This window comes from Vombatus ursinus, unplaced genomic scaffold, assembly GCF_900497805.2.
Source record: "Vombatus ursinus unplaced genomic scaffold, bare-nosed wombat genome assembly UNPS02009132.1, whole genome shotgun sequence".
Classification (NCBI taxonomy): domain Eukaryota; kingdom Metazoa; phylum Chordata; class Mammalia; order Diprotodontia; family Vombatidae; genus Vombatus; species Vombatus ursinus.
This window is the reverse complement of record NW_020948910.1, coordinates 6,821,943-6,966,121: the sequence shown is the minus strand read 5'-3', so window position 1 is coordinate 6,966,121 and position 144,179 is coordinate 6,821,943. Positions and strand designations below refer to the sequence as shown.

General features: G+C 35.6%; 2 pseudogenes; one reads left to right on the top strand and one right to left on the bottom strand.

Annotated features, from left to right (window-relative positions):
* Positions 1 to 79,734: 79,734 nt before the first annotated feature.
* Positions 79,735 to 80,729, bottom strand: LOC114034838 (annotated as a pseudogene).
* Positions 80,730 to 80,915: 186 nt separating this feature from the next.
* LOC114034837 lies at positions 80,916 to 135,978 on the top strand (annotated as a pseudogene).
* The last annotated feature ends 8,201 nt before the right edge of the window (positions 135,979 to 144,179 follow it).

The following is a 144,179-nucleotide window of genomic DNA, read 5'->3' as shown; positions in this document are numbered from 1 at the left end:
GAAGGAAGGAAGGAAGGAAGGAAGGAAGGAAGGAAGGAAGGAAGGAGACACATTAAGCATTTGCAATGTACCAGACTGTTTTAAGTACATTACAAATATTTTCTCCACCAATAGTTTCATTTTTATTATTTTTCAAATCACTGTTTTCCATACAAAAGTTGGACAGTACCTCCCCATAAGAGTAATTTCTCAGACCTCCGCTATGTGTTCAGATTTTTGGAAATTGAATAAGTATCATTGACTCATTCACTAGGTCTGTCCCTTAGAAGGAAAACAGGAAACTTTTACCCATTCTCTGCCAGCTTCCCTTCCAAAATCAGACTCAAAATTTTCAAAATCCTTCATCAAAAGACCAAATCATAACAACCCAAACTATCAAAGAAACACCCTATAAGAAGTTAGATAAACTAATTTTGAGTTGACAAATTATCAGTAAGGAGTTTGAACACTAGTCTCAGGGGTACCATAAGCTATGCCCTTTCTCTGAAGAACTAAACTCTTTGGGAATTACCCTTTTCCCTTGAACTCAGCCACTACTGAACCAGAAGATGGCTTCTCTGGGCCTATCCTGTCCACACTCCACTTCTAGGCACAGAGAAGGCATTAGGCCTAAGAGATAAACACATGAACCATGGGACATAGATGCTAATATTATCCCCATTTTAAAATTGAGGAAAATAAGGCAGACAGAGGTTAAGTGACTTGTCCAGGGTTACACAACTAGTAAGTGTCTGAGACCAGATTTGAATTCAGGTCTTCCTGACTCTGGGCTCAGTTCTCTATCCACTATACCAAATAGCTACCTTAATAACTCTGTTGTTCTATGAAAGGAATAAAATATTTATTAAGGATTATCAAATGAGCTATAACTAATCAATAATAGACATGCACCATTGGTACTCATGCAATGACAAGAGATGCTCCCAGAAAGTTAGATTCATTCCCTGCAGAGGATTTATTGAAGGACATAGACCAGAATCATACAGAATGAAAAACAGTATGTGTGTGTTTTATATTCAGCAGTTTTGAAAAGAGTTGAAAGAGAAAGATGATGAAGATGATAAATTAGACAGACAGGTAATTTATTAAGCCCTTATTTTATGACAAATACTGTGCTAGGTGTTGGAGATACAAATAAAAGAAGGCAAGACCATTCCTCCTCTAATGAAGCTCACATCCTAATGGGGGAAAGCAACACACAAAGGAAAACTGGAAAGTAGAAAGGAGGAAGGCCAGCAATAACCCATCCTCCTACCAAACCAGACAGCCCCATTATGTGCATCTGACTTGCTCATGCATTAAAAGCTGAGTGCAGGTAAAATAAAATGAAAGCTTGCCAGTCACACCCTAGAAGGGTTTCCATGTATGGAGTCCCAGATTCGTTTGGGATGAATGTGGAGAATCATCTCCATATCCTGAGTCAAAAAGGTATAGTACAGAGATGGCTAGAAGTGTGGTAGAGACCTGGATCCAGGCAAAATAAGACAAAAGCTCTCCAATCAGAGCCCAGTATGGTTTTATCGTATGAAAATATATTTTTTCTTATTACTTTCTAATAATCTTACTATTTAATAAGTAAATTATCTATCCAATGCTCTTTCATATGCTTCATATGTAATTGTAATATGTTATGCATAAAAGTAATTATTCTATAACTAGAAAAATCAGTTGACCAGTCAACCTAGTCAACAATCATTTATTAATATTTTATTAATAAATATTATATTTATTAAGATTAATTAAGAGACTGTTACCTTTTTTTATCACCACTGGGTGGATCCTGTTTTGTCTCCAATAAATGTAATTCACTTAAATCACATTCTTCATATGGTAGGGATATTAAGCAAATATGCCTAGTTGACCAGCAATGGTTGATGCTGAAGCTTTATCTGGCAAAATTGCTGCTCTTATTCTGTCTTTTTTCTTATCTAACGTTTTATTTTTCCCAATTATATATAAAAACAATTTTAACATTGTTTTTCAAATTTTGAGTTACAAATTGTCTACCTCTCCCCCCTCATTGAGAAGGCAAGCAATTTGACATAGGTTATACATGTAGTTATGCAAAACATATTTTCATATAAGTCATTCTGTGAAAAAAAAGACCAAAAACAAACCAAAAAAAAAAACAAACAAAAAAAATAAATAAAGTAAAGAAAAAGTACCTTTGATGTGCATTCAGGCTCTACCAGTTCTTTCTCTGAAAATGGACAGCACCTTTCATCATAAGTCCTACAGAATTGTTTTAGATCATTGTATTGCTGAGACTGTCTAAGCTATTCATAGTAGATCATCATACAATGTTGCTGTTACTGTGTACAATGTTCTCCTGATTCTGTTCACTTCACTTGGTATCAATTCATGTAAGTCTTTCTATGTTTTCTTTTTCTGAGAACAGCCTGCTCATCATTTCTTAAAGCACAAAAGTATTCCATTAAAATTGTGTACAACTTTTTCAATTGATGGACATCACCTCGATTTCCAATTTTTTTGCCATGCTTAAAAGAGCTGCTATAAATATTTTTTGTACACATAGGTCCTTTTCCTTTTTTTGTTTTTTTATTTCTTTAGAATATAGTCCTGGTAGTGGTATTCCTTGGTCAAAGTGTATACATAGTTTTATAACCTTTTGGGCACAGCCTCAAATTTCTCTCCAGAATGGCTGAATCAATATACAACTTCACCAAGAGTACATTAGTGTTTTGATTTTCCCACATCCCCTCCAACATTTGTCATTTTTCTTTTCTGTTATATTAGCCAATCTCCAATCAGAGTCTTATATGGTTTTTTTTTGGTCAAAGTAGTAGTTGAGAGTTATTTTAATTTTTATTTCTCTCATCAATAGTAATTTAGAGCATTTTTCCCATATGACTATAGATAACTGATTAGTTTGTCTGAAACTGCCTATTCATAACCTTGGACTCTTTATCAATTGAGTAATGGCTATTATTCCTATAAATTTGACTCAGTTTTCTATGTTTGAGAAATGAAGTCTTTATCAGAGAAACTCACCATAATTTTTTTCACTGCAATGATTACCAACTATGTTATTTCCCTCCATCCTATTTCCCTGTTTATCCTATTTTCTCTCTCCTTTTACCCTGTCCATTCTCAAAAGTGTTTTGCTACTGATTTTACCTCCTCAAAACTGCCCTCCCTTCTATCAGCCTTCCCCACTTCTCTTATTCCCTTCTCTTCTACTTTTGTGTATGGTAAGATCGATTTCTATACCCAATTGATTCTTATTACCTCTTTAAACCAATTCAAATGTGGGTAAAATTCATGTGTTCCCCTCCTACTTCCCCCATTTTCCCCTCCATTGTATCTCTTTTAGGCCTCTTGTATGTTTGTTGATTTATCCCATTCTACTTATCTCTTTACCTTTCTCCCAGTGCATTCTTTATCATCCCTTAATTTTATTTTTTTTTAGATAACCATACCATCACATTCAACTCACACCTGTTTTCTTTCTGTGTATATCTTCTAACTGTCCTAATAATAAGAAGCTTTTTAGGAGTCATCATTTTCCCATGTAGGGAATATAAACCATTTAACTTTATTGAATTTTATGATTTCTCTTTCTTGTTTACCTTTTTTTGCTTCTTTAGCATCTTGTATTTGAAAGTCAACTTTTCTATTCACCTTTGGTCTTTTAATCAGGAATGCTTCAAAGTCCTCTATTTCATTGAATATAATTTTTCCACTGAAGAATTGTACTGTTTTGCTGGGTAGATGATTCTTGGTTGTAATCCTAACTCTATTGCCCTTGGGAATATCATATTCTAAGCCCTCTAATCCTTGAATGTAGAAGCTGCTAAATCTTGTGTTATCCTGACTGTGGATCCATAATATTTGAATTGCTTCTTTTTGGCTGCTTGCAACATTTTCTCCTTGATCTGGGAGGTCTCAAGCTTAGCTAAAATGTTCCTGGGAGTTTTCATTTTGGGATCTCTTTCAGGAGGTGATTGGTGTATTCTTTCCATTTCACCCTCTGGTTCTAGGATATCAGGACAGTTTTCCTTGATAATTTCTTGAAAGTTCCTGTCTAGACTATTTTTTATCATGACTTTCCGGTAGTCCAATAATTCTTAAATTTTCTCTCCTGGCTCTATTTTCTTGATCACTTGTTTTTACAATGAGATGTTTCACATTTTCTTCTATTTTTTCACTCTTTTGATTTTGTTTGATTGTTTCTTAATGTCTCATAGTCATTAGCTTCCATTTGCCAAATTCTAACTTTTAAAGAATTATTTTCTTCAATGAACTTTTGTACCTCCTTTTCCATTTGGCCAATTCTACTTTTTAGAAAGTTCTTCTCTTCAATGAGTTTTTGTATACTTTTTTTTTCCATTTGACCAATTTTGCTGTTCAAGGAATTATTTTCTTTATTGCATTTGTGTGCTTGTGTTTACCAGCTGGTCTATTCTGTTTTTAAGGAGTTATTTTTTTCAGTATTTTTTGTGCCTTCTTTATAAGCTGTTGACTTTTTTTCATGATTTTCTTGTATCACTCTCATTTTTCTTCCCAATTTTTCCTCTACCTCTCTTACTTGATTTTTAAAATTTTTTTTGAGCTCTTCCATGAGCTGAGACCAATTCCTATTTTTCTTTGAGGTTTTGGATGCAGGAATTTTGACTTTGTTGTCTTCTGAGTGTACATTTTTATCTTCCTAATCACCATAGTATCTTTTTATGGTCAGATTTTTTTCTGTTGTTTTCTTATTTTCCAGCCTGTTTCTTGACTTTTAATTCTGTGCTAAAGTGGGGCTGTGCCTCACTTTTTTTTTTGTATAGCTATTTTCAGAGGTAGTTCTGGGGATCTACAAGCTTTTGGTTCTTCCAAGGGTGTGATCTAGGGAGAGGTGTGTTTATTACTCTCCTGTACTGTGCACTGGTTTGTAAGTAATCACAAGTACTTTTTTTAACCCAGGAACTGTGACCAGGGTCCCTCCTCCCCTGTGGCTGCAAGCTTGACTTTGCTAGTGCTCCTTCTCACCCTGGGACTAAGACCCAAGGCTGAAATCCATATCCAAGTATAGGCAATGCAACAGAGTCCTGCTTCTGGTACCAGCAAAAAGACCCCTATAAATCTCCTTCTTACTTTTTTTCTGATCCCCTTACTGTCCGTGGGAAACCACAACTGCTGCCACTGATTCAGTCATTCTCTGGCCTGATCCTGGTTTGCTGAGGCTTTGTCTGCCCTGGTACAGCCTGTTTTGTACTACACTGAACAGCACTCTTCTCTCACCCTGGTGCAACAGACTTTTCCTGCTGACCTTCTAAGATGTCTTGGGCTGAAAAATTATTTCACTGTCTTTATGTGGGTTGTGCCTCTCTAGAATTTGATTAGTCATTATTTAAGGATAATTTGAGGGATTTGGGGGAGAACTCAGACAATTCCTTGCCTTTACTCTATCATCTAGGCTCTGCCTGTCACTGCTCTTATTCTCAATGAATTGGAGGCTTTTAAGGCCTAAGCTGATGGGGTTTATATGGTGATATAAACCTCCAACCTCCATCTGGATAATTTCAATAAGGGGAGATCATGGAAACTAACAACTTGTACATAAAAGGAAGGGAAAGGAGCAAAAGCAGCAACCTTAATGCATCCTATTTCAAGGTATCCCCTTGATTCCTCCAATAATCCATGTTCCTTCTTCCAAACCATGTCTAAAGTAGAATTCAATGAGCAATTGCTGTGAATGACATCCCACTTATCCATTTGGTGTGTTTCTGAGCCCAGCTTCATCTTTACTCAAAACCCTTCAGCTAGTGAGCCAAGCAGGGTGTCAGCAAAGGCTATATAGAGGCATGTCTATATTGATCTTCAAGCTATTTTACATGACAGAAATGTCAATATAATTAAAACAACCATGAGACTAAGCACATGCACAAATCACTAAATCTGTCTCCCTGGTTATTCTTTTCTGGGCACTAAATTAACTGTTAATACAAGCCTGGTCACAGAATTTTCACTATGGGAAAGAAAAGCATAAAAATTATGTGTCATTCATTTTTATGAGCATTATATGTGCACAGCCATAGGATTCATATAGACTACTCTGTAATAATTCAGCCAAATGGATAAAAAAGGAGGAGGAATAGGGAGAGGAAAAAGGTAGGATCAGATGAAGGATGAAGGGAAAAAAGCATAAAAAAGAGGAGGAGGAGGAAGCAGAATTGGGGAAGAAGGAAGGAATAAAAAAGATGAGGAAGATGAGAAGGGGAATAGAGAAGGAAGAAATGAATCCAAAATTAATAAAAAAGAAAACTATTTGTATTCATAGATTCTTTTATTACTGTAAAATGTTTTTTCTCAGTAGAGGTATTCTGGATGCATTTACTAGAAGTAAATGTTTGTGTTCTCATGAGTTACTGATATAGAAAATGGTAGAAATAGGGTAAGTTAACTAGGAGTTGAGAGTATGACATAATGCTACAATAAGAGCTTAGCAATCATTTAATCAATCAACAACAATATACTAAACACTTAGAATTAGCCAGACACTATACTAGACTCTAGGGATACAAAGACAGATGAAAAAAAATTCTCTGCCCTCAAGGAGCTAGTTTACAATCTAGCAAGAGAAGAAAACTTGTACATCCAGGAGAAGAGTTATAAGGTCATACTCTTTTCTAACTTGGACAATTTTATTAATTGGAAACGTTAGAAAAAAGAGAGAATTCTAAAACAAACACTGAGAAAGCAGCCAACAGAGAAAATACATTTAGAGAAAAGGTGATTGAAGTGTAGTTTTTCTTAGTACTTAATTTGCATGTGACTGATATGACAAATTTGAAGGTGATAGCTGGGAAACTCTAATACTTGGAACTGTTTGGTGACTATGGGGCAAATGTATATTTCCAGATTGTTACTTGACTGGCAGATGTATAGTTTTGGTTTGTTTCTTTCTTAGATACTGGTGAGTCATTTTTACACACAAGTCCCTTCTATGGAACATTAGGATTAGTCAAGACCAGACCTCTGAGTAAGTCAACATAGTCAACAGAGCTGGTTCTAAGAAGAAGGCAACAGAACTGAGATTCTTGGAACAGGCTTCAAAGTTTACACAGATATCTGCTACTTAGTAGGAACTGGAGAAAAAGGCATTTTGCATTTCTATCTGTGGTTTTTGTGGTTTAGTCATTTTTTTTCAGATGTGTTTGACTCGTCATGACCCCTTTTGGGTTTTCTTGGTAAAGATACTGGAGTGGTTTGCCATTTCCTTCTCTGGATCATTTTACAGGGGAAAACTGAGGCAAACTGGGTTAAGTAACTTGCCCAGGGTTACACAGCTCGTATGTTTCTGAGGCCAGATTTGAACTCAGAAAGATGAGTCTTCCTGACTCCAGGCCCAGTAATCTATCCACTGCCAGCTGTTTAAATATAAACCTTGTCTTCACTTTTCCCTGTACTTCCAAGTATACACTTACAGATAGAATCTTCTCAGAGACCAGTCAGTGGAGCAAACATGGAAAAACACTATACATTCTAGACTTAGGCTTACTGTTGAACATCTCAGAAGAATAGTTAGCAAAGAAACAACTTTACCCAGGAGGAAAGTAGAGAGAGCCAGAAGAAAAGTGACAAGATTAGTATCATCCTGAGGAGTAGTGTTTCCATGCAAGAAAGAGGAGAAGCCAACCTCTGCCTACAATGTTCTTGAAGAGGACCAAGGACATCAGCATTGTAGTTGAGAGTTGTGATATTTCCTGGACATGTTTTCTATTAAAGTACCTCCTTGCTATGATTTTTTTTTTATAAATTGCTTACTTGTCTTTTGTTTTGTTTTGTTTTGGTCTGTGTTTTCTTTTGCAGCATGGCTAATATGAAAATGTCTCACATGGCACACGTGTATTGTCTATTTCTCATTGCTTGCCTTCTCAAGAAGAAGGCAATTATGGGATGTAGGGAAGAAGAGAATTTGGAACTCAAAATTTAAAACAAAATAAACATTAATTTTTTTGTTTACATGTAATTGAGGAAAAAAATTCATCTCCAACTTTTTTCTGTATAAATCTTATTTGTGTATAATTGTTGGCATAATCTCCTCCATTAGATTTCAAGTGTCTTGGGGGCAGGGAACAATTTTGCCTTTTTAAACTTTTTTTTCATCTCTATCACTGATCATAGTGCCTGGTGTATAGTAAGCTTTTGATAAATTCTTCTTGATTTCTTAACTCAATCCACTGTGCAACATTGATTTTCTTTGAGATTATATAAGAAGAAGAATATTTTTAAAACTCTTTTAGAGATTATAGAATATCAATCATGCTATGATGTGGTGGAGTTGAGACTATAACAAAAATCTTTTGATGCTTGGAATGGTGTCACTTCCAGATGATGTTCATCATTCTTCTTTGTACAAGGCAGGCTTGAGAAACAGAAAGCTCTCTAACAATCCTGGGTAAAGATGTATGTATTGTAAGCCTGTTTCTTATACTTTGCTTCATCTCTATTGTATCTCTGTTGGTTCCTGGATTGTTGCCTGGAAACACATTTAACGTTTAGGATCTTACTCCTTTGTTCCCCTTCCTTTGCTTTACATTGAATTACTGCCAAATCCTAGCTTGGGCTCTTTAAATCATGACTCTGCTTTTTCCTTGGTACTTCACATGTTTCCTGTCTTGTGAGCTTTGAAGGCAGACTTCCTGATCTTGAGACTAGAACTCTGGGAGCTGAGCTCCATTTCCAGGTTGAAATGTGATTATGAAAAAAAAGGAAGTTGCAACTGCCATTTTTCAGACTAATCTAATGTGGCAATCAAAGAACAAGATAGTGAGATTTTCAAGAGGAACCACTGCTTTGTCATCATTTACTCAAGCTATGTATGAATTTGGCTCAAATTGACAAAATGCAGCAACAAGAAATTTTAAACCAATTCTAGCACACAAGAAAGAGATGAATATTGGGGAAGTGAGGATAATTAATTAAAAATAAATGGCCTGAAGAAGTAGATTCTAGCTTCCAAATTCATTATGATCCATTTTAGAATTCCAAAAGTATAAATTAGTATTGAGGAGGTGTTAATTGTTTTAAACATGTTTTTCCCTTTTATTTTGATTTCAGTATTATGTTGTCTATTTATGTATTCAGCCATAGACTTTTCCTTGATATCTCTTTTCTCAAAATGTTTTGCCTGATGGAGGGAAAAAATTATTTATAAGCATCATCTGTAAACATTGGTGTAATGTGATCTCTATAATGAAGATTCCATCCTTCCATCTCCTTTTATCCTTGGTGTACATAAGAATTTTAGGGAGGTGGAGCCAAGATGGCAGAGTAAAAGCAGTGACTTGCTTGAGTACTCCCCCAAACCCCTCCAAATACCTGTAAAAATGACTCCAAGAAATTCTAGAGCAGCAGAACCCACAAAAGACTGAGTGAAACAAATTTCCAGCCCAAGACAACCTCAATGGTTGATTGAAAAGGCCTGTTGTGCCAGGCTGGGGCTGGGAGAAGACCACAGTTCAGTGTTGGCCCTGCAGGCAAAGACCAGGCATCAATGAACCTGAAGCAGTCCTTAGGGGATTGAATCAAGGGGATCTATAGAGTTATCCAGACTTTTTGATCCACAAATGCCAAAAACAACTTAGAAGGTCAGTATGAAAAGTCTGTGACTGCAGTGAGAGAAAAGCTTGGTCCCAGCCCCAGTTCTGGCATAGCGCTGGGGCAGCAGCTGCTTCCAGAGCTTCTGGCCCACAGACAGAGGGGGAATTGAGTGGCTGATCAGAGGGAGATTGCAGGGATCTCTTTGCTGGTGCTGAGGCAGGATTCTCTTGCTTTACCTATACTTGGATCTGGGTCACAGTTCTGGGTGGTGATCCTGGGTCGAGGAGGAGTGCTGGCACAATGGAGCTAATAATAGTGATGGAGAGAGAATCCTCCTCACAGTTCCAAGACAGAAAAGAGTGCTTGTGGTCACTCATAGACCAGAGCACAGGTCAGGAAAGGAGTAAACACCTCACTCTCAATCATACCAACTTGGAAGAACTGACAATTTACAGGACCCTAGAAGTATCTCTGAAAACAGCTGCACAAAAGCCCTGAAGCTTGGGACAATACATTCTCCACACTGGAAGCAGACTCCTACCTTAACAAAGAGTTTAAAATTAAAGTAATTGTCTGGGATTGTGAGCAAACTGTGCAAAAAAAAAAAAAAGTCAGACCATAGAATCCTTTGGTGACAAAGAAGATCAAAACATAAAACCAGAAGAAGACAACAAAATCAAAGTTCCTATATCCAAAGTCTCCAAGAAAAATATGAATTGGTCCCAGGCCATGGAAGAGCTCAAAAAGGATTTTGAGAAGCAAATAAGAGAAGTAGAGGAAAAACTGAGAGGAGGAATGAGAGTAATTCAAGAAAATCATGAAAAACAATTTAACAGCTCGTTAAAGAAGATCCCAAAAAATATTAAAGAAAATAACACCTTAAAATTAGCCTAACCCAAATGGCAAAAGAGGTCCAAAAAGCCAATGAGGAGAAGAATACCTTCAAAAACAGAATTGACCAAATGGAAAAGGAAATCCAAACGCTCACTGAAGAAAATACTTCCTTAAAAATTATAATGGAGCAATTGGAAGCTAGTGACTTCATGAGAAATCAAGACATTGTAAAACAAAAAGAAAAGAATGAAAATAGAAAGAAAATAAAATAGAAAATAGAAGGAAAAAAATATAGAAGACTGTGTGAAATATCTCATTGGAAAAACAACTGACCTGGAAAATAGATCCAGGAGAGATCATTTAAAAATTATTGGACTATCTGAATGCAATGATCAAAAAAAGAGTGCAGACATTATCTTTCAAGAAATTATCAAGGAAAACTGCCCTGTATTTTAGAACCAGAGGGTAGAATAGAAATTTAAAGAACCCATTGATCACCTCCTGAAAGAGATCCCCAAAGGAAAACTCTTAGGAATATTATAGCCAAATTTCAGAGTTCCCAGGTCAAGGAGAAAATATTTCAAGCAGCCAGAAAGAAGCAATTCAAGTATTGTGGAAACACAATCAGTTTAACATAAGATTTAGCAGCTTCTAAATTAAGGGACAAGAGGGCTTGCAATATAATATTCTGGAGGTCAAAGGAGATAGGATTACAGCCAAGAATCACCTACCCAGCAAAACTGAGTACAATCCTTCGGGGGAAAAATGGACATTCAGTGAAATTGGGGACTTTCAAGTATTCTTGATGAAAAGACCAGAGCTGAATAGAAAATTTGACTTTTAAATACAAGACTGAAGAGAAGCATGAAAAGGAAAAAAGGAAAGAGAAATCATAAGGGACTTATTAAAGTTGAACTGTTTATATTCTTACATGGAAAGTGATATTTGTAACTCATGAGACCTTTTTCAGTATTAGGGTAGTTGGAGGGGAAAATATATGTAGATAGATAGATGATAGATAGATACACAAATAGATAGATAGTACAGGGTGAGTTGAAGATGAAAGGGTGATATCTAAAAGAATAAAATTAAGTGGTGAGAGAGGATTATACTGGGAGAAGGAGAAAGGGAGAGGTAGAATGGGATAAATTATCTCACATAAAACAGACAAGAAAAAGCTTTTTCAGTGGAGGGGAAATGGGGGAAGGGGAAAGGGAGAGAATGAATCTTATTCTCATTGGATTTGGCTTAAGGATGGAATAACATGCACACTCAATTAGGCTTGGAAATCTATCTTACCCTACAGGAAAATAGGGAGGACAAAAGGGGGTGGGTGATAGAAAGGAGGGCAGATTGGGGAAGGGGGCAATCAGAAGCAAACACTTCTGAGGAGGGACATGGTCAAAAAAATAATAGAATAAATGGAGGTGGGACAGGATGAAGGGAAATAGTTAGTTTTTCACAACCTGACTACTATGGAAGTGTTTTGAATGACTGCACATGTGTAACCTGTATCAAGTTGCTTGCCTTCTCAATGAGGGTCAGTAGGGAGGAAGGAAGGGAGAAAATCTGGAGCCTAATGTTTTAAAAACTAATGTTAAAAATTGTTTTACATGCAACTGGGGAATAAGATATACAGGTAATGGGGTATAGAAATATATCCTGCCCTATAGGAAAATAGAAAGGGAAGAGGATAAGAGAAGAGAGGTGTGATAGAAGTTAGTGCAGATTAGGGGAAGGGATATTCAGAAAGCTTGCCATCTTGGGGTGGGGGGATGGGTGAGATGGGGAGAAAATTTGGAACTCAAAATTTTTTAAGTGAATGTTGAAAACTAAAAATAAATAAATTAATAAAAAATTAAAAAAAAGAATTTTACAGAACCTTACCCCTCCCTATTTCCTCCAGGACCAAATATAAAATCTTATGTTTGAATTTTAAAGCCCCTTCATACCCAGCCCTTTCCTATTTCCCAGTCTTCTTGCACTTTACTCCCTTCTAAGTGATCTGTGATGTATTGACCCTGGGCTCTTTGATGTTCCCCTGACATGGTGCTCCATCTCACATTCCTGGTATTTTTCCTAGCTGTCCCCCAGGCCTAAAATGTTCTCCCTCCTCATCTCCACCTCCTGGCTTACCTTACTTCTTTCAAGTTTCCATTAAATTTTATCTTCTGCAAGAACTCTTTCCAAGTCTTCCTGCACGTTAGTGCCTTCCTTTAGAAACTACCCCCAATTTCTCCTGCATATAGTTTATCAATCAGTGAATAAAAAATTATTTAGTGCCTACTATATGTCAGGCCAACTAAGGATTGGAATATGAAAGGAGTGTAAAAGATAGTCCTTGCTCTCAAGGAGCTTGAAATATAATTGGGGAGAGAATATGCAAATAACTATGTACAATAAATATAATTAGGATAAATTAGAGATAATCAATGAAAGGAAGGCATTAGAATTAAGAAGAATTAAGAAAAGTTTCCTGTAGAAGATGAGATTTCAGCTGGGACATGAAAGAAGCCAGGAAATCCAGGAGGCAAAGATGAGGTGGGAGAGCATCCCAGTCATGAAAGACAGGCAGTAAATATGCTCAAGCATGAGTTCATTGAGTGGGGTTAGGAGGAGAATTGGTCCCACATTGTGTTTTAGGAAGATCACTTTGACAACTGGGCAGAGGATGCATTTGTGTGGGGAAAGACTTGTAGTAATCAACAGGCTATCACAATAGTCCAGGGATGAAGTGATGAAGGCTTTCACCTGGGTGATGGCAGTATCAGAAGAGAATGTTGTCTTCCCCCATTAAACTGTGAGTGCCCTGAGAGCAAGGATCTGATTTTTGGGGGGAAGGATCCTTATGAGGCTCTTCTTTGTATCCCCAGACTTTGGCACAGTGCCTGACACATAGTAGGAACTTGTTATTTCATTGAGTGAGAATTTATAAAGCACCTACTATCTGCCAAACACTTTTAATCCATGAAATATTTTTATTATTCACAAATGAAATTGTCTTCTATCCACTCTAAATGTATCCTACGTGTACATAATTATTGATATGTTATCTCATTGGAATATTAACTATTTTATGTCTAGGACTCCATGTGTGTGTGTGTGTGTGTCCCTATACTTATTGCATAGTAAGCACTTAATAAATCATTACTGACTGGCTGACTGATATCATTAGGATTTTTCCTCAAAGGATGCTGATAACAACTCATTCATGTCTTTCCATTCTGTGAGATTCTTCTATAGGCCCTTCTATAAGCTTGCCAAAGAGGGTCTACCAACATATTAGGGGCCTTCCTAAGTTTCTTCTGACATTTCAATAGCACCAGCAGAATACTGTGGCTGCCGTTCATAGCCTTCTATACATGATCAACCAATTTGTACTTCTTATTATCCATGTCTTTAATTCTTTTACTCTCATTCTTCTTTGAAGTTTCTCATTGATTACACATTAAATACTGCTCTTGCCCTCCATTGTCCTCTTTATGGTATTGATTTTTAATGCTTTAGACACCATTAGAAACCATGTCTCATGGCCATATAGCAACACCTATTAAATGTCAGTATTAAATAGCTGAATTTTTGTTTCTAGGGAAGCCTTTGTTTTAGGGGGAAATTCAAGGAGATTTGCAATTTCACATAGATGTAACAAAGACTACAAAACTAATCATTTAAATTATCATTAGTAGTAGCATTAGTAGTTAACTGAGTGATGCCTTTTGTTCTTACATTATAGTCAATTACAGTTATATTCAGTCAACCACCCTCCAGTGAACCTTCTCTTGTAACAAAGAAAAATATTTAGGCAAAACTAGCTGCCACAATGAACCATCTGAGAACATAAGTACCATTTGGTATCTGTGTTATTCCACCTCTCCAAGGAAAGGAGGCAGATGTGTTATATCATCCTTTCTCTGGAACCAGGACTGGGCAATACAATTACATGACTTTCATTCCAGCATTAATTTGATGAACTATTCTTCCCTTTGAATTACACTAGACCATGTGTGAGTGTGTTCAACTGTACATTCTGCTTAGTGAGGTTGCCCTAGCACATAAAAAGAAATGCTGATGCTATCACATAGTGGTGATAAATTAGGATGAAGCCTTATATTTTCTGGCAGTGTCACATAGTGACATAGGGATGAATGAAACAAAATCCTTTTATCACTCAGCTAGAGCTTTAAGTAATGTGTTTTTAAAATCTCTTGCTTTTTAAAATAAACAAAGTAACTTATTAGTATTCCTCAAATGTACTTACCTATGTTAAATTGGCCATCAAAAGCTTAAGACACCCCTCAAATAATATTAAATTTTGATAAGGAAAAGCCCACATACAAAGGAGCCTACTAAACTATTAAATTTTGGCAGATGACAAAGGCTTATCATAAATCAGTGGCAATTCTGTTACATTGAATACCTGTCAGACCTAGAACCTCAATTTCCTGAAGTGACTAGCACTGAAGCTCTGTGATTACTGGATAGGAGATTATTACAGAGAAATTCATTGTGTGGTTTGGTGATTAAAAAAATTATCTAAATGGCAGGAACTAAATAAAAATGTGATTTTTTTTCCCCCTTCACTCTCACTTTATTTGCTAGGAATAGTAGGTTCATTATTTGTGAGTAAATGGAGTAATCGGCTAATTAACAGCACTTGTTATGTGATGAATATTCAATTACTAGGGTAGGAAGATGGAAAAGCTGTATCATACCTAAGCAAATTAATTCCTTTTTTTGTAGAGTCGATTTGCATCCACCTGGCAGTAAACACACAGCCTCAGAAAAAATAGCTTTGCCAAGTTTGCCAACTTGGAGAAATTAAGGACTGTTTAACCCCTTCCCTGTTTGTCTGAATATGATTTGCTCTCACAGATGTTTCCTTGAAAGTGCCATGGAGATTAATCACATCTGTCAAAGACTCATCTCCTTTATAACACTAAGAAGTTAATTAAATGGATTTTCTATTACTTTAAAATATCTTACAACTTGTGTCAAGTACAAATATAGGGAAACTGCAAAAGCTGTCTAATTGAACATATATAAGAATCAGTGACATTTAACATAAGATCAAAATGTATTTTGAAGATGTTGAAGCCTATTCTTTTCAGTCCTTTTCTAAGAAGCAGATGGTTGTGTTTGTCCCTTGACATGTTTTGTTTTGTGGTGAAAAGTTGAGAAGAATGCAACACAGGTTTTTGAAGATGCAGAAAGTTTTTGGTTGAGAAGGATGGATGCTGATTGCAGGATGCTGATAAAGAAATAAAAAAAAAAAGAATCCAGAAGAAGAAATAAAGTAGGAAGAGGCCCTAGACATTCCCTGAAGAACTTAAGAGACCAGGGCTGGACCTCAAGTCACATTTCTTTTTTCTCTTCAGACATATAATCTCCTTAGTTCCTGATGTGGGAATACCTTCTCCCAGTGCAGATTGGCAACTGCTCTGCAGTTTTAATTTTTTTTGGGGGGGGGTGGAAAGCTTTATAAAATTAAGCTATTTTCCCAGAGTTACCTAGATAGTATGAATCCAAGTCATTCTGACTTGAAGGCCAGATCATTATTCTTCATGATGCACTATCAGAAAAAAAAATTCCATTATGTCCTTTGCTTCCATGTGTCCAACAGGAAGAAGTTTGGTGTAGGCATTTTAGGAAGTGGGCTTTCCAGGGGATCACTACTAAACAATAAAATTCAGTAACTAAAAGGAAGCATACTAAATGACTTCTATAAAGTACTCGGAAGCAAGATATAATGTACAATGTAATAACAGTTGTCTGAGAGAGTCAAGAGTAAGATTATGGGATTATGAGATTTAGAGCTGAAAGAAAGGCTATTTAGTCCAGTGCTTTCCAGACTGCTTGAGTGCCTAGATTCTTCTTAAATAATATTTTTGTTGTTTTTTTTTCAATTTTACACTGCCCCAAATCCCAACCACTGTGTGATAGTGTCTGTACTGTGAAAATTTATTGATTTTGCCCACAGGTAATGAACCACTAATCTCATCCAAACCCTGCATTTTACAAATTAGGATACTGAGGCCCAGGACTATTAAATAATTTTCTCCCAAACAGATAATGTAGCAAGAATCAGAAGTAATATTTGTACCCACTTAGCTTCATATTTATTTTGTGTTTACTCTGTATATGCTCATATATGTTCCCATTATCCATCCTGATAAAAATACAAGTTCCTTGGGAACTTAACTTCCTTTTTTTAATCATTTATCTTTGAATTCTGAGCCTAGCAAAGAGTATGGCACATTATTTTCATCATTAACATTATCATCATCACCATCATCATCAGCAGCAGCAACAGCATGTTTGTGTAGAACCTACTATGTGTCAGGCACCCTGCTAAGCCCATTACAAATATCTCTTTTGATCCTTGTACCTCCCCTGTAAGGTAGGCACCATTATTTAACAACTTATTTAAAAGATAAGGCAACTAAAGTACAGAGAATCTAAGTGACTTGCTCAGGATCACACAACTAGAAGATTTCTGAAGATAGATTCAAACTCAGATTTTTCTAATTCCAAGTCTAGCACTCACTCTACCACATATTGTCTATGTACATTTGAAGTATAATGTTCAACTATGTGGACATTTATTCAGTCCATAAAAGGTATGTTTGGTTACTTATTAGACTTAATAATGCTGCAGTTTGTTAGAGCAAAATAAAAAAAAATGAGCATCTGAACCCCTTAAAAGTATTCTGAAAACCCCAAGGGTTATAGGAAGCCCACAGGTGGCAAACCATTGGTAGTCCAACAATTTTATGGATGCAGAAACTGAAGCTCAAGGAATCTATATGAGTTGCTCAAAGTCACACAGTTAGTGGTAGAGCTATGATTTGATGCCAATCAGGTCTTTTGATCCCAAATCCATAGTTCTGTCATCTCCATGTTCAAATCAAGAGCTGAGGGAACATCTTATGGGAGTAGGATGGAGGGTAGAGGGTGAAGGGTAGAGTAGAACCTGCAAAAAGAAAGTTTAAGAAATTCTAGATATAGAATTATCAAACAAATAGATTAGACATTACAAAAGCAAATTTAATTAGGGTTGACATCAGGCATGAGAGTATGTGTTGGAGGTGGGGGGAGGGGGGAGGATTACTGTTAGCTTTACCTTAAACCCACTCAAAAAAGACCTTGTTTGGCTCTACTATCTCTAGCATGTGCAAAAGCATTGTGTCACCTAAAGACAGCTTTTTCCTTTGAAATGTTCTTAAATTCCAGTTCTTCTATTGAACTGTTTAAATAATAGGAGAAAAAAAACCTTACTTGCTTCTCTCTCCTTTAAACTTTTTGATAACAGGGGAAATTGTATAAATCCTAGAAGCCATAACCTCAGAAGAAGGCAGCTTGTATCTACCATAGCCCCAATTTAATGTAATAGGATCATAGATTTAGAACTTGAGAGGATCCCAGTAGCCACCTAGTCCAGTCACCTCCTTTTTCAATTGAAGAAACAAGATGCTGAGGAAATTATAAGACTAGCTAAAGGTCATAATGGTAGCAAGTGTCAGAGGATAGATTTGAATCTGACTTCAGTCAGTGTAACATATTATAATTGTAAACAAAGTAGAGACAAGCTTAAATCTTCTACTTCCTAAATTTGTATAATAATGATCCTGAATCTCCAAGAGTATCCTGAGCTGACTCCTTCTGCTCTTTTTCTACCCCATCCCCATCTGTCCACATGGAGAGTCAAATTCCCATATGTGAGTGCTCTGTCCAAAGGAATATAAATTTTAGTTGCTAGGGGTTTGGAGGCTAGATTTTTTTCTTCCCTACACACAGACATACACACACCCACATTGAAATTGGGACAATTAACTCTTTTGTCTCATGTAGTTTTATTTTATGATTTCTTGAAATATAGTTCTGAAAAACCAGACTTTGATAAATCACATTGGGGTTCAAATGTAGCTACTTGATTATGTCTTTAAGGCCAAATCACTCTTGATTCTCACTGACTGGCCAACAATAAACTCCAGCCCAAGCCTAATTTGCTCATTGTTTGGGCTTTGATGGCTCAGAGTTAATTTAAATAGCAATTGTTTCTGTTGTGGCTAGAAACTCTGAAGGTCTTCCCCTCCCAGACTGATTCTTTTGTGAAGGCAAAAGAGGCCATCTTTTGCCTTAGTTCTTACCTAACCTTTCATTGCTGAATGGGTATTGCCTCACGCAAACTGAGACCTGGGAAAGGCCTTAGCTTAAAAAGGCCAAGTTCTCTCACTGCATTGGGGGCCATCACCAGTCACCCTAATCTATGTCTTGATACTGGACCCCAATGACTCTAGAGGAGTGAGACTGATGATTTTGCACAGTTCTACCTCATCTAAATACAATTCACTTTCAAGTCAAGACATAACCTCCCTGATGTTATCAGTCCCCTTCAAGAATGAAGGACAAATCACAGCAACAACAATCTTGTGCTGATCAGGTCTCCATCTTCTTATAGTCACTGCAAAAATTAGAGTGGACACCAAGAAAAAACAATGTCTCAGTCTCATACTACAGAGAAAGGGCTTAAACTAGGTTTTCAGTAGTAGCAGGGCATTTGTTAAATGTAACTTTACACAGTACTTCTTCCTGACCCAGGTCCTAAACATCATGATCTGGGACAGTGCCTATTATCTTTTCCTATTAAATTTCTACTTAACTAGAAATCATCTTCAAAAAAATATGTAAAGATTTCTGACCAAGAAAAAAAATGGACTCCAAAGAAATCTGTTGATTGGGAGGAAAATTTTGCTAATGAAATAGTTTCAGAACTCTGAATTTTTTATGGTTACCAGTCTAATGGAAAAATCAAAGTTAATAAATACTTCTTCAGTCAGCAAAAATTGCTAAATTATTATTCTGGCCCAGGTTTTATACAGTTAAAAATAAAGAAAACATTTGTTTCTAGACTACATTCCTATCACTTCTCCAAACTATCTACAATGCTACAGAAAACTCCACTCTAGAAGGTCTCTCTAACCCTATACTTCATACATTGTTCTCCTTCAGCCCCCCTCTCTCTCTGATTGGCTGATTCATCCCAGGACTTCTATTTTAACATATCTTGCTTCCTCTCCAGGTGTCACTCCTTATGTTGCTTCTGGACTTTTTCTACAGTGCTCTCATGTTAGGTACCTTTGTCTCCTCCCCCCAATTCTAGTTTCCTCTTATATATTCTTCCCCATTAAAATGTAAGCTTCTTGTGCCCATGGACTTTCTTTCTGCTTGTATTTATATTCTTGGATCTTAGCACAGTGTCTGATGTATAAGACATGATTGCTAACTTGACCTAATTTGATTTCTTTTGCTAGGAATCTTTTTGCTAGGAAACAGAGCTAGAAACAGGTGACTTGACTTGAGCAAGGTGACGAAGAATGTAAGGAGCAGAGGTGGAATTCAAACCCATCAAATCAAACTCAATACTCTTTCACTAAATGATGCTGTTTCATATCTTTCTTTTTCTATTTTACAGATCAGGAAATTCAAACATAGAGCAATTAGTGACTTTGCTAAAGTTAAAAGAACTAGTACTAGTATGAGAAACAGGCTTAGAATGCTGTTTCCTCATGCCAATAGTGTGCTCTTTCAGTCTCAATGCAGATTCACTATTCCTTTTCATAATCTGGACTTCATTCAACACCACCGTACCCCAACTTAGACTACAATTTGAAAATCTAGAAAAAAGCTTGGAAAATTCACAGTGGAAATCATCTTTTATCACCTGGAAAATTTCATGAGTGTGAAAATATATGGGTAAAAAACATTTACAAAGAAGTAATCATCTACTGTAAGATTGAAACTCAAAAATATTGATTTATTCTCATATGGTTCATTCCTTTTCATTTAATCCTAAACCTCTTATTGCATCAAGTTTATTTTCTTACTTTCAGTCTGTATAAGGGATAGTGATAGACACTAGCCCTGTTATTTCATTGGTAAAGAGAATTCTCAGATGAGGAAATTCACTTTACCAAGGTATGTTGGTCATAGAACTTAAAGTCATAGAAAGTTGCCTAGAACATTTAAAGGCTAAATAACTTTCCAAGGGTCTCAATCTAGTGTGCAGAAAAGGCAAGACTTTAACCCAAGTCTTCCTGGCTTTGAGGACAGCTGTATGCTATATATATATATATAAAATGTGTATGTGTATGTACATGTATATGCATGTATATGCATGTATGTGTATCTATGTATATGTACATACATGTATATATATATCATATACACATACACACATAATACGCTATCTCTTCTGCTGCTTTGTTACTCATAAAATCCTGGTTTCCCTTTGTTATCTAGCCTTGTCTATCACCATCATTTAAGAAAAAGTAAAGACAGAATGTCCCAAAAGTCTTAGTGAAGTTTTAAAATATTAATTTAGGGCACCCTGTCTCTAGACTTTTCTGAGTTTATAATTTTCTTCACCTTTTCACATATATACCTTATGTGTTTCTGAATCTGTATTTTCCTTATTTCCTTATCCTTTCTTACCGAAAATATTGTCTGAGTACCCTCTTCTATTATCCAAATCCTACCCTTCCTTCAAGACTTAGTCTAAGTTCCACCATCCCCAATGAAGCTTTTAAACAGCCCAGTTTGATGTGATATTTCTCTCCCTTCAATTCTCCTGCCATACTATCTATGACATATGTTAGACACTTCATCATGCACTGTTTGAAGCAGTTCTATTATCACCTTGGAATGTTTAAATTTGAGTCATTGTTTTGCCATGCATTTGTGTCTTATTTCCCAACCACAGATAAACTGAAAATTTAAGGAGTTGTAATGATAGAATGGAAAGAATACTGGCTCTGAATTCAAAGTAACTCAGTTCAAATGCTTCTTCTAGTGCTTGACAACCTGCATCACCTTAGAAAATCACTATAACTTCCTTTGTCTTAGTTTCCTCATCTGTAAAATAAAGGGCCTAGTCACAAGCTGATCTCTAATGCTCCTTCTAGCACTCAATCTGTTGCTATAATTTTTTAGGAAGATTCTTGAAGACAGGAACCAACTGGACAGTTACAATCCCAACTGGCCAGCTCCCAGAAAATGGTAAATGCTTGATAAGGTTTTGTTGATTTTATTGGATTGTCAATTTCAAATGAGAAGCAGTTTGATATATTTAATAGGACAGTATTGGAATTGGAGTAAGGAAGAATTAGATTGGAATCCCACCTCAGACATTTGCCAGCAAGTTAATTAACTTCTCCTAGTCTAATTTTCCTAATATGTAAAAACCAAGATATTGGGCTCAATGACTTCCAAGGCCCTTCTAGCTTTACATCTATAAGTAATTTGATATGCAATGATTTAAAACCTGAAAGCTAAAGATATTCTAGCAGACTGATGTGTAATGGGGGATAGGGCAATGAATCAATTTCCTTTGGATACACAGAATGTTCTTGATGCAATTCCTTACATAGAAGCATCTAGGGAACCTGCTTTCAGAAGAGTCTTAATGATTAGTAATGAAAATGCCTAGAGACTTTGAAGCTTAAGCAGAAATTCTGTAAGTGATTCTGAGTATGATGAATGGCAGGATCTGTGATTGACTACAATTGTCAAAATGGAACTGAAGGCTCTTGCAAGTCTTGGGAATGGTATCAATAATATTCCACACATAATCATAGAGACTGGGCTCACTGGCCAGTTCCCCATTATAGAATCATACATTTGTCTTTGATATGGCAACCCACAGAAGAATGCCAGGGTTGAGATACTCTTTGCTCAACAATGGCAGAGTAGTTTTGAACTAAATTCTGTAGCCACTTAATACTAACCTCTTACTCTGTAGAAAGGAAGGCAAATGGGGCTTTGCTCAGGAGTGGTATCAGTCAGAGTGGTGACTTTCACACGAATTAGGTGTTTTATTATATTAAAAGTTATTTTCCAAGTATACAATTATGATTTCCTTGTTATCAAGACTTGACGGGTAGTGAGATCAGTCAAAAGCTCCACAACCTTCATGTGAAAATATGGCCCCACTCCTCCTTTTCATTTTTTTTCAACTCTTAGAATGTAGAAATTGAACAAAGATCATATCCCTGATTAACACCTCCTCACAATAACTCTCACTCATATTTAATCTCTTAGAAAAAGTTGAAATATATTTATGAAAAACAAAGATAAGGCTAAAGCACATATCAACTACTTTTGGGAAAAGTTTTAGCTTAATATACACATGAAGCACTTGCAAAAATTAAAACATGTGTGCAATATAAAGTCCTAAAATTTATTTATAGATATTATTATAACCTGGAAAAACTACTGGTTCATTGGTCAAATTTATAACACTCTGAGCACCTCTGTGCTATAAATTAATGAACCAGAAAATGGTGAAGGGGAGAGTGGAACATCTGGACAAAGAGCCCTAGATTTAACTGCAAGCCTATTTTGAAGCTATCTCTCCATGCATCTTTGTATTTCTTTCTCTGTTTCTCCCCTTCCTTCCCTCCCCACTGCCCCTGCAAGAAAAATAAGGACTTTATATATAAAATATCTACAAAATAAATGCAATATAATGGTAAGGGGAGGTGATAGAAGTTGGGAGATCAAGAAAGGTTTCATTTAGAAGATGGCAGTTGAGCTGCTTTCCAGGGTCCCCAGGTCATTCTTTTTACTTTTAAGTAATAGCCTGCTGACGGTGCCATTTTCTGGACTTTGGAAATTGGATTGATAAAGGTGAGGGACTAGAACTTATGGCTCCCAAACTCCTCTTCCTGCTCTTTGGAGTAAATATATCAGGTTGATGTTCTCCAAGAAGGACCATGTTTTAAAGTTCATCTGGACTAAACCCCTTTGCCCAGTCCCTCTGTAATGGCAACATTTATCCTTCCTACCTCGGACAAACATCCCAATAAAAGTCCTGATGTTACTCTGCTTTCTGATAAGTATTTTTTTTTTCCCTACAGGGAAATGTTGCTCTTAAATTCCAGCTTGTGTGTTAAGAGTTATCCTCCCTTCCAGAAAATGCTCATTCACAATAAGCTACCCAGTTCACAGTAGAACAAAGGCTGGGATAAAATCATTTTAGATATGACATGAAACATTCTCTTTGCTTTAGAACTCACTTCTTCACCTGTGCTCCTTCATCTGTGCTGGTGTTGGTGCCAAGTCCAGAAAGATCCCATAAAGTTTATGACTCTAAAGCAATGATGGATTTAATGTTGCTCAATCCTTTAACTTGTAGCAGGACAAGGCTAAGTCTGGTCAGTAAAATGGAGACAAGAGTATACTCGGAGAACTCCAATGTTAACATAAGCATCACACACCTCATATAACTTGTGGCTCATAACTAGCAACAGTATTCACGATCCTACCCTACAGACAAGTTAACCTTGAACTTGATAAATCTGTTACTTTTTGCAAATGCAGGTGTACCACTTTGAACTCAAAGATATCTTAGTTAATTCACATTTGCATCACTTGAAATTCTATACCCCAAAGTTACCCTTATAAATAGGTTAGTTCAAGTGAGATTTCATGTGGTCTTTTCCCCAGACTTCTTCCATTTTAAGCATATAATTTAACCACTACAAGTGGAAATTAGTGGCAATGGCTAACCACAAGCCCTATGTCTTTTGAACACAGCATTGAGGACATTTCAATGGGAATTTCAAACAAGGATCTTTAAATATATCCACTCCTCAAACTTAATTTCTTCAGGAAATTTGATCTCAAACTACAAATGGAAATCAAGAGTATTTAATTAGTACCTATTTTAATGAACTAATGATCCAATTTAAAGTTAATTAAGGTAGAGTATGGCAGTTAGATAAATTTAATACAACAACATTATCAAAAAATGATTGCTCTTTTTTGTTCTACTAAAACATAATTGGTTATGGACATGCTTTCAGCAAGTTAGAAAAGATGTACGTTTCAGTCAGCTATCCTATGTGAGCCTAATCACAGGTGCTTTGATGACAGGAGTATCCAAGTGGTTATGTGACAAATAAAGCAGCCTGTGGATTAAATAAGCAGTACTGCTAAACTACTTATTCTTGGCTAAGGGATAGTCCCTGCCACATTATATTGAGGCAATAGGGGATGCATCCCTGACAAATACAGAGTGGAGATCACTCTGAGGCAGAGCAACCCTCTGGACACTGACCTGCTGAAATCCTATAATTCTCCCATGATATCACCCCCATACAGAGACACACAAACTCACGGGTAATAATACATTCACTCAGCTTTAGTATTAGCCTTGGATAAAAATAGACTGGATTGGAGGATAAAATGATTTTCACTTTAGTCTATAAATCTAGCCCTATCCAGTTCTAAAGAACACACTTCATCTGAAATCTACTTCATCTTATAACCATCTGCCAGGATTCTATTATCTACTCAATGAGGGCATTTTTGCATCTACCCTTCCTCCATGTGTACCACTTCCTTGCCATTAGCCTTTTTTGCCCTTGGCCACAGAATAGTGATCAAACCAGTATTACTACTGCTAAAGGAAAGGAATGACAACTTGCTGCCTTATGGATCCACTTAAAATCCCTGTGACTGCTACGACCAAAGCTCTCTTCCTTTGCCACTCTCCTCCATGAGTGGTATTCTTCAGTGATAGAATCTAAACGCCTTGAAGGAAGGGACTGTCTCACCTTTAAATATTTCCCTAGAGCCTAATATAGAATCTGACATATAGGTGGCTAGATAGAGTATTCAACTTAAGAGTCAGGAAAACCTGGGTTCAAATCCTATCATGGATACTTAGAAATTCTCTCTATATCAGTATTCTCATTTGTAAAATAGGAGTAATACCTACTTCACAGGATTTTCACGAGGATCAAACAATATAACTTATATAAAGGACTTTGCAAGGCTTAAAACTTCACATAATTGATTGCTATTGTTGTGTTGTTGTTGTTGTTGTAGTATAACAAACACTTGTTGATCAATTGGTTGAAAAAAGGCAACCTATCTTGAAGGCAACTGGCGGCACAGTGGATAGAATGCCAGGCTTGGGGTTAGGAAGACCTGAATTCTAATATGGCTCAGACACTTACTAGGTGTGTGACCCTGGGTAAGTCTCTTAACCTTGTTTGTCTCAGTTTCCTATCCGTAAAATGAGCTGGAGAAGGAAACGGCCAAGTATTCCAGTACCTTCACCAAGAAAACCCCAAATGGAGTAATAAAGAGTCATATATGAGAGAAAATAACTAAACAGCAAGAACAACAACAATCTGCCCTGAAATTTCACTGCAAGAGTCTACTATCATGCCTGAGATCCCACAATGAAGAATGTATTATTCTGACCTAAGGTACAACCTCTAGACATCTCCCATTATGGGATAAATACCTTACCTGTAAGAGTAACATATTAATAGTCATTAAGATTTAGAAAGAAATAATGTATCAGTTGTCAAAATAATATTTCCAAGTCCAAAAATTTCTACATTCACAACATCTTTAATGTGTGTTCCCTTCTCACTACTCACACAGTCACCACCCTGGTACAGACCATATCTAGACTATTGCATTAGCTGTCTGTTTGTTCTCCCTGCCTCCAGCCTCTCCTCACTCTAATCCATCCTCCACTCAGCTGCCAAAGAGAATTTTAAAGTACAGTTTTCTAAAGTACAGTTCTGACCATTTCACCCCACAACCGCAATTCAAAAAACTCCAGTGGCTCCCTAGAACCTCCAAGATCAAATATAGAATGCTCCATTTGCCATTTAAAGCCTTTCATAATCTGATCCTTTTCTATTTTTCTAGTCTCCAAATATTCTATGATAAAGTGAAACTGGCCTTGCTGGTCCTCATGCATGATACTATATCTGCCAATTGTGTGTCTTTTCACTGGTGGCATGTTCCCCATAATGGAGTTCAAACCCCACCTTCTATAAGAAACTTTTCCTGGGCCCCCACTTTCAGTGTCTCCCCTTTGAAATTGCCTCTTATTTATTCAGTGGGTATGTGTGTATATACAAATACATATATGTATATGTGTATACATATGTATATGTATATATGTATGTATAGTGTTTATATATACTGTTTATATATATACTATTTATATAATTTTATATATAGTATATGTGTGTGTATGTTTGGGTGTGGTGTGTATACATATATATATATATATATATATATATACACACATACACACACACATATATAACATGTTGTCTGACTCATTAAAATGTGAACTGCATGATGGCAGGGACTTTTTTTCATTTCTTTATCTCAGTGCTTAGCACAGTGCCTAATATATAGTGAGGGTTTAATAAATGATTATTGACTGACTGGTGTTGTTTACTCTTCTTTCTTGAAGAGGACCAATGACATTTTGAGGGTGATGTTCTGGCTTGTGCATGAATTGGTTTTAAGGGAGACAGAGCTGTACTAAGTCATCAGCCTCACTCTCTCCTCCAAAATCATTGGAGTCCAGTGGCAAGACAAAAGCCAAGACAACTGGTGATGGCCCAGGATACTTAACTGACTGACTGAAAGTTAGGGACACTAAGAAAAATAATATAAGACAAAAGATTGTATAAGAGAGAAGGAAAGGTCTGGAACATGGCATGTTACACTAGGGTTTTCTGAGTACATGTTATATAAGAGAGAGAACATTCAAATATCATCAAAAGACCAACATGTGAATCCCACCTGGATCATTTTCTAGCTGTGTTGACTCTGGATAAATCACTTAACATTTTTTAATTTCAATTTTTTCATCCGTTTTCATCTGTTAAGCATATACCACACCTACCTGAAACAATTACTGTGAGATTCCAACAAGATAATTAAGGCGAAAGTAATCAGTAACTGCTCAATTCTATAAAATAATAATTCTTGGCATCCATATTAATGTCCCGCGCTGAGATGGAATGATAGGCTACAAAAACGGATCTAGTCTCACTCATTGATTTGTCTCACACAAATTTTGTGGCTCTGTATTTTGTACATGTTTGGCAAACCTAAGTGGAATTTGCACTTTTATCTCCAAGACTGTTCTCAAACACAGCATTGGCTAAGGGTTGAATTAATGATAATAGCACACATTTTATAACATTGAAAGGTTTATAAAACATTTCCTTCACAAAGTCCTGTGAGATAGGTAATGCAAATATTACTATTTTACAGATGAGAGAACTGAGACTTGGAGATGAAATGAGTTGTCTAGGGTAACATAGCCTGTAAATACCAAAGCACCTGGATTTTAGATTTCATGGAATGAGGCATACCCAAAATGTACTTTGGCTTTAAGTTTTGTTTCAGTGACATTCTGCCCATCTTCATTTCAGTGAAGTGGGGTAGATGCGGGGAGGGAAACTATTACCTATATTAAAGCAATATTATATGGGTCAATGAAGTCATGGTCTTTTTGGCCACCAAGTCTGTGAGATTGGAAAAGACAATAAAATCCCCCTCTGATATGGTCATCCTGCCCTCAGAAAAGAGAGTGCCTTCCAGGCATAACAGTGACCTAAGAATTATGTGGGTAATCATTAGAAAATGCTTTGGGATCCTCAGAGAAATGGGCAGTCATAACCTATCTGAAATTATAGATAGATACATATAGATATAGCTATATATACATATACATACATATATGCATGAATGTATATATGTATTTGTTTATATACAGATACGTACACATGTATACATATATATTTATATTTAAAATGTAACTTTGTTACAAATTGCATGGAAACAGATTATCTTAAGCTGTATAACCATTGAGCTATTATCCAATTATTTTCTAATCTTCTAGTATTCAAAAGAATCCATATTCATCATTTGGTTCACATGAACCTTTTTACATTTTGAATTCTCAAATGACACAGTAGAGAATCCCTCTCCCAACTTAATTAGTACTGTCATTTCTTACCAAGAGAAAGAAACAATCTGATAGACCTGAAGCCAGCTCCAAGTTGAAGTGTACAAGAGCCCATTAAAAACTTAGCTTAGACTTTGATGGACATTATTCAAGCTTTTAAGTGTTTTGCTCCATGTACAGAAGAGTCCCAGCTTTCACTGTAACATAATTTAGCAAGCTCTTGTTATTAGACTGGAAACAGGCTTTTATGAAATTAGATGCAAATAGAAAACCTCCAATGGTGGATAATTTTATAGTCAGTCTTTTAGAAGATAGATTTCTGATTAGCAAGCTGTTCAGATTCACTTGGTTTTGAATTAGAAGGGAACTATTACCTTTGCCTTTATAGGATAACACAGATATGTGGGAATTTTCTTTCACATGAGCATATGAGCTTGTGTGACCTGTCTTCCTACCCCACCCCATACAAAATACATACATATATACCCTTAAAATCAGCTTTTTGTTAGAGGGGGGAAGAATTATTTTTATTACCTCTGTATTAGTATTGGAGACAGAATACCGTGTACAAATTGCCATGACCACAGATAATGATAAGATTCACAACTTATTCTCATCCCATGCGCTAAATTAACTAAGATGCTCTTAGGTTGTATACCTGCCAAGAAGTTATGAATGTAGGTTTACATTTCTCCTGGAAATAGAAAAATGGAATTGTGCATTTCCATTCCTAATTGTGTCCCTTCAGAAAGCCCTGCATCAGAAATGATTGAGATTAATTCAGAGGAAGGACTTGCTTATAAGCAATCTTCTAAAATGGGAAGACACTGAATCTTGAAAGAAATTATAAATGCAAACCTATTACTGTAAAGAAAGAGCAGGTGAATATTTTCCTCCTAGAACAGTTTGATATTTTCAGGAATGGAAGCTATTAGATTTCTCATTGGAAAAAGCACTTAGAAGGAAACACTCTCCCTCTCCCTTCACTAAATACCTGAATACCCTCCCAAAGAAAAAGATTTATTTCCTAACTCATCCAAAAGATATGAGAACACATTTGACTGGATTAAAGAACCTTCAGTTTCCAATTGTCCAATGTTGTGAAGAAATGGGAATTATAGTCAATGGACATGACACATTCCAACTGCCAGAATTCTCTATTTATTCCAAGGCACTGAGAAATCAAACTAATGATTTGGAAGAAGAGAGCTTCTATTAAGAAATGTCATAATTATCAGAAAGTCCTGAGTGAATACAGAAGACATGATTTCTTTTTTTTTCCTTTTTCCATGCAGCAAATCACATGGTATCAAAGAAAAAAAAATTGTTTTGGCCCTCTAAGTCTTTCAGTTCTCTTGCAAGTCCATCAAAACAACAATAATAAAAAATAGAAGTAATGCTTGAAATTCAAGTTAATATATAAAAGATTAAAATATATAGATGTAGCAATTCTGGAAATTTTGCCTCTCTCCCTTCTTTATTTTTAAGTCTTATTAGTTCCATTAGCAATGCCATCCATTTAATCAGTGATTTAGATTTCATCTCTAACTCTCTGCTCACATATATTGACTCTGTGTCTCCAAATCCTGCTGATCCTTTAAAGCTCAGCTACAGTTTCTCCTTTTCATTGAACTCTTCCCTGATACCTCCAAATTCCCATGTTTTGCTTTCTCCAATTTCCCCCAGGCTTTTTTTCTTTACCCAATCCTTATTCTGATTATTGTCTGTCCTCTGTGATTTAAAACTTATGATATATTATCTCAAATTGTTCTTTAGTTCTTTCTTTGTTTTAGTCCTGTATCCCAACTATGTCATAATCTGTTGGTTGATTGGTTGGTCATGTATTTTTGAAGAAGACCAAAATGACATCACCAAGTTAGAATCAAGTAACGGTGTGTATGACTGTGGCTGATCAGACCAAAATGAACTCAGAATGCTCTACAACAGTTTGGACACAAATAGTCCATGTGAACATTAGGGGTGGATACTCTAAATCTGCTCATTTCATGTTTCTTTTGAGCTACTTCAATTCTGCTTTCTTCATAAAGGACAGCACCTTCTCTGATGAGGGCACACCTTGCTGAGAAGTCCTGTGTCAGTATCACCATATCATGCAATCAATTCCAAAGTTCTTGAGAGAGACTTTGAAAGTATCTTTATATTTCTTCTTCTGACCACCTATGTAAGTGCTTGCCTTATTTTGGTTCTCCTTAAAATAATCTTTTAGGCAAACATATGTTTGGCATTTGAACAACATGGCCAGCCCATTTGAGTTGCACTCTCTGCAGTAGAGTTTGAATGCTTGGCAGTTTAGTTCAAGAAAGGACTGCATTGTCTGGTATCTTATCCTGCCAGATGATGTTCAGAATCTTCCTAAGACAATTCAAATGGAAGTAATTCAGTTTCCTGACATGGTGCTACTATACTGTCCAAGATTCACAGGCATACAACAATGAGGTCAGCACAACAGTTCTATTGACCTTCAGTTTGGTAGGCAGTCTAATACCTCTTCTCTCACACACTTTCCTTTATAGCCTCCCAAACTCTGAGCTAGCTCTGGCAATACATGTGTCAACCTCATTATCAATGTGTACAGCCCTGGAAAGTATACTGCCAAAGTAAGTGAACTTATCCACAGTATTTAAAACTTTTCCATTTGCTATAATCAATGGTTCCACATATGGATAGTGTAGTGTTGGTTGGTGGAGCACCTAGGTTGTGTGTGTGTGTGTGTGTGTGTGTGTGTGTGTGTTAATTGTTAGGCCAAAGTTAGGACAAGCAGCAGAGAATTGATCTATACTTTGTTACATTTCAGCTTCAGAGGCTGCATTGAGTGCACAATCATCTACAAACAAAAAAAATCATGCACCAACACTCCCTCTATATCAGTCTTGCCTTGTAGCCTTATTTACCATCAGTGTGATAGCTGACCTTGATGCTGTGTTCATCTTCTTGAAGACTTTTGACAACACGGCTGAAAGCATCATGTTAAAAAGCACGGAAGCTTTGTTTCACTCCACGGATGATGGAGAAAGTTTGAGAGCATCATCTATTATTGATAACATGCCATCATGTAGATGACAAACAATATTGATGAACTTCTCCAGGCAACCAAACTTTGACTTAATTTTCCATTAGCCCTCATATCTGACAACATCAAAGGCCTTGATCAGATCTACAAATGTTGTGTATAGATTTCTGTTCTGCTCCTGGCTTTTCTCCTGGAGTTGTACAGAAGCAAACACCATATCAACTGTTCCTCGGTCTTTTCTGAAACCACACTGGCTCTTAGGTAGAAGACCATCTTCCAGGTGAAGGATCAACCTGTTTAGAGGGACCAAGAGTCTTGCCAGCAATGACTAAGAAAGAGATGCCCCTATGATTGTCACAGGGCAATCTTTATCCTTTATATTTATACAGATGGATAATGGAAGCATCCTTGAATTCTTGGGGGATCATCTCCTCTTGCCATATAACCTGAAATTTTCAGTCAGCTTTTGTTTGAGCAATGGATGTCCCCCTGTAAATCTCAGCTGGAATAGAATCAGCACTAGGTGTTTTGCTATAGGAAAGGAGATTAATGGCATTAAAAACCCTTTCTTCAGTTGTAAATTCATCTAGAGAGGATTTGACTTCAACTTGAGGTAAATAATCAATTGCTTTAGCATTGATTGATAATGGTCTGTTGAGAACACTATGGAAGTGTTCAGCCTATCTCTCCAGGATCATGTCCTTATCACTAATCAATGTGGTTCTATCAGCACTGGAGTAGTTGAGAAGCATGATAGGTCTTTGGCCCATAAATAACCTTCAGGGCATCATAAAAACACTTTGAATTGTTACTATCAGTATAAAAACAAATTTCATCTGCCTTCTTACTGAGCCAAGAATTCTGCATCTCTCTAAAGCTTCTTTTGTACTTTACTTTTGATGGAGTTCAATACTGCTTTCTTAGATGGATAAACTATCCTGTTCATAAAACCTGTGAAGTTCTTGGTTTTTTTTTTCATTTAGCAGCTTCTGAATTCACCTATCATTTGCCATCCATGATTTAAAACTTATGATGTATCCCAACTATCTCATAATCTATGTAAAGACACAGGCAATGTTTTAGGCACTGAAAAGTGAACCTTCAACTTTTCTTTCTTGGTATCCAGGTCTCCATGCCACATTTTCCCATTCTCCTTTCAACATTGTCTTCGTGTGATGTTTTTCTCCATTAGGATGTAAGCTTCTTGAAGAAAAGGGTGATCTTTCTGCCATATTTAGAGGCATGTGATGGCAGAGTGAATAGAGAACTAGGTTTGAAGTCAGGAATATCTGAGTTCAAATCCAGTCTCATACATTTACTAGCTGTGTAAGTCAACCTGTTTGCCTCAGTTTCCTTATTTTAAAATGCATGTAACAAGCACATACTTCACAAGGTTATTGTGAGGATCAAATGATATAATATTTGTGAAATACTTAGCACAAGCCCGGCACATAGTAGGCACTATATGAATACTTATTTTCTTCCCTTTTTTGTACATTCATACTCCTAACACTTAGCACAATAATTGACATGTAGTAAATAATAAGTTCTTTATCAATCTTTCAATTTAGATAAAGAGATAAAATGACAGAGATAGAGGCAGAGACATATATAGATATAAACATAGATATAGATGATATTAATATGGAGATATAGTCTCTGATATCCTGGCATGACTTTGAGAATATTCTCATAGTTTGAGAACCAGAAGGGATGTTGGGGGTGTGAGTGATAAGAAGGAAAAGACTTTATGATCTCATTTCCCATAACACAGTAGTACTTCATCAAATCATATGACACAACTTGTTCAACAATTCCCCAATTGATGAGCATCCCCTCCATTTCCAATTCTTTGCAAACACAATAAGAGCTGCTATATTTCCTTTGATCTCTTTGGGGTAAAGACTTACTAGTGTAATTACTGGATCAAAAGATATGCACAGATTTAAACCCCTTTGGGCATAGTTCCAGATTGTTCTCCAGATGATTGGGCCACTTCACTACTCCACCAACAATTCATTAATGTACCTCTTTTCCTTCATCACCTTTAGCATTTGTTATTTCTGATAGGTGTGAGGTGGTACCTCAGAGTTTTTTTTAATTTGCCATTCTCTAATAGATTTTGAGCATCTTTTCATGACTGTAAGTAGCTTTGATTTTTTTCTACTGAAAACTGTTAATGTCCTTTGACTATTTACCAATTATAGAATGGCTCTTATTTTCATAAATTTGACTTAGTTCCATATATATTTGAGAAATGAGACCATTATCAGATAAATCTGTAGCATTTCTTGATCTTACTTCATTATCTATGGCATTTTTTTCTCTTTTTTTAAATTTAGCATTTTATTTTCCCCAGTTACATGTAAAAACAATTTTAACAATTATAATTGAACAAATGGATGCTAATAATTATGAGAAACCATGAAACAATGAAACAAATGAAAGGATGAAAAAATAGAAAGCAATGTGAAATATCTCATTGGAAAAATAACTGACATAGAAAATAGATCCAGGAGAGATAATTTAAAAATTATTGGACTATCTGAAAGCCATGATCAAAAAAAGAGCCTAGACATCATCTCTCAAGAAATTATCAAGGAAAACTGCCCTGATATTTGAGAACCCGAGGATAAAATAGAAATCGAAAGAATCCACTAATCACTGCCTGAAAGATATCCCAAAATGAAAACTGCAAGGAATATTATAGCCCAATACCAGAGTTCTCAGGTTAAGGAGAAAATATTGTAAGCAGCCAGAAAGAAACAATTCAAGTATGGTAGAGCCACAATCAGTATAACACAAGATTTAGCAGCTTCTACATTAAAGGATCAGAGGACTTGGAATCTCCTCCAGATCAGTTTTTTGACCCCCTTACCATCTGTTGGCCAAGAGCTGCAAGAAGCAGTTGCTGCTGCTGCTGCAGAGTCAGTCGACCAGAAGCTTGCTCCAGGTTTGGTCTACACTGGCATGGCCTGTGCTGGACTGTGCTCCTCTCTCACCCTGGTGCAACAGACATTTCCTGCCCATTTTCCAAGTTGTCTTGGGCTGGAAATTTGTTTCACTCCATATTTCTGTGGGTTCTGTTGCTCTAGAATTTGTTTAGAGTCATTTGTAAAATTATCTAGAAGGCTTTGGGGGAGAGTTCAGGTGAGTTATTGCCTCTACTTTGCTATCTTGGCTCCTATGGTATTTTTAAGGAAAATATAATTTCCCTGATTATCTCTTTCAATTAGGTCTATTTCAGCTTTTGCTTTGTCTGAGAACATGATTTCTTCTCCTGCCTTTTATACTTCAACTGAAGCATAATTAGATTCTGTTCCAGACCTTTATTTTAACTCTGTGAGTGTATTTCTGTTTCAAGTGTATCTCTTACATATAGCATAGTGTTGGATTCTGGATTCTAATCCATTCTACTGTCTGCTTCTGTTTTATTGGTTAGCTTCTCCTATTTACATTCAGTTATGATTATTAACTGTGTATTTCCCTCTGTTTTTCTTTTGTTTTCTGTTTTCTTTTGTTGATCCTTCTCTCTCTCTTTATTCTGTCCTTTTTCAAAAGTCTGTTTTGCTTCTATTGCATCACTTAATCTACCCTTCCTTTTATGCTCTTCCCTCCCTAATTTTTATCCACTTTTACTTTTGTTTCTCTATTGGAAAATAGATTTCTATATTCAACTGAGTATACACACACACACACACACACACACACACACACACACACACATATTCTTCCCTCTGAACCAATTCCAATGAGAGTAAGGTTTGAACATTGCCTGCCCACCTTCATTTTCCCCATCCATTATGAAAGCCCTCCTTGAGTATCTCTTCTTTTTTGTAAGAAAGAGTTTCATCATTCTACCACTTTCTTCTCTCTTTTCCCAGTGCATCATTTTTTTCCACCCTTACTTTTTTTTGAGATCTTCCCAACATAATCCACTCATAGCTGTGCTCTTTTTCTATGTAGCCTCCTTCTGACTGACCTGATAGTAAAGATTTTAGGAGTTACATGTAGCATCTTTCCATATAGGAATGTAAAACAATTTAAATTTATTGAGTCCCTTATGATTACTTGTTCATTTTTATGATTCTCTTGAGTCTTTTGTTTGTATGTCAAATTTTCTATTCACCTCTATTCATCAGAAATTCTTGAGAGTCTTCTATTTCATTAAATATCAATTTCTCCCCCAAAGGATTATGCTCAGTTTTGCTGGTAGGTGATTCTTGGTTGTAATCCTATGTGTTTTGCCTTCCAGAATTTCATATTCCAAGACCTCTGATGTTTTAATATGAAAACTGATAAATTGTATGTGATCCTGACTATGGCTCCATGATATTTGAGTTGTTTCTGTCTGCTTGTAACATGTTCACCTTGATGTAGAAACTTTGGAATTTAGTTATAATTTTCCTGGGAGTTTTTACTTGGGGATCTCTTCCTGTAAGTGATTTGGAGATTCTTTCAATTTCTATTTTCCCCTCTGGTTCCAGGATATTAGGGCAGTTTTCCTTGATAATTTCTTGAAATATGATGTCTACACTCTTTTTTTTTTTAAGCAAAAAAAGTATGCTTCAATCTGTATTCAGACACCAGCAGTTCTTTCTCTGGGGATGGATAGCATTTTTCATGATAACTCCTTCAGAGTTGCCTTGGATTATTGTATTACTGAGACTTGCTCAGTCATATACAACTGATCACCTTAAAATATTGCTTTTACTTTGTACATAGTACATTTTACTTTGCCTCAACTCATGTAAGCCTTTCCAGATTTTTCTGAGAGCATCCTGCTCACCATTTGTTATAGCAAAATTGTATCCCATCATAATCATATACCACAAGTTGTTCAGTCATTCCCCAATTGATGGACTTTCCCTCAACTTCTAGTTCTTTACCCCTAGAAAAGGGCTGCTATAAATATTGTTGTATATATAGGTCCTTTCCTTTTTTTAAATCTCTTTTGGGATATAGAGCCAGTAGTGGAATTGCTTTGCATGGTGTTTATAATCCTTTGGGCATAGTTCCAAATTGCTCTACAGAATGGTTGAATCAGTTCACAAATTCCACTAACAATGCATTAAAGTCTATTTTTCCTACATTTCCTCCAAAATTTGTCATTTATTTTTTTCTGTCCTATTAACCAATCTAATGGGTATGACATAGTACCTCAAAATTGTTTTAATTTGCATTTCTCCAATCAATAGTGAGTTAGAGTATTTTTTCACATGTCTATAGACAGCTTTGATTACTTCATCTGAAAACTACTCACCTTTTGATCATTTATCAGTTGGAGAACAGCTCTTATTTTTATAAATTTGACTTCATTTCTATATGTTTGAGAAATGAGGTCTTTCTCAGAGAAACTTCAATTATTTTCATATTTACTATTTCTAACTTTATTTCCTTCCACATTATCCCCCATTTATTCTATTCTTTTTCTCCTTTCACCCTATCCCTCCTCAAAAGTGTTTTGCTTCTGCTTACCCCCACAGTCTTCCCTCCCTTCTCTTATCCCCTGCTTCTCTTATCACCTTATCCCATTCCTCTCCTTCTTTCCTGTAGGCTAAGATAGGTTTCTATACCCAATTGAGTGTGTATGTTATTCCCTCTTTGACCAAATTCTGATGAGTGTAAGGTTCACTCATTCCCCCTTACCTCACATTCTTCCCCTCCACTGTAAAGGCTTTTTCTTACCTCTTTTATGTGAGATAATTTACCCCATTCTACCTCTCCCTTCCTCTTCCCCCAGTGTGTTCCTGTCTCCCCCTTAATTTTATTTTTAGATATCATCCCTTTGTATTCAGTGTCACTGTGCCCTCTGTCTATATATACTCCTTCTAACTACCCTAATAATGAGGAAGGTCTTATGAGTTACAAATATTATCTTACCATGTAGGAATGTAAACAGTTTAACCTTATTAAGTCCTTTATGATTTTTCTTTCCTGTTTACTTTTTTATACTTATCTTGAGTCTTTTATTTGAAATTTAATTTTTCTATTCAGCTCTGTTCTTTTCATCAAGAATACATGGATTCTATCTTTATCTCATTGAATGTCCATTTTTCCCCTGAAGGATTATACTCAGTTTTCCCAGTTGGGTGATTCTTGGTTGTAATCCTAGCTCCTTTGTTGATCAAAATATCATATTCCAAGTCCTTTGATCCTTTAATGTAGAAGATGTTAAATTTTGTGTTACACTGACTGTGGCTCTACCATACTTGAATTGTTTCTTTCTGGCTGCTTGCAATATTTTCTCCTTGATCTGGAAACTCAGGAAATGGTCTATAATATTCTTGGCAATTTTCATTTCAGGATCTCTTTCAAGAGATGATCGGTGGGTTCTTTCAATTTCTATTTCCTCCTCTGGTTCTAGAAAATCAGGAAAATTTTCCTTCATAATTTCTTGAAAGATGATGTCTAGGCTCTTTTTTTGATCATGGCTTTCAGGTAGTTCAATAATTTTTAGATTATCTCTCCTGGATCTATTTTCTATGTCAGTTGTTTTTCCAATGAGATATTTCTCATTGTCTTTTTTTTTTCATTTTTTTGTTTTAGTTGTTTCTTGATTTCTCATAGTCATTAGCTTCCATTTGCTCCATTATAATTTTTAAGCAATTATTTTCTTCAGTGAGCTTTTGGACCTCCTTTTCTATTTGGCCAATTCAGCTTTTTAAGGCATTCTTATCCTCATTGGCTTTTTTGGACTTTTTGGATTTACCATTTGGCCTATTCTGCTTTTTCAGGTGTCTTTTTCTTCAATATTATTTTTGTGCCTCCTTTACCAAGCTATTGACTCTATTTTTCATGATTTTCTTACATCACTCTCATTCCTCTTCCCAATTTTTACTCTACTTCTCTTACTTGCTTTTCAAAATCCTTTTTGAGCTCTTCCATTGCCTGAGTCCAATTCATATTTTTCATGGAGGCTTTGGATGTAGTAATTTTGGCTCTGTTTTCTTCTGAGTGTGTGCTTCAATCTTCCTTGTCACTGTAGTAATTTTCAATAGAGGTTTTTCCTGTTGTTTGATCATTTTTCCAGCCTATTCATCGACTTTTAACTCTTTGTTAGAGTAAGGTTCTGCTTGCAAGGTGGAGGATGCATTGTCCCAAGCTTCAGGTGTTTTGTGTAGCTGTTTTCAGAGAAACTTCTAGATAACTGTAAGTTCTCAGTTTTTCCAAGTTACTATGATCTAAGGGGAGATGTTTATTACTCCCCTGGCCTGTGAGCAACCACAAGCACTCTTTTCTGCCCTGGAACTGTAAGGGTGGTCCCCTTCCATGTGGATGCAAGGTCTGTTCTAGTGTTCCTCTTCACCCTGGGACTGCCACCCAGGACTGCAACCCAGATCCAAATATGGTCAAAGCAATGGTCCTAGCTCAATGCTGGCAAAAAGACTCCTGTAATTTCTTTCTGATCAGTTACTCTACCCCTTTACCACCTGTGGGCTGAGAGCTTCACAAGCAGCTGCAGCTGGTGATTCAGTCCCTCCCAAGGCCTGTTTCTGTTTTGTTGTGGCCTAGTCTGTGCTGGCATGGCATGCACTAGACTGTACTCCTCTCCAATCCAGGTGTGACAGACCTTTCTTGTTGACCTCTTAAGTTGTCTTTCGCATCTTTTGGCTGAGAGGTCTGAAAACTGCCCCTGTTGCCAATGAACCAGTTGCCCTGAGGCCTGATCTGGATTTGCTTGGGCCCAGTTTGTGCTGGCACAGCTTACACTGGACTGTGCTCATCTCTCACACTGGTGCAACAGACCTTACTTGCCAACCTTACAAGTGGTTTTGGGCTGGAAATTTGTTTCACTCCATCTCTTTGTGGATTTTGCTGCTCTATAATTTGTTTAGCGGCATTTTTAAAGGAATTTGGAGGAGTCTCAGGGAGAGGTCAGGGGAGTCCCTGACTCCACTCCACCATCTTGGCTCTGCCTCCTCTCTAGGTTCTTTTTTTTTAACATGGCTTTTAGGTAGTTCAATAATTCTTAAATAATCACTCCTTTACCTATTTCTCAGGTCAGTTCTTTTTCCAATAAGATATTTCTAATTTTATTCTATTTTTTTTATTATTTTAACTTTATTTTATTGTTTCTTGAAGTCTCACAGAGTCATGAACTTCCACTTGCTTGATTGCAATTTTTAAAGAATTATTTTCTATAGTGAGCATTTGTACCTCTTTTTCATTTGGCCAATTCTGCTTTTCAAGGAATTATTTTCTTCAGTGAATTGCTGTACCTTCTTTTCTGTTTGGCCTTTTCTCCTCTTAGAGGAATTCTTTTCTTTAGTGAATTTTAGTGCCCCTTTTACCATTAGGCCAGTTCTGTTTTTTAAAGTATTATTTTCTTTACTATTTTTCTGCCTCTTTTGCCAAGCTTTTAATTCTCTATTCATAATTTTCTTGCATTGCTTTCATTTCTTTTCCCATTTTTTTCCTCTACCACTCTTTTCTCTTTCTATAACTTTCCAGGAATTCTTTCTAGCCTTAGTTCCAGATTAGCATTCTTATTTGAGACTTTGCTTGTAACTATTTTCAGATTGTTGTCTTCTACTAAGTTTATATCTTAGTCTCCCCTAACACTGTAGTAGCATTTTATGGTCATGTTCCTTTTTTGGTTGTTTTTCTTGTTTGCTCATTTCTCAGACTATTTTTTCAATTTGAACTTTATTATAAAATTGGACTCTGCTCACCTAGGGCTGGGGAGGCACTGTACCAAGTTTTAGACTTTTTCCTGTTGCTGTTTTCAGAGTTAGTTCTGGGTGTCTACAAGTTTTTGGTATTTTCAAGATAGTATTTTCCTGAAAGAGGTGTGGTGACTGCTGTCTTGGTATTCATTCTGGTCTTCATCCAGGAAGGGTCCCTGCTCCCCTGCATCTGCAAGTGCTAGTGCTCCTGTTGGCCATAGAACTATGAATGGATCCTCCATTCTCTTGTGACCATCACCACTATTGTTCTTTGCCCTGGAATTGTGACCCAGAACTAGTTTGAGGGCCATAGAGCTGCCAATCAAAATCAGCTGTACACAGTGCCAGCAAAAGGTCCTCTCCAGTCTTTTTTCAGACGAGTTGTCTGACCCCCTTACAGTCTCTGCACTGAGAATTCCTGAAGGTGCTGCTGCCCTGGATGCCTCCATGGCCTACCATTGGTGCTACTGCAGCACTTTGGGCCTGCACCCACAAACCTTTCCTGTGGATCACCTAAGTTGTCTTAGGTTAGATAAATATCTCCCTCTGACACTTTTTGGCTCTGATGTTCTAAAATTTGGTTTGAGGAATTATATTTAAATTGTTTGGAGAGGAATATGGGGAGAGTTCAACTGGATCCTAGCCTGTACTCCACCATTTTTCTCTAGTCCCTCTCTCGATACTTTCTTTTATGGTTACTTGCGTGTTTGTCATATCCCTATACTAGAACATAAGCTGCATAAGGGAAGGACTCTTAACTTTGCATCTTCTCTTCAGTAGTCACCAGAATGGTCTATATAAAGATAGGACTCATAAACATTTGTTAAATTTAATTTAAACATGATTAATTTCTCCACTTCAAAAGTTTCACCTCCCTTATTAACTTATTAGCTTATTAACTCTTTCTCAAACATAAGGCCATTTTGGCTGGATTCCAAAGAGGTAATAAAATATGGTAGGAAGAACATCAATGCTAAAGTCAAGGGACTTTGGTTAAAATCTAGATTTGTGGCTTAATCTAGGCAATTATGTCATGAAATGTCATGGACCTCAAGACATAGCTCATAAACACTAGTCATTTCAGGGAGAAAGTATGCTTGTTGGGGAAGGAATGTCCTTTGTCCTACCCACTTCAACATCCTGAAGAAAGCCTTTATCAACCTACCCAAGTTGTAGCTCTCTCTGTGTCCTGCCCACATGTCAGTTGTAACTAGTTTTTTTTTTTTTTGGTTGTTGTTGTTGTTGCTTTGTTTTGGTTTTCAGATTGTTATTACTTGGCAGAATTTTTGCCCCACTAGAAGATCCAGGGTAACCTTGATGTGACAAGGAGGTATAGGAATAGAAAAAAGTAGAGAATTCAATATAATTATGACTTTGGAAGTAAATTAATGCTTGTAGTTTGGAATACTTTATGTATAAAGATATAACTATTAATGGTAAGTATTTTGAATTATATTCTTTATAATGGTGATGGAGTCATAGTCCCTTTTTCTTTCTAGGTATGAGATTGATAGCTGAATTTTGCAGAACAGTTTTGTATATGGGAATTTGTTGTCATTCTAAGACTCTATATTGTAACTGGCCTGGGCTTTTATTATTTACAATATTGTTTTGTGTATTTTCTATATTATATAATAAATATTAATCTAGCTTTTATTGAAAAGTTTTTTATACTTAAATATCAAATATATTAAGTTGGAATATTTACTATGGACATAAAACTTTTTTTAAGATTTTTTTGAACACTAATCTCAATTAATCAAAAAACATTTATTAATATATTACTATTCCAGCCATTGCACTAAGTGCTCGAGATACATATATCAAGAATGAAAGAATCACTAATTTCATATAGAATAAATATGAAGAGAATAAATAAGAAATGGAAGACAGGATAGTTAAATAGGGAGTTTAGAATGGAAGACACTAACATTTTTGGGGATCAGAAAAGGCTTAATGAAGAAAGTGTTAATTGCACCAAGTCTTGAGGTAGAGAGAAATTCTATGGGGCAGAGGTAAAAAATTAAAAGTATTGTCATGAGGAATAGACAATGAAACAGTACAGAGATGAGAGACAACATTTGTTTTCTTTTTTTCATTATTTAATATTATATTTTCTCCAGTTACATGTAAAATCTATTTTAACATTTTTTTCAAATTTTGCATTCTAAATTCTCTCACTTCTACTCCTTATCCTATCATTGAGAAGGCAAGCAATTTGATATGTTGTACACGTGTAGTCATGCAAAACACATTTCCACATAAGACATTCTGTGAAAGAACACACAGACAAAAAAAATTCCAACAAAAATAGAGTAAAGAAAAACTACATTCAAGCTCTACCAGTTCTTTCCCTAGAGATGGACAACAACTTTCATAATAATTCCTACAGAATTGTTTTGGATCATTTTATTGCTGAGAATAGCTAAGTTATTCATAGTAGATAATCATACAATATTACTGTTACTGTGTACTATGCTCTGGTTCTGCTAATTTTACTTTGCATTAATTCATGTAAGTCTTCCCATGTTTTTTTTTTTTCTGAGAGCATACTGCTCATCATTTCTTAAAGCACAATAATATTCTATCACAATCCCAAACAACTTATTCATCCATTCCCTAATTGGTGGATATCCCCCTCAATTTCCAATTCTTTGCCACCACTAAAAGAGCTGCTATAAATATTTTTGTACACATAAGTACTTTTCTTCTTCATTTTCTCTCCCTCTTTAGGAAGCAGTTCTAGTAATGGTATTGTTTGGTGAAAGGAGATGCCTGATTTTATAGCCCTTTGGGCATAGTTCAAAATTGCTCTACAGAATGGTTGGATAAGTATACAAGTTCACCAATAGTATATTGGTGTTTTAATTTCCCTGTATCTTCTACATTTATCATTTTCCCATTTAGTCATAGCAGCCAATGTGATAGGTAGGATGTGGTACCTCAGAGGTGTTTTAATTTGCATTTCTCTCATCAATAGTGTTTTAGAGCATTTTTATATGACTATAGATAGCTTTGATTACTTTGTCTGAAAACTGCCTGTTCATGTTTTGACCAAACAATACCACTACTAGGGCTGTATCCCAAAGAGATTTAAAAAAAGAAAAGAAAAGTATGTATGCATACAAAAATATTTATAGCAGCCCTTTTTTAATGGTAGCAAGGAATTGGAAATTGAGGGGATGCCCATCAGTTGGGAAATGGCTGAATAATTGTATAATATGAATGTAATGGAATATTATTGCACTATAAGAAATGATGAACAGGTGGATTTCAGAAAAACCTGGAAAGACTTACATGAACTGATGCAAAGTGAAGTAAGCAGAACCAAGAGAACATTGTACACAGTAAAAGCAACACTGTGCAATGACTAACTTAGATGGATTTAGCTCTTCTTTACAATGCAATGTTCTGAGACAATTACAAAAGACTCATGATGGAAAATGCTATCCACATTCAGATGAAGAACTATGGAGTCTGAATGCAGATCAAAGCATATTATTTCTCTTTTTGTTTTTTTTTCTTTCTCATGTTTTTTTTTTCCTTTTGTTGTGATTCTTCCTTCCCAACATGACTAATATGGAAATATGTTTAATGTGATTGTACATGTATAGCCTATATCAGATTTTAAGCCATCTTGGGTAGGGGAGAGGGGAGGATGGGAGAAAAATTTAGAACTTAGAATCTTATATAAGTGAATGTTCAAAACTAAAAATAGAAGCAGCTAGGTGGTGCAGTGGATAGAGCTCCAGTCTTGGAATCAGGAGGACCTGAGTTCAAATCTGACCTCAGACACTTGAAACTTACTAGCTGTGTGACCCTGGGCAAGTCACTTAACCTCAATTGCCTCACAAAACAAACAAAAAAATAAATTTTTAAAAATAAATTTTTAAAAAATGCCTGTTTATATCCTTTGGTCATTTCTCAATTGAAGAAAGATTCCTATTTCTATAAATCTGATTTATTTTTCTATATGTTTGAAAAATGAAGTCTTTATCAGAGAAACTCACTGTAATTATTTTTCAGAGTAATGATTACCAACTAGGTTTTTCCTTCCAACCTATATTCCCATGTTCATCCTACTCTCTCTGCTTTTACCCTGTCTATTCCCAAAAGTGTTTTGCACATGACTCTTACAACCCCAAAACTGCCCTCCCTTCTATTGGCCTCTCCCCTTCTCTCTTCTTCTCTCCCCACTTCTCCCATTTTCCTCCTCCACTGTAAAATCTCTTTCGGGCCTCTTTTACTCCACATAATTTATTCAATTCTACCTCTCCATTTCCCCTTTTCCCAGTGCATTCTTTTCTCTTGTCCCTTAATTTTATTTTGTAACATAATTATACCATCACATTCAACTGACACCTCTGCTTTCTATCTATGTACACTCCTTCTAACTACCCTAATAATGAGAAAGTCTTCAGGAGCTATAAATATAATTTTCCCATGTAAGAATATAACCATTTGACCTTATCAGATCTTAAGATTTCTCTTTTTTGTGTACCTTTTTATGCTTCTTTTGCATCTTGTATTTGGAAGTCAAATTTTCTATTCAGTTCTGGTCTTTTCATCAGGAATGCTTGAAAATCTTCTATTTAACTGAATGTCCATTTTCCCCCTAAAGGATTATACTCAGTAGGTGATTTTTGGTTGTAATCCTAGCACTTTTGCCCTCTGGAATATCATATTCCAAACTTTCTTATCTTTCAATGCAGAAGCTTAAATCTTGTGTTATCCAGACTATGGCTCCATGATATTTGAATTGTTTCTTTTTGGCTGCTTGCAGGATTTTCTCCTTGATCTAGGAATTTGGGAATTTGTCTATAATATTCCTGAAAGCTTTAATTTTGGGATCTCTTTCAGGAGCTTATCAGTGGATTCTTTCAATTTTTATTTTACCCTCTGGCTCTGGAATATCAGGGAAGTTTTCCTTGATAATTTCTTGAAAGGTGATGTGTAGGTTCTTTTTCTGATCATGACTTTCAGGTACTCAAATAATTCTTCAATTATCTCTCCTGGATCTATTTAACAGGCCAGTCATTTTTTCCAGTAAGATAGTTCACATTTTCTTCTACCTTTTTTTTCATTCTTTTGATTTGTTTGCTTTTTTTTTCTTGATGTTTCATTAAGTCACTAGCTTCCACTTGCCAATTCTAACTTCTAAGGAATAATTTTCTTCAATGAGCTTTTGTAACTCCTTTTCCATTTGGCCAATTCTACTTTTTAAGAAATTCTCTTCAGTGAGTTTTTCATATCTTTTTCCACTTGACCAATTTTGCTTTTCAAGGCATACTTCCTTCTTTGCATTTCTGTGCCTATTTTAACATTTGGTCTATTCTTCTTTTTAATGTGTTATTTTCTTCAGTATTTCTTGTGCATCCTTTACCAAGCTATTGACTTTTTTCATGATATTCTTGCATTACTCTCATTTTTATTCCCAATTTTCCTCTAGCTCTCTTACTTGATTTTTAAAATCCTTTTTGAGCTCTTCCATGGCCTGAGACTAATTCATATTTTTCTTTGAGGCTTTAGATGCAGGAATTTTGACTTTGTTGCCTTCTTTTGAGTGTGTGTTTTGATCTTCCTGGTCACCACAGTAACTTTATATGGTCAGATTTTTTTTCCTGTTGTTTTCTCATTTTCCAGCTTATTTATTGATTTTTTCATTTTATGCTAAAGTGGGGCTCTGTTTCCCAAGTTGAGGGGGCACTGTCCCAAGTTTCATTTTTTTGTGCAGCTATTTTCAGAGGTAATTCTGGGTACCTGCATGTTTTTGGCTCTTCCAAGGTGTTATGATCTAAGAAAAAATGTGTTTACTACTCTCCTGTACTGTGTACTTGTTTGTGAGTGACCACAAGAACTTTTTTCAACTCTGAAACTGTCCAGAGTCTGTGACAGATTGGTCTGTGACCACAGTCCCTGCTCTGTTGTGGCTTCAAGTTATGCTATGCTATGCTAGTGCTCCTCACCACACTGGGATTAAAACACAAGACTGAGACCCAGTTCCAAGTTTAGACAATGCAACAGTCCTGACCCTGGAACTAGCAAAGGGATCCTTCACATCTCCTTCTGATCCATTGTCTGATCCTGTCTATGGACTGAGAGGCCTGGAAACCCCTACTGTTGCCACTGATTCAGTTGCCCCAAGGCCTGCTCCTGGTTTGTTTGTTTGTTTGTTTGTTTGTTTGTTTTTTTCCTGGGTCTTGGTCTGTGTTGTCATGACTTAGGCTGGACTGTGCTCCTCTCTCACCTTGATGCAACAGATCTTTCCTGCCAACCTTCTAAGTTTTTTTGTGCTGGAAAATTGATTTGCTGGGTTTTTTTGTGGGTTCAGAGTCTTTAGAATTTGTTTAGAGTCATTATTTAAAGTTATTTGGAGAGGTTTGGTGGAGAGCTCAGGCAAGTCCCTCTCTTTACTCCAAAATCTTGGCTCTGCCTCCCCCAGAACATATTTTCTTAGAGCATTTAGGTGATTCAGTGGATAGAGCACTGACCCTGGAAACAAGAAGACAAATTCAAATCCAGCTTCAGACACTTATTTGCTGTGTGACCCTGGACAAATCACTTAACTTTTGCTTAGTTTCCTCATCTATAAAATGAAGATAATAATAATAACTAGTTTCCAAGGTTATTGTGATAATCAAATGAAATAATCGTTGTAGAGCACTTAGCACAATGTCTAGCACATAGTAAGATCTATATAAATGTTAGATATCATCATTTTCATTATTATTATTTTAAGAATGATATATTAAGGGTCAATTTGAGTGGATCACATTGCACAGCTGAGGGTTTAACTAATATACAATGATCCTGGAAAGATAGATTGGGTCCAGGCTGTGATATATTTAAAAGCTAAACAGAAGAGTGTATGTTAGACCCTTAAAGAAATAGGGAGACAAAAGATATCATCTGTGAAGGAAATAACATAATTATATGTGAATTTAAGGAAAATTATTTTGGGATCTATGTGGAGGACATGGATAGGGAGAGGGAAGAGTTAAGTATAACATCAAGATTCCAGGTTTTCATTCAGGGGTCAATTCCAGAGTCACTTACTAAATATGGCCTGCTTTGATTCCCCCCTCCACATTTTTAGTGCATCTTTATACACACAGAGACATATACACACATACATAAACCAGAAATATGTTTTTTCCTTTTATTCCTTGTTCAAAAAAAGTAATTACAGATGTATATGTTGTTTCCTTCCAATAGAATAAAAGTTCCTTGAGGGCAGGGATCATTTTTATTTTTTGCCTTTTTTTCCCTCCAATAACTACTTCAGTTTCTGGCAATTACTAAGCACTTGATATATCATGAGTTTCTAGAGAAAATCATTATTAATTTCTAATTTGGAACATGTCTTGCATTGTTCTCCATAATTTACATACTCAATTCCTATTCATAAGCCATCTCTTCAGCATCTCAATTGACTTTACTACTCTGGAGAAAATTCTGCCATGGGACACCAATCTTCTGATTAGTTACACCCTTTTCCAGAACCCTATTTTAGGAAAGTTTGAGCCACCTTGATTTTCACTCTCTCCTCTTTAGAATCACCAACTCTCTTCTTATGCTATGTGTATTTGTTGCTTCCCACACTTCTCAAGTTCTAGAAGCATTAACCATAATCAAATCAACCCTGTCAAAGTTGCTGGAACAGGTGTGTCAATTTAGTCTCCTTGGGCTCAAAATCTTGTAACTTCCAAAACCAAAGCACTCATTCCTGGCCACTGCAGCCTTGTGAGTGGCCTATCTTATTAGAATATATAGTCCTTGGTGATAGGGACCATGCTTTCCCATACATTTGTCATAGGTGTTCCATTCAATACTAAAGAGCCTTCCTTGATGTCTCAACATAGAGGATACTGGTGGAGCAAACAGTGGGGCTGTCTACTGCTATTTCTTGCTCTTGACACATGATGCCTTTTCCTTAGTGCATGTCTTTAATGGTATTCTTTATTCCAGTTCTTCCTAATTCCTTATTTGCTATATGCTACAATCTGCTTAATTCCACACGTCCTTCTCCATCTCCTTCTTTGTGATAGTTATTTTTAATTCCTTTTAAGACTATGATCTTCTACTACCAGATATCCAGAAAACAATGATAGGTCTTTGTTTCTAGAAATATTGAGTCATTAAACTTTATAAGGCAATGTAGTCCATTTGCCTGCATTTGTTTAATTCTGTCATAATAAGTATAGCAATAGCTAACATTTATGTAGTGCTTACCATGTGCCAGGAACTGTAATAAGAACTTTACAGTTATTATCTTATTTCATCCTCACAGCAACTCTGTAAGGTGGGTGCTATTGTTATTATATTCCTCATTTTACAGATGAGGAAACTGAGGCACACTGTGGTTAAGTGACTTTCCCAGGATCATAGTGCTGGTAAGTGTCTGAGACTGGATTTGGACTCTGGTCTTTCTGATTCTAGGCTCAGTGCTATGTCTACTATAGCACATAACTGCCTACACTTAATTCTACAGTAGGACATATGAGATATCAGGGGAGGGCCTATAAATGTTTGGGTAAATCTTCAATGGAGAATTTTTAGATATAAATGGATATAATATTCTTTGGATGGGAAGATATTAGAGCTACATAAGGACAAAACTTTTAAGAAATGAAGGGGTTCTTGTTCAGATATGGGTTACAGTGTGTATTTTCTGAAGTTCTCTCCATCCCTAAAATTCACTGTTCTGCAATTCTTTGCATATTGCCATATTAGGATTTTTTTTTCTGATAACTAATGGAAATACTAACATTCCTAAAGAAGCCCAGCAGAAAGTATTTATTTTTATTATCCACAGTGATTCATACAATGTTGGCTCTCAAAGGCACTCAATAAATATTTGTTGAATAAATGTTAGGTGAATATCATATTTGAAGATGCCCCAAATTCACTTGATTCTGAGAATCTTCTAAAGTGAATGAATTTTATTTTTAAAATAGCTAAAGCTTAGGTTTTTGAGCAATTCTTTGCTCACTTATGAAAAATATTTTGTGTTTTTGACATGGATACAGTTAACAAAGATGTTGCAGTTCAAAACCTTACTTCCTAAAACTACCTGCATGGCTGAAGCAGTTATTGGCTTCTCATGAAGTAACTGACCTGTTAATTGTGTCCATAAAGAAATTACTAGGGTTAATTTACTTCCTATTAAAAGACATTTATATCAATACTTGTCATGAGGAAAATTGAAGAATAACTTGGTTGATGACAAGTGGTTAGGTCTCTTGGAATCTATTCTCTAGATCATACATTACTCCCATTATGGTGATTATGAACATGTGAATATGATAAGTATATGCATGCAGGACACACACACACATACACAGAAATGTGTGCTCATGCAGGCACATGGCATTTCCCATCAAGAAATGACCTAATAGGGGTATTTATAGGGCTTGAAAAATTCCAATAGCTAAATGAGGGTATTAGTTTATGTTTGATATTGAAACTACATCAAACATTCATAGGTATTCAATAGTTAACACAAGATTTGTTTAGACTTAGCAAGAATAGGATATTTTAGCAAGCATATACAATGAGGACATTCTGAATTGACTCAGTTGAGGGAAGCTCCCCTGCTTAAGTTGCTCATCATTTTCCAACAACCAAGCAGATAGCAAAAGATAGCACCTAGAGCACCTAGTGGCTATTTTGTTTTCAGATCATCTGGATGTTATGTCAACAGCCTAACATTTAGTCCCCTGAACCAATAGTTGAGACTAGTTTCAATGACTTTTAAAGGGGGGGGGGGAGCAAACAATCAAACTTAGCCTAACTTGCATGAGAGCAAGGGTTAGGAGATTGTTCTTACTACAGTAAAGTTTGAACTAGGTGAGTTTTAGGTTCTTTTCCATGGCTAGATTTTTATCCTACAGTATCTGAAGGTATCTAGTCATCAGGCAGAAAGTATCTAGTCATCAGGCAGAAATTTAGATGGGTCAAAGAAGAGTATAATTGTGGCAATCAGATTGCTGGATAGGGGCAAGCATTCTGACATGAGTCATCTTTCTTGTATTGCTGAATTATGCAGTTCACATCACACATCCTCTCTCAGTGGCCACATTCACCTCAAAGCAAAAAAAAAAAAAAAGACAAATGTATGTGGAAGTGTTCAGAGATCATTATGACTAAATGAAGATGGTGAGTACAGTAACAGTGATCTACAAGAGGAAATATGTGTAACAGGCAGAAGCAGGATCCGTTAAAAATAATAAAGAAGACTTATAGTCTCATCAAGTTAATTTATTTACATCATTTTCTCAATCACCTCTGGACCCATGTGTTCTCTGAAGAAAAGTACAAAGTATAAACCTGTCAAATTGAAGAAGCTTTCTTATTTTGTTATTTTAAGAGTATGGAGAAATTCTTAGTTTATTCATGGGAGAATGTTTTCTTTGGTAAGGAAATACAGTTGGAGATAATAGCTTGATTGTCTACTGCTTCCTTAATAATTCATGTGGATTTTCATTCAGAACTTCTTGTCTTCTCTCTTCCCCTTTAAAATGCACCTTCAAATTATGGTGTGCCCCAAGTTGAGTTCTTCACTGCCTTGGAACCATCAGAGTTGGGATTGTCTGAATTGATGAAATAAAGGAGTTATAGAAAATTGAGAAATTAAATCAAGAACATGATTTAATGATACAAGTCTCCATAAGCTATGCCATTTCATTATTATATAGTCTCTTCTCATAATATACTGTAACTACAAAAATGAAAATTACAGCAATGCCCAGTAAATTGACTTAACAGGGCTCAATTTGATGAATAGAAAAGAATGATTCCTAGTTAGGATATCAACAGAAACATATAAACGTTGCTTCTGAAGGTCTAGGGGAGGCTTGAAAAACTGTTTTCTAAATAGCTTTCCTTCACGCAGTACCTTATACTTACCAAAATTTTTGAGTTGGCAATGTTTGTTCATACTTAGAATATCCCTTTAAGTTAGTAGGATTATCATCACCTAATTTCACTGATAATGAAACTAAAGATCAAAGAAGCTCACCAATTTGCCCAAAATTATACAATGTGTAGCAAAGCTGGTCCTTGAACACAGAACTTTTGACTTCAAGTACTACTGCTCTTTCTACTCTATCATACTTTCTCTTCAGTGAGTTGAACTTTCCTTTTATAATCTAACATATATTCTTAACTAGCTTACTAAACAATGATCAAATCAACCATATTTTTCATATACAATGAAAAGATTAACCCCAGCCAGCCTAGCCTTAGTCCAAATTATCCCAAATCTCCAATTTCTGGAATCTGAATTGATATGATTTTCTTTTATTGTTGTATAAAGCCACTTTTCAATATAGACTTGTAATACACTCACAGAAAACTTCCGGTTATCATATACATGTTTTTAAGACTTAAAACAATATTTAAAAATAATTAAAGGGGGATTGAGAGGATAGATAGAGGTTTCATTCTCTTTTCCCCCCTTTGGTGAAGATTAAGTACGGTATAGTATATTTGACCTCTATCTTACCTATAGTGTCTAAATTCTCAATAGGGATTTCAGGATTATCTAATCTCTAAATAAAAGAACAGAGTTTCCACAAGGTACCTCTTGAATTTGGTAATTTTAGGATATATGAAATCCAATTGGGATGATCATTTCATGGATGTTTAGGAGTGAATGAATAGTGATTTTGCTGCCTACTGATCTAGGCCAAAATGGATACACAATGGACTGATTCCTTAAACTATTAATGTTATATTATTTCAAGTTGAATTAGCTTAATATATACTTTGCAAGTACACTGCAATTTTCTTCCTGTGCAATTATTAACATATTCATTATTTTCATGTGTAGGATTCATTTTAAGTATGAAAATCTTATAAACGGGGCAGCACTTTCTAGTTTTATTCTAGCTTTAGCACACTCGGGCTCCTTAAACAAAATGATTAGAACTAACAAATAGGTCACAACCTTGGCAACCATCCTGTGTGAGACAATATAATCTGCCAGCTTACTGGTTGTCATAGAAACTGACAATAGCTAGGTTTTTTTCTCTCGCCACAGCAACCCATATTTTATGCATAAATGATTAACACATTAAAACTAAGGAATGAGCACATGAAAATAGTATGACTGCCTTTATGGCCATGATGTAAATTAGATACTTTTATTTGTTCCATCATGTGTTTCTTTCCACCATCAATCCAATGCTGAAAATTAAAATGTGGAAATGCACAGCTGAAGGGACATGTCCTTATAGGTAATATTCAGTAGTTCTCTCGCCAGGGATGCATTCTATCACCCCAGTTGCCATTCCCACTGAGACAATTTATCAAGTGACTCTCTCAAGAAAACCTGGTTTGCTCCTGCCACTGATGTGTTTAGCTATTCTCATCATTTTCAAACTATAGCAATTTAGGAGAATAAAAAGGTTGGCAAATGTAACTTTGGAAGGCAGTGAATTGCATCATCTTAAGGGTTTCAAAATTTAATTTCCTATAAAGGAAAGGTTGAAGCATGCCTCTCCTTGTCCCCAGGGTTCAATGGAGGCCTTGAAATAGCACAGTGTGGTTCACTGTGGAAGAGACATTTTAGGCCATACCCATTCAGAGCAATCCTTCCTGTTTCTAGGGATTCATGCATAAATCATTAGGACCAAATTATACACTTCATAATTTTACATAAAAAATCTTTTTTTGTTTGTTTTATGAGTCCCCAACCCTTCATATATTTGAGCACAAATTCTTCAGCATCTGAGAAACAACAATCTGCAGAGCTTCACACCATACTGAAATGAAGAATATTCCTAACTTTATTGGAAAAACAAGGTGCATTTCATTAGAGAATGTAATATGGAAAAAAAAACAGAAAAAGGAAGATGGGTACATTAAGGTTGCCTCCCCACAGGCAGGCCCTAACTTATGTATTAATAATCACTTACAATATATGCAAAGTCAGCAGGGGAATTGTGGAATGTCAATTTACCTCAGATCTCACTGATTTTGAACAGCTCAATTATGAAACATGGAATGATTCATGTGGTTTTCATATTCTTTCCAGAATTCTTTTTTTTTGCCTGATAAAAATTTGTGTTTATATAAAATTGTAGAATCTCTAATTTGGTCTTGAAAACAAAAAAAGATTACTTTGAATGGTCAGGCCCAGAATTCTTCCACAAAATATAGAGTAATACTATTTTAGAACCTGTCACAGTGCTCTGCCCATAATAGATGTGCAATAAATGATTATTAAGTTGAGTTGAATATTATACATCTCTAGGGTTGAAGTACACATTTCCCACATATTTGTTTGATAAATTATTTCTAAAAAGACTTTCATTTCTTATATCCTACTGTTAAATATCCTCGCTCCTGTTGCTAAAGTGAGAGAAAAAGGAGGCAGATGATATGGCAAATCAGCTTGAATTCCTAACATCCAAAAGGATATGGATGGTCCACCATGAACACATGCATGGAATCTGAAAGATACTTTTTTAAAATTTTTTTTCTTTTATCTCACAGGTGGTAGAAATGCTATTCACATACCATTAAACATACAAATAAATATTACTTTTATCAGTTTCCTCCATTAAACATGATGTCTTCATTGTCCACAGAAATAGATCTTGGTATTGTGTGGGTTTTAAGTGCATGTTGGTGAATAATACTGTCTTAAAAGATTTTGCAGTGTGAAAGATTTACCTCTGAATATTTCAGTGAATATTCAGAGTTTTTTTTTTCCTTCATGAAGTGCCATTACTAACCAGCATGTAAAGGCAGATTGGACTGGATGAAGACGAGTTGCCCAACTGACTGCTGCTGAGTACAACTTATTAAAAAAACACAAATTAAACCTTCTTATTGCATGAAATATTCTGTTTTGTTTTCCTCTCTATCACATTTGTATCTCAGATCAAAGGAATTTAAGATAGTTATCATAAAAGAAAAAAATAGTTAGGATGAAAGCAGATTTAGAAGATAGTGCTTTTATTACCATTCATCAGGGATCAGCTTGATGGTTTTCTAAAGATTCCTTAAAAGTTACAGCATTGGAGAATTCAAATAATTTAAGGAATTGTTGGCAAACCAATTAAGATAGGTACCTATACCTAAAGATGATGAATTCAGAAGGCCTAAGTCCCACAATTTGTGGAGATCCACCCCGAGCACAGCTATGAAGTCATGATTGGAGACTGGCAAAAAGAATAACATAAGAGGCATTATTATTCCTATAATCCATAGTTGAATTATATCTAAAAGATGTAATATGTACATAGAACATATGCACATTTGCCATTCTCTTGACAGAAAGCTGGTCTATTATTCATAATGCATTGTATATGCATCAAAGTGGCACCATGAACGCATATGCTCGATTGAGCAAGGGAGTCATCCTGACAAGCCACCAAGCAAGGTAACTGCATCTGAAGTGGTTGTTTCCCACAGTACACCCATCAGGTTACTTAAATCAAGAATTTGAGTTGTCATTAGCAATGAACTATGCAGTTTACTCCCCAAACAATGAAGTGTGAAGTTATTGGTCATTTGTTATCTATTCAGGATGATTTGGATAAACAAAATTAATTTCTAGTGGCCTTCTGCCTATGCAGTCCAAAACATAAATTCATGCCCAATGATCCAATGTAAATAGGAGGTCTAGACAACATTCCTGATGGACAGATTTATGATAGAACAGTAAGAGAAATGAGTTTAATAAGAATCAGAATTATAGAAACAAGTTTCAAATCCTGTCAAGCTGAGATTGGTAGTATTCATTTTTTTTCAATTAAAATTTGTTCTTCCTATTACATGTTTTAACCTTGCTCTGCTATTGCATGCCTTTTCCACCAGATGGTAGCCAATAAAAGCAGGAAGCCTGGAGATTAACACTGTATATTTATGAGGAATCAAGCTAAATTAAGACAGCTATCACCATGGACTTTATGATCAAACTCACAAACATTGGACCATAAATGTAGTCAGAGTACACATCACATAAATATAGGCAAACACTTTGTTGTGGTGCTTTTCAAAGTATCACATTTATCTGATTTCACTTTTGGGAAAACTGTTTATGAGTCTGACTTGAATTTATAGGCCCTTGAGGCTGCTAAAGACAAATATTATAGGCTGGGAAATGTTAAGTGATGTGAGTGTTGGAGTCCATGCTCATTATTAAAAGATTATTCACGCACACATAAATATATGAATACACTCTAATCTTGAATAATGCTTAAGTCTTTGTTGCTATAAATAAAGCACTAAAGTGTTCTATGGCCTAATTATTAGGATATGCATTTTCTGTCAATTTCTTTTTTAAAAAATGATTTATTCTACTTACCCTGTTGTAACCAGATAAGTGAAATTGTTTCCCCAACGTGTAGACTTCTTCTCTTGCCTTGTTAGTGCTGGCTTGTACATGAAGTATTCATTTAGTTGCAAAAACCAATTATCATCGCTGTCTGGATACATTAAGAATTTTTCTACAAGTCTTTTCCTCTCTATCACATTTTAAGCAACAGTTTCTATGAATTATTCATAGTTCCCATATTGCAGGCAGGGTTTTTTTTATTAAATTTGATCATAATAATAGTTATTACTGCAGTCATGACAGTTTTATGAGTATTCTTCAATGCCATTACCTGGAAAGATTTCAATCAAGAAATATAAAAGATGCAAATCAATTTCCATAATAAAATTAAACTGTACCATCTACTCTTTCATTCTAGCAACAGAACTGATTGACAGCTTCTTCCTTATCACTGTAGAAGATAACATGCTGGTGCAATAATATAGAATGGCAGATTACTTGCTCTTAAGAAATTCAAAGGCTTTTTCTACATTGTTGTTATTTAATGCTCACTAATCTCAAAGAAAACACAACATTTAACTCACAAACAATCAGGTTACAAATTTATTTTCAAAGCAAGGTAATTATTCCCACCACTGGACCCCTCCAGGCAGCAACTAATTTCCACAGAGATAGCTACATAGCTCTAGTTAGTTAGAGAATGCAGAATACATAAAATGTCAAATGTTATGGTACTCCTTGCTTTAAAAAAGCTGTGGCTGATACAGATACTTTATGCAAGTAGGTAATGTTTCAAATGATTTCTTGGTGTTTGTTTCTTAATAGGAAGCGAAAAGAAGTTTTGGCTAAAAAATGTTAATTTCAACCCTACCCTGTTATGTCACAATAAGGGGCAGGGTTTTGTTCAAGTTTTTCATAGATATGCAAAATCAAATCAGCAGTTGCCTTCTGCAAAATTAGGTCTCAATTCAAGACTTCAAAGGTCATAAAAAGAAGATTAACTAACAGAAAGCAAATTGAGCATTGCCCCAGGGCACAGGCATCCAAGGTGTATGCTTCTTCCCCAAAGATTCTTAGCCACACAGGCATGATCTGCCACAATTGCACCTGTCCTCCATTCTCAAGGTCCAATATACATGGCAACCCCACCTTCAAGGGCCTATCTTCTCTCCAGCTTTCATAAGGGTAAAGAGGGAAAGTGGATAGATTTCACTTGGAGAGATTGGACCACTCCATCCAAAGACTTTCTTGTGTGCCACCAAGCCCCCCACCCACAGATTTAGTTAGGACTAGTTTTAATTCTTCATAAGATCTTGACATTTAGAGCCAAAAGGTCATTTTGCATTACCTACAATATTCAAATATCTAATTTGTTTAGCTATTCCACAATAGATGGTCATCCCCTTTGTTTCATGTGTGAAAATGTGTGTATGTGTATGTACGTGTGCATGTGTGTGTGTTTGTGTTTGTGTGTGTGTGTGTGTGTATGTGTAGGAATTTTGCTCTTTGATCTTTTTAGGGAACACATCAAATAGTGATTTTGCTGAATTAAAGAATAGGTACAGATTAGTGACATTTCAGACACAGTTCCTAATTACTTTCTTTTTTTAATTAATTAATGATAGTGCATTTTTTTATTTTTTATATTTTTAGTGTTATTTTTTGGGGAGGCAGGTAGATTTGGTTGGTAAAAGTTGATACTCATTCATTCATTTATCTATTTATTCCCAATCTCTTTCAGAATTACTGGACCAAATCACAGCCCCAGCAATAGTACATTAATGGGCTTGTTTTCTCTTCATCCATCCCTGTGACATTGGTTACTTTCCATTTGTTTTACCTTTGAATATCTCATGGCTATGAGATAGAATTTGAATTGATTTAATTTCCCTTTTTCTAATTTTAGTGATTTGGAGTATTTTTTATATCTTTGTTGGTATCTTGGATTCCTTCTTTTAAAACTACTTTTGCTGGTTCTGCTTCCAGGAGCCAAGATGGCAGAGTAAGAAATAAGTCTCTCTCAACCTCCCTTATTAACCTCTGAAAGCCCAGAAAATATCACCCCAGGAAAAAGCCTGGAACAGTTGAACCAGCAGAAAGATGAGGTACAGCAGTCCTGTAGCCCAGAAAGCTTAAGGGATTAACAGGAAAGGCCCCTCTTACCCTGGTGGAGGGTGGGCAGCATAGAACAGGACATGTCCCAGCAAGCTAGTGGAAAGCCCCACCTCATCATACCAGGGGGACATCCTGAACCCCAGGTGGAATGTCAGGCAAGCACCAACACCTGCCCCCCCCAAGTGTCTCAGTATATTCAGGGGAACCAGTGGAAACCGCTTCAGAAAACCACAATGTGCCTCAGCATCCTGCAGAAACCAAGTTTCCCAGTGCCTAAGCAAAACTCTTGGAAGCCCAACTCCAAAAGGGAAAGCCCCAGGTGGAGAATCATCCTGCAGCAGCAAAAAATCCATCTGCAAGGAGACAAAAAAAGTGAAAGGCCCAGGTAAGAAGGCAAACTCCAGGGGCCACACTACCCAGAGTTCCAATATTGCTGATTCCAGTCCAATACCAGGTAATCAGCCAGAACCTTACAGTCTCCAACTGCCAGCATCTGAGGCCCCAGCACATAAAACCAGTGACTAGACCTTGGGCTCTCAGCACAAGAAGCTTGCCTCAGTGTCCCCTGCTCCCCAGCAGGAGAGCTCCAATGTTTTAAAGGCCAGGAAATAAACAAACACCATGAGCAAAAAGAAACATACCATAGATTCTTATTATGGGAACAGTGAAGATCAGGGCAGAAATTCTGAAGAGAACAACACTGTCAACATAGCCACATCTGAAACCTCAAAAGGGAATATGAACTGGTCTGAAGCCCAAAAAGCCTTCCTGGAAGAACTCAAGGAGTATTTTAAAAGTCACCTCAAAAGGGAATATGAACTGGTCTGAAGCCCAAAAAGCCTTCCTGGAAGAACTCAAGGAGTATTTTAAAAGTCAAATAAGAGAGGTAGAAGAAAAATTGGGAAAAGAAATGAAAAGTATGCAAGAAAGAATCAATAACTGGGAAAAAGAAGGACAAAAATTAACTGTAGAAAACAAGTCTTTCAAAAATACAATGGGCCAGGGGCAGCTAGGTGGCACAGTGGATAGAGCACAAGCCCTAAAGTCAGGAGGACCTGAGTTCAAATCCGGCCACAGACCAAACACTTGACACTTACTAGCTGTGTAACCCTGGGCAAGTTACTTAACCCCAATTACAAAAAAAAATACAATTGGCCAAATGGAAGAAAAGTACACTGAAGAAAACAAATTGCTAAAAAATATGATTGGCTAACTGGAAAAAAAAAAGTACGCTAAAGAAAAAAAACGTCCTTTAAAAGCAGAATTAGCCAAATGGAAACAGAGACACAAAAACTCACTGGGGAGAACTCATTAAAAAATAAAATGGGCCCAATGGAAAAGGAGGTACAAAATCTAATAGAAGAAAACAATTTGTTAAAAATTAGAGTTGGGCAAGTGGAAGCTAATGTCTGTGAGAGAGCAAGAGTTAGTCAAACAGAAGCAAAGGAATGAAAAAAAAATAGATGAAAATGTAAAATATCTCATTGGTAAAACAACTGACTTGGAAAAGAGATCCAGGAGAGACAATTTAAAAATTATTGGTCTACCTGAAAATCATGATGAAAAAAAGAGTCTGGACAGCATCTGTCAGGACATCATCAAGGAAAACTGCCCTGAGGTCCTAGAACCAGAGGGTAAAATAACCATAGAAAGGATCCACCAATCACCTCCTGAAAGAGATCCCAAATTAAAAACACCAAGGAATACAGTAGCCAAATTCCTAAATTAAAGATAAAATACTGCAAGCAGCCAAAAAGAAATAATTTAAATATCATGGAACCACAGTCACGATTATACAGAACCTTGCAGCTTCTACATTAAAAGACTGTGGGGTGTGGAATATGATTTTCCATAAGGCAAAAGAGCTTGGATTACAACCAAGGATCAACTACACAGAGAAAAATGAGCATAATCTTTCAGGGGAGGAGATGGACATTCAACAAAATAGGGGACTTTCAAACTTTCCTGATAAAAAGACTAGAGCTCAACAGAAAAGTTGATCTTCAAATACAAGACTCAAGAGAGACATAAAAAGGTAAACAGGACAGAAAACAACAACATGTTATTAATAAGAGCAAACTGTTTACATCCCTACAAGGGAAGATGATACTTGTAACTCTTGAGAACTGTATTGTTATTACACCATTTTAAAGGGGTATAAATAGAGGGGGTGGGTATAAATTGACTTTGATGTAATAATAAAAAAATCTAAGTGGGTTAAATGGATCTAAGTAAGTGGATTAATCTGATCTAATTAAGGGATTGTACTGGGAGAAAAGGAAAGGAGGAAGCAGACAAGGGTAAATTATGTTACAGGAAAAGACACAAAAACCTATTACAGTAGAGGAAAAGAAGGGAGGGAGATGAGCATTGTTTGAACTACTTAATCTCATCAGATTTGGCTCAAGTGATTGTTGATAAATCAAAATAAATCAATAAAAACAAATAAACAAACAAAAAAGAAAATGACTTGAACTTTCTTGGAAGTAAGATCTTTATAAAAGAAATTTGCTGTAAAGATTTTTTCCAGTTACCTGCTTCCCCTCTTCTAAAATTACATTTAGTATTGTTGGTACATTGTTGGTTTTAATTTGATATAATTAAATATTTTTAAATGTTCTGTTATCCTCCCTATCCCTTGTTGGTTAATAACTCATTCCCTATCCAAAAATTCTATTTTCACAATCCATATTTCTCTTTTAAACCCCTCAGGAACAGCTGTGATTCCATAGACTCTTCGGAAATGCACAGCACCCTGTGCTTCATCAAGTGTTGATTTGTTTTTCCTTGTCTTGAATATTTATTCATAGATGTCTAGGCCCATTCACCTGGTCTGATGGCCATATTCCCTTATGTTAATTCTATTCTGGTTTACTTGTGCTCAAGATCTTTAATTCAGGTTTCTTCCTTTGAAATCTTTGATAATTCAGTCTTTATTTTCCAATCCTCTACCACTCATGTTCTCACACCTTTGAGTGTGGTTGCCCTGGTGGCTGGAAATCAATTCCTTCTCAACTACCTCCAATGCTGGACAGTTCATAGCTCACCAGCCTTGGTCTTTGCCACAAGTGATATCTCAGTAGACAGTGCTGGCTCTAGCTGTATGCTGGACTATATCTTTCAAGGTTAGTGGAGTTCCACACAGCCATACATGTATCATGTCCCAATTCCCTCAGATTCTCAGTTCTCTGGATGAATTCTGGTGTAGCACCTAATACTTTGATGCTGGAGCAATCTAACGCCTTTGGAATTTTCTCTGTACTGGAATTAGGAGAGTTGGAAAATTGAGTTCTCTTGTGAACCTAGTGGTTGGCTTATGTAGTCCTATTACCAGGACATAGTGGAGGTCGGGGTGATAGAGCATGGTAAGAGCCATCAGGTAACCTTCTCTGATGTTAGTTCATTGATTTGTTACCTCCTTTTAGCTCTTAGTATCTGCGACTGTGGAGATTGCTAAAATTGCCTTAACTCTGATGCACCAATTCCTGTTTTGGAGAGCTTCAAAAGGCAAAGAGGATTGGAGAAAATATCTAGTATTCCATCTTATTGATGGCAGTTATATACATACATACATATATATATGTATATGTATGTACACACACACATACATATATTTATATATAGTTATTTTTATCTATATCAATCTCTATCTATATCAATCTATAATTTGAATCATTACCTCACTATCATGAGATGGGTACCCTGGTTTATCATGAACCTTCTGGGATTGTGCTCAGTCATTTGTTGATAAGAATTCCTGTTTGGCAGAATTGATTGTCTTTATGATGTTATTGTATAAATTTTTCTCATTCTGCTTGCTTTAGTCTGCAGTTATTCATACAAGTCTCTCCAGGTTTCTCTGAAGCTACCCCTTCATAATTTCTTACAACAAAATATTACTCTATCACAACTGTATTCTATAACTTATTTTGCCATTCCCAAATTGATGAGTTACTTTTGAGTTTCTAATTCTTTGACACCACAAATAAAATATTTTTTATAATCTATGTATTGTTCCTTAAAAAAAAAAAAAAACTTTGTAGCAGTTTCCCTGGGTCAAACATTATGGGCTATTTAATAGCTACTAGGGTGTTGTTCTTAATTGTTTTCCAAAATGCCACAGCTCTATCAACAAGGCATTTTATAAGAGGTTACTCAGAGCCTCTCCAAAATTTTTCATTTTCCTTTGCCCTGAAACATCACATTTATACATGGCTCTTCTACTTTGGAACTAGAGAGAGAGACCTTTATCAAGAAAATTGCTATAAATATTTTTTTCTCATTTACATGTTTCTCTTCTGATTTTAGCTGCACTGGTTATGTGTTGCAAAATATTTTATAATTATATGTAATAAAATTGTCCATTTTACATTTGATGAATCTTTGTCTTGTTAATGAACTCTTCCTCTTTCCATAAATTTGAGAGATTAATATCTCCCTTGCTTCTCTAATTGATTTATAACAGCATGCTTTATGTTTTTCATATACCCATTTGGAGTTTGTCTTGGTATATTTGAGGTGCTGGTTTATATCTAGTTTCTTCCAGACTCAATGGTTCTTGTTGAATATTTATTTCTTGTCCCAATGGTGAGGATCTTTGGTTTTATCAAACACTAGGCTACTGTGTTCATTTGCTTCTGTGTACTATGTACCTAATCTACTCCACGGACTAACCTCTCTATTTTTAAGTATGAAATTGTATAGGAGTTGTGTTGGGGAGAGTTGGCTGTACTTCCTTCTACTCCACCAGTTTGGTTCAACCTGCCTTCAATATGTTCTGTCCCTAATCTGTCCCACTGATTGATCTCTCTTTTTAAAACTAGTACCAAATTGTATTGATGAACACTGCTTTGTGGTATAGTTTGAGAACTGATATTGCTGTCTCTGCTTCTTTTCCATTAAAAAAAAATTCCATTGAGATTGTTTACCCTTTGATCTTCTACAAAAAAGTCAAGTGTTTCAGTGGAAAGAACACTAGTTCTAGAATCAGAATGACTCAAGTTCAAATCCAGCCTCAGCTCCTTACTAGCTGTGTGGCATTGGTTATGTTACTTAGCCTTTGTCTGTCTCAGTTTTCCTCATTTGTAGAAAAGGAATAATAATAATACCTACCTCCCAGGTTTGTAGAATAAAATTAGTTAATATTTATAAAATACTTTGTAAACCTTAAATCACTGTACAAACATACTGTCACTATTATTGTTATTATTTTCTAGCACTGCAAAACAACCCATTGGTAGCTTGATTGGACAAAATAGTTCATTTAGGCAGTGTTAACATTTTTATTGTATTGTTGTGACCAACCCATGAGCAAGTAATATTTTCCAATTATATATGTATGTCTTAATTTCTATAAAATTATTTTGTAATTGCATTCATGTAGTTCCTGGGATTGTTCCTTATATGTTCCTGGGATAGTAGAGTACAAAATCTTGTACTAATTTTGAGGGCTTAATATATAACAATCTATCTCCCAAATCTATGTATCACCATTGCTGACCCTCATGGCTAGAATGTTCTCTCCTCATGTCTGCCTCTTGGCTTCCTTGAATTCTTTCAAGTCTCAACTAAAATCCCAACTTCAATAAAATATTCTTCCCTATTCACCTTAATGCTATCTTCCCTCTTAGATTATCTTGAATTCTTCTCTCTCTGTCTCTCCCTCTCTTTCTTTCTCTCTCTCTGTCTCTTTCTCTCTCTTATAATTTCTAGTCTTACACAGTTACCTGGAAGCTAGGTGGCACAGTGGATAAAGCACCAACCCTGGAGTCAAGAGGACCTGAGTTCAAATCCAGCCTCAGACATATAATACTTCCTAACTGGGTGACTCTGGGCAAGTCACTTAACCCCAATTGCCTTACTAAAAAACAAACAAAACAAACAAACAAACAAAAACCAACCACAGTTACCTGGAGCACTGAGATGTTAAATACCTTGCCCTGGGTAACCTTTCAGCATGGTCAAATGCAGGGCATAAATAATGTCATCCAGACTCCAAAGCCTGACCTTCATTCTTTATGCCACTCAAAGTAATATTGATATTCTAAATCAAAGACTTGTTTTCATTCACAAAATCTAACAGACTTGTTTTAGATGAGTGACATAACAGTTAAATTTCATTTGAAAAGAAAAAAGTAACATAAAAAGGATGTGTATAATTCAATTCACAGAAAATATAATAGTTTGAATATTAAGACATTTCATTTGAAAAGGAAGAACTTTACATTTAAAAGTAAAAAAAATCAGAATGAGACATGAAACATGCTAAATGACTTGTTATCATTGCTAAAATATTTCATTTTTCTTGATTTATTATATAGTAATCATTTTCTGAAATGACTCTCCCCCACAAATCCTGCTGTGTAATAAAGAAATAAACTTAAACCAATTAGCAGAGTTACTGATTCTGACAACAGCAATCCAAATCCTGACCTTTCCAGGAAGAGGAAAGCAGTGTTGCTCATTATCTGTACTCTTTAACCAGGAGTGATCATTTTAATTAGTCTGAGTTAATAGGCAATTTATTGTTGTTTTCATTGTTACAGTCATTGTATTAGGTAGGCAGCATAGCATAGTGGATGCAGTGCTTAATCTGCCATAGGAATACCTGAATTCTGTCTCCAACATTAGCTGTATGATCACAAAAAAGTTAGTTCACTTTTCTGAATCTCAGTTTCTTCATGTGTAAATTATTATCATGCTCATTTTGCCAGTTAGTTTTAGTCATAAAGAAGGCTAAGGATTATAAGAGGTGATGTGAGGCAAGAAAATATTCCAAGTATGGGACATAGCAAGTTCAAAGGCACATAGATGGGACATGGGGTATTATGACAAGAAACAGCAAAAGTAACTGTCTAATATCATCTACCTTAATTTAATTTATTTAAAATACTTTAATTTGCATTTCTCTTATTATTTTAATTTGATTTTAGTAGTTTTCATTCTTGCATTTGAAAAAATGTTCACATCATTTGGTCATTTATCTATTGGGAAATGGATTTTATTCATACAATTTTGTAAGTTCTTTATATATGTACTGTATATTAGATTTTTAATAGAGATAGATGAAGAAAATATTTTCCCACTCAAGAGTTTGTCTTCTTATCTAGCTGCATTAGTTTTCTTTGTATAAAATATTTTTTGATCTTTTATATAAGAACTTTTATATCAAGAGAAGTAGAGGAAAAACTGATAGTGATGCAAGAAAATAATGAAAAACAAGTCAACAGCTTGCTAAAGGAGACCCAAAAAATACTGAAGAAAATAACACCTTTAAAATACCATAACCCAAATGGCAAAAGAAGTCCAAAAAGCCGATGAGGAGAAGAATGCCCTAAAAAGCAAAATTGGCCAAATGGAAAAGGAAGTCCAAAAGCTTACTGAAGAAAGTACTTCCTTAAAAATTCAAATGGAGCAATTGGAAGCTAATGACTTTATGTGAAATCAAGACATTATGAAAGAAATCCAAAAGAATGAAAAAAATAGAAAACAATGTGAAATATCTCATTGGAAAAACAACTGACCTGGAAAATAGATCCAGGAGAGAGAACTTGAAAATTATTAGACTATCTGAAAGCCATGATCAAAAAAAGAGCCTAGCATCATCTTTCAAGAAATTATCAAGGAAAACTGCCCTGATATTCTAGAACCAGAGGGCAAAATAGAAATTGAAAGAGTCCATGGATCACCTCCTCAAAGAGATCCCCAAAGGAAAACTGCTAGGAATATTGTAGCCAAATTCCAGAGTTCCCAGGTCAAAGAGAAAATATTGCAAGCAGTCAGAAAGAAACAATTCAAGTATTGTGGAAACACAAACAGGATAACACAAGATTTAGCAGCTTCTACATTAAGGGCCCAGAGGGCATGGAATATAATATTCTGGAGGTTAAAGGAGAGAGGATTACAGCCAAGAATCACCACCCAGCACAACTGAGTATGCTCCTTTGGGGGAAAAAATAGACATTCAGTGAAATAGAGGACTTGCAAGCATTCTTAATCAAAAGACCAAAGCTGAACAGAAAATTTGACTTTCAAACACAAGACTCAAGAGAAACATGAAGAGAAAAACGGGAAAGATAAATCATAAGAGACTTAATAAGGCTGAACTGTTTACATTCCTACATGGAAAGATGATATTTGTAACTCATGAGACCTTTGTCAATATTAGGGTAATTGGAGTGAAAAAAATTTATGGATAGACAGACAGACAGATAGATAGATAGATTGATTGATTGATTGATAGAGGACACAGGATGAGTTGAAGATGAAGGGGTGATATCTAGAGAATAAAATTAAGGGGTGAGAGAGAATTATACTGGGAGAAGGAGAAAGGGAAAGGTAGAATAGGGTAAATTATCTCTCATAAAACAGACAAGAAAAGGCTTTTACAGTGGAGGGGAAGTGGGGGAGGGTGAGAGGGAATGAGTGCATCTTATTCTCATCAGATTTGGCTTAAGGAGGGAATAACATACACACTCAACTGGATATGGAAATCTATATTACCTACAGGAAAATAGGGAGGGAGGGATAAGAGGGGGTGAATGATAGAGTGAAGGGGGTAGTCAGAAGCAAATAAGTCTGAGGAGGGACAGGATCAAAAGAGAGAATAGAATAAATGGGTGGCAGAATAGGATGAAGGGAAATATAGCTCGTTTTTCACAGCATGACTACTGTGGAAGTGTTATACATGACTATACATGTATAACCTGTAAAAAGTTTCTCAATGAAGGTGGAGAGGGAGGAAGAGATAAAATTTGGAACCCAAAGTTTTAAAAACAAATATTAAGAATTGTTTTCACACGCAACTGGGAAATAAGATAAACAGGCAATGGGTTATAGAAATCTATCCTGCCTTACAGGAAAATAGAAGGGGAAGGGGTTAAGAGAAGGGGGGGAGATAGGAGGGAGGACAGATTAGGGGAAAGGGTATTCAAAAGGCATGCCCTCTTGGGGTGGGGGAATGGGTGAGATGGGGAGAAAAATTTGGACTCAAAATCTTGTGGAAGTGAATGTTGAAAACTAAAAATAAATAAATTAATTTAAAAAACAAACAGTCTTCTCCAGGAGCAGCTAAGTGGTACAGTGGATAGAGCACTGGCTCTGGAGTCAGGAGGACCTGAATTCAAATCTGACCTCACGCACATAACATTTACTAGCTGTGTGACTCTGGGCAAGTCACTTAACCCCAACTGCCTCACACACACATACACAAAAACAACACACAAACACAACAACAAAAACAAAAACAAACAAAAACAAAACAAACAAACAAAAATCTTCTCCAGCACCACAATTTGAAAATTGTTGATTCTGTAGCACTCAATATTCCTTATAGTCCAATTTCCATAGCCATACATTGCTATTGGGGAAAAAAAAAACATAGCTTTGACTAAACAGATTTTTATTGACAAGGTGATAGCTCTGATTTTTAGTATGTATTTTTATGCTTTTTAGCATCCTTCTGCATAGGATCATAATATCATTGATTTAGAGCTAGAAGGTACCTTAAAGGCCATCTAGTCCAAGTCTGTCATTTCACAGATTTGTAAACTAGGTCCAGGTACTATTCATTCAATTAACATTATCATATAGAGAGTAAAGGTGAGACTTGAAATAGGTTAATCTGACTCCAAGCACAGTATACTATGCTGCTGCTCCTCGACCAATATTTTTTCAGTGATTTTGTTAATTATCTAGAGTTTTGTAAGTAACCTACCATGTAACCTATAAATAGAGATCATTTTGGCTATTTTTATTTGATAATTATATCTTTAATTTTGTTCTCCAGTCTTACTACTATAGCTATTTATGGGAATTTGTATGAATAATTCAGAGTAGTAGATGGGATAGTCATTTTTGCCATACCTCTATACTTATTGAAAAATCTTGCATTGTTTCTCCTTTGCCAATAAGAGTTATCTCTTGGGTGTGTGTCTATATATATATACACACACACACACACACACACATATGTATATATTTGTGTGTGTATGTGTAATATATAATATATACATATATATGTTATTTAAGCCTATGATTTTAATATTTAAAAAATACAAGTTATGGATTAGGAGTTATGAGTTACTGTGTTCCATGCCTGTCAAGTATCCACACTAATTTCAGCATTAATAGAATGAATTGCCAACAGTGGGGAGAATGGTACTATATTACCTAAAGAGGGTTGAACTGGCCCTGGTAGACACAAATAGAAGCAGATCAACTCCCTCCCCCCATGACAGTTTCTAATGCAATCAGTCCTTTGAATAACTCTTCAGAAAAAATCATGTCTCATCTTGGCATATACTGATGAGGGAGATGATTACATTATTTTGGCCTTTTCTTACTAGCTGTTCTCATTAACCTATCTTTTATTCTCTTGTTTAATATGTTTATATCTATTATTTACCTCTCCTTTCTTCTGAAGGGATGACTAAAATTTCTTCTCTTTGCTTATAATCTACTTTGTTTTCTTTTACATCTGGTTTTACCTTTATAGTGGTTCTATTTTTGGTTGGAACTTAATTTCCTTTGTCTTTATCTTGTAACCTTATATTTCATTACCCTTTTTTATTATCACAGAAAGGGAATAATTCTGGCTTAATCAAATGGATTTTCTTGATACTTAAGGTTATTTTTCTTGACTGCCATAGATATTTTTGTGATTACATTTGACCTTAAAATTTTAAGACTTGAAAACTATTTTTCTTTAAAAATTAAAAATGAGATTTCCCTGTGAAGAAACATGTAGATATTATTCATTTTCTTTTTTTGCCCTCTGCTTCCAATACTTTGGAAAATTGTATTGTATTCCTTCAGGCATGATGATATTCAGGGTTATTATACTTGTACATTTTCTAGTAGACCAAAGCTTATCTCTATAAAGCCTACCTTCAGAGTAAGTCATTTTGATTGTTATAGAAGGCATAAAATTTTTCCAATGTTTTTACCATTGAATTCTGCTGTTTAATTTCTTTCTTGTTATTTTCTCTTTTTTATTAATACCATATGTATGTTTGAGATCCAAATTTGTCATTCCCTTTGTCAGTTTCTACTGTATCAGAGAGATTTTTATAGTGTTTTCTATGTTATTACTTCTCATTTGTCTTCCTGATATCTTATTTAAAAATGTGTTTTTCCACTTGGTTTGCCACGCCTATATGTTTGCTAATTTTAATTTATTTCTCTTAAGAAAGATGATAGACAGTTGCATCACTCTTTTAATGTTTTGGATAATATCTTAGAATTTGCTCTTTTTCTGTATTTAAAAAGATATTTATATCTATTGTTTTATATTACATTCCTTTTAATTTATTTCTTCTTTCTTCTCATAAAAAAAGAAAGAAGGGAGGGAGGGAGAGAGATAGAGAGACATAGACAAGGAAAGAAGGAAGGAAAGAAAGAAGAGAAGGAGGGAATGAGGGAGAGAAGAAGGGAGGGAGAGAAGGGAAGGATAGAGGGGAAAGGAAGGGAGTCTGGGAAAACAACCACAAACAAATGTTACAATATGACTTGCTTTCTCTTTTCCACAGAATTTTGAGTATCCTGCCCTTGTATATGTAGTGTTTTAAAATTTTTATTGTACTCTTATTGTTGTTTATTCTTTAGGATTCTCACTGTTGGTATGCTAGAATTGTGGCTTTGCACATATCAAACCTGCATCTCTTAGTTTTCATTCCATCTGCTCCTCAACCTCTGATCCAGATAGCCCATTTTCAGGCCATTGAAGTATTCAGCTCCTTTCATAGAGGTAGTACCACACATTTTCTCCTGTCCAGACCAATGGATGAGACAATTTTAATAACTTCCTCATTTTAAAAAGTGTATGTATTGAGAAGGGAACTCTACAAAGAAACTCTAATGGAAGTTATGGTTTTATAATATAAATATGGTTTTATAGTATGGGTTTATGATCCCTTCCTTCCCATTCCCTCTTCTTTTGCATTGGATAGCATTGTAACGTGTCCTATTGTTTTAAGCCTCTTCCTCATCCTCAGTGGTCTGTTTTCTTATTTCCTGAGATTGACACATGAGATGATTCCCCATACATTATTAAGGGAAGTGTCAACCTAGCTTAGGTAAAGAGGAAACATTTTATCCATTTAATGGATAGAAACCATTATAGTCAATATTGTTAAAGCTGGAATAATATAGGGCTAGCGAGATACCTGTGTTTGGGGGTACAACTATTGTGTAGTTATGGGCCATGGATCCATAAAGTAACCTTCTGGTTTTTTACATGTATTTATATGCCTGTTTTTTTCAGGAAGATTTACATTATGGGGAAGTATCTCCTTTCATGTAGTAATTTAATACTTTATAAATATGATTTATTGACAAAAATGTATTGATAATAATATCATTGTCATTGTTGCTGTGAGATGCTAAGGGATCTTCAGCCTCTTATCCCATGATCTTTCCAGATATCCCTTTTTTTGGTTATTTGTTTTGGTGTTTTATTTTTTCACATTATATTATTAAGACATGCTTTGCAGTATGTTAATATGGCTTTTTCTAAGTACCAAGCATTGTCCACTGTTATCACCTACCACATGCTGCTAATTTCAAATGGATAAATGAGGTAAAGTATGTTCTTCTTTCCATTACATATGAAGTCTATTTTTAAAATAATAAGATGTGTTACACTTATAGATGCAAAGCAATCTTTTACCCTTCAAATGATCAATGTCTAAAGATTACATTTAAAGTAAAATGAAGTGCATTTTTTATACTTTCTATTTTCAAATCTATTTAACAGTAGCCTAGATTGCAATTTAAATTATTCACCAAACTTGAATGACATTTGTACTCTGCCTGGTATCCCAAAATGATTTTTCTCTGAATTAATTTATTTTCTCATTCAGGTCAAAGAAAATTATTTTCATATTTTAAAAAAATTCAGGTTTGGTAAAGTTTAGTTGTATAATATTAATTATTAAGTATCCTTTTTCTATTTCCTATTCATTCACTGAAAGTAATACTAACTCTTTTCTTATCCTCTGGAATGTGTATTATGGGAATGTTTCTATGTAATATTCTATAAGAGGTTTTCCTCTTTCCCTTAGCAGACAAGGTAGTAGGCAGTTGTAGTAGGTAGCAAGCATGTTGCCTAATCTATATGAGTTTGAGTCTGGGTCTTTGCTCCTGACTATCCCATTGGCTTTGGAATTGTTTTATCCTTAAGAAGAGTCCAAAGAATGATCCTAAGATGGTAGCTTTAGAGGAAGTCTTGTGAATTTGTGAAGAAGTTCTACTGCTGAATTCTCCAGTCAGGGCCTGTTTCAGCGCAAGATACTCTCTTTAGCTACTACAACACTTCTTGGAGGAAAATATGAGTAGTGACAGGAAAATGAGTCTAACTATTGACCTACTTTGCCAGAAGACATGAGCCTTAAAGGAATCATTAGGATTGTAGAGCCAAGGTAAAGTATAAATGTATATTTAATAATTCCACTAAATGTCCTATATTTTAATGTTTTAAGTTAAACATTGCTTCCCTGACCCTCATACCCTGAAGGCCATGAATGTTACATCATGCCTTTCCACCCCCCACCTAGGTATATCTAGCACTCTTAGAGGATTGGATGTATCTCTCCTCCCGGTCATTGATTCAAAGTACCACTGATTGTGTTCTCCCAATTTTGAGGATCCAAATCACCCAGTTCCATTTAAAACATAGCAGTAAGATTAGTTTTTACAAAGGAATGCTTACTTCAAAGATATAACAAGCAAATCATGTAGACATTCTCAACACCTGTGTGATATAATCCCCTCCCCCTACACACACACACACACACATACCACCTGAGTCCATGAGGAAGTAAGAAGGGTTAGATCCACAGCTTCCTCAGTTCCAAGACCAAAGAAAGCCCTCTGTCACTTTTGTTCTAGCATTCTGCTTTCTTAGTGCTTCCAGACTAGTCCAGCACTAAGATATGGCCTGGAATTCTGGCCCCAGTGTCTATGACTCTACCTTCTAGGTTCAGAATTCTACTCTCCACACCTAAAACTGAGAGGGATAATCAAAAGAGATCAAAACTCCAAACCCATTTGGGGAGCCACAGGGCCTAATAGGAAAGGGAGATTGGCTATTCCCTCCAGTTCAGCCTTGGTGCATATTACCTGCACTGTGGCTGAACAAGATAGAAAGAGAGAAAGACAAATGGACAGACTTTGGGAATAGACGAATAATACATGGTAAGGCTTGATTTGTTGCTTTATTGACTATTCTTAAAATTGTGAAGAAAACCTTAATGCAGATTAAATTTAAAAGTGTGGGGCGTGTGTGTGTGTGTGTGTGTGTCTGTGTGTTTGTATTTTTGTTTTTCTGGAGAGCTTGTTGTTAAATATTTATCAGTATATCCATGGCTAGATAGCTGTGTCATGAAAAGTCTTGAAAGGAGAGAGTATACAAGAAGAAAAATGATGAACATTGTTTCATCATGCAGAGAGGTCAAATGTTGCAGATTAGTGAATGACTATTAGATTTGGCAACTAAAAAATCAATGATAATTGGAAAGCAATTTGGCATACATCCACATCTCACTTCTTATACCAAGATAAGACCAAAACAGACAAATTATTTAGATATAAAGAGTGACATCATAAGTAAGTTAGGGGAACACAGAAAAAAATACCTTCCAGATCTATGGATAAAAGAATAGTTTATGACCAAACATGAGACAAACAGGATATTGGAAACTAAAATTTATAACTTTGAGTGTATAAAATTGAAAAGGTTTTACACAAACAAAACTAATGAATCCAAAATTAGAAGGAAAGCAGGAAACTAGGGGGAGAATACAGCAAGTGTCTCTGATAAAGGTCTCCTTCCTCAACTATACAGAACCCAGTCAGAATTATAAAAATAAGATCCATTCTCCTTTGATAAATGGTCAAAGGGTATGAATAGGCAGTTTTCAGAAGAAGAAATCAAAGGTGTCAATAGTCATATAAAGAAAAATTCTCTATATCACCAATGTTTAGAGAAATGTAAATTAAAACAAGTCTGAGAAAGCATTTCACACTTATTAAATTGGCTAACATGAGCAAAAAGGAAAGTGACAAATGCTAGAGGAATGTGGAAAAACTAGGAACTGTTGTTTTAGTTGTGAACTGCTCTAATCATTCTGGAGAACAATTTGGAACTATGCCCAAACATATACAAAATTGCTTTGATCCACCAACACTTCTTCTAGGTCTGTATCCCAAAGAACTCAAAGAAAAGCGGGGGGAAAGCACCTATGTGTGAAAAAATATTTATAGCAGCTCTTTTTTATGATGACAAAGGATAGGAAATTGAGGGGATGCCCATTAATTAGGGAATGGCTAAACAAGTTGTGGCATATGATTGTGATGGAATATTATTATGGTATAGGAAATAATGAGGAGGATAGTAACAGAAAAACCTGGGAAGTTTTATAACAACTGATGCAAAGTAAAGTGACCAGAGCTCAGAGAACATTGTAGACAGTAACAGCAGTATTGTAATAATGATTAACTGTGAAAGCCTGCTACTCTAGTCAAGACAATGATACAAGACAATTCCAAAGGTACCCATGGTGAAAAATGTTATCCACCTCCAGAGAGAGAACTGATGAACTGAGTGCAGGTTAAAGAATACTTTTTCCACTTAATTTTTCTTGGGCTTTTTTGTGTTTGTTTTCCTTTGCAAAATGGCTAAAATGGAAATATGTTTTGCATGACTTCACATGTATAATTGATATCACATTGTATGCTTTTTCAAGAGGTAAGAGAGGGGCAGTAAGGAGGGAGAGAATTTGGAATTCAAAATTTTTAAAAATGAATGTTGTAATTTTTCAAAATGGAATTGGGTTGTAAAGGGTATAAGCTAGAAAGCCTTCCCAATATGATCAGACAGAGGTGAAGCAAGGATGCCTATTATCACCACAATTATTCATCATAGCAATAGAAATGTTAGTTATAGTAATAAAAGAAGAAAAAAATGAAGGAATTAGAATAGGTAATAAGGAAACAAAACTATCACTATTTGCAGATGATATGATGTATACTTAGAGAACCCTAGAGCATCAACTAAAAATTAATCAAATTATTTTCAAATTTAGCAAAGTTGTAAGATATAAGATAAATCTACATAAATCATCAGCATTTCTTCATGACCAATAAAGCCCAGCAGCAAGAGATAGAAAGAGGAATTCCTTTTAAAATAATTGTAAACAATATAATATGCTTAAGAATCTGCCTGCCAAGACAAATCCAGGAAATATATGAACACAAATATAAAATGCTTCACACAAATGGAGTCAGATCTAAACAACAGGAAAAATATCAATTGCTCATGAGTAGGCCATGCTAACATAATAAAAATGATAAATCTGTCTATACTAATTTACCTATTCAGTACTATACCAATCAAATCACCAAAGTTTATTTTATAGAGCTAGAAAAATAACAACAAAATTCATCTGGAAGAACAAAAGTTCAAAAATATAAAGGGAATTAATGAAAAAATACAAAAGAAGGTGCTCTAGCAAAACCAGATCTCCCTATATTATAAAGCAGTAATTATCAAAATTATCTAGTACTGGCTAAGAAATAGAGTAGTGGATCAGTTGAATAGAATAGGTACACTAGACAAAGTAGTCAATGACCATAGTAACCTAGTGTTTTATAAACCCAAAGACCTCAGCTTTTGGGATAAGAAGTCAGTCTTTAACAAAAATTGTGAGTAAAACTGGAAAACGATAGGACACAAACTAGGTATAAACCAACATCTCACACCTTATACCAAGATAAGGTCAAAATGGGTGTGTGATTTAGACATAAAGGGTGATACCATAAGCAGAGTAGAAAAGCAAAGAAGAGTCTACCTTTCAGATCTATGAGGAGGGGAGAATTCATGACCAAATAAGAGACAGAGAAAATTACAAAATGTAAAATAGATAATTCTGATTATATTAAATTAAAAAGATTTTGTATAAACAAAACCAATGCAACCAAGATTAGAAGGAAAGCAGAAAAAAGGCCTCATTTCTCAAAGATATAGAGAATTAAGTCAAATTTATAAGAATACAAGTCATTCCCCAGTCGATAAATGTTCAAAGAATATGAATAAGCAGTTTTCAGATAAAGAAATCAAAGCTATTTGTAGACATAAGAAGAAGCACTCTAAATCACCTTTGATTAGAGAAATGCAAATTAAAACAACTCTGAGTACCACCTCACACCTATCAGATTAACTAATATGACAAAAAAGGAATATGATAAATGGAGATTATAGCATATTTTCTTCACTTTATTTTTTTCTTATAATTTTTGTTTGTTTTCTTTCACTACTGTGACTAACATGAATTTTTTTTTACATGGTAGCACATGTATAAATTATATCAAATTGCCTACCATTTTTTAGAGAGCAGAGGGTAGGGAGGGACAGAAGGAGAAAAATTTGGAACTCAAAATCTTGTAAAAATGAATGCTAAAAATTTTCTTGACATTTAACTGGGGAAAAATAAAATAAAATAAATGTAATTGGTAAATATCCAAGTATATATATGCGTGTGTGTGTGTGTGTAAACAGATGTATTATACAGTAGTGCAAATAGATGAGAATAAATATACCTTACAGTAAAAAAAAAATCAATGATAACTTTAGAGAAGGTAGATTCAGTTAGTTTGTGATGTCAAAATCCAGATTAAAGTGTTAAGTAAATGGGAAAAAAGAGAAAGTGGAGACTACTGCTGTACATGGCTTTCTCAAGTTTAGCCAAAAAATAAGAAAAGATACAAAATTATAGCTAATGGGGATAGTAAGGTATGTATTTTTAAGGATGAAAATAGCCTGGGAATGTTTGCAGTCAGCATGAAAGGAACTAGTAGATATGAAAAACTGAAGATTAGAGAGAATATAATGATAATATGAAGATAATTTGTTGGAAAAGCCTGGATGGAATGGGATAAAGAATGTATATGAAGGTATTGGCCTTGAAAAGTAGAAATGTCATCTTTTGGGGGAGTATAGGTTGTTGTTGTATCATCTAAATTAAAAATTTCTAATTAAACACCAAATTAGAAATCCTGAAAATCAAAGATTAATAAAAGAAAGTAAGAAAACCATTGAACTGATAAATAAAGCTAGGAACTAATCTTATGAAAAAAATAGATAAACCACTGGCCAATTTGATTAAATAAAAGAAGAAAACAAAATTACCAGTATCAAAAATGAAAAGGGTAAGTTCACCACCAATGAAGAAGAAATTAAAGGAATAAAGGAAGGGATAGCAAAAAAGGATGTCTGAACAATATAAGATGTGGTAAGGGGGAAAGCAGGAGATTCCCACAAATGGTATTTCTTTTTTTTTTTCCAGTGAAGTATATAAGGTAAGTATATAAAGTAAGGTCTTTAGCAAAAAGCTTAAGGATGGTAAGGGCATGATATGAAAGTTAGTGAAAACTATTTGCAATAGCTGCTTTGGAAAGTGAGATAGTAAATTGTGGAGGAATAGTATGATTTCTTGCTGCAGGGAAGGCTCAGTTGAGATTATATAACATAACTTTGTATTAGACCCAACAGCATGGTTTGGAGATTTTTCTCCAGGTTAATTTAGAAGCATTTAAATAGGAGCAGAGAGGGTGGATAGTAATAGTAATCCAGGGTTATGATTTGTCAGGTTCATATTGACAGTAGCACAAGGTGAAAAGGGATTTCAGATTAGAGAATAGTATAGAGTTGAATTGGTTGAACAAGGTGTCAAGATAGGAAAGAAAGGAGAGAGTGTGGAAGAAATGAAGGGGCTAAGGAATAGAGGTTATGACAAAGACAATAACAGCATTAAATGTCATAAAGGTAAAGATAGAATGATGAAAATATTATACTTCGATTAAGCAATTTCACAGTTCATGAATATGAAAGTCAAATATTTGTATGTGATGGTAAGATTAAGAGTACTACCATCTCTGTGTTGTACCTGCAAGTGCAATGGTGGAAGAGGTTATGGGAATTGTAAGATTCAGGAACTGAGGAGTTAGGATATTATTATTAATCCTTTGTATGTTATTAAGCCTACTTGTTTCCTTCTCAAGTTTAAATTGCTGATATCTTCAGTGTATTTGCTAAAGATTTCATCAAAATGAGAATGTAGGCATAAAGTTTAGTAGTTCTTGATGTCTTCTTATTCACCTATCTTAAATAAAAACACTACCTATAATCTTCATGTAGAAAAAAAAACAACAAAGAATATGATAATAATAGAATTTTTTGAGTGATGATGAAGCTTAGTTTTCATCTCCTCAGAACACTGAAACAGGAGGACAGTTTGCCTAGTGAGAGCAGTAGGAGAGGCATATGGAGGGTCAATAAAAGGGCAAGGTGTATGCCAAAAGATTTCAATAGTGGGACATCACTGGATATAAACTTGAATGTCTCTCTATTAGTAAATGACAAATTTAACATAAAGATAAACAGAGAAGTACAGTGGTGTAATAGAAAGTACACCATCTCTGGGGTCAGAGGACCTACGTTCAAGTTTTCCTACTTATACAATACTTTCTGTAAAATAAAGTACATATTTATATTTTTTTAACTTTACAAACACTCACTTTATTTAATGCCTATGGTTCATAAGAGTGTTGTCTCTTTGCAGCAGAAAAATAATTTCCTTTCAAAATGTACACAGATTTTGGTCATTTTGGTGTGTTCCAGGACCTCGAGAACTCAGGTAGCCAGCCAGTTAAGGGGGAAGGGAAGCTTCAGAACTGCAAGGACATCATTAAAACCCTCTGTCCTTAGTAGAGCTGGAAGATATCTTGATTGTCTCAAGTAGCACCATTTGGCAGCTGAACTAGATGACAAGTCACAGTCCTTTTTTTTCATTATATTTGAATTTATTTTAAACTTAAATACAAGATAAGAAAAGAAAAAAGCATTGCCATGTACACATAACAGAACATAAGTGAGGATTCAATATAAAGCAATTAATTTCTATTTCAAGAAAACCTATGTAATAAATATTACACATTATTTTTCAAAGCTGTCCATCTTTGCTTCCTTATATGTTTTCTTTTGTCTTCTGCTGTGCACTTTTTTACTTTATTTCTCCCCTTCCCCCCCCAACAAGGTATGATTAAGCATGGATGGACAGACAGACAGAGAGAGGCTAGATATAGATAGATCAATTGATCGATAGATATAGCTATCTATATATCTATATGTATTGATCAATTGATCTATCTATCTACATAAATGATTACTATCCCTGATGTTTTACATAGTAAATACTACTCCTGACCTTTATGTTTGTGTGTATCTCTCATTTTTATAGCATTTCCTAAAAGCAACATATTGTTGAATTCACATTTTTAATCTCTCAGTTTCCGTTTTGTGGACAAACTTAACCTATTCACTTTTTAAACTATAGTTACTTGTATATTTTCCTCCTATTTTTGTCACTATCCTTCTCACCTATACCTATCCCTCCTAACTCCTCTACTTTACTTCTACCCACTCCCTTGCCTTCCTATTCCTTAGCCTACTCCCTTCCAAGAATCCTTCCCATTCTCCTCTCCCTCTACTCTATCCACTTGCTCTCTTATTTCTTTCTGAATTTAGATTTTATACCTTTCTAAATATATGTTGTTCCTTCTTTATCCCATTACTGTTAATCTACATAACCTTCTATATCCCTCCTCCTATTCTCTATCCATCCCTTATCCTTTCCCCCTCTATCCCCTTGCTCTCATTTCTTTCTGAATTTGGAAGACTTTCTTTCTCTCTCTCTCTCTCTCTCTCTCTCTCTCTCTCTGTCTATATATATGACAATAGGGTTCAAGAACTACCTTCTCTCCTCCCCTATCTAATTCCTCTATATCAATTCTTCCTCTAGCACCTCATTTATTTGAGATAACTACTCTTTTTACTTTTTAGTACATCATTTTGCTCTTTAGAATCATGTTATACTCAATTCTACCCCATTTCTTGGTCTCATAACTTTGCTGGCTTCTCCTTGCCCAATTCTAATTTTCAAGGAGTCATTTTCTTCCTCAAAATTCTGTATCTCCTTTACCAGTTGGTTGATTTTATTTTCATGATCTTCTTGTTTTTCTTGGATTGTTCTTACTTTAAAAATAATTCCTCAATCTCTCTTTTTTATTTTTGAACCCTTCTTGAGTTCTATAAAATCTTTTGGGGCAGGTGACCATTTGATTTTACTCTTTGGGGTAGGAGACACTTTTTTTTGGCTGCAGCATCTTCCTCTGAAGATGATCCTTCATCTTCCCTATTCCTACAGTAACTATCTATTGTTGGTTTTTTTCTCCTTTGCCTGCTCATTTTTTTAGCAGCTTATTATTATAATCACCTCTAATCCTGGGGTATGGGGAACAGTGCCTCTGGCCTCAAGTTCTTCTTATTGTTATGGTTTTTTTTAGCTTTGTCCTGGACCCAAACTCTGCACTCCTTTCTCCCTCCAAGCCACAGGTTGCTCCCCTCTCCCACCCCCTCCACCCAGCACACTATGCTACAAATGCTCTTGCTCCCTGAAAAATTTCCAGTGGCTAGGACCTTCATTTTTCCCCTCTGGCCTGGAACCAACACCAAGAACTCATTTCTCCTGTAAGTGCCCACAGCCAGTAGCATCCCCACCCTACTGTGATTCCTTCTTGTCCAGGATCACATTTCAGGAGCAAAGCTGTGCCTGGTGTCCCTTATCAGCAGAGGCTCCCTCAATCTTCCCCCACTCATATGCCCAACTCCCCACGCTGTCCAGTAACTGAAGATTCCTGTTGTTGAGGTCAAGGCTACCTCCCAACCCCAGCTGCTTCCAGGGCTTGCTGCTTGCTCGTTCAGTAGAGCTAGCCTGAAAGTGTTTACACTTCACTTGGGAACCTCTGTCCTGGGATCTTTCTTCAGATCTCCTCTGGTTGTCCCAGGAGGACCACTGTTCTGACCCAACTCTTGTTTATTTTTATCACTCTATGTTGACCCTAAGACACTATTTTGTCTTGTTTGTGAAGGAAATCTGGAGAGCTTGGAATTTTCTTTCCTACTCTGCCATCTTCCCAGAATCCTCTCCCCATCATCAATTTTTAAGGTAAGCAGGCCATGTCTTGTTTTCCCCTCCAGACTGATAGGAGCCTGAGGGTATGGGTTCTGGTACACTAAAGGTCAAATTTTTTTTCCTTCCTTTCTTTTGGAACAGATATGCTGGGCTACTTGGAATATTAGACTCCAAAGTCAGAGTCTTCAATATCTTCCCAGCTATCTCCAGTCTCTAACACTCAGTGCCTTCTACAATTTTTATGATCTACTACACAACATTATGCTTAAGTGTCAATTTTTTGATGATACTTGGAAATAATTATTCTTGAAAGTTTTGGTGAGGCTGTCACTTTCAAGGCTGCTGGGCAGACAAATTTGTTAGAAGATGAATTTCTTATAGTGGCTGATAACTATTTTTTTTTGTTGTTGGGGATGTGACTAAGTCTGGTCATCTGGTAGAAGTGTAAGTTCTAATTCAACAAAGAATTGTTTTGACTGTATTGGCTGAAGTTGTTTATTCAGAGATTGCTTTGGTTCCAAATACTGTGGAGAATGGCCTAATATTTGCCCGATTTGAAAATGTAGATATTTCAAAGTTTGGCTTGCTGTTGGCCATTTTGAGGGGATACCAAATTCAGCATACCACCCATAAGTTGTATAAGCTTCACTACTTGCATTGGGAATTAGAATTTTCAAATTTGTGGGAACATATTGTGAAAAGCAGAAATTTACAGAAGATGCAAGCTCATGCCCTTCTGGTCAATCACTTTTTTTTTTCTTGGAGTCCCTTAAACTTGGCAAATTTTGAAGATTTCATCTACCTCACTTATCCCTGGGAAAAAAGATCTCAGTATATGTAGTTCAGCTATTATGCTGCCAACAGCCCACACATAAATGGGGGGACTCCATATGGAAGATTTTACAAAACTTCAGAGGCACAATACCACCTGCTGGATACATAATCAGTGTATGGTGGTTGTGATCTTAATTATCTTGCAAGGCCAAAATCAGCAATTTTCACAAGTTCTGGACCTATATAAAGCAAATTTTCTGGCTTCATATCTCTATGGAAAAAGTCATGCTTATGGATAAAAGCTAGTCCTTGCAATTGATAAATAATGTCTCTGATGACTGACTCAGGGAACAATTTGTTTCTGTCCTTCATTAACTGATAGAGGTTTTCCTTCATGTATTCAAACACAAAATAAAGGTGTTCATTTTCTGTGATAACTTCTTTCAACTTCATCACACTGGAATGATTCAGTTTGTTCCAAGACCTAACTTTTCTGAAGCTCATGCATTCATTCCAAGAATAGAATTTCCTTTTTCATTCTTTTAATAGGCACCAACTCTCTAGATTCATTGCTTTTTCCCATAAGTACACTCTCATTGGTGCCATCTCCTCATTGTTTCAAGTTGTAAATAGGTTCATTTTGGAAAATGGAAAAAGCCAAAGTTATAAAATAAAATTGTGTCTTCATAGAGAAAAAAAATGTGTATGCTTCTTTTAAAAAAAAAATCTGTCTTTTTCTTCAAAATGTTGGTAGAAAGGATTATATAGGTTCATGAGATTCAGGAATTAATAATCTAACAAATAAATAATGTGTCAATTCTCATTCATGTCCAGTGTCTGGATCCTGGCTTATGTTGGTAAGTTGTGGTTGGGCAGTGGACAATTGGCTGGGGGAGGGTAGAGGATCCCAGGCCAGGCTACACTAGACTGAGAAGGGCAAAAAAAAACCAATACCAGGGCCCCACCAACCCTTTTAGGATTACCATCCAGCACCACCTGTTTACCTCACTCACTCTACATTTATGTTTAAAATATTAAAAAGCAAAGGAATGAAAATATATTAATTTCATTCAATAAAACATATTTATATAAAACCATAAATTAGCCTTATGTGTAAAGGAAAAAGACTGAAAACTTTTTTTTAAATAAGATCAGATTAAGGCAAGATTAACCAGTATTACTTTTATTTGGTCATAGTATTAGAAACGTTTGTTATAGCAATAAGACAAGAAAATTAAAGGAAATAAGTATGGTCAAAGACAAGGGGAAAACACCTCTCTTGGTGGATATGATAGTTTGCTTAAAAATCAACAAAAAAAATTAATCCAGAAAACATTTCAGAAAAATGATAGAATAATAAAGAAGTGAATAATAAAACCAGGAAAAATTAGTCAAAGAAGACATCATTTAAAAGAACAGAAATAGTACATTAAATAAGTGGAAGTTAATATACCAAGACATACCTAGTAGCTGTATAAATAAAATTATGAAGTAGTTTTACAGAAAAAAATGGAACCAAAACCATTGAAAAGTTATTCAATATACTGTACTTTGTAATTTTTCCCACTTAAAAGGCCAAGGAGTACATTATATAATTAGACAAAATTATTGTGGAAGAATATAAAGTCAACATATCAAAGAGAGAGAGAAAATAAAAATATAAAAGAAAGTTGTGTACTATTACCATTTTCAAGGTATATCATAAAGCAGAACTTAAATATTCCATATTGGGTAAAATAGAAAAAATATGAAACTTTAAAATACCTAGTGTTTTATTATCTCAGAAGAAAATAATTAGGAAAAAAACTTTCATAACAGTGAAAAGTTCCAAGGAAACTAGATAACATATTGGAGGAAAATGAGAATAGATTTATAACATACATACCTTATATTTGTAACTATTTACCACAAGAAATTCCACAGGGATTATTTATCTAAATATTAAAAAAGCTCAAAGGTTGAAAATATTAGAGAAAACAAGGTTATACATTTTATAAATGTGTATAGGGGAAAGGTCTTAGCCAACTATAATATGCTCTTTTATGTCCCTATACTCATTCTTGGTGACTTTATCAATGTCCTTGAATTCAATTTTCATTTCTGGATTGAGTACTTCCAGATCTACATATGCAAATCCTCATCTTAAAAGACTCTCCATACTGACAACTGTCTACTGGATGTCTCACAGACACTTAAAATTCAACATGTCCAAAACAATTTATTATTTTTCTTCCCTAAACATACCCCCCCATTCTAATTTCCCTATTTCTGTCGAAGTAGTTCCATACTTCCCCTCACCTGGATTTTCTACTTTGCATTCATTTTCAGTTCTTAATTCTATCTTACAACAATTCAATTGGTTTCACAGTCATATTCATTCTACCTTCACAATATTTCTGATATCAATCTTTTATCCATTCTTACTCCTACCACCCTATTTCAAGCCCAAACCATTTCTTATCTGAATTATTGTGGCTCTTTTAAGTGCTTTTTTTCCCTCAAGTCAAACGACTTGGAGATCCTTGGACAGCTAATTTATAATTTTAGTGATGTAACTATCAAATTTTCAAAGTGATACTTTATAGAATTGGTCAGAACAATGCAATTCACATGTATGTTTTATATGTATGCATGTGTGTACAGATACACACCATGTGCATGCATGTGTACACACATACACACACACACATACACACACACACACACACACCAAAAATCCATTCCTCAATATATGAGTGGGCAAAAAAGGACATGAAGAGGTTTTCCAAAAAAATTGCATACTATAAATAATAACTATATGAAGGAAATATCCAAATTGTTAGTAATAATATAAATGCAAATCAAAATAACTCTTAACTTTCAATTTTTTTACCCAGGAAATAGGAAAGGATGCCAAAAGATGAGGATAGTCAATTTTGGAGGGGTTAGGGGAAAGAGGCTAGGTACACTACTCTCTTTTTCAAAGTGTCAATCAGAACAACCATTTTGAAAAGCTATTTGGAATTATACAAATAAAGTGAATAAATGTCCTTCACATTTGACCTAGAGATTCCATTCCTAGATATATATCACAAGAAATTCATTGATAAGAAGTCTTTATATACACCAAACATTTATAGCAATACTTATTGTGTTAGCAAAGAGTCAGAAATATAGTTGATGCCTATTGATCAGGGAATAGAAAAACAAATTGTGGTACGTGGATATAAAGGAAAATGTTATATGATTATAAATAATAAACATGGCCCCAAAGATCAATAAAATAACACACATAGATGCACATAAGTAGGAGGTCAAAAGAGTGGGAAATTAGATATGTTTTTCATATTTTTTCAGTATATCAGTTTGCTGATTTTATTCTCTTTTTCCTCATTTTATTTCTTTTTCCCCTCTTTTAAAAATATTCTTTGTCATATGGGATGGCTATCTCAGATGGTGAAGGGGAAGAATATTAAGCCTTAGATCCAATTCCCTAGTTTCAAACTTCATCCTATTCTATCTGATTTGCTAGAGATAACTCTGCAGTAAGGGCCTTCACAGGTGTTTTCATACCCCTCTTGAACCGCTCAGTAAAGGTTGAATTTGCCTCCTCATACGTCCTTAGTTACCAGCCTTTGAATCATTTCTGCTTCCTGATGAACCAAAAAAAAATAATAAAGAAAAGGAGAATTAATGGCATGTTGCTGTTGTTCCATCATTTAAGTTGTGTCCAACTCTTCATGACTGTACTTGGAATTTTCTTGGCAAAGATACTGGAATACTTTGAATTTCCCTCTCCAGCTCATTTTAGAGAAATGAAGAAAATGGGGTTAAGTGACTCATCCAGGGTTACAAAGCTAGTAAGTGTCTGAGCTCAAATTTGAACTCAGGTCTTCCTGACTCCAGGACTAGCATTCTATCTACTGCACCACCTAGCTGCCTTTCATAGTAAACCAAGAAAAATTAAAGAAAAAGAGAATTACTGCCATGATCAATAATAACAGTAGATGTTAATGGTGAACTTTGAAGTATTGCAAAGATTATATTTACATAGATCATCTCATTGGAGTTGCATAACAATCTTTTGAGTTGGGCACATTTTACTAATGAAACCTTCTCACAAAAGTTGATTTCCAAGGTCATAAAAATGTCAGAGTTGAGATGTCAATCCAGGTCTTCCTAATTCGAAGTCTAGGAACTTATGGGCAAGACAACTTGTAAATAACTAGGTAAATACACAAAGTAGATGGAAGGTAATATGAATGTAGAAGGCATTAAAAGTTGGGTTTTCTTGTAGCAGTTGACATTAGAACTGAGTCTTGAAGGACACCAAGAGAACCAAGAGACAGATAGTGAGGTAGCAGACTGGTACAAACACTAGGATTATTGTTGTTTTGTTTGTCCTTCGTTCTCAGAGAAGACTATGACATCAGGGAGATGATGACATAATTTACAATTGACTTTGATTTGAGTGAGGGAAGGCTGTGCAAGGTCACCAGCTTCACTTTCTCCTCCAGAACCATCTGGGTCTGGTGGCCAGATATTCATCAGGAAAGCTGGAGATGGCTCAGGATGCAATGGGAGATGCTGGCCCTTTGCTAAGATCATTTCAGGTGCTCACTTTGAGTAAGGCAACACCTACTCAATGAATAGGCCTTTTTAAGAAGTGAGTCAAGGGATGGTCCCTTTAAAAACAATCAAAACTGGGAGGAAAAGACCCTCAGGGTTGCTGGCCAAAAGAGAAAGAGTTACTATTTATTTTCACTCTGAGCCAATAGGGCCCAAAAAGTAATCATTAAATGTTTCTTGGGCAGGGACCTGTTGTTGTCCAATCAATTAGATCCTGAGTGAATCCTATTCAGAGGCACAGAGATGGGAGATGTAATAGACCAGGCTATCTGGATCTTAGAGTATGTAAAGATTAGAAAAGGGTAAGAATAATGGAAAGGTTGATCAACAGGTTGTGAATAAATGTAAATGTCATAGATCATGAATATTATATTGGATAATGGAGTTAAAAGAAAATCACTGTAATCTTCTCAAGCAGCTCACATTCTAATGTGTAGATTCCATTGGATCTACCTAAGTATAGATAAAACACATATACAGCAGATACAGGATTAACATGGGTGGAGAGGGGAGGTAAAAGACTGTAGTATTGGGGAGCTTTCAGAAAAGATCTCAAGTAGAATGTAGTTCTTAATATCAGGTTGAAGGAAATTAGGAATTGCAAGAAGCAGAGATAAGGAGGGTGCCCATTCCAGCCACTGCAATAGTATGGAAATAGGAGATGAAGGCCATTTTTGCTGAAATATAAAACATGTGAATGGGCTATAAAGGTAAGATGGGATGAGTTCATGAAGAAATTTTAAGGACAGAGAAGTTTATATATGATCCTAGGGGTAATAGGAAGCCAGTGTCATTTATTGAGTAGGGAAGAAGATAGAAATTGACATGGTCATATCTTCACTTTGGATCTGTCCATTTGTTAATTGCATAATGGATGAATTTGAGAAGGGGTAAATTTCAGGCCAAAGAGACTAATTATAAGATTATTGTAATAGTTTAGGCAAGAGATGATGATGATGGCCTGAACTAGGTTTATAACTGCTTGGAGAGAATAGGTCAGATGTGAGAGACATTGTATCAATGAAGGCTTGGCAATGGAATAGATATATGGAATGAGTAAGACTAAAGAATCTAGGATAACTCTGGTACTACAAACTTGAGTAACTAGATAATGGTAATATCCTTAAAAGAAAAATGGAAATTTGGAAGAGGGGTAGGTTCTCTTTGAACAGTTCAATTTAAGGTGCCTTTGGGATAACCAGTACTAGATGCCCAAAAGATAATTGATGATATAGGATTTGAAGTCAGGACAGAGACTATGGCTATATAAATAGTTCTGAGAGTCATCTTATCTAAACTTTGTGCTCATTTAGTGCCTAAGAAGTGTGCATCACACATCATTGGTGCTTTGTAATTTTTAAGATATAAATTTAGTTGAATTAAAAATTCATTTTCATCATATGGAATCTAGATGGAAGGAACCTGAAAGGCCAATAGTTAAACTCACAGCTGAACAGAAACATATTCTTTAATATCCTCAATAATTATATAACTATACCCCAAAGGCTATAAAATTGGGCATACCCTTTGATTCAGCAATACCACTATGAGGTCTGTATCCCAAATAGATGGAAAAAGGGGAAAAAACCTATTTGTACAAAAATATTTATAGCATCTTTTTGGTAGTGTCAAAGAATTAGAAATTGAGGGGATGTCCCTCAATTGGGGAATAATGGAATAAGTTGTGGTATATGATTGTAATGGAATATTACTGTGCTATAAGAAATAATGGGCAGACTGATTTCAGAAAAGCCTAGAACAACTTGTATGAACTGATGCAAAGTGAATTGAGTAGAACCAGGAGAACACTGTACATAGTAACAGCAATGCTGTACAATGATCAACTGTGAATAACTTAGCTATTCTCAGCAATACAGCGATCCAAGACTATTCCAAAGGACTCATGAGGAAAAATGCTATCCACCTCCAGAGAAAGAACTGATGGAATCTGAATGCAGAGTGAAATATACTATTTTTCTCTGTCTGTATTTTTGTGGCTTTGTTTCTTTTGGGTCTATGTCTTCTTTCAAAACATAACTAATACGGTAATATGTTTTGCAAGATTGAACATGTATAACCTAGATCAAATTGCTTACTATCTCAGCAAGGAGAAAGGAAAGGGATGGAGAGAGAAAAAATGGAACTCTTTTTTTTTAATTATCTTTACATGTAACTGGGGAAAATAAAATGTTATCAAAAATAAATAAGCATATAGCATGAATACTTCTAGTTAAGGAAGAACTACTACTTCCTAAGTTAATCCAACCCTTGTATGAGTACCTCTATGTATCAGGAAGTTTTTCCATTGCTCTAAACCTAAAACTCTCTGCATCTTTTACTCATTATTTCTGGTTTAGTCTTTGGGAAAAAGAGCAAAGTTAATCCCACTTCTAAACAATAACTCTTTGAAAACAGATGTTGTACCAATCTCTATTCCTCTGCAAAGCATTCTCTTCTCCAATTTAAACAGCCTTAGTTTCTCAAATAGCCCTAATATGGCATGACCTTGAGGCTCTACATTGCAAAGTCTAAAATTTTCTGGGTTCTGTCCAGACTATCAGTGTCTTTACTAAAATTCAACAACCAAAACTGAACACAATGCTGCAGATGTGGTTTGATCAAGATACTATCACTTTCCTTGTTCTGAGTAATTGTCTTCTTTCAATGAAGTCTGAAATATAATTAACTTCACTGGCTATCATATCTTATATTGCTATGAAACAACAACATGCTAATGTTGAAATTTCCATTCACCAAAACCCTCAGACCTTTTTCAAATTAAAGCAACATAACCATAACTACTTTATATTGTTCTTTTGCAGTTTAGTTTTTGAACCCAAATGAAGACTCACTTAGGTATTTAGAGGATTCCTTTCTTGAATGAATTGAAATAATTGCTGAGTCCTTTTCTAAAAATGAAATTATCAGAGATTATTTTTATATCTATTAAATTTCATCCTGGATTTGGCCAATTGTTGTGGCCTTTTGGGATCTTTAGGGATGCTGGTCATATAATCCAATTTATTCAATATCCTTTATAATTATATTACTCCTACCATTCCCCTTGGTTGGAATAAACTCTAAACTCAAATCAGTTTTGTTAGCCCTCTCCTTTGCACTTATTCCATTCTCTATTCTATTACAATTGTCTGAATATAATTCTATCCTCCACCCCCACCCCTCCCTACACACATATCTTTATACTGTAAACTCCAGAGGGTAAGATGGATTGTTATATCTGTCTTTAAATCTACAGTGGCTAGCATCAGTGTTTATGCACAGTAGTGCTTAATTTAGTTTATAATAGGTCTATTGAATTTAATTGCATAGTTGAATATGTCACACAATAAATGACAACTACAAACCATTTTTCAGATCCATGGTGTGGAAACTTGAGTCTAGTTTATAAACATATTCTTTTGGTATCAGTAATAAAATCTTCTTGAATGGGATCTATGATGGACCTGTATTAAACTGAATTCTATTTTATTGTGAAAAGTGTTAAACAATGCTTCAGAGTAATAAATTCCAAATTATGAATTGCCCAATCTCACACACACACACACACACACACACACACACACAAAGGAAGAACTATTTAATGGAGTATATTAGGCCTTTTCTTCATTTTATAATTCACTCCCAATCTTTATACAATTACATTAGAATACTAAAACAGTGGAAATTATAATTTAAGATGTGTTTATCAAAATATTTTATTTTTTCCTTTTTTCTATTTCCTTTATCATTCATTAACACTCTATTTTTTTGCTTCTTGAGTTAGTCTGTGTTCTTTCTTATGAAAAATGTTCTGAAGATCTTTTTCCCCTTGCAACTCACCATATTTCATGTAATTCATTAGTAATTTTGCCTTGAGGAAGAAGTAATTTAAAAATAATCAATCAATTCATCAATGAGCATTTGCAAGGCACTGGGAATACAAAACCAAAACCATTCAAAAGAAACAAAGCATGAACATATACATAAATATGGAATCATTTCAAGGGAATTAGTAGATGGGGTGAGCAATGGATGATATTAAGGATTCTCAGAGGTAGAGGTGAAGATTGAGTACACTCTAGGCATGTGGTTCGTTTTCTGCAAAGCTATGAAGATGGAAGTCAAAATCCTTTTAATAAGGAACAAAAAGTAGGCCATTTTGACTGGAATGTATAATATGTGACAGGAATGGTGTGTAAAGATCTGGGAAGGTAAACTGAAGATAGGTTGTGAAGGACTCCAATGCCAAACACAGGAGTTTTCATTTTATTGTAGAAGCTACAAAGATCTCTTCTTACACATGTGGAAAATAGGAATATTATTTGAGCCTGCAAACTCTATAGTAATTGACTAGTGTTTTTATATGGCTTGATCATCATCTTGGACCTGATGCCCACCTGTGGATGCATTGTCAGCCTTTGTCCTAGGCCCTCTTCTCTATTCTCTACATATTCTCTTGGTGACTTCATCAGCTTACATAGGTTTAATTATCTTTATGCTTATCATTCCAAGAATTATCACAACCATCTCCAATCTGCCTCCTGAATTCCAATTCTGTATCATTTACCAACTATCAGCTATTTAAACTTGTATGTCATATAGGCATTTCAGATAGATAATGTACAAAAATGAACTCATTATCTCCCTTCTCTTTCAAAAACAAAAACAAACCCTATTCTAACCACACAGGTTACAACTTTGCTTTCTCACTCTCATTTCAGCTCACATACTTTTATACTCAGTTGCCAAATATTATCATCTCTATCTCCATAACGTCTTTCACATATGTCACCCATTCTATCCAATCACACAGCCACAGCTCTAGCACAGGCTCTCATAATATCTTGTCTGAACTATTTTACAACAGACTTGTAATTGTTCTCCCAGTTTCAAGTCTCTCCTTATTCTAGTCCATTCCTCAAAAAACTGACAGACTTTTCTCTAGTGCAAATATGACTATCACATCTGATAAAATCCAGTGGTTTTCTATTACCTCAAGGATCAAATGTAGAAACTCCTATTTTTAACTTTAAAGTCCTTCCAGACCCAATTCAATCTTCCTAGAAGTATTGCACATTTTCTCCTCCACACATTTTGAGGTCCAGTAAAACAAGCTTTTTTTTTTGTAGTTTCTCACATTCATCACTTTATCTCCCATCTCCAAGCCATTAAACAGATAGTTCCCACATTGGGAATATACTCCTTTCTCAACTCCATCTTTTAGAATTACTATTTTTCTTAAAGTCTCAGCTCAAGCATCAGTTTGTACACAAGGCCTTATCTGATTCTCATTACTCCAATGATAGTGCCTTCTCCCCAATATCACTTTATTTCTTTTTCTATATGAGTACACGTATACATACCTACATACAAACACATGATATGTCCCCTAGATCATCATTTCCTGAAGACCAGTATTATTTTTTGTTACTTTTCTCTTTGTATCTCTACAGCATAGCAAATTACCTTGCACATAGTAGGATTATTAAACATACTTGTTGATTTATTTCTTGCAATAGATTTTTTTTAAAATTCAGACATAAACCTGAAGATAAATTTATATTACCAAAGCAAAGTCAAGAGCAGATTCGAGCCAATATACTTTCAAAATTATCTGGGAAGTAACACTACCTATCTCTTGGTTCTGTCTGTTGAAATTCAGTCTAATGTCATAAATATATTTCTCTTGAGTAGGTTACCTGAAAACTATAATGGACTCTTCAATGCATTCATTTTATCAAGATATTCTTTGTTAAAGAAGTAATATCTTGGGCTAGGCTGTTAGTATTGCAAATTCTTTTCCATCTATTTCTTTGAAGAAAATAATACCATTTAAAAGAATGAAAAACTTACCCAGACTTGTTATTCAGGAAGCATCTCCAGAGCTCTGTGTATGTTGTATTTTAACATTTCATAAAGGAGAGCATACAACAGTAACAAATCTGCAATTCATTTTTGCAATGGATTTACCCATTCTGAGACTCTTGTTTTTTGAAGAAAATAGCTACATCTTTTAAAGAGTCCACAAATCTTTAGGTGACCCCATTACGCACAGAATGAGGTAGTCAGAGTTTTGTTGGAGTCAAATTCAAAAGGGGTGAAATTCTGCTGACATAAAATGAGAGGCCATTATCTGAAACAATTTCCTTAGGAAGTCCTTTGGAAGATGCAAACAAGTTCCTCAATTGAGTGCCTCTAAAACACCATGCAATTTGTCTTCAATCAAATGCAAGTAAACTTAGCATGCAGAGACATGTTTCAATTGACCCATAGCCAATGATTTCTTTTTTAAGCAAAATACTGTGTAAATGGAACCAGGAGATTTTTTAAAAATTAAAACACCATCACATTTCTTTCCTTTTCTGTCATCAAGTTACTACAATGTCCCAATGCTCTCTTGGCCCAAGAAAATTATGCCTTCAAATTTGTCCCAAAGATAATGATACAGGTTTTCCATGATACCCCAAAAATTTACCTAGACATGTAGATCATATTGTAGAAATATGATAGACAATCCATTAACCAACAAACAGATAGGAAGGAAATAACTACTGTTTTTGAGTGGTAGCTTGACTGAATTTGACTGATCAATTTCAAATTAAAGTGAAGGTGTACATAATTAATATCATTCCTGGCAGGAGGTTGGAATATTCTGAAGATATATATTGTCTCTTACAAGTGACTAGAAGACTTCATTCTTTATTTGTTTTTGTATATTTTTGTCACAGCCTATGTGGATCTATTGTTTGTAATCTCTGTTTAATACCTAAACAAGAAACTTGAGTTCCTTTTATTGTGAACAGGAAATAAAAGACACATTTTCCCTGCCCTTGTTTCAATATTTATAATGGTTGAATTTTAGTTATTTGGGATAATGAAATCTAATCATATAAAAACAGTTTTCACTCTATTTTATATATCAAAATTATTTATTAGAACTAGAAAAAATAACCCCCTATTCAACTTCATCTCTCCCAAGAGAAATACTACTTTGAAATAGATTGGCCAAAAGCCTCAGAACAAAAGGTAACAACAACACTTACATAAATGGTAGTAAATGGGGGAGGTCTAGATAATAATTAAATATTATAATAAAAATATTAAATCTGTATATAAATAATTTAAAACCAAATATTAGTACTGTAATAGCCAACTCTTTTAAAGACCCCTTACAATATGCTTCTAACATTGGGCGTCAGATGAAACCATTCTCTCCACAGTTGCCATTGATTTCTTAATTGCCAAGTCTGAAAGCCTTTTATCACTTCTCACCTTTCTTGACCTCTCTACAGCCTTTTATACCGCTGAACCACCCTCTTCTCTGAATATTATTTCATATATGATCTTTATGTGATTATCCTTTTCATTCTTCTCTTACATTTCTGGTTGTTCCTTCTTGTTTTTTTTTTAACATCATCATTCATTTCTTATTCTCTACCTGCTGTAGGAGTACACCTAAGCTCTGTCCTGGTCCCTCTTCTTTCTATACATATTTTTGGTGATCTCATCAACTCACATTGATTCAAATATCTTCTCTATGCATCTGACTCCTACACATCTATATACAATCCTATTTTCTCCACTGAACTGCAGACCAAAATCAACAATTTCCAACTATTAGATATTTTCATCTGGATTTTCCATCAATTTTAGCTTATTAAAAGAGGACACTCTGGATATTAACTCTCTCTCTTCATGATTTCCCAACTTTTAAAAAAAAGGTACTACAGTCCACTTTGTTATTCCAGTTTACAATCTCAGAGTCATCTTCAATTCTTCATTTTCCCACCTCCCCAACCCTCATATCAGAGAAATTTCCAAGGCTTATCAATTCTACCTTCATAACTTCTCCCATAACTGTACCCTTCTCTTCTTCCATGAGGCCATTCACCATTTCCCCTGGATTATTGTGATGTCTTCCCAACTAGTCTCCTTGCTACAATTATCTCCCCTCTCTAATCCACTCACCCCATAGCTATCAGATATATATATATATATATACACACACACACACACACACAAACACACACACACACACACACACACACATATATATATATATATTTAAAAACATAGGCTTGACCAGGTCATTCTCCTGTTTAAAAAGATGATAGTTGTTCTATATTTTTTCTCAGGTAAAATATCTACTCCCCTATTTGGCCCTTAAAGCCATAGTAGTCCATTAATAAACTAGGTTGATAAACTGACTGAAACTCCTTCTCTCTTGCCCCTTTCCCTGGAATCCAGTGCCCTTGTGCTACCAGAATTGCTGTTCTACTGCAGAAAAAAGGAGTTAGTAAGGTGATAAACTGGCTCATGCTTAGTTCTTAAGGATAATACCAATAACATCATCAATAACAATAGCATTCATATAATATCTACTATATGCCAGGCATTATGCTAAGTACTTTACAAATATCTCATCTGATCTTCACAACAGTACTTGAGATGAGGTAGATACTATTATTATCCTCATTTTATAGTTCAGGAAACTGAATTAAAAAAATGACTTGCCCAAAGTCACACAGTATCTGACTTAAGATGTCACTCTTTTTGATGGTATTAATATTGTTAAAAAGTAAGTCTGCTTAATCTAAGTGATTCTCTAATGATCAATTTTTGATACTGATTTTTTTTTTAATAAGGAAGCTACAGTGAAGTGACTGGAATGGTTAAGAACTGGTTGCTTTTCCTGAATACCTGGACACTTTTAATTTTAATATTTGTATTTTTATTTGAGTATATTTGTGACTGGTCAAGCCAGTGCTTTAAAAATATATCACTTTGGTGGCTATGTGGTAAGTAGATTAGAGGGGACAGACAACTGAGGCAAGAAGGAACACATCACAGTAATTCAAGAGAGAGCTTCTAAATTTAAGTAGTGAATGGTCTCATGGAAGAAGAGAAGGCTTTAGTTGTGGGGGATGTTGTGGAGGTAGAATTGACAAGACTTGGCAATTGCTTTGATATGGGGTGGGGGGAGGTTGGAGAATCAAAAGTTAAAGATTTGTCTTTTTATTACTATAATAGAATTCAGTCTAAAGGTTCTATATAATCCAAGTCTGGTTCATTGATTGCTGAGACCCTGTTTTTTTTTCTTCCAATTTGATTATCTTTTGTTTTGTTCTAATAATTCTTGTTTTGTCATTACATTGACACCTAGGGCTTAGCATCTAGTATTGACCAAGCAAATGCTTGTTGAATGACTGGCATTTTTTTCCTTTCTTTTCAGCATATCTACTACAATGCTAAAATCTGTCAATTTCTCTCCCAAGCCTCTGATTCCCCTTGCAAGTTTTTCACTGAGTTCTAATTTCAGTACTTATTCTTTTCTTCAGTTCTGTGATTGCACTTTCCAAACACCACTGGGGTTCTTGTTGCTGTTCCATTGCTTTTTCCAAGGTTCTACTTGTAGGTATTGCAGATTTCCCAGGCATTCTTTTATATTTTATGTAAAGAACCTGTTGGTAAAGTTTTAAATACTAGTTCTCTAAAGAGCAATATGCAAAGCACACTATTAAGTTTCTCCATCCTAGATCATATTAGGTGTTAGTTAATTCATCTCATTCTTATGATGACAATGATGGGAACTAGGATTAAGTTATAAGAATGTTTATAACTTTCATCTGTTCTTATGCCCTCCACCTCATTATGCATCCCTCCATAATGCCTTCTAGCAAATTAACTTAACCTGTCACATTGGTTGTTTTTATGTGAGAATAAGAAGAAGTCTGGAGGTAGAGAAGGGATAAGAAGGTAGAAAACCTTACCTCTTTTCTCCTGGAGGATTCCATCTAACTGGAATTTAGAAAGATCTATGTTAAAATCCTGCCTTAGACACTTACCAACTCTATAATCATGGGCAAGTCATAACCTCAGCTGTTTCAGTTTCCTCATTTGTTAAATGAGAATAATGATAGCACCTATCTCATAAGGCTGTTGTAATGATCAAACAATATGTAAAGCATTTTGTAAACCTTAAAGTGGTATGTAAATACTACCTATCTTTGATTTGGTGGTGCTGCTGTTGTTCCTACTAATAAGGTGTGTTAGAAACCTAGGCGAGGTGGTGGTGGGTAAAACACACTAATGAGCAGAAGCTATCTGGGTGTTAGCCTGTATAGCTATGGACATAAGGATGAATCAGGAGGCTAAAATGTTGGAGGAAGATGGTAGTAACCCCCTTCTCTTGTCCCTTTGCCAAGTAGCTCCACAGTGACTTCCTCAGTTTCCCTCAAATCATTCACTAAAATGAATGTATACTTCCCTCATCTAAAAAGCCCACATTCCTCTTGTCAAGATACTAGGAGACATCCTGTTTTCCAGGGCTAAGGCTCAGAAAGCAAGTTGCACCCTGAATTGGCATAACAACCATTGTTTGAGCTCAACCTCTGGATGATCTCACTGTCTTGCAAAATTGCATAATTATTGCATTGTTTTGACCATCACCAGGTGTTCTCTGAACTCAGACAAGCACCAGACAAGTTCGCATGTCATAAAGCCCTGCTATGAATCAAACTTGTCTCATTGTTGCTGTTATCGCAAATTGTCAAGGCTATGGCTAATTGCATAGCCATAGGTATAAGTACTGAGATCTGCCTACATTAAAGTTGTTCCCCCCAGTGGGGGTAGGCTTCAGCACATGTGTCCTTGCTTGCAAGCCATTTCCCTCACTTTGAAATTAATCTCTTTGATTCCTTACTCCCTTGTCTCTAGCCTGCTCTGTTAGGCTCAGGCCACCCACAGATTAGAGGTCAGTTCCACCCAGTTGACATTAATTGGTATCAGAAGTGGGTATAGATGTGGAACTGGATCATTGGACTCTCCATTACCAGTGGGAACAGACTAAGTGCCACCAGGAGATTTATTTCTCTGGAAACCAACCTCTTCTTCTCTGGTGAGTCCTTTGCCTTTGTTCCTGCTTCAGTCTCTAAGCTCCTGACTTAGTAGAGCTCTTCATTCTTTGTGACAAAAACTCCAGGGCCCTCTGGTGACCCAATTCATCTCAGGTCTTTTTGGTAAGGATATCCTTTCTGCATTCTCTGTTTGCATAAGCAACTGTTCCTGCATGCTTTGTATGGCTTTGGCTTCCACAGAGCAAGAGGCTCTTACCTGTTCTGTTCTGGCTTCACCCCCCCCATCCCCCACAGTCTAAGAGAGTATTCAGTTAGCTCTATACCTCTGTTAACCTGGTAAACACATGCCTGGGTATGGACTATGACCATACACTTTGTTAGAACTGTTTATGTCTGTTTGTTTCTGTCTTGGCATTTTGTCTGTGTCTTTGTAAAATGTAAAATGCCTGTGAAATCTTTGTGTTGTGAGCTAGACTCTGATACCTTGAAAGATTTAAAAATGCATCCAGCCAGAAAAAACTTCTAAAGGCTGTAGCCAGAGAGTTGACAACACTGGGAAAGATTAATGAACTTTCATAGATGAAGCAAGTGTTCCAATAAGCAGGACTAATCCCCACTTTAGGCTTTCCATGGGAGATTAGGTTATAAGAAAGGACAAAAAACCTTTAAGATATCTTTTTTCCTTGTCATTTTAACTTTATCTGTGTTGGAACTGCAGAAATTAAGTCAGATAATCAAAGTTTGCAGAACTACTAAAAATATCTTGGTAGATTAAGGAGTTTGGAAATTAATCTTTTTAAGGTTGCATGGGAGAAATCCTGAGTCTTGGAGGGTAATCCAGGAACTCACTCTGTTCTAAAATGTCTTAGTAAATTTTGGAGTACCACCTAGAATTTGTTTTAAAGAAAAATAAATTCTAAAAGTTTTAAAAGTAAATGACAGGATTAATAGCTTAATTGTTCTAGGGCAATGAAGGGAGGCAGCTAGTTTGGAAGTAATTCCAAAGTGAAGAAAGAAAAAAAATAGGTAAACAATTTACACTTTATAGCAACCTCTTGTTTATCTTTCCTTGCAAGATTATTAAACCATATAATCCCCTCTGATTCCCCCAGTTCAGAGACCCTCTCCCTCTTATTTTGTTAACCCCTCTCATCCAAGATCAGATTCCCAATTACAGGTATCAGAAAAAATGCTGGAAAAATGTAGGGAAACTTGAATTGTGTTCCAGTTGCAGAAATTTATTAGCTGTGTGAACTTAAGAAATCTGTTCAGCCCAGTTTCCTTGTGTATAAAGAGAAAAATAATAATGGTACCCACCTCCTAGGGTTGTTGTGAGATCAAAATGATATAATGATTGCAGAGTGCTTAACATAGTGACTGGGATGTATTAAGCACTTTATTATCATTATTTCTTTAATTGAATGCAATTGTTCCATGCCTGATAAGTCTAAAGTGATTTTAAAACATCCAAGGTAAAAAGATTAATGATTTTTACATGTGATAATTTGGAAATGCTATTTATGTCATCTGAAGTTTATTGTTTGTGCTATTAGTGTATCTCTAAATTTTCTTATATTGTGAAATTTGATAGACCATTGTAACAGAAATGCTGTTAAACAAAACTTTTTTTTAATTTGGATGCTATCACACATGATTTTGGCTTTTAAAAGGATGTGATGAAATAGATATTTGAATATTATTAAATATTTCATGAGGTATATTTTATTATAAAGCAGATAATAATAATGATATATACTAGTAAATTTTCATTTGAAAATTTTTACTATTATAAAGTGTATAGGGTGGTTTAAAGATGTAACTTCAACATATTAAGGGTGAGTCAACTATCAGGTATTTGTTGGATGTCTGAAACCCCAGAATATGGGTACTCTTAATTTATAAATACAGAATAAATGAAATGTTAACTGTTAGGGAAACATCAGGAAAGATATTCAAGCCCTAAGTTGTGGTTAGTGAAATTTTGCTATGTAAGGTAAAAATTCTTGGGAATGTAATGGACCATTGTTCTGAACTTTGATTACAGAGATAGTTGTCCAAATTGTCATGAAGATAATAGTAGAAAACAGCATGTGCTGCAATCTTGGAACTGCTAAAACTGTATGTCTTTGCCTGGGAAAATTTTGGGGGATGACCATGGAATGGGCTAGCTAGGATCTCACAATTGTCAATCGATCATTATTTCTAAGGGCCCCTACCATGCCCTTTTGACTACTCCCACAGCTGCCAAACTTGAGTGTGTACCCCTGATCATCTGAAGAAAGTCCCTGCTCCTGAGTGAACAGCAGAACCCTCCAGTGACCTTGAGGTTCATCTAGTACAGACCCAGAAGCAGCCAACAGCTGAGGTTCTAGACTAGGGCTAAGTATACTGTCCTAGTTTTTTTTTTTTTCCTCCTTCCCCTTTTGTTATGTTCCCAACCACCAAGGCCCTCATTCAAGCATGCGTTTGCATTTTCTTCCCCTTCATTCTTGGCCAGCACCAGGTGTTTGCTGAGCTCAGACAAGCACCTGCTGTAACCACGTCCTACTCATGAAGTTCTGCTATTAATCAAACTTGTCTTATTGTTGCTGTTATCCCTCATTACACAGCTATATCTCACTGCATAGTCACAGGTATAAGTATTGAAATATTCCCACATTGCTTCAGGTACCCCCAACTAGGGTCAGGGTTCTGGCATATGTGCCCTTGCTTGCAAGCCACTTCCTTCACTTTGAAATTAAACTTCTATTTGATTCCTGACTCTCCTGTCTCAAGCCAGCTTTGTTAGGCTATGAACACTCACAGATTGGAGGCTGATTCCATGTGGTGGAAACTCTTTGGTCTCACTTACCTTTACTCCTTAATCACCTTTCCAAGATCAGCTTGCCACAGGCGGCATTCGACTAGAATTTTTGCTGGAATGATTTCATATTGTAAAATCCATTCCTAAAAACTATGAAACAGATTAAATGAGGAATGGGAAACAGATCTGTAATTGCTATTGTCTGTAATGACCATGTAATGAGATACCTTTTTTTCTTATTCTAGAAAAGGTGAAAGTATTTTAAAGGGGATTTTTCACTTTTAATGGATAATGTGATATTCCTTTTGCCACATATATGACAGGAAATGTTTTATCATCATGCTGGCAGCTATAATAATAAAAAAAAAGATTTCCATTATGATAATTTCACTGAGAGCCAATAAACTGTAATACTAGCAAAATATTCAGAAATATATTATTGAATATTTAACATTCAATAATATTTAATGAGCCAAACATGGCAAATAGTCATACTATTAGGTACATTCAGTGTGTGTAGCTACATAAATATGCCAGCATAGAGGGAGAGAATATGTTCTTGTATACCTATCATCTCCAACATTTAGTTAGAAAGTAAATCTACATTCTCTTTATGCCTATTCTGAAGGATGCTCTTTGAAGCTCCAACTTAATCTGGTTATATCATTTTAAAATATTTTATTTGTAGTCTACAAAAATATAATTTCTGTTTAACAGGATTTAAAAATTGACTATTTTTTCTCTCTTTTGCCCAAATCAGTTGGTTTTATGAAATGGCTATGGGGTGCCATTGAAACAAGAGCTAAAATAAAATCTATTACAACAAGGCATAATACGATTCAGAAACTGACAAAACCATAGTAAATAGGTGTTTATGAATAAAAAATACTGGAGCATCACAGATTTAAGTACATATGCGGAAATTGTTTTCTAAACCATTGGATTTTGAGGGGCCATACATATAGAGTTAGAAACAACCTTGGAGGTCATCTTATCAAACTTCCAATCCTATACCAAGAGAGTTTAAATGACTTGCCCAAGGCCACACTAGGGAGTGGCATGAGTCATCCTTGACTCCAAATCCAGTGAGATTGCATTCTATTTCATTCCTCTCCCCTCCAGCTCCCAGGACCTCAGACATATTCCCCAATAATAAAGACATTGATTAACTATTTGCTGAGAAAGTTCTAAAACCTAGTTAAGATTTGTCTTTCTTTCTCATATAATTTATTACCTATGGATGAGCTAAAATCACACCAAGACCTAGTAAAGGAGGCAGCTACCTCTGAGGCATAATTTAAGGACTTATGAAAGTCCTCTCCAAACATTGTCAACCATCTATGTTGGTTCAAATTTCCACAATTAGTTTTACTCTTTTGACCTTCTAATAAAGTACACAGTTTGAATTAGATAAGACATTATTACTTCAGAGTTAGAACATGTTAATTTAATTGGTTAAAATATAAACAAGGACTATTTTATTTCCTTAATATATTGTCACCCATTGTCATGTAAGAGAACCTCAAAGGATAGGTCTTTGGATTCAGTGTCTGCATTATAGAACATGTAGAGTGATCTTTAGGGATAGTAAGGAGGCTATGATATATTTGTGGGGTGGGAGAATCTGGTAGCTCTTGCACAAATGTGTGTACATATATGTTTATTTATATATACGTATATATTTATATATTTCTACACATACCTATATATATTTGTGTGCATGTTTGTATGTATAAACACCTAGAATAAAGCAAAATGCTCAAAAACAAATTACAAAATCAAACTTTGCCCACTTTAAGAGTTTGCCTCGAAGTAATATCATCACTAAACATATATGCACCAAATGGTATAGCATCCAGATTCTTAGAGGAGAAGTTCAGGGATTTACAGGAGGAAATACACAGCAAAACTATACTAGTGGGGGACTTCAACCTCCCCCTCTCTGAGCTAGATAAATCTAACCACAAAATAAACAAGAAAGAAGTTAAGGAGGTGAATAGAACATTAGAAAAGTTAGGTATGATAGACCTGTGGAAAAAAATGAATGGGGATAGAAAGGAATATACTTTTTTCTCAGTAGTACATGGCACATACACAAAAGTTGACCATGTACTAGGGTGTAAAAACCTCACAATCCAATGCAGAAAGGCAGAAATATTAAATGCATCCTTTTCAGGTCATGATGCAATAAAAATTATATGTAATAAAGGGCCATGGAAAGAGAGACTAAAAAATAATTGGAAACTAAATAATCTAATCCTGAAAAATGATTGGGTCAAACAACAAATCATAGAAACAATCAATAATTTCATTCAAGAGAATGACAATAATGAGACAACATACCAAAACCTATGGGATGCAGCAAAAGCAGTTCTTAGGGGAAGTTTTATATCTCTAAATGCTTACGTAAATAAAATAGAAAAACAGGAGATCAATGAATTGGGCATACAACTAAAAAAACTAGAAAAAGAACAAATTAAAAATCCTCAATTAAACATCAAATTAGAAATATTGAAAACCAAAGGAAAATTAATAAAATTGAAATTAAGAAAGCTATTGAACTAATAAATAAAACTAAGAGCTGGTTTTATGAAAAAACCAATAAAATAGATAAACCTTTGGTTAATCTAATTAAAAAAAAAGAAAGAAGAAAACCAAATTGCTAATATCAAGAATGAAATGGGTGAAACTACTACCAAGGAAGAGGAAATTAAAACAACAGTTAGGAATTATTTTGCCCAACTATATGCCAACAAATTTGACAATATTAGTGAAATGGATATATATTTACAAAAATATAAATTGTCCAGAATAACAGAAGGGGAAGTAAAATACTTAAATAACCCCATCTCAGAAAAAGAAATTGAACAAGTCATTGATGAACTCCCTAGGAAAAAATCTCCAGGGCCAGATGGATTTACATGCGAATTCTATCAAACATTTAAAGAACAATTAATTCCAATACTATATAAACTATTTGGGAAAACAGGTAAAGAAGGAATCTTACCAAATTCTTTTTATGATACAAATATGGTGTTGGTACCTAAACCAGGAAGAGTCAAAACAGAGAAAGAAAGTTACAGACCAATTTCTCTAATGAATATAGATGCAAAAATTTTAAACAAAATATTAGCAAATAGATTACAGCAACTTATCAGAAGAATAACACACTATGACCAGGTAGGATTTATATGAGGAATGCTGGGCTGGTTCAATATAAGGAAAACTATCAGCAAAATCCATCATATCAACACCAAAACTAACAAACCACATGATCATCTCAATAGATGCAGAAAAAGCTTTTGACAAAATACAACACCCATTCCTATTAAAAACACTAGAGAGCATAGATATAAATGGAGTCTTCCTTAAAATAATAAATAGCATCTATCTAAAACCTTCAGCAAGCACAATATGTAATGGGGACAAAGTAGAAGCATTTCCAATAAGATTGGGGGTGAAACAAGGATGTCCATTATCCCCACTGTTATTCAACATCGTACTGGAAATGTTAGCTTTAGCAATAAGAGAAGAAAAAGACACTGAAGGCATTAGAATAGTCAAAGAAGAAACAAAGCTATCACTCTTTGCAGATGACATGATGTTATACTTAGAGAATCCCAGAGAATCAAGTAAAAAACTACTTGAAATAATAAACAACTTTAGCAAAGTTAGCGGCTATAAAATAAGCCTACGTAAATCATTGGCATTTCTGTATATTACCAACAAAGCCCAACAGCAAGAGATAGAAAGAGAAATTCCATTTAAACTTAATGTAGACATTAAAAAATATTTAGAAGTCTACCTCCCAAAACAAACCCAGGAACTCTATGAACACAATTACAAAACACTTTTCACACAAACAAAATCAGATCTAAATAATTGGAAAAACATCAGTTGCTCATGGGTAGGCTGGGTTAATATAATAAAAATGACAATTCTACCTAAGCTAATTTACTTATTCAGTGCCATACCAATCAAACTACCAAAATATTATTTTATAGAGTTAGAAAAAATAATAACAAGATTCTTTTGGAGGAACAAAAGGTCCAGAATATCAAGAGAACTAATGAAAAGAAATGCAGGGGAAGGTGGCCTAGCCATTCCAGTTCTTAAATTGTATTATCAAGCAGCAATCATCAAAACTGCTTGGTGCTGGCTAAGAAATAGAGTGGTGGATCAGTGGAATAGGTTAAGCATGCAAGACACAGTAGTCAATGAGTATAGTAATCTACTTTTTGATAAACCCAAAGACCTCAGCCTCTGGGATAAGAACTCACTCTTTGAAAATAACTGCTGGGAAAACTGGGAAAGTGTATGGCAGAAACTAGGCATAGACCAAAATCTCACACCATATACCAAAATAAAGTCAAAATGGGTACATGATTTAGATATAAAGGCTGATACTATAAGCAAACTGAGAGAGCAAGGAATAGTTTACCTGTCAGATCTATGGAGAACAAAAAGAATTCATGACCAAACAGGAGATAGAGAACATTATGAAAAGCAAAATAGATAATTTTGATTACATTAAATTGAAAAGTTTTTGCACAAACAAAGCCAATGCAACTAAGATTAGAAGCAAGGTAGAAAACTGGGAAAGAATTTTTACAACCAGTCTCTCTGATAAGAACCTCATTTCTAAAATCTATAGAGAATTAAGTCAAATTTGTAAGAATACAAGTCATTCCCCAATTGATGAGTGATCAAAGGATATGAACAGACAGTTCTCAGATGAAGAAATTAAAGCCATCTATAGTCATATGAAAAAATGCTCTAAATCACTATTGATTAGAGAAATGCAAATCAAAATAACTCTGAGGTACCACATCACACCTATCAGAATGACCAACATGACAAAACAGGAAAATGATAAATGTTGGAGTAGATGTGGGAAAATTGGAACCCTAATGTATTATTGGTGGAGTTGTGAAATGATCCAACCATTTTGGAGAGTAATTTGGAACTATGCCCAAAGGGCTATCAAAATGTGCATACCCTTTGACCCAGCAATAGCACTTCTAGGGCTATTTCCCAAAGAGATCACACAAATGGAAAAAGGAACTACGTGTACAAAAATATTCATGACAGCTCTTTTTTTAGTGGCAAAGAATTGGAAATTGAGAGGGTGCCCATCAATTGGGGAATGACTGAGCAAGTTGTGGTATATGAATGTGATGGAATACTATTGTGCTATAAGAAATGATGAACAGGCTGACTTCAGAAAAACCTGGAAAGACTTGTATGGTCTGATGCTGAGTGAAGCGAGCAGAACCAAGAGAACGTTGTACACAATAATAGCCATGTTGTGTGATGACTAATATTGATAAACTTAACCCTTCCTGGCAATACAAGGATCTAAGACACCTCCAGAGGCCTTGTGATGGAAAATTCTAACCACACCCAAAGAAAGAACTATGGAAGCTGAATTGTTTTTTTTTTTCTCTTATGTTGAGTTTTGTTTCCTCTTTCTGATGGTTCCTCCTATTGGTTTAAATTTCTACTTACAACATCACTAATGTGAAAATAAGTTTAATATGAATGTAAATGTATAGCCTATATCAGATTATGCACTGTCTTGGGGAGGGTGGTGGGGAGGAAGGGGGAGAAAAGTTTTAAACTCAAAAGAATATGCAAGCAATTACTGATAAATCAAAATAAATTAATAAAAAATAAACAAATAAATAAAAAGACTTTGCCTCTTTCACAAATAGAATCCTATAATAGGAATGAGTATTCATTAAACATTTGTCATGTGTACAGATTTTTAAAATATTACTTACAGTTGTCAAAGAATAATAGATGATATTTATACAGACCTTTGTGGCTTACAAAGGTAGCTACATGGTGCGGTAGATAAGAGTTCTGGGGCTTAAGTCAGGAAGATTCATCTTCCTGCATTCAAATCTGGCCTTAGACACTTAATAGCTGTGTGACGCTGAGCATGTCACTTAACCCTGTTTGTCTCAGTGTCCTCATCTATAAAAATGAGCTGCAGAAGGAAATGACAAGCCACTTCAGTGTATGTGCCAAGAAAAATCCCAAATGGAAAGGCAACTACATGGCTCAGTGGATAGATCACTGGCCCTGGAGTCAGGAGGACATGAGTTCAAATTTGGCCTCAGACACTTGACACTTACTAACTGTGTGATCCTGGGAAAGTCACTTAATCCCATTGCCTGCAAAAAAAAAATCCCAAATGGGGTCATGAAAAGTAAGATATGACTGAAAAATGACTGAACATGAATACATGGTTTATAAAATGTTTTCTGTAATTCATTTCATTTAATCTTTATAACAACATTGTGAGGTGAATATTGCAGGTGTTATCTCCATTTTAAAGATCATTAAACTGAAGCTCTGAGAGATTAAGTGATTTTATTAAGGTCACAGAGCTGATAAATATGGGAGGCTAGATTTAAGTCCAAATCCAGTGTTTCATATATTTCACTCAAGTTATACTTCTGACTTTCCCCAACAGTCATCTATGTAAAACAAATTTGATTTGCTTTATTCTCCCCACTTCTGTCATTATTATAATTAACTTTCTCTTTCCCAGAGTAGTCATACCAGGTAAGAAGAATAAGCAAATCCAGTAGAGATTGTTGTCTAAGATAGTTGCATAAGAATCATTATCAGCTGCATTTTGACTTAGAAAACCACATATTAACATTTTCTATGTTCTATTGTATATTTATTTTGTTAAATATTCCCCAATTATATTTTAATCTGGTTGAGGCCATACAGGGAGTGTTGGGGCTATGGGATAGGTTATTGACATCACTAGTCCAAATCATTCAATGGGCTTAAAATTCCACAGTAGAATCTCTATTACATGAATTGTGCAGGTGATAAATCTTTTGCTGACTATACAAACAAAAAAAATGAAAAGATATGAACAATGGGGATTTTTCATAACTTGAGAGATGAAAATACCTTGTATACATTCAATGCCATTTTCCAAGTCTATCATTAAAGATTTATTTAATGAAGTCACAATCTCAATAAGATTTAAGTGATAGTGGAATCTGGAGTCATAGGATCTAGAGTAAAATTCTCTAGCACCTCTTTTTATTAGCTGTGCCTACTAAAGCAAGTACAAATTTCTCTAGAATTCATTTTTCTTACCTAGAAAAGGAGGTGGTTGAACTAAATGATCTCTAAGGACCACTCCAGCTCTAATATTCTATGATCCTATGACACCTGGGGGTGGGGGAACAAGGGAAGGCAGAGTCCAGAATTCAGAGCAGGGTTTGTGTGTGTGTATGTTTGTTTGTTTTCCATTTTCACATTCAAGCAAAATCCTTTTAAAATAAGTATCAGCCCCAACCACTTAGTTACCCATCATGTCACAGAAAACTTCATCCTGGAAGAAAATTTCAGCCCTAGAACTCACAAATTTATACCTTTTGTCCTTGTGGCCTCTCCCTTTGATTAGAGACTGGAGGGCTCCTTCTAGAAATTTCAATTAAGAAGGACAAGCAGGCCAGTCATATCTTCATTTTCCACAAGGCTACACTCCTTTAGACTTCTCTATTTTGGGCAGGGTATCTCCCCTCTGCCTCCCACCCCCACTCACTTTTCAGTTCCCTTTTATGTGTTATCTTCCAGGTAAGCTCCTTGAAGTCACGGACAGCTTCTAATTTTGATTACATTTTTATCTCCAATGCTTTTCAAAATGTCTGGCATTGACTTTGTTGATTGACTTATTTTAAGTAATATCCAATAAAACCAACTTCCAGTAAAACAAAATAATATTATAATAGTATACAATTTTAGAACTGAATGCAACACCCTATTAGTTATATAGTCCAAACTTCTTATTTTACTGGTGAGGAAAACAAGGTTCAGAGAGGTTACGTTATTTGCCTTAGATAATCAATGGTATAGACAGATCTTGAACTCAGATTCTCCAAATTCAGTGTAATCTAAACAATAAGAAACTAAATCTCTTCTGAGGTCTAATTTGACATTTGAAAAGTTATTGTGAGCAGGGTGATGAACTGTTTTTTCAATAATGCTGAGGCAGCCCAAACTGTGAGAGAGTGACTTAATGGAAGAAATGTGGGTTATGTATAGTATAACTATGAAGTCAGGAAACTGATTTTCATAAGCTACTAATGTAAGAATCAGTCTCATAACTTTGTAATCACAGTACATATAAATTAACATCAACTCACATTCTAGGTGTTATCTAGTATTCCAAATGGTAAATAGTTGACAAAATTAATAATAATATTAAAATCTCTGGAAATTCCTTTTGGAAGAAATAAAACTCCACTAAGGAATAATAAAAGATGCCAACAGATACATGCCAATGGATCTTTGAATGTAACCATGTTGTTCAGTCATGTCTGACATTTCATGACCCCATTTGGGGTTTTATTGGCAAAGATGTTGGAGTGTTTTTTTTTCATTGCCTTCTCTAGCTCATTTTACAGATGAAGAAACTGAGGCAAACAGAGTTAAGTGACTTGCCCAGGGTTACACAGCTAGTAAGTGTGTGAGGTCAGATTTCAACTCAGGAAGGTGAGTTTTCCTGACTCCAGGATGGACATTCTCTCCATTACAGCATCTAGCTGCCCCAGACAGAGACTATGAAATGGCTAAAATATGTGATTAGAATGACAAGGCTTCTTGGGTGACATCCACATGAACTCAAACAACAAAATATTGATGGACCCATGGCAAATGTGAGTCATTTAGATATATTTATACATGTGGGCGATTTTAAGATAATGATTCAGGTTCAAATTGTTGTTGCCAGAAATTATGGAATTGTTATCCTTCTGGAGCCTGGACTTGTTTGATATAGATTATTCATGAAACACTAAAGCAGAGTAACATATCACTGCAGGTTGTACAACTAAAGCATTTAACACTTACCTTGAAAGACATAATTAGGTGACGAAGACTGCACCAGAAGCTTTTATCCTTTCTCAACTAATACATCATTGAATTCCCATTCTTTGAATACAAATATCAAAATATATTTGAAAATTCAACAAACTCTACCTTACAGACAGAACTGTTGCCACAATTAACCAGATAGAGCAGGGATCCATGTAATTTTAAGAACAATGTATTTAATAGACACTATCATATCAAAACATATAAACTCCAAACTACATGAAATGAAAAACTTTCAAAATGTAGAAGAAAGTAGCAGAATTAAAATCATGTGATCACAGAATGAGGTACATGTCACATCCATTCTCCAGTCTGTGACAGAAATTGTTCCAAAGATTCCTTCACTGAGTCTGATAATTTTTTGATGTTCTTATTAAATGAAAAAATGCAATCATTTTGTTTTTCAGGGGAAAAGTCCACAGAACATCAAATATAAAATGATACTAACAAGACAGAGATATGTCCTCAAACTATTTCTATCTCTACTTTATAAAAATTGAGAATGATATAGCAAATAAACATTCACTAAACATTTGTTAAACATTTTCTATGTGCCAGGCACAATGCTAAGCACTAGAGATCCACATATGAAGAAGAAAGAGAGATGCCACTTTAAAGGAGCCTACAATTTAAAGGGGAAGATGACATTCAAAAGAAAGCTGAAAAGTAAAGAGGAGGGAGGGAGATATCTAGCAATGGGGTATGGTGAAGAAGGCAAAGAAGTCTAAAATGATTCCTGGAGAAATTCAAGAATTTCAAAATGAGTGCAGCCAGGTCAGAAATGAGATATCTGAGGAGATGTGTGTCCTGTTCCTCTCTTTTAATGAAGAAGTTCATGATTCTACACCCAATCAGAAGGGCAGAAATGAGGCACGAGTAAGAAGGATGATGGAATCTTGAAAGATTATTTACAGACAGCAGTGATTATAATAGTAATCATAAACATAACTAACATTTATACAGTTCTATGTGCTCAAAGTATTTATAGATATTATTTTATACATTCAGCAAAACAACTCCAAAAGGTAGGCATTCCAGGTATTTTTTCTCCCGTTGGAGAAGGGGGCACTTGGGGCACAGAAACCAAAGAGAGGGGGAGAGAGAGAGAGACAGAGAGACAGAGAGACAGAGACAGAGAGACAGAGACAGAGGGAGACAGGGAGAGGGAGAGAGAGAGAGGAATAAGCAATTTATTAAGTGTCTACTATGAAGTCAGGCACTATGGTAAGTGCTTTACAAATATTATCTCATTTGATTCTCACACCAGCCCTGGGAGGTGATGTGTTATTATTGTCCCAATTTTATGTTGGAAAAACTGAGGCAGACAGATGATAAGTGACTTAAATCATGGTCACACAGACAGTAAGGGTTTAATGCCAGATTTGTACTCAGATCTTCCTAACTCTAGGCTTATCACTTTATCACAGTGCCACCTTAGTTGCCACTAATACAGGGGAGGGATTATGAAGGCCTACTATAATGTACTGGCTATGTAAGTAGAGTGAGGGAGGCAGATGTGAAGATTGTTCTAGAAATAGAATTTACCACACTTGGCAACAGATTAGGTAGGGGTAACTACATGGTTTTGAATGAGGATGGCTGAAAGGTTGGTGACAGTATCAGTAGAAATAGGGACCTTTAGAGTAAGGATGCATTTTGGAGAAGGATAATGGTTTCATCACTGGATATGTTGGATTCAAGATGCCTAAAAACCATCCAGTTTGAAATGTTCAGTAGGCAGTTGGTGGTGTGAGACTGAAGCTCTGAAGAGAGACAGTTAATGGACATATAGAAGTAGGAGTCATCTCCAACAAACATTCCCAATCCAGCAAACAATTATTAAGTACTTACTGTCTTCCAGATACTGTGCTAAACACAAGAGATACAAAAAGAAAAAGAAAGAAAGAAAAAAAAGAAAGTCCCTGCCCTCAAAGACCTTACAATCTAATAGAGGGAGAAAACACATGAAAGGAGGCAAGAAAGTATATAAGGGGGTGGAGGGAAATGAGAATCCAGAGGGTGTTTTGCTCCATGGATTTGAAACCAGGCAGAGCAGAAGATATAAATGAAATGACTTGAAAGGCAGTTTCTGCCTTCCATAAAGAAAAGCATTGGGAGGAGTTTGTTACTCTACCCTCTAGCCCTCCAATCAGAGGAGAGAGGAGGCTGAGGAAGGTGGTGTCAAACAAGGTTTGAGTTGGTAGAATGGCGGTGAGTTTAGAGGTTATGAGCTTATTCTGGGAGGGGCATTTTGCTCTGTGGAGTTGAAACCAGGCAGAGCAGCAGAGGCAGAGTGGGGTTGATTTCCCTCACCAGCATACAGATAATTAAATGCATGAGAGTTGATGAGGTCTCCCAGAAGGGAGAAACAGGGAGATGGAAGGAAGAAGCAAGAAAAGGAGAGGGCAGGGGAGAGAAAGAGTATAAAATATGGCTCAGAGCAAAGACTTGGAGTGCACCTGAAATAAGGGCATGGAATGCAGATGATACAGCAAAAAAGACTGAGGAGTGGTCAGGAATGTAGGAGGAAAACCAAGTTAGAGCAGTACCAAGAAAACCCAAAAGGATAGAGTATCCTGGAAGAAAAATGTGCTCAACTATATAAAATACTTGCAGAGATGTAAAGAAGAATGAGAATTGAGAAAAGATCACATAATCTGATATATAGGAGGTGACTGGTAAGAGACAGCATAATGTGTATATAGTGATTGGCTTCAAAGATAGAGAAACCAAGACTGAAGTGCTGCCTCTGAGACTTTCTGCTTATGTGACCCTGGCAAAGTTAGTGAACCTCTCAGTGTCCCAGGCAACTCACTATAACTCTTCAAGACTGTAAGTTGAAAGTGGTTACAGATATGCATTGGTCCAGTGTGGGTCTTCTCCTGGGATTCCCTAGACCAGTGAAATCAGAGAATCAGACCAAAGCCAAGCAAAACAAAATAGTTATCCCTTCCATATCACCACTTTCCCTATCACAGTTTCAATATATCATGGGTTGGCATAAGAAATTAATTGGGAATTTCTGGAGAGTTTTGCAGAAGCTGTAAACAACACATAGGCCAGCAGATGATACAGACAAAAGTTTAGAAACACAGAAATGCATAAAATATATGTATAGTATTATATAATATCAACCTATTTTATCTTTTAATACCCTAATAATTCAGACTTCTCTGGTGTAAAGGGAAGGCCAAAAAACTGTGTAGATTTTCCAGATCGTGGAAGGCATAACTGTAGGTCCTTGGTAACTTTGAAGAGAATAGTTTTTATTCCTCAATGCCATAGATAACAAAATTGTAAGGGGTTGAGAAGTAAGAGGAAAGAAAATGGAATCAGTGAGAGTAGAAAGCTTTTTCTAGGGGCTCTTTTGTGAAAGGGAAAAAGGATATGTGATAACTTGGGGTACAGTCAGATTTTTTTTATGTTCAGGAGAGACCTAGGAGTGTTTTTAGGCAGTAATCAAGGAACCAAGACATGATTGTTCTTTTCTCAGGGCTCTTATAGTACTTAGGTTCTTGCCTAAGCACTTTTCATGGTCTAGTGTCATAGGAAGTTAGAGCTTTAAGTCAGCACTGAGATTCAATGATGAAAAACCTCAAATTCTGAGGTTATGTGACTTTTGTAAGGTAACATAAATAGTTAGTTGCAGAACCAAAAACTAGAACCCCACAAATACCAAAAAATTTCTAAAACATTTTGTGCTTTAGCTATCTGTACATAAGTTATATCTCCTAGTGTGGAGAGAAGGGACCCATCTCTTGTTTCTCTTTACATCTTTCCAAACAACTGGAACCATGGCTTGTAAACAATAAGTACTTAAGAAAAGTCTTTTGAATTAAAATGAAATGAACCACAATCAATCACATGAAGATGTTTAATAACTATATTGTCTCTGCTTTATACAAGTTTGTTTTCATTACTTCCCATAAATAGCACAAGTAGGACAATGATACTTTCAGCCATACTATATTTAAGATACAAAAGCTACACTTTATATAATACTGTTTGCGATGGCTCATTGACCCCTATCACTATTCTGCTACTGTTTCTTATCAATTTATTTATTCTTCAGTACCTTCCTCGGGTAGGCACCAAAATTGACTTTATTTAACTATATATTTTTTTTAAATTGTTTATGATATTTAATAACATGAGTATATATTTTTATTTTTCCTTTGAAAAAAGATTAATATCAAGATGGTATCACAATTCTGATATGCTTGAATACCTAAAGACAGATTTTGATTAAGTATTTCTCCAGAATGGAATGAGTTATGACTTTTTGAAAGACAAAAATTTTAAAAATCTATTAAAAGTCTTTCTAATAAAGAAGTACACATTATAAGTATATTGCCTATGTGTAATAGCTTATTATAAAAACTGATTAGTGCTTGAAAGTGGATGAATTGCTACATGGGCTCATTATTATAAAGTAATTTTGATTTTATATAACTCATTCAAGATTTTTACTTCAGTATTGCTATCCTTAACCATCACACATTTTAATGATATTCACCTGCAGAAGTACAGAAAGGACATGTCTATCAGTTCAAGAAAATGAGTCTATTCTTAATATAATAATGGCAGTTAATCATGGCAACTTTTAATGGAAATAGGAAAACCTTAATTCTGAAGGAAAATAATGTCAGAAAAAAACACAGTTAGACATAAAGATTGCAATGGCAATGTTCAGAATAATGGGTCTTATTTAGGGCTACAGCCTTATTAAGAAAGCAGCTAGAAATATGGAGAAATATATCAATTAAATAATGTATGTGTATGCATTTGTGTGTTACAAATAAAGTCCAGCACATCCACCAAGGTCCTACTTCAGTAGCTTGTCATGGTGCAGAGGTAACTAAGTTATTGGATGCCAGGTCATTGAAGTCCATCAGGTACTGAAATGCAGTACTTGAAAGTATTCCCAAATTTTCACAAAGTTTTCACAAACAATCCAATGGCAAAACAAGCCTACTCTCTAAGGCATGACCTACCCTAAGTTTGGAAGCATTCATTTTTCTAGTCAAGGTATGTGGGGCAGAAGAAAGAGCCCTAAATTTAGAGTCAGAGGACCTGAGGTTGAATCCTAGCTCTGCCACTTATTACTGTCTCTGTGACCTTAATAAATCGCTCGGTCTCTTGGGGTCTCAGCTCTTTCATCCATAAAATGATAACTTTGGATTATAAGAATAATTAGGTTCCTTCTAGTTCTAAGTCTAGGATACTTTGACCCATGAATTGGACAAAAATATGAAATTGTACTTTCTCCTGAGATTTCTTCCTTCTACTCCAGGAGAGACAGAAAACAGTCAGAAGTAACTAAAATTTATTTTTAAGTTATCAACATCATTTTAACTTTTGGTATTCTTACTGTGTGATTTATTTTATTTACTGATTGATATTTTGACCTTACTACTATAGGAAATGAATCAGATCTGCATTGAGATTCTCACTGCTAATTAAACCTGAAGACATAAAGTTTCTGCTAAATGAAAGGATGGATCATAGGTTATCTTTGGAGAGACAAATAAAGGACTTGGCAGGGATAGTTTCATTATGTAACAAAAGATAACAAGAAATAACTTGTTTCTTGAAGAGTTGGCTGGGGTTATAATCTTGATTCTGAAATTTTCCATGCAGGTAACTCTGGGCAAGCCATTCAACATCTATGACCCTCATTTCTTCATCTACAAGATGTAAATAATATTTACACCCACCTCCTTTACAGAGATACTGCCAGGATTCTGTAAACCTTAAAATAATATAGAAAGTTGAGTTATCAGTGGTCCTCTGACTCATGATACGAGTGTTTGCCTTCCCAGTAAATTTTTATATCAACATTCGAATTAGCTGCATTAAGAACAATTCCTTTCTCTTTTCAGGTGTATCTGAAGTGCTACTATTCCTGGAAAGATCTCATTGAGATTCTAGGTAACATCTTCTGATGTTGTTTTGCCCCTTGGCTCCAATTCTATCATTCAGTGTATACTTTCATTTTGCAGAATAAGTGTGAATACATACAATACCAGGCTATTGATGCATAGTCTAAGTAGAACACAAAGCTGACATTTCTCCATTAATAGGCAGGATTGCCTATTTCCATTCCTGTTAGCTGTTGTCTTGGGTAAACCTCTTTAATGTCAGCAGATGAAAACAGCATGCAGAGAGATTTCTCTCTTAAAAACAAAAACAACACTATCTGACCCCAAATTGGGTGATCAAAAAAAATATTTAAAAAGGTAGTTCTAGGAAGTTATGAAAAGCCTCTAAATTGTCACTGCTTATCAGGTAGGAAATATCTTGAGGAAAGGTTTTTGTAGAAACTCTAAGAGTGATGGATCAGAACTGAGTAAAGAGGTATTAAGACCTTTTCAAAAGGAGGATCACTCCATCAATGGCACTTTAGACCCAAGTAAAATTGCATTCCTTTGCTGAGACTCTCCTCTCCTCTATGTACACAGCACTTCCAAGAAGAAAAGTACAAACATTTACAAGCCAAAATATAGCCTAAGTTCCCAAACCATAGCCAAATGGTGTCCACTTCCATGATGTTCTATCATGGTAGCTTAAATTCTGACCTTTGATTTACTTTTTGGATGTATCTTGGTCTTCCCTCTTACATGATTCGAAACATCATAAGTTACATATAGATAGGCTTATACATATATACCTGTCTCCATCACACAATTTAGCATTTAATTATATTTCATCTTGTAGTATTTTCTATTTTTTACCTTGTGTTTGCTTTTTTCCCCTCAAAAAATAGATTGGAAAGTCATACTTGAAATATTTTGTCATGTCCTCTAAGTGCTTTTCAACCTGCAGAACATCTAGTAGGTAGGTACTGAAAATATATTGATTAATCTATAAAGTGGTAAATTAGTACTCAGATATTTTTGACAGGAAAATCACACCAGGTGTGGCACTTTAGACCTAACTAAAATGGCACTTCATTGTTGGAAATTTCCTCACCCTTATGTACCCATCAACAGATTTCCCAATTAGAATCCTTAGCTCTTGGAATAAAAACAGTGTTAGAAATGATAACAACAGTAATGAATAACTTATTATTATAGCTAACAATTACAAAATATTTTAATATTTCCAAAGTACTTTACAAATATTATCTCATTCTATCCTCACAGCAACCCTGGAGGAGTAGGTATTATGATGCCCATTTTATAAATGAAGAAAGTATAGCAAACAGAGATTATGATAACCAGGGTCACACAGCTATTCTGAGCCCTTATTTTTCCTGATTTCAGGACTAATACATTATCCACTGGGCCATCTAGTACACACACACACACACACACACATACGTGTGTGTGTGTGTGTGTGTGTGTGTGTATAAAACCACTGCCTTCTTTTCCTGTTCCCTCATTTCAACTAATATTTCTTAAAGATAGTAATTTTCATATAATTTTAGAGTTGGGAAGAAAATGGAAAATCTAATTAAAACTTCTCATTTTACAGTTGAATATGTTGAGTGAAGAGAGATTACATTTCTTGCTCAAGGTAACACAGAGAATTATAAGAAGAGTAGGGCCTAAAACTCAGATATCCTGGCTGACATCCCTAGCTCTTTGATTTCATGAATTGAGAATACTAATATCAATACCCAGAATTTATCTTCATATTTCCTTCAGAAATAAGAAGCAGAAAGAGTGATGTCTCACTAAATCACATGTCATTTTTATTGTTATTAATAATTATGATTTCCGTTGGCTGTTAGCACCAATAGTACTTTTCCCAAAAAAGGTTGACTAGGGAATAAAACGCCATGCTCTTTTCACAAATATTGTGATACTGCTGAAAAATGGGCCCTAGGACTACTCATCTTTTTACTTGAATGGCATTCCTCCTTGATTCAAATGAATATATATATATATATGCATATATGCATATATATGTATATATACACGCATATATATGTATATATATACATACATACAGGGAGAGAGGGAGATTTGTTCACTCTCTGTCTCTCTCATTAGATTATAAGCTTCTTGATAGCAGAGATTGTCTTTTGACATTTTTTTTATACCACTAATGTTTAGCACAGTGCCTAGCACATGACAGCAAATGTTTATTGACTAAGATAATGACCATGATACCCTCTAAGTAATTTCTTCTCCAGAATAAAGATGCTTTCTTAAGTCTATCATTTCATTGCATGATTTTTAGTCTGATTAGTATCCTGATTACCCTGCTACCATGCACTCCAGCTTCTGACTGTTTTTCTTTAAAATGTAATTCTTTGAGCTAAATATTATACTGCTGATGTGGTCTGACCAGAGCAGGGGATAGTAAGGTTGCACTTTCCTTGTCCTGTGCACCATAATTTAGCAAAGCAGTCCATATTTGCATTTACATAAACTTATTGGTGATATTTCTGAAACATAGCTGACTTAATAATTACTTTAAATCAAAGGAATATCCTGCATATTATGAGTATTGAAATTCTCATGAGAAAGTGGAGTTGACTGCTTTGATTTAAGTGGTAAGAGGGAATGCCTGCTATCCAAAAACATCTTCTCCTGCCGTGTAAAGGCTCTGAGGTTCTACCAGTAGAGATCTATCCCTTTGAGTGCTAAAGGATTTTTTTCAAGGTAAATACTAAGGAGAGTTATAAAACTTTAGCCATTATAAGCTTTATTGGGGGTTAGGTGACAGTGAATTTGTGAGCAAGATCTTGCAGAAATGTGACTTGTGATAGGCACCTAAGGATGCAATAACTGCTGGTGGGGTGAGAACTGCTCTGAAAAAGAAGGTGGGAGGTCATCAAAGATAAATTTTATTTGTTTCGTGATTTTGCTACTTAGCATCCTTGAAAGAAATACTTTTTAAGAGCAGTGGTTTCCAAAATTTTGGTACCACTAAGATAATTTATTGTAAATATAATTTGGGTCATAATTTTGCCATCCTCTTTAATTTTAGTTTTAGAAAAAAATCATAATGTGTATAAAATATGCACAGAAATGTATATAACATGCATAAGAAAATTTATAAATAACTGTATATATGGGGTGGTCAATTTTTTTCAACTGTTTGGGGTGTTAGATGAAAAAAGTTTGGCAACCATTGTTCTAGACTTTGGAGTCAATCATATGCCTAAAAGATTGATATCCTCTATAATATTTCTGAAAGTCTGTTATGTCCTTTCTTAGATATTCATCAAGGATGACCTGGATATCTTTATAGATTATTCTTATAACAATTTTTTCTAGAGATGGGAAACTAACCATGTGGGTCAGTAGTTATTGATTTTCTTTCACTAAACATTTTTGTTTTTGGAAATAAATCCCAAGATTGTTTTTCTTTTTAATCCTCCCCTTTTTTTCTGATAGCTTGAAAATGAATCTCTCCACACTAAAGAAATATTTTGTTTCCAAGATAAACCTTACCTATAAATACTTGGTCTAGTCCAGATGTTTCTCCTGCCATTTTTTTCTTCATAGCCGTTTCTACTTCTTCCATGGGAAAGATGGTGTTAAAGCCCAGATATGGTGACTTCACCATTCTTGATGATGAAAACCATGTCATTAAAAACTCAAAGATCTGTTTCCATTTTTTGTCTGATTGTTGTGTTTCCAATTTTATTTTTAATTGCTTTCAGGATGACTTACTTCTTTTGATTTCTCACCAAGCATGCTTAAACAGTTTTTTTTTTAGTTTGCTTTTTTTAATGATTGTTCTGATAATTTTCAAACATATTCTTCTCAGTGAAATTTCACAATTTTATATTCTAAACTGTTGTTGTCTTTGGCTGCTATATCTTACCACTTGGCAAGGAGGTGAAGTGTTTTATGTCTAAGTCAGTTTCTAGGCTCTTTGTGACTCCTTGTTACGGCAACTTATACACTTAAGTTATTAAAATTAAAAACTACTAAGACTTTTGGGAAATGATTTATGTACATACACACATATAGAGAGAGAGACATGCACATGGTACAGAAACATATGTACATGTTCATGTACATGTCTATACACATACATGCATACATGTTTATTGGTAATGTCTGCATTTTAATATATACATGAATATGTGCATATATATATATATGTATACATATATGCTTTGTGCTTTCTCTGAGTCGAGTTAAACTCACAGTCTCCTTCTCCATCCTAAATTTTGTCCTCATATTAAGGTACTTCACCATACATATTGATGTTCTCTCAAATACCCTAACCTACTAATTCCTCAATCTAATCAACTCCTGTGACCTACTCCTTCACGTCACTTCATCTAAACCTTTGTTCTATCATTTACATAGGTTCCACTTCCATGATCAAGAACTCTGAACTTCCTTGATGTAATCACAGTTTGCTATAATTCCCTCTCTCCTTATTCCTCACTCCTTCTAAAACTTTTCTTCATCCTTACTATGATCTCCAATCCTTTTCCTCCAAGTTCTTTGCAAGGCTACCAACCCTGCTCTGATTAAAAGTTCTGCTCCTTTCTCAGTTCTATCTCCTTAGAAAACCAGCTCAAGGGGCAGCTAGGTTGCACAGCAGATAGAGCACTGGCCCTGAAGTCAGGAGGACCTGAGTTCAGATCTGGTCTCAGACCAAACACTTGACGTGTACTAGCTGTGTGACCCTACGCAAGTCATTTAACCCCAGTTGCCAAAAAAAACCCAGCTCAATTCTACATGATTCTCCATTCATGAATCCCTTACTCCTTTGTTCTATAGCTGCTCCTGCCTTGATAATCTTCAGTCTTGAATAGCTCCATCATATGCCTCTTCTACTCCTATTCATGTGCTACCAAATGGAGTCAAAGTAAGTTACCCAATATATCATGGATACCTTGCAAATGTATATTATCTAATGTCACCTAGGCATTCATTGTAGCAATCCAACATTTTACTACTCTTGAATTGATTTTACATTGTACTTATGAGAATAATTGTTCCAAACCTTCTTTCTTCACAACAAGTCTCCCACAGTAGAATCCAAATAATTATTCCATTTGAAGACCTTGCTTTTTTATTCATTTATTTTGAATTATCAACAATCACTTCCATAAACTTTTGAGTTTTAAATTTTTCTCCCCTTCCCTTCCAACTTCCCTCCCCAATCACAATATCACAATCTGATATAGGCTATACATATATATTCCTATTAAACATATTTTCACATTAGTGATGTTGTAACTAAGAATTACAACCAATAGGAGGAACCACCAGAAAGAGAAAATAAAACAAAATAGAAGAAAAAAATAGCAAACAATATGCTTCAATCTGCATTCAAACTCCATAGTTCTTTCTTCTTTGTGGATAGCATTTTCCATCATGAGGCCTTTGGAGATGTCTTAGATCCTTGTATTGCTGAGAAGGGTTAAGTCTATCAATATTAGTCATCGCACAATGTGGCTGTTATAGTGTACAATGTTCTCCCGGTTCTCCCATTTCACTCAGCATCAAACCTTACAAGTCTTTCCAGGTTTTTCTGAAGTCAGCCTGTTCTTCATTTCTTATAGCACAATATTATTCCATTACATTCATATACCACAACTTGTTCAGCCATTCCCCAATTGATAGGCATGCTCTCAATTCCCAATTCTTTGCCACCACGGAAAGACCTGCTATAAATATTTTTGTACATGTGCATCCTTTTCCCATTTTTATGATTTCTTCAGAATACAGTCCTAGAGGTGCTATTACTGGGTCAAAGGGTATGCACATTTTGATAGCCCTTTGGGCATAATTCCAAATTGCTCTCCCGAATGGTTGGATGAGTTCACAACTCCACCAACAATGCATTAGTGTTCCAATTTTTCCACATCTTCTCCAACATTTATCATTTTCCTGTTTTGTCATGTTGGCCAATCTGATAGTGATGTGGTACCTCAGAGTTGTTTTGATTTGTGTTTTTCTAATCAATAGTGATTTAGATCATGTTTTATGACTATAAATAGCTTTAATTTCTTCCTCTGAAAATTCTCTGTTCAAATGATTCTTTGACCATTTATCAATTGAAGAATGGCTTGCATTCTTACAAATTTGACTCAGTTGTCTATATATTTTAGAAATAGGACCTTATCAAAGACACTGGTCATAAAAATTCTTTCCCAGTTTTCTGCTTCCCTCCTAAACTTGGTTGCACTGGCCTTGTTTCTGCAAAAAAAACAAAAAAAAAATCCTTTCCAATTTAATGTAATCAAAATTATCCATTTTGCATTTCATAATGTTCTCTATCTCTTGTTTAGTTATAAATTCTTCTGTTCTCACCAGTTTCTCCTTTACTCAGTGTCTAACGAATGAAGACATGGTCATTCCTTTCCACACATCCAACACTTCTACATATTATTTTGATCTCATCCCTTCATATTATTTTAGATACTGAACCATTTGATAATACTAAGGATTTTGGTGATAAGTCCTTTCTTTTATTGGTTTTGAGTAGCTATGACTACAGTACCAGTAGAAGACATTGGCAGGCCCCATTTCAATAAAGATATTTTCTAGGATGATGACTGCAATGACTGGGCTGGTAGCCAAACAATTTTTGGGCTTACCTATTGATTGGTAACAGTTATTTAGCCTTAGTTGGTCAGGAAGTAGGAACTAATATTCCCAAGATTCTTGGGTTTAGCATCCTGCATCAGGATATGACCTGATGGTAGTGATTTGAATCATATGCATAAGCTGCCACCTGACAGCCTCTCAGTTGTTTTAGAGATAAAAGTGAAAGATTTTTAAGTGGACTATGTAGTCAGTCTTTCTCTCTCTCTCTCTCTCTCTCTATATATATATATATGTGTGTGTGTGTGTGTGTGTATGTATACTCACATGTATATAAATGTATATATGTATATATGCATGTATATATGTGTATATATATATATTATATATATGTATTTGTGTGGGTATACATGTAGGAGAGACAGAGAGAGACAGAGAGAGACAGAGAGAGAGAGAACTTAACATTTTGATCTCCAAAACAACTTTAATATGTTTCCACTTCTCCACTCCTAGATTATTTTGACATCTTTCAATATGTTGTCCCTTCCTAAGCCTCTCTCTACTGCAATCCCTCCTCCATATAGCCACAAGAGATTTTCCTATAGCATAAGTCTGACTACTCCTCTCTCCATCAGTCAATAGTCTACATTCACTCCTTATTACATAAATAACTTCTTTGACATATAAATCTCTTCACAACATTTCCTCTTCTTACTTTTCCATTATTCTTATGCAGTGTTCCCTTTCATATACTGACCATACTAGCCTCCTTGCTGCTGCACACATATGATGCTTCATCTCCTATAACTGTACCTTTACACTGATTGTCCCTCATCCTGAAATGTATTTCTTCTTTACTATCATCTCTTGAAATCTTTATTTTTATTCAGTATTCAGTGCTTAAGCTTTCCACATAAAACCCTTTGTAATCTTTTCAGTTATAAATGTTCACTTCCAGAACTGCCTTATATTAATTTTTGTATATATTTGTATATGTATAGGCTGTCTCAGCAAATTAGAAGGTAAGTTCACTAAGGTCAGTGACTACCTCATTTTATTTTCTTTCTATCCTTTCTTTTTAACACAATGTTTGGCACAGAATAAGTACCTTAAAATGATTATTTATTTATTCATTTTTTTAAAATTTCCCCTTGTGTGCATGTTAACAATTCATTTAAATAGGTCAGAGTGTGGTTTCCTCAATTGAATATTTTTTTCTCATTTTATTCTTTCTTCTATTTTTTTAATTCATATATCTTTCTTCTAACACTTACTGGTCTATGTAGATGCACATCTGAATATAAAATGACTCCCATATTCATAATTAATCATTTCATACTATTGAAATATTAGTCAATTTACTTTCACTATATTATTTAATCCTAACCATTTTAAGATTTCTTTTATTGAAAGAAAGTATTCATACTATAAAAGCATAAGAATTCTGCATAAATTACAAGTCTTTTATGGGTCTCAATTCTTATTCTTTAAACACACATATATTTATCCTTTAAATTATTTTCTCTAAAGTCCTTGAGTATCATAGATTTTTGTATTGTTTAAATTTAAGAGCTATATTGACATCTTCATAGAATTATTCTTCTATAATCTGGATTAGTTACTATTCATTAATCTACATTTTTATAGTGTTATTTTTGCCTTGAGTGTTGCACTATGAGATGACCAAGTGTCCCATAAAATAGAGGTTCCTATTGCCTGTAGATTCAATAAAACCAACCTTATCAACTCCTTTATTTTCTTCTCCAAGAAGAACCTGTCAAGCATCTTTTATCCTTCCATTTAGTGAAACTTCCTTTTGTATTCTGGTCTTATGTATAACAAGAATGTCAAGATTGACGTGATATAAATTCTTCAATGGTATGTCCATTTATTTGTCACTGGACAGGGCTCTTACTTTTAAGGCATCATAGCCAAGGTAATGTTTATAGACTGTCTAAAAATTGTGTGATTCTGCCACTCAGCCACCATCACTGCAGAGATATTAGGAGATTTCATAAATATAAAGGCCAATTTTGCATTGCTTTCTATTTCTTGGGTTCTGTTATTTAAAAAAAAAAATCCATCAAGAGGCCATTTTACTAGTGATTAACCTTTTCATAGTTAGCTCAGCTGATGTTTGGTAGTAGACATAGTCAATTACTAAAGTCATACTCAGTGTCTTTCTAGAATGATGGAAAGTGCTCAAGCTTAGGTTCTACTGTCATAACCTTTGAGTACCTGGAGTAAGCTGTGATATCATAAACCTTATGGTGTCTCATATGCACATGTGCATACACACACACACACACAGACACACACACACACATTAAACTTTGACAGCTTCACTATAAGAGAAAACAAAATGCCATTACAGTGGCTTGGGATAAACTGAAATGTTAGTTTCCACAGTCTGAAACATTTGGCTTTTCTGGCATAGGTATCCTTGTTTTTCTATCCAGTCCAAGACCTCTCTCTTCATGGATTGGGGATTTAGTGAGATTAAGGTTTTCCCACATGACTTGAAAAGTCATAATGGAAAAGGGACTGTCTTTCAAAACAGTGTTGGTCAACTGCTCACATTGTGATAGAGCAATTCAAGGTATAATGCTATAGGAATTTAAAATCTGGCGATTTTAAAGCTCTGATTTGATACCATTGGAATAATATAACAAAACCAATAAGTCAAGCCAACAAACATTTATTAAGTATTTACTCTATGTCAGTCACTGTATTAAGTACTGAGAGTACAAATACAAGGGGGGGGGGGCAGGCAACTGCTGCCTTTGAGGAGTTTCCAAAAGAGGAAATGAAAAGTAGGGGTTGGAGGAAGAAATTTAGAGAGTGAAAAATGGTGCACAGAGATGGATGAAGGGGTAAACATGGCTGGTCTGGCTCTTTCTTAAAATGGAGGAGTGTGAGGAATTCATCAATCACCAGAAAAGGCTTCAGGGTAGAGAGATCCTCCAGGATAAGAAGGTTGCTGGGACATGCTACAGAAAGGCTAGAAGTGAATGCTGGAGTGGAATAAGGAAGTGAACATGGATAGCATAGGCCTTTCCTTTAAATGGAATAAACTTATTTTAATTTTTACATTTACTTTAAAAATTAATCTATTATTGTGCATTATTTTTACATGGTAGCTATTTCCAGATATTCTTTCAATGAACCTTCCTTTGTAGTAGACAGATAAGTAAAACTTCCTGTGCCCAGCTACTAGATCCAAAGCAATATTGGTTAACATTGAAAAAATGGAGACTACTATCCTCTCTATATCAGTTGTGTCTGTTTGGTACAATGTATTTAATACATCACATGGATAGACCCATAACTCTGTACCAAAGGCAGGGTGATAAAATGTATTATCAATTCTCTGGGACTAAAATTGGTTATTAAAATTATTGAATTTAACTTCTTTTTAATGTTTTTCACTTATATTACTATAATCACAATTTGTATTTTTCTCCTAATTCTAAAACATCACTTTATATCAGTTCATAGACTTCTCATATTTATATGAATTACTCATATCCATTGTTTCTTAAGATAAAGTAATATTCTAGTACATTGAAATGCCACGATTTAATTATTAACTAGTTAAATGGCACCCATCTAATTTTCATTCTTTTGTTATAAGGTATTGTCATGAATATTTTGGCATATACTGGCATTTCTGTCATTGACTTTCTTAAATTATATGCCTAGTTTTGGGATCATTAGGTCAGTGGTTGTGAACAAATTAATGACTACTCTCTTCTTATTCCAAACTATTTTCCAGAATAATTTGAACAATTTACAGATTCACAAAGAGTGAATTAATGTGATTAGCTTCCTATAGCAGCTCTAACAGTGCTTATGCCATCTCATCCATGTCAATTTGATGAGTTAGACTCCTCTTAAAATACTGTTTTAATTGACAAAAGGATGAAAAGATGGATTAAAAATATTACTGGTCTTTAACAATAACTAAAACCTATGTTACAGTGAATTAAATAATAAAGCTATCTTCTGTCAAATATAATACAGGTAAGACAAAAAGTATTCATCAAAATAGATTTAAAAAATAAGATTCATGCCAAAAAGTATCTCAAGGGAGACATTACAGACACTTACCACAAGGTGGCTCAATAAGTGAAGAAAATAGTTAGGTTTTAGACCTAATAACTATAAAATGAATGCCTCATAGATAAAAATGTATTCTTTGCATTAGTAAAATGAAGATTGTAAAAGGAAGATACATATAAGAAGGTCAGAAAAGATTTATCAAAAGCTTATTTTTGCTAGTTCTTAATTTTCTTACCAGTAAGAAAAAGAAGAGTATGGGCTTCTTCACATTAGAATTATCATTTAAAAAATGAATACAAAGCACTAATACCGAAATGATCTTGTGTCCACAGACACTCACAGTCCTTCTTTACTGATTACAATATTGTAAAGGTTAAAAAATGTATTTTCACTGAAAACTTGTAGTGGTCTGTCCAGTGTTCACTTAGGTTTTTTTAATGGTATTTATATTCATAATTTTATGACTTTGATGTAATGATTAGGTTAGAAAAATATTTTTTTTTCAAAATCATTATTTTCCAAATATTGCATTTCTAAGAAAGCTATCTGACTCTTCAAAGAACTTAGAGAATTCTGATAGCTAATGATTTTTTTTGTCATTCTAATGGAACAAAGATTTATATTTTTCCATTAGTGCAACATCTTGAGGGTCTTTGTCTCTGAACTTGAACTGCAAAGGTTAATTCAGTAAACACGTATTAACAACTCATGCAAAAAGAACGGAAATGTTGACCTCAGGAAGCTTAATGATTATTAGGGAAAATAAGACAAAGACACAAAATAACTGAGATGTTAAGGAACCGTGATAATGCTGGTGTGAGAATACTTTCCCCTGATGCAGACTGCAATCCTTCTATATATCAGATAATGAGACATCTATCTGCCTGAGCCTAAAAGATTAAATGACATTTCATCTGATTATATAGGTAGTAAAATTTAGAGGAAAGATTCTTGCCCAAGTCTTGCTGTTTCCAAGATCAAAACACTATATATCATACCATAATGCCTCTATTTTGGTGATAGTAGTAGTGGTAGTTATCATCATCATTGTCATCATCATTATCATCATTATTGTCATTGTTATAGTAATAATGAGAAATTATTCAAAACTGAACCTATCATCCATATCATGGGGGAGGAGACTAGATAGAAAGAGTAATGGCAAAGGTAAAGAATGCCAGCCAAAGTGATATAGAGTGGAAACTCAGTATATCCTGTAACTGCTGTGGTAGCTATGAAAACTGGAAAAGTAACCTTAAATGATAGTCTCTGGAAATACTTTCATTGAGTCAGCACCTCAGTCAGTGTGATGGAAGTACTACCTGTGAATATAAGAATTAGATGGATTAGCATGGGGTTACAGGCTGGTTTTACTCAGCATTATTGTGATGATTAGTTTGACATGGATGACAAGAGAATAAATGGTAATCATTTATGCTCTGGAAGTGTAGTAAAGCAAGATACATTATAATGAACAACAAATACCTATATCCTACCTAGTGGAAATGCTTTGGTACAGATTGCACTGACTCCTAAAGTGAGTAAACCATGAGTTTCCATGAAATAAAAAGATATGAATCTTTCTTATTATGTATCAGTATTATATCATAACAAAATTGTACCTAGATCTTACCAGTGATAGACAAAGAACTCCCACCCCTTTCTGTAAACAAGGATCCCAGTTCCAAGTAATATAGTAATATATTTCAGATGACTATGTGGCAATCATAAGAAATAAATGTATTCCTATATTCAAGGAAAAAATGTTTGAAAATTGTGGAATTACTTAAAGTTCAAGAGGAGAAAACTGAAGAAATTGAATATATTAAAAATCAAAGCTTAAAACAATCTCTAGAGGTATTATTTAATAATGAACTGGATTATAAAAATAAAGTCAATATTATAAATGATTTTAAAAAGGTGACAGGCATTCTTAGAATGGAATTTTGCACAGCCATTCTTTAGTTGTAAGTCACAAAACCAGGACCAATTATACAAAAAAAAAGTGTTACAGTTGTGGTATATGAATGTAATGGAATACTGTTGTGCTATAAGAAATGATGAGTAAGTGAACTTCAGAAAAACTTGGAAAGACTTATATGGACTGATGCTGAGTGAAGTGAGGAGAACCAGGAGAACATTGTACACAGTAACAGCCACATCCTGTGATGACTAATGTTCATAGACTTAGCCCTTCTCAGCAATGCAAGTATCTAAGACATCTCCAAAGGTCTCATAATGGAAAATACTATCCACATCCAAAGAAAGAACTATGGAGTTTGAATGCAGATTGAAGCATACTATTTGCTATTTTTTTCTTCTGTTTTGTTTTGTTTTCTCTTTCTTGTGGTTTCTCCTATTGGTTCTACTTTTTCCTTACTACATCACTAATATGAAAATATGTTTAATAGGAATGTAAATGTATAGCCTATATCAAATTGTGTACCATCTTGGGGAGAGAGGGGGAGAAAAATTTAAAACTCAAAAGCTTATGGAAGTGATTGTTGATAAATTAAAACAAACTAATAAACAAGGAATTAAAAAAGTGTTACTTAGAAAGTTGGAATTTGTTATAATTATCACAAGGAAATATAAATAACACTATTTGCTATGGCCCTTATCACAGGAAATACTATAATATGAAAAGCAGAGCTATCTAACTCCTACAGACATTGAATATGACAACAGTAGATGTGGGTACAAAGAAAAGAAATAAGAAAACCATTTACATGTGAGAAGACTTTGAAAGGTTAAAGCTTTAGCTTATATGGAAGTACAATGTAAACACAATATAGCCTGATTTCAGGCAAAAAAAAAGGAATGTAAACTAAAAAGCAAAAGTATGTTAAAAAATTTATACTCAATCAACAATTGAAATTAAAATCCTACATGTTAAAATAATGCAAAGCAGTGAAAAAAAAATGAATAATTCAACATTAAGGAAAAAAAATACTCACAGCCAAGATGGTGGAATAAAGGCAGACACTCACCTGAGCTCTTGCCCAAACCCCTCCAAATACTTTTAAAAATAACTCTAAACAAGTTCTAGAGGAGTAGAACCCACAAAAAGATGGAGCAAAACAAATTTTGAGCCCAAGACAAGTTAGAAGTTTGGCAGGAAATGTCTGTTGCACCAGGGTGAGAGAGAAGTACAGTCCAGTGCACACCAACATAGACCAGGCCCCATCATACCTGGAGCAGGCCTCAGGACAACAGAATCACTGGCAGCAGTGGCAGTTTCCAGACCTCTCAGCCCACAGACACCAAAAATAATATAGAAGGTTAGCAGAAAAGGTCTGTCACACCTGAGTGAAAGCAGAACACAGTCCAGCACAGGCTGTGCCAGCATAGCCTCAGCCCAGTGAACTAGGAAGAAGTCTTGGTAGTGATTGAATCAACAGCAGCAGTGGCTACTTATGGAGCTCTCAGCCCACAGACAGTAAAGGGGTTGAACAACTGATCAGAAGGAGATTATAGGGGTCTTTGTGCTAGCAATGAGGCAGGACTCTATTGCTTTGCCCATACTCAAATATGGGTTGCAGTCCTGGGTGGCAATCCCAGAGCAAGGAGGCCTACCAGCATAGCAGAACTGGCAACAGCAGAGGAAGGGGGACCCAACTCCACAGTTCTAGGGCAGAAAAGAGTCCTTGTGGTTGTTCGTAGATCAGAGGACATGGTAGAAGAGTAGTAAACACACCTCTTTTTAGGTCATACCACCTTGGAAGAACTGAAAACTTACAGGTTCCTAGAAGTATCCCTGAAAACAGCTACACAAAACCCCCAACGCTTGGGCCAGTGCACTATCCACCCTGGAAGCAGAGTTATACTTTAACAAACACTTAGAATTCAAATAATAGGCTGGGAAAATGGGCAAACAGCAGAAAAAATTTCTGACTATAAAAAGTTATTAAGGTGTCAAAGAAGATAAAAACACCCTCCCAAGAAGACAACAAAGTCAAAGCTCCTACATCCAAAGCCTCCAAGAAAAATGTTAATTGGTATTAGGCCATGGAAGAGTTCAAAAAGGATTTTGAAAATCAAGTAAGAGAGGTAGAATAAAAATTGGGAAGAGAAAGAAGAGTGATGCAAGAAAATCATGAAAAATAAAGCAACAGCCTGCTAAAAGAGACCCAAAATTTACTAAACAAAATAACAACTTTTTTAATTAATAAATTTATTTATTTTTTGTTTTCAACATTTATTTCCACAAGATTTTGAGTTCCAAATTTTCACCCCATCTTGCCCTTCCCCTACCCCAAGATGGCATGCATTCTGAATATTCCTTCCCCTAGTCTGCCTTCCCTTGTATCTCTCCCCCCCTTCTCTTATCCCCTTCCCCTTCAATTTTCCTGTAGGGCAGGATAGATTTCTGTACTCCATTTCCTGTATTTCTTATTTCCCAGTTGCATGTGAAAATATTTTTTTAAATATGTCTTTTTAAAACTTTGGGTTCCAAATTTTCTCCCTTCCTCCCTCCCCACCCACCCTCATTGAAAAGGCAAGCAACTCAATATAGGTTATATATGTGCAGCTATGCAAAACATTTCCATAGTAGACATGCTGTGAAAAACTAACTCTGTTTCCCTTAATAATATCCCACTCCCCCATTTATTGTATTCTTTCTTTTGACCCTGTCCCTCCTCAGAAGTATTTGCTTCTGATTACCCCCTTTCCCAATCTATCTTCCTCTCTATCATCCCCCTACTCTTTTGTCCCCTTCCCCTCCCTATTATCATGTAGGGTAAGACAGATTTTCATGCCCAATTGAGTGTGTATGTTATTCCCTCCATAAGTCAAATCCTGTGAGAATAAGATCCACTCATTCCCTCTCACCTTCCCCCAGTTCCCCTCCACTGTAAGAGTCTTTTCTTTTCTGTTTTTTTTGTGAGATAATCTACCCTGTTCTACCTCTCCCTCTCTCCTTCTCCTAGTATAATCCTCTCTCACCCCTTAATTTTATTCTCCAGATATGACCCCTTCATCTTCAACTCACCCTATGCCCTCTATCTATCTATCTATCTATCTATCTATATACATACATAAAAATTTTTCCCTCCAACTACCCTAATACTGACAAAGATCTCATGAGTTACAAATATCATCTTTCCACGCAGGAATGTAAACAGTTCAACCTTAATAAGTCTCTTATGATTTCTCTTTCCTGTTTACCTCTTCATGTTCCACTCGAGTCTTGTATTTGAAAGTCAAATTTTCTATTCAACTCTGCTCTTTTCATCAAGAATACTTGAAAGTTATCTATTTCACTGAATGACAATTTTTCCCCTGAAGGATATACTCAGTTATGCTGGGTAGGTGACTCTTGGTTGTAATCCTATCTCCTTTGTCCTCTGTAATATTATATTCCATGACCTGCAGTCACTTAATGTAGAAGCTGCTAAATCTTGTGTTATCCCGATTGTGTTTCCACAATACTTGAATTGTTTCTTTCTGGCTGCTTTCAATATTTTCTCCTTGACCTGGGAACTATGGAATTTGGCTACAATATTCCTAAGAGTTTTCCTTTGGAGATCTCTTTCAGGAGGTGATTGCTGGATTCTTTCAATTTCTATTTTGCCCTCTAGTTCTAAAATATCAGGGCAGTTTTCCTTGATAATTTCTTGAAAGATGATATCCAGGCTCTTTTTTTGATCATGGCTTTCAGATAGTTCAATAATTTTAAAATTCTCTCTCCTGGATCTATTTTTCAGGTCAGTTGTTTTTCCAATGAGATATTTCACATTGTTTTCTAATTTTTCATTCTTTTGGATTTGTTTTACAGTGGTCTTGATTTCTCATAAAGTCACTAGCTTCCAATTGCTCTATTCTAATTTTGAAGGAAGCATTTTCTTCAGTAATCTTTTGGACTTCCTTTTCCATTTGGCCAATTTTTCTTTTTAGGGAATTCTTCTCCTCATTGGCTTTTTGGACCTGTTTTGCCATTTGGGTAAGCTATTTTTTAAGGTGTTATTTTCTTCAGTATTTTTTTTGGGTCTCCTTTAGCAAGCTGCTGACTTGTTTTTCATGATTTTCTTGCATCACTCTCATTTTTCTTCCCAGTTTTTCCTCTACTATGCTTATTTGCTTCTCAAAATCCCTTTTGAGCTCTTCCAAGGCCTGGGACTGATTCATATTTTTCTTGTAGGCTTTGGATGTAGGAGCTTTGACTTTGTTGTCTTCTTCTGGTTGTATGTTTTGATCTTCTTTGTCACCAAAGTAAGATAATATAGTCTGACTCTTTTTGCGAGGTTTGCTCATGATCCCAGCCAATTACTTGAGTGTCAAACTCTTTGTTAAGGTAAGAGTCTGCTTCCAATGTGGCGAATGAACTGTCCCAAGCTTCGGTGGTTTAGACAGCTGTTTTCAGAGCTACTTCTAGGGACCTGTAATTTTCAGTTCTTCCAAGGTGGTATGAAAAGGGGTAAGGTTTTTCCTCTCCACCAGCACAACAAGCTCCACCACGCCAGCGCTCCTCCTTGCCTGAGGACCGCCCCTCAGAACTGTGACCCAGATCCAAGCACAGGCAAAGCAAGAGATTCCTGCCTCAGCACAGGCAAAGAGAACCCTACAAATCCCTCTGACCAGCCACTTGATTCCCCCTCAGTCTGTGGGCCAGAAGCTCAGGAGGCAGCCATGTCCCACGCTCAGGACTTGCGGCTGAGACCTAGCTCCTCCTCTCACTGCAGTCATAGACTTTTCCACTGACCTTCTAAGTTGTCTTCAGTGCTCATGGGTTGAGAAGTTTAGAAACCACCACAGGTGCCCATGATTCAGTCCTCTGAGGCCTGCTCCAGGTTTACTGCAGCCTGCGCACCCACGCCCAGCTGCGCTCCTTTCCCCGTCTGGCTCGATATGCCTTTCTGATCAACCATCCAGTCTGTCTTGGGCTGGAAATTTGTTTCACTCTGTTTTTTTGTGGGTTCTGCTGCTTTAGAATTTGTTTAGAGCCATTTTTAATAGGTATTTGGAGGGGTTTGGGGGAGAGCTCAAATAAGTCATGGCTTTCCCTCCGCCATCTTGGCTCTGCCTGGTACTTATATTTAAACAAAATAACATCTTAAAAAATAGCCTAACCCAAATGGCAAAAGAGGTCCAAAAAGCCAATGAAAAGAAGAATGTCTTAAAAAGCAGAATTGGTCAAATGGAAAAGGAGGTCCAAAAGCACACTGAAGAAAATGATTTCTTAAAAATTAGAATGGAGCAAATATAAGCTAATGACTTTATGAGAAATCAAGAAACAATAAAACAAAACCTAAAGAATGAAAAATAGAAGACAATGTGAAATATCTCATTGGAAAAAAAAACTGACCTGGAAAATAGATTCAGGAGAGATAATTTAAGAATTATTGTACTATCTGAAAACCATGATCAAAACATCATCCTTCAAGAAATTATCAAGGAAAACTTCCCTGAGATTCTAGAACCAGAGGGTAAAATAGAAATTGAAAGAATCCACTAATCATCCCCTGAAAGAGACCTCAAAAGGAAAACTGCCAGGAATACCATAGCCAAATTCCAGAGTTCCTAGGTAAAGGACAAAATATTACAAGCAGTGAGAAAGAAACAATTCTAGTATCGTGGAGCCGCAGTCAGGTGAACACAAGATTTAGCAGCTTGTATATTAAAGGACTGTAGGGCTTGGAATATAATATTCTGGAGGGCAAAGGAGTGAGCATTACAACCAAGGATCACTTACCTAGCAAAACTGAGTATAATCCTTCAGGGAAAAATGGACATTCAGTGAAATAGAGGACTTTCAAGCATTCTTGATGGAAAGACCATTTGAATAGAAAATTTGACTTTCTAATACAAGACTCAAGAGATGCATAAAAAGGTAAACAGGAAGGGGAAATCATAAGGGACTTAATATGGTTAAACTGTCTATATTCCTACATGTAAAGATGATTTTTGTAACTCATAAGACCCTTCTCATTATTAGAGTAGTTACAAGGAGTGTATATAGACAGAGGGCACAGATGTGAGTTGAATATGAAGGGATGATATCTAAAAAATAAAATTAAGGTATGAGAGAGGGATGTACTGGGAGAAAGGGAAGGGGAAAGGTATAATTGGACAAATTATTTCACATAAAAGAGGCAAGAAAAAGCTTTTACAGTGGAGGGGAAAAAGGAAGGTGATGGCGAGTGAACCTTATTCTCATCAGGACTGGCTCAAAGAGGGAGTAACATATACACTCAATTGAGTATAGAAATCTGTCTTACCCTAAAGGAAAGTAGGAAAAGAAGGGGATAAGTGAAGGGTATGTCAGTGATAGAAAGGAGGGTAGGTTGGGGATGGTGTAGTCAGAAGCAAAACACTTTTGAGGAGGGACAAGGTGAAAGGGGAGAGAGAACAGAATAAATGGGGGAGAAGGGAATAGGATGGAAGGAAATACAGTTAGCAATAGTAACTGTGAAAAATATTTGAAACAAGTTTCTCTGATAATGGTCTCATTTCTCAAACATAGAGAACTAAGTCAAATTTGTAAAAATAAGAGCCATTCCCCAATTGATAAATGATCAAAAGATATGATCAGTTTTCAGTTGAAGTAATCAAAGCTATCTATAGCCATATCAAAAAAAAATTCTAATTCAATATTAATGTGACAAATGCAAATTAAAACAATTCTGAGTTACTACATCATAACTAGTAGATTGGCTAATAGGACAGAAAAGGTAAATGACAAGTATTGGAGGGGATGTCAGAAAAATGAGAAATTAATACACTGTTGGTGGAATTGGGAACTGATTGAAACATTTGGTAGAGCACTTTGGAACTATGCCCAAAGAGCTATAAAACCGTGTATACCCTTTGGCTTAGTGATACCACTATCCCAAAAGAGATTAAAAAACAAAAGGGAAAAGACCTATATATATATATAAAATATTGGTTCTGATTCTTATAATCTAGCCACTGCTGGAATTCTTAAAATCTAGCTACTGCTGGGATTCTTAAAATATAGTCAATAGCTTACTAATGTTGAGTCTCCTTAAGAGTCTTCCCAATATGATGGATATTCTAATAAACCTTGTCTTTGGCTGAAAGAAGGCTTGGGTTGAATTATTTTTGGCAGGACCTGTGTGTTGTGATATTGGGGTCCCAACATCCCAGAACCCCTAAATAGCATCATTTTGGTGGCCCATACGGGGAAACTGCCTAACCCCAAGTTCTTCTCCAGCCAAGACTGGAAGGTATGCAAGCCTCCCCTCCCTCCTTTCTTAATTTGCAGTTAGGGTTGCTCTCCAAGCATCAAGGCTTGGAGGTGCTTTTCAGGCAGACAGTTATGAGGCTGTCTCTCACTTGGCCTGATGCTCTCAAGCTCTCTGTCCACTAGGTCAGTTCAAGGTCATGGACCTGGGTATACCTTCCACACCATAGAGGATGAGGACTGATGCCCTATCCAGAAGTGTATGCTCAATTCTGTTAAATCCCTTGGTGCTAGGGAATTGGGGAAAACTGCAGTTGCTTTTTGGTTCCCTGAGGCTTACTTACTCCCTTCCCTCTGCACCTCTGAATCCTCCTTCATGGAGGTTACAGGGAAATTTAGAACAGCTAAAAATATCTTGGCAGATTCTGGAGGTTTTGTGATTGATCATTAAGGAGTTTTGAAACACCTGTACAACCTAGTCACTCCCTTCCCTTGAGTCAAGAGGGTATCTGATGACCCCACTCATAGGAGAAGAGCTTTTCACTCTTTACCCCTCACTTTTGATTTCACCCTCTCCCACCTGGGAAAGGAAGGAGGGGTGAGGGGCAGCAGCTACAGTGTGGTCCCCCCTGGCAATGGCCTTGGGCCCTAGGGCAACCTTTTCCTGGAAGCATCACCCAGGTTCAGCACAATCCTGCTCAAGGTAAAGAAGTTAGCCTCTGAATTTGGGTAGCACGCTCCTTTTAAATTTTTAGTTTTAACTGTTAATGATGAGATGTTGATTCTCTGTGTAAAGTAATTTGGAAGAGCATTTAACAAAACTGAAGTCACCTGATTGGTAATGGGTTTCTTTCATGTTTCAAATTGGTGAACTTTCTGTATCAGTTATGTAAAGCAACTTTTCATAATTTGGTTACCACTAAAATAATTTACTATTGTTGGTTATTGTTTTAATGTGTAAACTAGCCAAAAAGTTTGTTTGGGTTATGTATGGCTTGCTGAGAATTTGCAAGTGTACAGAAATCTCTAATGATTGGCTTTCTACACCAGCACAAATTGAAGTTTGAGATGTAAATCCTGGAAAAGTTTTTCCTAAGCTGAGATAAACTTGCTGTTTGAGGTAAAAACTCATAGGATTTTATTTTGAGTTGTCTGATGGGTCATAATCCATCTATAATCAATAATCCACCATCTGAGAGAAATGCCACAAGCTACTCAAAGAAGGTGATACTATTGGGAAGTCAGCATTGGGAATAGCTGAGAGGACAATTTTAGCCTCAGTCTAAGATGGGATCCTCCTGGCTCAGTTTAACCATTATGTTCCTTTGAAAGGGAATGTTACCCACCTGGCTATTCCTGAGTCTCCTATGAGGTGGGCTTGATATTGCATGGTTGGAAAACTGAATTATCTGAATCCAAACAGAGCTAAGGATGTTTTATCCTCTCAAAGTTGGGCCCTAAATCTAGTCCCTGCTTTCTATCTGGGCCCTCCAGTTTTGTTTTGTTTTGTTTTGTTTTATCAGATTTATGTCTTCCAGGCCATGGCCCATTCACCTATAGTTGGTAGCAACCAGGGTACCAGCCAATGTCCTCACATCATTCCCTGGATGCAGCCTGTGCTCAGTTCCTCTTTGGCACCCCTTCAAGGCAGGGACAGCTCTATGCCCTTTGCCAGCAGGAAGCAGTTTCAGAAGCTAAGCCCTTTGCCCCTTACTCCAAAAGAATTCTGGGTCCCATTTGTTTGATGGGGGGAATGATGTGGTTGGGATCTGGGCCCCAGAAAGGAAAAAACCCTGGACTTTCCCACATGGCAAAATCTCTGGTGTTCCCCTGAGGCTATAATCCTATCAACTGGCCTTTCACTGTGGCTACACCAAATCTCCCCCTCCATTGTCTTACCTCCCTAGGGTTCCTGGCCATTTCCCACCCTTAATCCTAGCTAGGCTCCCTTCTCCCTTGGCCTTGAGGTCAAGGTCCTAGGAGTTCTGCTCACCCTAGTTTACTGGCCACTCCTAGGTCCCTCCCACAGTCTTTCTGTATATAAGGTTCACCTTGTCTCCATTAAGATGCTCTGATTCTTATAATCTAGCCACTGCTGGGATTCTTATAATCTAGCCATGACTCAGATTCTTAAAATCTAGTCAATAGCTTACTAATGTTCAGATTCCTTAAGAGTCTGCCCAATATGATGGATGTTCTAATAAACCTTGTCTTTGGCTGAAAAAAAATATCTATAGCATCTCTTTTCTGGAAGCAAAGAATTAGAAATTGAGGGGATGTTAATCAATAGGGGAATGGCTGAACAATTCGTAGTATGTGATTGTGATAGAATACTATTGTGCTATAAGAAATGATGCAGTCCTCTCCCCCTCCCCCTGACCGTGGTGGGGAGCCCCACCCCTGCCATGCCTCCACCCCCCCACCCCCACCCCACCCAAGCAGGCCTGGGAGCTGGTGGAGCTGGAGCAGCAGTGGTGCCAGGAGTGGCGCTGGTGGGACATGCCGCAACGGGAGCAGCTACTGCACCTCCGGTCCTTTTATGAAAAACCTCCTCCTGGACTTATCAAGGAAGATGAGACCAAGTCAGAAGACTATACCAGATGTACCAGACTATGAACATGCCAGAGAATTTCTGGCTCACACTCCAACTAAAGACCTCTGGATGCCCCTGGGGAAAGAAGTCAAGGTTATGCAATGCTGTCACTGTAAATGGACACAGAACAGGGGCAAAGAATACCATTTCTTTATCAAAGGCACTCAGAAATTACAACAATTCAGAGTAGCACATGAAGGTCTCATGTTTGACATTATAAGGGAGAATAAGCATCATGAAAAAGATGTGAGGATACAACAGCTAAAGAAGCTACTAGAGGATTCTACCTCAGATGAAGATGGCAGTACTTCCAGCTCCTCAGAATGTAAGGAGAAGCATAAAAGAAGGAGGAAGAAGGAGAAACAATAAGAAGAGGAAAAAAAGAGAAGAAAAAGAAAAAAAGCATAAATCTAAGTCAAATGAGAGTTCAGACTCTGACTAAAAAGTAATTTTCTTTTAATCTGCCTCATTACTCCAGAATCATAGCTGAATGTCAGAGATACTAAGGGAGAAGTAGCCACAAAAGGCCCTCAGTTAACAGAAAAAGGAACCAAGAAATATGTGTCGTGAGCATCACCTCTGTGGCATTTTGCTCTTGCTGCCAATAGTGTTCATCACTATTGATGATATTGAGTTGCTTCTATGCCATATTGTAAGACTCATTGCCATCTTCCCTGATTAGTGTAGTTTGTGATGATATTTTTTAAAGAAAATCAGTCGTAAGATATAAAGACATGAAGACATTCTAGGCATTTCCAAAAGAGATCTGATTCCCCCATGAAAGCAGAGAGTTAGTGGGGCTATAGGCAGACTTACTTGAAAATTCTAGATCTTCAGCCGTTGCAAATAAGTGCTATCAGGTGTTGAATAATAAAACTCAGTTATCTTAGACTTAAAAGTGAACATCCTTGCTGCAGACAAGAAACTTGTTTGAATTATAATGGTGGTACATGGAAAAAGGCAATATATGAAATATTTTATCTTCATTATAATCATTTTGTTTTGGAGTTTGACACTACACTAAAGTAACTGCTTCACAAAGATATTTAGGAAAACTTATTTTTCAGTCAGCAAAAATTCTTTCTCTATGCCTCACCTAACTACACCCCAACCTACTTAGAACAAAAGAAAAACAAAACCCATTAAAAACATGTACTTAAGCAAAAAAAAAAGAAAGAAAAAATTATGCATAGGATGTTCTCAGAAAAACCTAGAAAGATTTGCATGGGCTGATGCAAAGTGAAATGTATTATGTACAAAGTAGCAGCAATATTGTAAGATGATCAGTTGTGACTGACATAGCTATTCTCAGCAATACAAAATTCCAAGACAACTCTATAGGACTTATGATGAAAAAATGCTATCTATACCCAGACAAAGAACTGATGGTATCTGAATACAGATTGAAATATACGTTTTTTTAAACTCTCTTTATTTTTCTTGAAGTTTTCTCTGTTTTATTTCACATGACTACTACACATATGTTTTGCATGACTACACATGTATAATCTATATCAAATTGTTGCCTTCTCAATGGGGAGGGGTTGGGGGACAGAGGAAGGGAGAGAATTTGGAATCCGAAGTTTTAAAAACAAATTTTGAAAATTGTTTTTACATGTAACTGTGAAAAATAAAATAATAATTTAAAAAGCAGGAAAAAAAAACTACAGTACTAAGGCTTAAAAACCAGAGGAAAATACAGTCAGTAAACATGCATCTACTATGAATCAGAATAATAAACAATATTCTAATAATAAGAAGAAGAAGAACAATAAACAGAAGGAAATTGAAAAGTAGAGGAGGCCAAGGAAAGTATCCTGTGTAGGGATGGGGCATGATGGAGATTTCCAGAGAAGTGCATCTGGATGGAAAATGAAGAGATGGCTGGCCTGGGTGCCTTTAAATGGAGGTTTGGGGAGGAGAGAAGGGAAAGAGTGAGGTTTGAGGGGAGAGAGAGGAAAAGGGAAAAGAAAGAGAGGAGAGGAGGGAGAGAGCCCAGAGGCAGAAGATAGTGATGAGTTGTCAGTTCCAGGGTTGAAGTAACCTTCTAGGATGAAGAGATGAGAGAGAGTTCCAAAAGAAAGACAATGCAGAAAATTTCTGCTCATATATATGTTTGAAATAAGTCCAATACAACAAAAAGGCAAATTGTAGCAAACATAAAACAGAAAGTGTATGTACCATAAACACAAAGAACAACAGAATGGCTGTTAAAGAGGGAGATTAAAACTCTGGCTTCTCTGCAAAACTGGAAAGCAGGCAGAACCAAAATGGTGGAATGAAAGCAGGGACTTGCTTAAGCTCTTCCTGAAACCCCTCCAAATACCTGCAAAAAATGACTATGAACAAATTCTAGAGAAGCATAACCCACAAAAAGACATAATAAAACAAATTTCCAGTCCAAGACAACCTGGATGGTCAACAGGAAATGTCTGCTGCTCTGGGCTGGGAGAGAAGCACAGTCTATTGTGGGCTGCATTGTCACAAACTAGGCCCCCAAAAACCCAGAGCAGGCCTCAAGGGACTGAATCACTGGCAGTTGTGGTGATTTCCAGACTTCTCAACCCATAAACACCGAAGAAAACTAAGAAGGTGAGTGGGAAAGTTCTGTTGAACCTAGGTGAGAGAAGAGCTCAGTCCAGCCCTGATCTCAGCACAGCCATAAGGGGACAGTGGTAAAAACAGTCAAAGGAGAGAATAGAATAAATGTGGGGTGGGATAGGAGGAGGGAAATATATTTAGTCTTTCACAACATGATTATTATGGAAGTGTTTTGCATGACTTACACATGTATAACTTATATTGAATTGCTTGCCCTCTCAATGAGGGTGGGTAGGTAGTGGGGAAGGGAGAGAATTTGGAACTCAGAGTTTTAAAAATGAATATTGGAAATTGTCTTTTTCATGCAACTGGGAAATAAGATACACAGGCAATGGAGTATAGAAATCTATGTTATCCAAGAGATAGAAGGGGAAGGGGATAAAAGAAGGTGGAGGTGGGGTGATAGAAGGGAGGGCAGATTGGGGAAGGAGTAATTGGAATGCATGCCATCATGTGGTGGGGGGATGGGAGAGATGGGAAGAAAATTTGGAACTCAAAATCATGTGGAAGTGAATGTTGAAAACTAAAAATAAATAAATAAATTGAAAAAAATAAAAACTGGAAAGCCATAGGTTCACATAAAATCCACAATTATTACCTCAAAAGCTTCACAGTAACTCATGGATTTGCTAGCAAAGCATTTTATCAGCTTTTTCTCTGATGCCTCTCTCTTAAATAAATGGAATCACATATCTATTACCAAAAGATGGAAACACCAGTGACCCACCTCCAATTAGAGATAAAGTATGTTTATATACTTTGTAGAAAGCACTCAAATTTGTATATCTTAAAGAAATTGATAAACGCAAGAAAATAATGTGTTATCTAGGGAGAAAATCAGGTACGCTAAAAAGTACCAGGGATATAAAAATCAATTCATTATTGATTCAGTAGCTATTGAACAAGGCACCAGAAGAAGCCATAATTTTTACATTTTCTTTATTGATTATCAGAAGTTTTTGATTCAGTTTTATTGTCACACTTTAGTAACATACTTCAAATACATAAAGTAGATGTGAGAGTCATGAAAACACTAGTATTTTTGACACTATAGTAGATTTCACACACCAAGAACATAAGAATATCAAGAATAATTAATATCAAATGAAGTACCTTCCTAAGGGACAGTTTAAGCCTACTTTAGTTCTGCCTAGACTCAATTCCTTTATCATCATTGTACTAGTTCTGAATAGGGCTTTCAGTTGAGAGAGAAAGTAATAACAATGAATTTGATTAACTACTGAAAATATATGGATGATAACAAAACACATGGACACATAGAAAATCACATTAAAACTATTTCATCTCATGGAAACTTCTAGTGATAGCAAAATTTCATTTAGAGGCAAATATGTAGCACAATGGATAAAATGCTGTACCTGGAGTCAGGAAGACATGAGTTCAAATCTCACTGCACATATTTACTAGCTATATGACCTTCAGGAAGTCACTTAACATCTCTGTTTCAGTTCCCTCATTTGTAAATTAGAGGTAAAAATAACACCTTTCTATATTAGTGCAACACTAGAATACTTCTAGTATTGTTGTGAGAATAAAATGAGATAATATTTATAAAGCATTTTGAAAATATTAAAGGACTATGTAAATGGTAGTTATAATAATAATAATAATCATTATTATTTGGATTTCACAAGGGTAAAAATTACTAATGTATATTAGAGAAGAAGGTTCTGAAGGTTCTGAATTTAAATCTAGAGGTCATATTGAACCAATAAATGATGGCAACAGTAACATATTCCTCGGTTTTCAATTAAGCAGTCCCTATCACATATAAGGATATCAGGGTGAAAATTGAGGTGGTATATGTTAAGAAACTAACTTGTGGGGGGGTGGAGCCAAGATAGCTGAGTAAAAGCAGTGATCTCCTTGAGCTTTCCCCTAAACCCCTCCCAATACCTGTAAAAAAATTGGTCTAAACAAATTCTAGAGCAGCAGAACCCACAAAAAGACAGAGTGAAACAAATTTCCAGTCCAAGACAACCTGGATGGTTGATTGGAAAAGTCTATTGCTAAAGGCTGGGAGAGGAACACAGTTCAGCTTGGGCATGCAGGCAGACCAGGCCTCTGCAAACCTGGAGCAGTCTTCAGGGGACTTAAACATGGGAAGCTGTAGTGGTTTCCAGACTTTTCAACCCATGAATGTCAAAGACAACTTAGAAGGTCAGTAGGAAAGGTCTGTGACCACAATGAGAGAGAAGCTCTGTCCCAGCCCCAGTCCCAGCACAGCCTTGGGATGGTGGCTGCTTACAGAGTTCTCAGCCCACAGAGAGAGGAAGGATCAAGTGGCTGATCAGAGGAGGATTGTTGGGATCTCTTTGCTGGTGCTGAGGCAGGAACCTCTTGCTTTGCCCACACTTAGATTTGGGTCGCAGTTCTGGATGGCATTCCTGGGGTAAGAAGGAGCACTGGCATGGTGGAGCTCATAGTGGCAGTGGATATGGAATCCTCCTCACAGTTCCAAGGCAGAAAAGAGTGCTTGTGGTCACTCATAGACCAGAGCACTGGCCAGGAAAGAAATGAACATCTCACCTTTGATTTTACCACCATGGAGAAATGGAAAATTTAGAGGTCCCTAGAAGTATCTCTGAAAATAGCTGCACAAAACCCCTAAAGCCTGGGACAGTACATTCTCCACACTGGAAACAGATCCCTACCTTAACAAAGAGTTTAAAAGTTAAGAAATTGACTGGGAACATAAGCAAACAGCACAAAAAAGTCAGACCATAGAATCTTTCTTTGGTGACAAAGAAGATCAAAATATACAACCAGAAGAAGACAACAAAGCCAAAGCTCCTACATCCAAAGCCTCCAAGAAAAATATGAATCAGTACCATGCCATGGAAGAAAAATACTTTTCTCAAAAAGGATTTTGAGAAGCAAGTAAGAGAAGTAGAGGAAAAACTGAGAAGAGAAATGAGGTGATGCAAGAAAATAATGAAAAACAAGTCAACAGCTTGCTACAGGAGACCCAAAAAATACTGAACAAAATAACATTTTAAAAAATAGCCTAACCCAAATGGCAAAAGAAGTCCAAAAAGCCAATGAGGAGAAGAATGTCTTAAGAAGCAGAATTTGCCAAATGGAATAGGAAGTCCAAAAGCTCACTGAAGAAAATACTTCCTTAAAAATCAGAATGGAGCAAATGGAAGCTAGTGACTTTATGAAAAATCAAGACATTGTAAAATAAAACCAAAAGAATGAAAAAATAGGTGGGTGGGGAGAGAGGAAGGGAGAAAATCTGGAACCCAAAGTTTTAAAACAAATGTTAAAAATTGTTTTCACATGCAACTGGGAAATAAGATATGCAGGCAATGGGGCATAGAAATCTATCCTTTCCTACAGGAAAATGGAAGGGAAAGGTGATAAGAGAAAGGGGTGGAGATAGAAGGGAGGACAGATTAGGGAAAGGGACATTCAGAATGCGCACTGTCTTGGGGTAAGAGGAGGGATTAGAAGGGGAGAAAATTTGGAACTAAAAATCTTGTGGAAGTGAATACTGAAAACTAAAAAATAAATAAATTAATGATAAAGGAAAAAAGACTAACTTGCATCCTAGCATCAAAGCTTCAAAAATAAAATGCTTAAAGAAATTAAGAACTACACTATATCAGTCTTAGTATAGACTTTTGGAACCATAAAATGGATAACAAAGATCTAAGATTTCCAGATAAAGATCCATACAGTGTTAATGAATCACAGAGCTTATTACTTCACAACAGCTACAAAAAATTAACATTTCCCCATCTTAAAGGGGGTAGAGAATGGGTAGATGTTCTCAGAGTACTCAATAAACAGGGTACAGATTTATAGGAAGAACTGTGGAACAATTTTTCCCCTGTGTAATAGGAAAATGATTGACAACAAATATATGCTATTCTCTTTGTCATATGTAACTGAAGGCAGGTGTAAAAGGGGAATCAGAAGGTACTACATGTGTAATAACCACAAGAACTCAACCAACAATATTTCAACCAAAAAGCACAGGAGAAAAGACTGAGTCAAGCTGATGTGTTGATAAAAACAGGTATTTATGATAGCAATCCAGAATGAGCTCATAGCCACTAGAAAAATAAAGAATGTTGTTCTGAAGGAGACTGGATTTATTGACACAGGTTATATGACAAAATGGTTGCTGCAAGCTGCAAAAATTTCCATCTACCAGATACTTAGAAAGACATTTATTCAGAATTATATGCTAGAAGCTCTTTATCCTTTATAAACCAACAGGCGACAAATCCCCATGCTATGAATAGAAACTTAAAATATCCTACAGAACTGAACACAGCGCATTGGAACTGGAGCATTATCACAGGTAAAACTGATGGCCACCATGACTTAAGGCATAATATTGATCCATAAAAATGCAGCAGAATTCAAAATCACCCAAGATAAAGATGTGTATATTATCTCTCTCCTCTTTGCTACTGGAATTCCATGGTTTACAATTTAGAATGAGATTACCTTCTGTCACCAACACAAGCCAAGAATTATGAGAAATTTGAAAAGAGAGAGATGACTTCAGGCTGGGGTTATCAGGAAAAGCATTACAATGGAGGTGATATCTAAGTATAAGAAGGTATGAGAAAGATTTCAGTGAGAAGAAGAAAGAGAAATACCCATGTATGGGAACTGGCATGAAAAAAGGCATAAAGATAGAAAAAGTACTGGGAAATTTCTGAGATAGTGAGCAATTAATATTGACTTGCATGTAGGGTAAATGAAAAGGATCAAAAGAAGTAAAGAAGGTAGATTGGAGCTCAATTATAAGGGCACTTGAATGTCATGCTAAGGAGTTGTGACAGATTTAGGGAATATAGCACACTTAAGCATCTATACATAGGCTTAGATAAAACATATGGGAGGCAGTATGATGAAACAGTTAAAATACTAAATTTTGAGTCAGGGGACTTCATTTTGAGCCATGATCATGTTATATTCATGGGTCAATTAGGTGGTACAGTGGATAAAGTGCCAGACCTGGAGTCAGGAAGATTCCTCTTCCTGAGTTCATATCTGGCTTCAGACACTTAAATAGCTGTGTAATCCTGGGCAAGTCACTTAACCCTGTTTGCCTTGGGTTCCTCACCCATAAAAAGAACTGGAGAAGGAAAGAGCAAACCACTTCAGTGTCTTTACAAAGAAAATCCCAAAAGGGGACACAAAAAGTTGGACACAATTGAAAAACAGTTACACAATATCAACTAGATGGAACCAGCCTCTCACCTGTGGGTGGCCAGAACTGAACAGATCAGTCTAGAAACAGGAGAGTCAGGAATCAAACAGAAGTTTAATTTCAAAGTGAGGGAAACAGCTTGCAAGCAAGTACTTATGTGGTGGGGGGGGAGGGGAGAGAAAGACCCACTTTAGTGTAGGCAGATCTCAATACTTATAACTATGGCTATACAATGAAGGGTAATAGCAACAATGAAAGAAGTTTGATCCATAACAGAGCTTAATGACCAGAACATGGATATAGCAGGTGTGTGTCTGAGCTGAGAGAACACCTGGTGTTGGTCAAAGTAATACAATAATTATGTGAAACAATTTTGGGACTTTGCTGTGGCTGAGGTCATCCAGAGGGTGAGCACAAAGGATTGTTATGCCAAGTTCATGGCACAGCTTGCTTGCCAGGCCTTAGCTCTGCAAAACAGGGTGTGTCCTAATATCTTAACATTTCCCCCTTTTGGCCAAAGGGAGGGAAGTCTAGGTCTGAAGTAACCACTACCCTTATGGCCAATAAAGGAGAGGCAGATATAAGCCAAGATACCACTATAGGTCAATTGGGCCAGGATGAGCATTTTTATCCCAGGAGGACAGTTCCTTGAGGGGACCTATTCAGGAAGTGTCTACCAGATCACTGCTGGCCATTATTTTCTTGTAAACAGAAAGAAGGAGGGGAAGATGTGGAGGCAAGAATGTAGAGGGAGAAAATACCAACATACACTTGAATCAGGTGTTTGGTGTTTGGATACCAAACAAAAGGGAAGATGGGAAAAACTAGAAGAGTATACTCAGCCCTCA